The sequence below is a fragment of the Lontra canadensis genome, unplaced genomic scaffold (genome assembly GCF_010015895.1).
Source record: "Lontra canadensis isolate GAN:19392208 unplaced genomic scaffold, GSC_riverotter_1.0 scaffold60, whole genome shotgun sequence".
NCBI lineage: Eukaryota > Metazoa > Chordata > Mammalia > Carnivora > Mustelidae > Lontra > Lontra canadensis.
In genome coordinates, this window is record NW_022631054.1 from 165,350 (window position 1) to 307,073 (window position 141,724).

At 44.2% G+C, this 141,724-nt stretch overlaps 3 protein-coding genes across 11 annotated transcripts; all 3 read left to right on the forward strand.

The window, feature by feature from the left end:
* The first annotated feature begins 10,635 nt into the window (after positions 1–10,635).
* On the forward strand, positions 10,636–50,819 carry KHDRBS1 (KH RNA binding domain containing, signal transduction associated 1). 2 transcript variants are annotated; one of them, XR_004384970.1, is made up of 11 exons: positions 10,636–11,229; positions 25,624–25,748; positions 26,781–26,897; positions 28,615–28,761; positions 31,429–31,562; positions 32,318–32,519; positions 33,053–33,120; positions 34,109–34,167; positions 36,641–36,833; positions 39,442–39,501; positions 50,159–50,819. XR_004384970.1 is itself a non-coding variant. In XM_032877051.1 (9 exons), the coding sequence occupies exons 1-9, from the start codon at positions 10,848–10,850 to the stop codon at positions 36,736–36,738; spliced, it is 1,332 nt and encodes a 443-aa protein (XP_032732942.1). In that variant the 5' UTR covers positions 10,636–10,847; the 3' UTR covers positions 36,739–37,987. The 2 variants fall into 2 exon arrangements, 1 of the variants encoding a protein (XP_032732942.1); XM_032877051.1 differs by lacking the exons at positions 39,442–39,501; positions 50,159–50,819 and having other exon boundaries at positions 36,641–37,987.
* A 7,919-nt stretch (positions 50,820–58,738) lies between these two features.
* TMEM39B (transmembrane protein 39B) lies at positions 58,739–77,848 on the forward strand. Of its 6 annotated transcripts, XM_032877058.1 has the most exons (9): positions 58,739–58,874; positions 60,506–60,632; positions 61,376–61,595; positions 62,203–62,286; positions 62,604–62,758; positions 69,903–70,239; positions 71,176–71,363; positions 75,894–76,014; positions 77,429–77,848. In XM_032877058.1, exons 1-9 carry the CDS (start codon positions 58,871–58,873, stop codon positions 77,669–77,671), a joined length of 1,479 nt encoding a protein of 492 aa, XP_032732949.1. In that variant the 5' UTR covers positions 58,739–58,870; the 3' UTR covers positions 77,672–77,848. The 6 variants fall into 6 exon arrangements, with proteins under 6 accessions (XP_032732949.1, XP_032732953.1, XP_032732951.1 ...); XM_032877060.1 differs by lacking the exons at positions 58,739–58,874; positions 60,506–60,632 and adding an exon at positions 61,991–62,073 and having other exon boundaries at positions 61,493–61,595; positions 77,429–77,847; XM_032877059.1 differs by lacking the exons at positions 58,739–58,874; positions 60,506–60,632; positions 61,376–61,595 and adding an exon at positions 61,693–62,073 and having other exon boundaries at positions 77,429–77,847.
* A 2,689-nt stretch (positions 77,849–80,537) lies between these two features.
* KPNA6 (karyopherin subunit alpha 6) lies at positions 80,538–139,198 on the forward strand. Of its 3 annotated transcripts, XM_032877057.1 has the most exons (15): positions 108,280–108,376; positions 116,170–116,255; positions 123,330–123,463; positions 124,527–124,619; positions 125,031–125,130; positions 126,000–126,094; positions 126,543–126,674; positions 127,793–127,881; positions 129,032–129,131; positions 129,458–129,621; positions 129,764–129,842; positions 131,571–131,696; positions 132,008–132,135; positions 133,166–133,344; positions 133,939–139,198. In XM_032877057.1, the coding sequence occupies exons 3-15, from the start codon at positions 123,335–123,337 to the stop codon at positions 134,124–134,126; spliced, it is 1,602 nt and encodes a 533-aa protein (XP_032732948.1). In that variant the 5' UTR covers positions 108,280–108,376; positions 116,170–116,255; positions 123,330–123,334; the 3' UTR covers positions 134,127–139,198. The 3 variants fall into 3 exon arrangements, with proteins under 3 accessions (XP_032732947.1, XP_032732946.1, XP_032732948.1); XM_032877056.1 differs by lacking the exons at positions 108,280–108,376; positions 116,170–116,255 and adding an exon at positions 80,538–80,607; XM_032877055.1 differs by lacking the exon at positions 116,170–116,255 and having other exon boundaries at positions 108,278–108,376.
* The last annotated feature ends 2,526 nt before the right edge of the window (positions 139,199–141,724 follow it).

The window sequence follows — 141,724 nt, forward strand, 5'->3', positions numbered from 1 at the left end:
CTACACCCAACATGGGGCTTGAACTTACAACCCAGAGATCAAGGGTCACATTGTCTTTCTAAAACTTATTTCGACCTTGTTAGTTTACTTGGTGATTATGTGCCTCCCCAATTTACAAAGTACCACAAAAGCAGGGACCTGCCTATCTTGTTCACCACTCACCTCAACACCCAGAACAATGGCTGGCATCTATTAGGTAGGTACTTAATGCATATTTATTGGATGGATAAATGCATGCGTGCATAAATGAAACAAGTGCTGTCCTTGAAGGAGTTGCTTTGGGTAGGTGTATCTACTCTTGTTCTGACAACCATCACTGCTTGAAAGTATTGGGGATGTCATCTTTTAGAATTCACTTCAGGATCACTTTAAAGTTACCCAAGAAAATCAGATTCACTACTCTGTCCTCACACCTAATTTTTTAAAAGGTTTTATTTATTTGATAGAGAGAGACACAGCAAGAGAAGAAACACAAGCAGGTGGAGTGGGAGAAGGAGAAGCAGGCTTCCTATGGAGCAGGAAGCCCAACACGGGGATCGACCCCAGGACCCTGGGATACTGACCTGAGCTGAAGGCAGACGCCCAACGACTAAGCCACCCAGGCGCCCCACATCTAATTCTTCCTTTAAAAAATATTTCTCCCTGGGCACCAGAATGGCTCAGTCAGGTAAGTGTCTGCCTTTGGCTTAGGTCATGATCCCAGGGTCTTGAGATCAAGTGCTGTATCAGGCTCTCTGCTCAGTGCGGAGTCTGCTTCTTCCTCTGCCCCTCCCCCTAGCTAGCGCTCTCTCCCTCTCTCAGAACAAATTTAAAAAATATATTTAAAAAATATTTCTCCCCAACTTGACTGCTTTTCTTTTCCTTTTTATCTTTTCTTCTTCTTCTTCTTCTTTTTTTTTAAGTAGGCTCCACACCCAACATGGGGCTTGAACTCATGATCCTGAGATCAAGAGTCACATAATCTACTGACTGAGCCAGCCAGGTGCACTTTCCCAACTTGATTTCTATCTTAGTCACTGGTTTTGGTTCTGAATTACTTGTTTCCCCAAATTAAATTCACCCTTAAGAATAAAAAGTTGTTACCGTTGGAACGCCTGGGTGGCTCAATTGGTTAAGCCGCTGCCTTTGGCTCAGGTCATGATCCCAGCATCCTGAGATTGAGTCCCACATCGGGCTCCTTGCTCAGCAGGGAGCCTGCTTCTCCCTCTGCCTCTGCCTGCCATTCTGTCTCCTGTGCTCACTCTCTCTCTCTGACAAATAAATAAAATCGTTAAAAAAAAAAAGTTGTTACCTTTGATAATAGTCTGAAATATGGGCTTCAGGCTCTGAAGACAAATTTGAAAAGAGGAATTCAAAACTCTTATTTCAATGTGTAAGTTCTGGAATGTTGTATTGATTTCAAACAATGCCCTTATTTTACAGTGAAATTCTCTACACTGGGCAATAGTATTTTCACCCCGCATTGGCTTTTTAGTTATTTTTGAAACAGTTGCATTTTAAAAATTTATTTATTAATGAGGGGGGGCAGTGAGCAAGTGCTCCCATGAGCAGGGTGCGAAGGGGCAAAGGGAAAGGGAGAGAATCTCAAGCAGACTCAACCCTGAGACCAAGACTTGAGCCAAAGTCAAGAGTTGGACGCTCAACTTATTGAGCCACCTGGATGCCCCCAAACAGTTCAATTTTAAAGAATTTACTTCTAGAAAAAAATCTAGGCGCCTGGGTGGCTCAGTGGGTTAAAGCCTCTGCCTTTGGCTCAGGTCATAATCCCAGGGTCCTGGGATTGAGCCCCACATTGGGCCCTCTGCTCAGCAGGGAACCTGCTTCCTCCTCTCTCTCTGCCTGCCTCTCTGCCTGCTTGTGATCTCTGTGTGTCAAATAAATAAAATCTTTAAAAAGAAAAAAAAAGAAAGAAAAAAAATCTAATGTTAGATTAAAAGGCAACCTGGGGCCCAAACAACTCACTTTCTTTTCTTCTAAAAAAATCGCTTCAACCCACTACTTCACTATTCCTCAGACATCTCACACATTCTCACGTGTCCTTCCTGTTCTTTCTTCTGACTGGAATGGACCTTCCATGCTCCAACCCAAGCCCTAGCAAAATTGTATTCTTCTTTTTGGGCCCAACTCAAATGATTGCTTGTTAGAATTAGTTCCATCATCCTCCGATCTCCCAAATCACCTAGGTATAAGCTCTGAGTTGGAGGGCATGTCTGTCTGCTTCATAATTATATCTCAGCACCTAGCATCGTGTCTGCCACATGGTAGATGCTCGTGCTCAAAATATATTCATTGAATGAATGAGTGCTTCTCAATTCTATTATCTAGCACATAATATTTAATTATTTATCTTTCTCCCCCCACAAGACTGTTAATTTCTCCAACACTAAGGACCATAGTCTTATTCATCTTTTATCTGTGATATGGACAGGGCAAAGGTGAACCCAGAAGTTAGCATTTATCTCACTAAAATTACTAACAAGTAATTCAGAACCAAAACCAGTTTCCATTCATTTACTCTCAGATCAGCTAGTATCAAAGTAGATTTCCTGTTTTGTTTTCATCTTCTCTTTAGCCCAACAAAAGCTGCTGATGGAGGAAGGATGTCTTCGGGTTCTGAAGCTTATTCCCCTCCCCCACCTCCAAGCCTGGGCCATACTGACTGGGTCCAGATGCAGTGTGCCTTAAGTCTAGGTGTCTCCAACTCCCATGTGAACTCCCTTCTTTCCCTCAGTTCCTTGGTTCCATGGCCCTTACCCACTCGCTCCAGTCAATTGTTCCCTCCAGATCTGGGTCACTAACTCAAACGCTTAGAGTCTGGCTGGGAGCAAGAATGCCTGGGGAGTTAGAGGCAGTGCCCTCTAAAGGCAGAAACTAATTATTGCTTGACAGAATATGAACCCAGGGTTCCTAGAACACCTGATGTTTCAAGAAAAACTAAAAATCCAGACATTGTTTTTAAATGTGAACACTTCTGATGTTTAAGTACCAGCAACTGTTTCATTTTTTAAAATTAGGCAAGCCAATTAAAACATATGCACAGGTCGGGGCGCCTGGGTGTCTCAGTGGGTTAAAGTCCCTGCCTTCAGCTCAGGTCATGATCCCAGGGTCCTGGGATCAAGCCCCACATCAGGCTCTCTGCTCCGCAGGGAGCCTGCTTCCCTCACCCCCTCTGCCTGCCTCTCTGCCTACTTGTGATCTCTCTCTGTCCAATAAATAAATAAAATCTTAAAAAAAAAAAACGTATGCACAGGTCAAATCTGGCTTGTGAGCCACTGGTCTCCTTCTCTACTCTAGATCTGTGGCCACCTCACTGTCACCTCACTGCTCCCCATGGGCATTCTATTTCCTCCCTTCAGCTTCCAGACACAGACTACCACTGAAACCTCATCTTCTGCCAGACTTTTTCCATGGGCACTTCCCCTCCCCCAGTCTAGGTCATATGACATGACTTGCCAAACCAGGGACCCATGCCAAGTTTTGTAATGCTTTAATGTCTCTGTATGTGCTGTTCCTATTTCTATTAATTGAGCCAACAAATCTTCATTAATCAGACAATCTAGCCCAGAACTCTGCTGGGTGCTGGAGACCTAACCTTAAACACCACAGGCAAAGTTCCCGCCCTCGTGGGCTTCCATTCAAATCGCAGAGGTAGATGTTACTCAAACAATAACACAAAGTAAATTCAAAATGTGATAGGTGGGATGCCTGGATGGCTCAGCTGGTTAAAGTCTGACTTCAAATTGGGTCCTGGGATCGAGTCCCATTTTGCACAGGCAGCCTGCTTCTCCCACTCCCTCTGCCTGCCGCTCCCCCTGCTTGTGCTCTCTCTGTTTCTGTCAAATAAATAAATAAATAAATAAAATATTTTTTAAAAATAAAAATAAAATAAAATGTGATAGCTTTTAGGAATAAGCCATGAAAACATAAAACAACAAGAGCTAATCTGATCTGTTCTGGGGATCTGGGAAGGCCTCCCTAAAGAAGTGACATTTTCAGGGCACCTGGCTGGCTCAGCCAGTAGGGCATGTGACTCTTGATCTTGGGGGTTGTGAGTTTAAGCCCCACATTGGGTGTAGAGAGAACTTAAAAATAAACTCTTTAAAAAAAAGAAAAAAAAAGAAGTGACATTTTCATATATCTGAAATTACAGTATACAGTATCCAAGGGAAAGAGGCGGTGGGGAAGGGAGGGGCTGGGTTGGGGGCAGGAGAGCAGTGATCAGAATTTTAGGGTAAGGAACCAGAAAAGTGTTCAATCTGGAGAATCTGGAGGAGGCAGGAATCTGGCTTCTTTGAGGAAGTGAAAAAGGCCAGGGCTGCTGCGAGCAGGAACTGAGGAGGAGAAAGGCATAAGAGCCAGGCGGGGCTAGCCATGAGGGCAGGGAGGAGTCAGGGGTGTTAAGAGCTCTGGTCTGTAATCCTGAGGGCAATGGAAAGTCACTGAAAAGGTTTTACAGGGGGTGTGTGTGCGTGTGTGTGCGTGTGTGTGTGCGTGTGTGTGTGTGAGAGAGAGAGAGAGAGACAGACAGACAGACAGACAGGCAGACACGATCAAATCTGCATTTTGAAAATATGCTCGCTTTTGGGTAGAGAATAAAGGATGCGGGAGTAGGAATAGAAGTAGGAGAAGGAGGAAGAGGAGCAGAAGGGGGAGAAGGAGAAACAGTAGTAGTTGTTGTTGTAACAGTAGTAGCGGACCAGTCCAGAGGTGGCGTCCAGAGGTGGCGTTCAAGCGAGGCATTACAGCACCTCAGATGGAGGCAGAAATGGTGGAGACAGAAAAACATGCATGGGGTTTATAATATTTATGCAGGAAAAAAACAGGATTTAGGCATGGATTGTATATGGCGGTGGCAGTGGGCGGGGGGAGGCAGTGGAGTGCAGTTGAAGATGACTCCCAGATTTCCAACTGTGCTGTGAGGTAGGGGAGCTGTTCCCTAAGACTGAGGACACTGGGGGAAGAGTAGGTTGGTGGTGAAGGCAAGGGAGAGAATGGGAGTTTAATTATTTTGCAGATATTTACTTGGTCAGCATACATTTATCGAATATCTACTCTGTTCCAGACCCTGTCTGTATATACAAAGACAGAACTATTTCCTGCCCATAAGCCACTTACCTTCTGGTTGGGAGAGACAGGCAGGAAAAAAAAAAAAAAGATGATTATAACCTAAATATCATGTAGGCCTTGTAAGCCTATGGACTCAAACAAAACCACATGAACACTAATCATCATCCTGAGTTCCTGTTGTTGGCCCTGCAAAGTCCCCTTTAAGTAATTCTGGGACACTTCTAGGGGCTTTCCACAAGTGGCTGTCAGACAAAGCAGTGGGTTAAGTTACTGGACACACTAACCCTGCTCTATCCCCACTGTTACTACCAAAGGTAGCTTCTGTGGGAATGTTAAGAGCACCTTGGGACTAGAGTGAGGCAAGCAAGGAGCATGGCCTTGAGAGGGAATGCCTCCCTACATTTTGCTGGCCCTTAAATTTTGCTTGAGGTGCTGGAGAAGGCCTGGGTACTGGAAAAGGAGATTTTCCCAAGGCCTGAGCTACGTTAAGTCATCTGGGCCCTGAAGCAGAGCTGCTAGGGGTAGAAGTTCGAATTCTATTGCAGACACGTGGAGTTACACAGGGATGTAATGGGGTGCAACTGGTCATCTATATTTGGAACTCAAAAGTTTGGGCTAGAGGTCTATATTCCAGAATCATGGACATAGGGACACCTGGGTGGCTCAGGCAGCTGGGTGTCAGCCTTGAGTTCAGATCATGATCCCAGGTCCTGGGATGGAGCCCAACATCGGGCTCCTTGCTTAGTGGGGAGCCCGCTTCTCCCTTAAAGAAAAGAAAAACAGAATCATGAACATGGAAAATGGAGAATAGGCACAGAGACCAAATTCTGCTGAACAACCAACACTCATTCATTCATTTTGAACAACCAACATATAAATGCCTTGCTCGCACTCTCCCTGGAAACTTCCCAATGATCCACCTTCCTTAATTCGTGCTCCTAGTTGGCCAGTCACTCTTTCCTGTGCATTCCTACACTCTTTGTGATCCTCTACTATAGCACTTTTCAGTCTACATGGTAACTCATGGTAACTCACTTATATATTTGTCTCCTTCACTCAGCTGAGAGCTCCTTGAGGACATGGACTCTTACTCAATGTTCAATCTCATGGCATTTCATCTACTACATGGGCAAAGACTAAAATTATGGAAGGATGGTACCCAGAATTGATTGAGGAGAAGGGAGAAGAGACTGCTGCCTCTCCGGCTGCATGGCTCAGTCTTTCTGTACCATTTCTAGAATTAACCTATAGATATACGGATACGAGTGCACAAAAAGGTTGTTCAATAATGCTCATTGCATTGCGATTTGCCATATTGAAAAGGGGAAATGACCCTTACACATTTCCAAATATAGACATCAGATCTACATTTCTATCAGAAGTGAACTGTTTAAGAGGTAGCTGATGGAATTCTAGGCAGCCATGAGAAAATGAAGTAGATTTCCTGAGAAGGAAAAATGACCAGAATATTTCATTAAAAACAAGTACCAAACTGTTCATATAGAATGCTGCGATTTGTGTTTAAAACAAAAAAGATCGATTTGCATATAGATGTATTAAAATGTCTAGAAAGCTACGCAAGTAACCACTGAGTAACATTTTGGAGAGGGCAGGCAAGTGCATGGGCAAGATTTGGGGGGAATTTCACTTTATGCCTAATCTTATGGATTTTTCTTTTTTCCTTTTTCTTTTTTTTAAAGATTTTATTTATTTATTTGACAGAAATCACAAGTAGGCAGAGAGGCAGGCAGAGAGAGGAAGAGAAGCAGGCTCCCTGCCGAGCAGAGAGCCCGGATTCGATTCGGGGCTCAATCCCAGGACCCTGAGTTGAAGGCAGAGGCTTAACCCACTGAGCCACCCAGGTGTCCCTGGATTTTTCTTAAAACTAGAAACACACACACACACACACACACACACATGATTTTATTTTTAAGTGAGCTCTACACCCAGCGTGGGGCTTGAACTCACAATCCCGAGATCAAGAGTCAAATGCCCTACTCGACTGAGCCAAGCAGGTGTCCCAGAAGTATATATTTTTATAGTAAAAAAAAAAAAACTCAGAAAAAATTTTGAAACATTGAATCTTGGACTCTCTTTCTCCTCTCCACCTTCCACATGTTTGGCATCAAGTAGGTGTCTAAGACTGAATAGATGAATTACACTTTTGGAAGAGAAACTCTCCTGTTCAGAGCTGGAGCCTTTCTCCCAAGAAATGGCTGCAAAGCAGGAGAGGTAGACAGGGCTTGTGCATCTCCCATTGGTAGAGGTCACACAGGTCAGGCAGCTACAAACTTCCATCTTTCCCAGACCATTAGGTCTCACTATTAGTCCATTAGGGACTCACACGAAAGTGAAAGTCTGCAATAAGATACTCAATAAATGTGTGTAGTAATAATAACAATGGTCACCATCACCTCTCAAGCACCTACTAATTGCCCGCCGGGTGCTGAGTGCTTTAATCCTCACAGCCCAGAGGTAGGTATTGTTTCCACTTGATTTTATCAAAGAGGAAGAGGGAGAGGCTAAGTGAGGGTAAGAAATGTGCTCCGGCATCCAGCAGGTCAGAAGAGCCCAACTCCATCTGAATCACTATGCTCTCAATTGTTCCTACATCCTACACCATAGTAACAGGATTATGGGAGGAAATAGGGTAAAAGTTACTTTTGGGCTAGAGGTCTACATTCCAGAATCACGCACAGAGGGACGCCTGGGTGGCTCAGGCAGCCTTCAGCTCAGATCATGATCCCAGTGTCCTGGGATCGAGTCCAACATCGGGCTCCTTGCTCAGGGGGAAGTTTTGGGAAAACAAAACAAACAAAAAACCCTCCCTTCAAAACAAAGTCTAGTTACAGTCAGTGAGAATGAGACAGATTAGACAGCAGGCCTTTCAAACCCACAAGCAAGATGATGTACCACTTCAATGGGCACCAGATAGCATGATAATAATTTTCCTTTTGCTTGTAGGTTCTACTGTCAGGAGGTTTACCCCTGTATTTGTTTACAATAATTCTGCAAGGTAGAAGTCATTACCTCCACTTTATGGAAGAGGGAACTAAGGCTCAGACAGTTGTGCTTTTGCTACTGACACACAGTGAGGACAAGCCATTGCTGGGTTTCAATCTGCCTGCCTCACTCCAAAGTCAGTCCTTTCACAAGGCTATATACTGTTAATACCTTCAGGTGAACTGTGTGATACCGTGCCCAACACAAAAAGACCTCTGGGCTTTCAGAACAGTAATTAATCTTCTAACCCTCAGGGAACTCCCTGGGGTCAAGCCCACCTCCACCCCAATGGAAGGCTGCTGCTTCTCTTACTCAGTTAGTAAACCAAAGCTCACAGCCCATTGCCTCAAAGATTACCTTTTGTGTGTCTCACCAGGAAGAAGAGCTCAAACCTCCTTCAACCCCACCCTTTTCAAGTAAGTAAACGTTTCGCATCCTTCCAGAAGGACTGGTGATTCTAGTCCAGAAACTCACAGATAGTACTACCCAGCTCCTTCTCAGACACTTCTTTATCAAAGTTTTATTAGCCTCAGCTCGAGGTACCTCCATCTGGGCATCTCATTACAGAGCAAGGACAGTTCAGCCATTTGTAACACCACTCCCACCCAAAGAGGATTTTCAAGGACAGCAGCAGAAATGAGTTGCCTAAGAGATATAAATCCACCTTGTCCCCTTACCTGTCCTCCATGCATTTGCTCTCTCGACCCTCGTATTTTTTCACGGTCTGCAACTGGATTACTCCCATTCCTTAAATGCATCTCTGACATTCTCATCTTGAATGCTCATTTATTCACACTTCCCTTTGCCTGGAACTCATTCTCCCCTGGCCGAAATCTATCTCCTGCCTTGAACTCCAATTGCACATAATAGTCACCTTTCTTTTGGCACTGGTCACATTACATTCTTCATTACAATTACTCAAAAAAAAATGTTCTTACTTACAAACTATGTGACTTCAAAGTCAAGTACTAACGGTGGAGATATATATATATTTTTTTTTCTTTAAAGATTTTATTTATTTATATTTGACAGAGATCACAAGCAGGCAGAGAGCAGAGAGGCAGGCAGAGAGAGAGGAAGGGAAGCAGGCTCCCTGCTGAGCAGAGAGACCGATGTGGAGTTGGGGTCCCACGACCCTGGGATCATGACCTGAGCTGAAGGCAGAGGCTTTAACCCACTGAGCCACCCAGGCGCCCCTATTTTTTTTTTACGACAATACTCTGTGCGTAATTTCTTTCCCCCACCCCAAGAAGGTATAAGAAGGTATCCAGGCCTTAAATGTTCCCTAGTTTGAAGGCTTCTAAATTTCGGATTAAAAAATCAACAGTTTCCAGCCCACATAGAAGACAATGTCCAGAAATGGTTTTGAAAACCATGGGTTTAGTAGGGGAAACGATCCCAAAGGAAAAGAAATGGGAAGGCTTTGAATGGGGGAAGCACAAATCTGTGGAGGGAAAGAAAGGTTAGAGAAAGCACCAGGTTTCTGAGAGTTTATGGGAGTAGAGACCTAGGCTCATTTGCATATAGCACCCCGGGGAAGAGGAGACCGCTGTGGGAGACTACCCACTATATACCCTGGCCTTGAGAGCAGTGGTGTGAGGCTCTGCCCCTTTGAGCAAGTCTGGAATGATCCATTGTGAAGGGTCCAACAGAGGCAGGGGGATTAATATTCATATCAGTAGAAGGAGCCATGCTAGTAATATAACCATCACGGATTAAGGACCTGCATTCGTCCTCACTTTTTTGCGCAAAAAATACTTAAGTCAGCAGAGAGCAGCACTTTGTGCGAAGAGCTAAAATGCTTCGTCTTTTAAAACGACTTCTCGGACCAACAATGGCTAACCTTTTAGAGCCTACTATATTGGAAACCGTGGGATAGGACTTCTGGGGTTCCCTGCTTCAGTCGGGCGCCCCTTTCCTCGCTAGATTTCAGGTCTCCGATCTAAACCTTCCCTCTAGCTCAAGTCCTCCAATAGCCTTCAGTTTTCCCGCTGACCCGTCCTTCCTCAATTTCTCCCTCCAAGCTTCCCTTCCCCATCTCCACCCCTCATCCCTGAGTCAGACTCTCCCTTAGTAGTCCCGTCTTCACCCCTAGTTTCCCCCGTGCCCTGTCTCTTTCTCTTCCCCGTTCAGGCAGTCTCTCTCCTCGCTTCCTGCCCAGACCGCCCTCCCGCGACCCCCACTCTGGTTTATTTCCACACTTCAGTGACCCTCCTCTTCACCTCACTTTACTCCCACCCGAACCCCATTGAACACAGCCCCCCTCCTGGTCCTAGCCGTTGGCGGGGGCGTGGCCCCGCGAGTAACAGGTCTCCCGCCCCACACTCCGCGGGCCCGCGCGCAGACAAAGACATTCCACAGCCCCCGCCTCTCCGCGCACTCGGCCAGAGGGGGAGGAGACACGTGTCCCGCTAGCGCCGAGTCACGTGGAAAAGAAAACGAACGAAGCCCGCGGCCACTCGCGCACGCGCACAAGACTCTGGCCCGGCGGGCTCGGAGGGAAAAGGGGAGCGGGTAGGCGACTTCTTCGGGCTCCGCGGCCGTGCGCAGGCGCCGTGGCCCGACTGGAGACTTTGTTCTCCACGGAGAGACCCAAGGGCGGTGCCGGTGGCTGGCTGCGCACGCGCGCCGCCTCATTTCCGGTGCTCTCTTTCGCTGGGTCGCTCGGGTCGGCTTCGGTCGCTATCGCTCCCGCTCTCCCACCCCCGCCAACCGCCGCTCGGGCCTCTGCCGCTGCCGCGTCGCTTCCTCGATCCCTCGATCGCACATCCGCCCCAATGCAGCGCCGGGACGACCCCGCCGCGCGCATGAGCCGGTCCTCGGGCCGCAGCGGCTCCATGGACCCCTCCGGTGCCCACCCCTCGGTGCGTCAGGCGCCGTCTCGGCAGCCACCGCTGCCTCACCGGTCCCGGGGAGGCGGAGGGGGGTCCCGGGGGGGCGCCCGGGCCTCGCCCGCCACGCAGCCACCACCGCTGCTACCGCCCTCGGCCACGGGTCCCGACGCGACAGTGGGCGGTCCAGCACCGACCCCGCTGCTGCCCCCCTCAGCCACTGCCTCCGTCAAGATGGAGCCGGAGAACAAGTACCTGCCCGAACTCATGGCCGAGAAGGACTCGCTCGACCCGTCCTTCACTCACGCCATGCAGCTACTGACGGCAGGTAAGCGGGCCTCCCGCGTCCCTCTGGGTCGCCTGGCCACCCGGGGGCATGGGCAGCAGTGGCTTTGTTCCGCCCGCTTCCCGCCCCCTCGGGGCCAAGGCAGTCGTGAACTCCCCTTCTCTCATCCTCATCCTGGAGAGCCTGGACTCCACACTCGCATCCCGGCCTTCGGTGCGAGGGAGAATTTCTAGGCTGCAGTGGAGGCCCTAAGGGGACTCGCGATCTCTTAGCGCAAAGATCTTGATGGATAGCGCTGCGCTCCCCGCCCCTTTGCCGACCCTTCCCCCTCCCACTTCTTGCAGCTGCCCTGCGCTCTGAGTGTTCAGATGCTTCCAGAAATGAACCTTTATCTCCCCCTATCCCCAAAGGGAAGGCTTTCTTCATTGCGGGTGGCGGTAGACGCCTCTACTGAGGGTGTAGGGGGTGAAGACAGCCCGAGCCGGGGAGGGACCGTAGGAGGGAAGGCCGAGGTGAAATGGGGTGAGGCTGAGTGCCCTGTCCAGCGCACCGCGGTCTCTGGGGCCGAGTCGGGCTTAGCGGTAACAGGAGTTGCTCGGAGGCAGGAGCAACCTGTGGGAATCGGAGCTTGAGGTTTTCCGAATCAGATTTCCGACTTTAGCAGATAAAATGATAATTGCTATAGAGCTGGAAGGTTGGACCCCGTTATTTTACAAGGTGTTGTTCATCAGAAGGTTAAAAATAATCCTAGAGACCGTGAAATGGGATAGGAGGAGGTAAAGGTGGTTTGCAGGACATTCCCTAAGATGGACAAAAACTGAGAGAAGTTGAAAGATGCTTGTGCACGAAAGGCTTGGTCTTCTTGTTTTATTTCTTTTTGCTTCAGTAGTGAAATAGATTAGGAAAAGTAGTCTTTGTTCTCAGTCTGTAGACTTACGCTCCGTTCCTGCTCTGCACTGGCCAATCACCTAGTCGCTCTGATTTCTCCCTAAAGGCGTCTGTTTTGCCCTCACTTCTAGTTAAAACGTTGTTTTAGTAAGTATTTCTTAGGAGACCTGAATTTTATAAGTAAGTAAAAAGTTGCAGCCTTCAACACTAAAAGAGTAGTTGGACTGATAAAATGGACAGAGCATTATGAAAATACCATTTCCCTCCCCTTTGTTCTCTGTCTTCCTACATTGGTAAGGGGTCTTCACTTTTTAACGGGCAATAAACAAAGCTCACTGTAAGAACATTTGGATAAACTGCTTACATTTTCAATTGCTCTTCTGTAACACAGTCAGATTGTTCGAAACATTGCTGTTCATTGTGTTCTTCTGGCAATCGTTTTGAAGACCAGGATGCCTTTTTTTTTTCCTTCCATGTTGCCTTGCGTATAGCAAACACCAGGTGTTTGAACCTGAAAGCAAGTACATGCAGACTTAGGAGTGGCAGGCCGAATGCTAAATAAAGGTTGACTTGGTAGTCTGATTTTTATTTCCTCTAGTCTTTAAGCAGTCCAGGTTAAATGAGTAAGAATAACAAACTTTAGAAGTTAAAAGTGTTGACTTGGATTTGAAATTCTGACCCTTAGTTACCCACTCTTAGGAAGTTTTCTGAACCTCAGTAACCTTATCTGGAAAGTGGGATGGTGAGTTGAGAAAATTAAATGTCATGTAAAAGTAGTAACACTATTCCCTTTGGCCATAATCAGATAACTTATCACCAGTTTTCTTCTAGTTGTAAATCCATGGTACTGAATAAGGTATGAAAACAAGGTGTTTTGGGGATGCCTGAGTGGCTCAGTCAGTTAAGCATCCCCCTTTGCCTCAGGTCGTGATCCCAGGGTCCTGGGATCAAGTCCTGCATCTGGCTCCTTGCTCAGCAGGGAGCCTGCTTCTCCCTCTGCCTACCTCTCCCGTTGCTTGTCCTTACGTGCGCTCTCTCTCTGACAAATAAATAAAACCTTTAAAAAAAAGAAAGAAAGAAAGGTATTTTTTTTTTTTTGCCTTTCTGACCACACCAAGTGCCTAGTACAGTGTCTTTCAAGTAAAACGTGGTTTCTTAGAATAATCAAAAACTGTTGATTCTTAAAAGTTACTTAGAAGGGGCCCCTGGCTGGCCCAGTCGGTAGAACATGTGACTCTTGATCTTGGGGTTGTAAGTTGGAGCCCATGTTGGGTGTAGAGATTACCGAAAAATAAAAATCTTTGTTAAAAAGTTACTTAGGGGCTCCTGGGTGGCTCAGTGGGTTAAGCCTCTGCCTTCTGCTCAGGTCATGATCTCAGGGTCCTGGGATCAAGCCCCACATTGGACTCTGCTCAGCAGGGAGCCTGCTTTCCCTCTCTCTCTGCCTGCCTCTCTGCCTACTTGTGATCTCTGTCTGTCAAATGAATAAACAAAATCTTTGAAAAAAAAAAAAGTTACTTAAAATTTTCACTCTACTCTTACTGCTAAAATTCTGTTACAAGAAAGTGCTCTTTAATATTTCTCAACTTGGGCTTTTTGGTGTTTATTATTGTGGTTGTTTTTTTTTTTAATAAACTCAAATTTTTGAATTGGAGAATTGGGGCTGAAGTAATGCTAAATCATTGAGAAAACAGACTTGGGGTATATGGATTCTTCATAGTGTGGTTAAGTTTGGTATATATTAGACCTGGCTCTTAATGTATTTTTAATGATCTGGAAAAGGGGTTATAGTGAAGTCAACCCACTGTGAGGAAGTAAGAAGTTGAGAAGACAGAATAATAGTATTTAAACTCTGATAAAGAGGTGCCTGGGTGTCTTAGTCAGTTAAGCACCTGCCTTCGGCTCAGGTCATGATTCTGGGGTTCTGGGATCCAGTCCTGCATTGGGCTGCCTGTTCAGTGAACAGGTAGTCTGCTCCTCTCCCTCTGCCCCTCCCCTCAGCTCATGCTCTCTCTGTGTCTACCTCTGCTTTCTCTCTCTCTCAAATAAATAAATAAAGTCTTAAAAAAAAAAAACCCTCTGATAGGGATATGTGTAAGAAAAATAAGTGTTCTTAATTGTGCCAGGCACTAGTCTGAGCACTTTAAGTCAAATATTTAGTCTTTGTGACAATATTATGAAGTTACTTTTTTTTTTTTTTTTTTAAGATTTTATCTATTTGACAGCACACAAATAGGGAGCGGCAGGGAGAGGGAGCAGCCGGCTCCCCTCAGAGCAGGGAGCCCAATGGCGGGACTCAATCCCAGAACCCTGGGATTATGACCTGAACTGAATGCACACACTTAAGTGATAGAGCCACTGACGCACCCCTGTGAGGAAGTTACTCTTATCTTCATTTTTACAGATGAGGAAATCAAGGCACCCAGAGATTAAATAATTTGTCTACAGTAACAAAATTAGTAAACAGCATAACTAGGATTTAAAGCGCGCCTGAATCTGGATCCATACACTTAAGCTTCCCCATCCACCCCACCCCCTACAATATATAGTACCTGCAACAAATTGTACTTCAGAAATATTTTGTAGGGGCACCTGGGTGTCTCAGTGGGTTAGAGCCTCTGCCTTTGGCTCAGGTCATGATCCTAGGGTCCTGGGATTGAGCCCCGCATTAGGCTCTCCGCTCGGCTTCCTCCTCTCTCTCTCTGCCAGCCTCTCTGCCTACTTGTGGTCTCTGTCTGTCAAATTAATAAATAAAATCTTTAAAAAAATATTTTGTACTACTTGGACAAAATGGTACCATTTATTTGAGCGCATTGGAGTGTTAGCTAACAGGTCAGTAAAGATAATAAGGCTAGAAGAAGAAGGAAAGCCAGAGAGCAGAGCCTAGCTCTTGCAGCTGACTCTCCTCAGGTACCTCTACCCATTTCCAAAGAGAAGCCTCAAGACCCAGACCGCTCTTCCTTCAGCAGCCACATACCCCTTTGTGCCTCTTTCCCAGCCTTGCTTTATTTTCTTTGAAGATTTTATTTTTGAGTAATCTCTCTTCCCAATGTGGTGCTCAGACTTAGAAACCTTGAGATCAGGAGTCGTATGCTTTACTGACTGAGCTCATCAGGTGCCCCTCTTTACTTTATTTTGCACTTAATCAGCATCTGATGTACTATATATATTTGTTATGTGTGTATTTGTTAACCGCTCCTCCTTCAACAGCTAGAATGTCAGCTCTACCAGGGCAGGGATCTTTTGTCTGCTTTGTTCACTGCTCTATCTCCTGTTCCGTGAAGCGTGCTGCACAGAATGGACTCTTGCTAAATATTTGATGAACGAATATTCATCTTCATTGCATGATGGAAAAACAACACAGTTCTGAAAGATTTACATTTTAAATATAGAGTTCTGTGTTAGCCAAAATGATACTCAGTTATAATGACAATTAAATGCATTCGCAGATGTGTAAGGACTCAGTCTACCCGTACTTGTTTTCTTTCTTTCTTTTTTTTTTTTTTTTTTAAGATTTTATTTATTTATTTGACAGGGACAGATCACAAGTAGGCAGAGAGGCAGGCAGAGAGAGAGAGAGAGGGAAGCAGGCTCCCTGCTGAGCAGAGCGCCCGATGTGGGACTTGATCCCAGGACCCTGAAATCATGACCTGAGCCGAAGGCAGCGGCTTAACCCACTGAGCCACCCAGGTGCCCCCATACTTGTTTTCTAAAACAAAAATAATTTATCTTGTGTTACATATTTGTGTAATAAACATACAGTGCTTGTGTGTATATATATCACTATTCTTTTTCTACTTTGTACAATTAGGGAAATATAAGTTTGTGTAAATGACTCAGGAGTAGTACGTAAACATTTTGTATACCTTAACAATTCCCACAAGATCTTGAAAATATACTTAGAAACCCGTCTTTCAAAAGCAGTCATTGGGTATTAAAGACAGTCTGTTGAAACTTCAAGATACTTAATTCCTTTTTTTGATGCACAATATGTTAGAGAAATATCTATTTCATTTCATTTATAGGGGCTAGCAAAATCTATTAAAATCAGAAAGTGGAATTAGTTGCAAAGAATTCTAGACCAAATATAAGTATAAATAGTAAGGTAGATAGGCCGAGGTTATCACTGTTTCAGCAGTGTTGTTGTTTACATAAGAAAGTGGTCAGAGTTGCAGCTGATTACAAGATAAAGATGTACAAATCAGTACATGTCTGATACATGAGCAGTAGCCAATTAGAAAAGAAATGACAAGGGGTACCGGGGTAGCTCAGTGGTTAGGTGTCTGCCTTCGGCTCAGGTCATGATCCTAGGGGTCCTGGGATCGATCCCCATATCAGGCTCCCTGCTCAGCGGGAAGCCTGCTTCTCCCTCTCCCACTTCCCCTGCTTTTGTTCTCTCTCTTGCTGTCTCTCTTTCTGATAAATAAATAAAATCTTTAAGAAAAAAAAAAGAATTGACAAAATCTCATTTTTAGAATAGTATCCAAAAAATTACAAATTAAAAAGTAGTATCAGTTGCCTTGGGATAAGCAATAAAAATCAGTTCAAAATGTGTATGAATAATCATAAACAATAACATTAAATAATATTTAACCTTTGTATAGAGCATGTAACGTGCCATGAGGTACGCTACTTACTCAGTCTTCTTGGCCATTCCATGATGAATTTTTATCTCAGTATTACAGATGAGGAATATTGTGATCACATATTATATGTCAACTTAAAATTTTACTAAAGATGATCAAGGAAGATCTGAACGAGAAGAGAAATATGCCATGTCCTGGGGAAGTTGTGGGGTAGGGGGAGGGAGATGGGGTGGTATGGGGACTAACAATGTTAAGACAATAGGATTTGTAACATGCTGATTTTTTGCATTTCCCAAACTAATTTCAACAGGATTTATTATTTATTTATTTTTGAGAGATGTATTTATCTTAGTGCACAAGTGGGAGGGGCAGACAGAGAGGGAGAAAGAATCTCAAGCAGACTCCTCCCTGAGCACAGAGCTGGTCTTGTGGATCGATCACATGACCCGAATACAACCTGAGCCAAAACCAAGAGCCAGACACTCAGCGACTACACCACCTAGGTGCGCCCAATTGGATTTATTTTTTTCAACCTGACATTGAATATAAAGTAGCTGAAGAGAAAATGAAGATAAATGAGAAAAAAATTTTTGGAGACCGGAAAGTAATGAAAATCTGCAGTACTAACTAACAAATTCACTCAAACAAAACTTAGGGTTTGAGAGGATGAGAATTAGAAGGAACTCAAACATTGCTGGTGGAAGTGTGTATTGATAAAACCACTCTGGATAACAGCGTAACATTTCATCTGAAAGTTAACTTCCAAATTCCTTAAAATTCAGCAACATTCCTAGGAATATGCCGAAAGAAACTTTGGTATGTGAATGCCTCATTCATAAAATGGTGCACCTTGTTCACAAAATGGTGCAGCTTGTTTCACCATTGATTGGAGACTGTGAGCTTTTCAAAATGAAATATTTATATAGCTGTGAAAATGAGAACTTATAGCTACATGCAACAACATAGAGAAATCTTGGAAATCTGCTATTACTCAGAAAAGCAAGTCCCGTAAGGCTAGATACACACGGTATAATACTATTTTTATAGAACATAATACTAGTGAGATTAAGAAAATATTGTTAGCATACATTTTTCTCTGATAAAGTAGCTTTTTACAAAACTAAACATATGTTTACCATACGATTCAGCAATTGCACTCTTGGGCATGTATCCCAGAAAAATTAAAACTTAGTCTCACACAAACCTGTGCATGAATGTTCACAGCAACTTTATTCATAATAGCCCCAAACTGAATACAAACCATGTGCCTCCCATAGGTGAATAAACTGGTACATTCATACCATGGAATATTATTTAGCAATAAAAAGAAATGGTAAATGCAGCAACTTGGATGGCTCTCAAGAGAATTATGCTGAGTAGAAAGAGCCAGTTTCTAAAGGAAACATGTATAATTCCATTAATTTAACATTCTTGAAAATACAAAATAATGGAGACGGAGAATAGATAAGTGGTTGCCAGTGGTGAGGAACAGCTGGAGGGACCTTGGCTATAAAAGGGTTAGCCTGAGGAATCCCGGTAACGGAACTGTTCTGCAGTTCTTGACTGAGGTGGTGCTTGCATGACAGATTAAACCGCATAGAATGAAACATGCACACATAAGTCGGTATAAAACTGATGAAATCTGAATAAAGCCAGTACGTTGTATTAATGTTAATTTCCTGGTTATGATACTATATTATATACGTGCAAAGTGTTAATCATGGAGAAAAGTGGGTGAAGGGTATGTGAGATCTTTTATTTCTTACAACTACATATAAATCTACAGTTATCTTTAAAAAAGGGGGGGGGTGCCTGGGTGGCTCAGTTGGTTACACATCTGCCTTAAGGTCAGGTCATGATCTTGGGGTCTTGGAATTGAGCCCCACTGCAGGTTCCCTGCTCAGTGGCGACGAGTCTGTTCCTCTCCCTCTGCCCTTCTCCCGACTTGTACACACTCTTGCTCTCTCACAAATAAATAAAAATCTTAAAAAAAAAAAAAAGCTCTAAACTCTAAATTGTACCATAAGAAAGAGATGCAGAAGACCATGGTCAATATATCATAACAGGTTTTGCCACTATCCTGGAATGTGAAAATTGAGCCCTTTACAGGACTCTACTCAGACTTTGGGGGATTTTTGTGAACCAATACCTATCTTCTGTCCACATTGTCTGGGAAATAATTCTGTTGGTATCTTTTCCTAGGGAGCTAATCTGCAGCTTTCGTCACATTTTCAAAGGGGTCCATGACTTTAAAAAAGATTAAGAAATGATCGGTCTGTGTTCTTGCTTAAAACAGTTAAGTAACTTGATAAATAAGACTGGAGCTTTTTTATACAAAGATAGTAAACTTACTGGTCTTGTAATTCCACAAGGTGGGTACCAACAGAAAAGATACAGGGCAGAGAATTACAAATTTGGGGATGATAAAGTCATATAAAGTCATAGGGCAGAGAATTATAAACTTGGGAATGAATAAAGCCATGAATCATTGAGGGTGTTAATGGTACAGTTCTTTCATTCAGTAAACATTTGTAGATGGCCTGTTGTGTATGAGACATTATACTAAAAATGGCAGGTACCCAGTTTTTGATGGAAGGGAGGGAGGGAGTAATGTGGTTAGAAATATGAACCAAGTGCATTGAGAGTCAAGAGGAGGGCATGACCCCTGACCTTGCGGAGCAGAGATCCTCTGAATCTTGCCCTCTTAAAAACACTGTCTGGATATCTTAGAAAATCTTGACCATTTTCTTGATGCTTATGCAGCCCTTATCCAATGTTTAGTTAAGAAATGTACATGGTAATCTGTTTTTAGTTAAGCCAATCCAGTTGATAAAGTTTGTATATAATTTTCCCTGACTTTTCTAATATTAGCATTTTTGTATTTATTAAAAAAAATTTTTTATCCTCTTTTTTAAAAGTAAGAAGGGAAGACTAGAGAGGTTTAATTATTTGCTCAAGGTCACATACCAAGCATGTAGCAGAACTGGGAATCAAACACAGTTCTGTCCAGGTTCAAAACTCATGCTCTTTCCTCTGAGATAGGCATTTAAGAAGCAATCCTTGGTAGCTCTTTCTGCCCACAGGTCTTATCCCCGTGCTTTAATAAAACCATTTTTTGCACCAAAAAAGAAAAAGAAACCTCATCCTTTAGAGCTTACAATCTGATAGTGGTAAGACATACCAAAAACGGAACAGTTAAATTATAGGAAAAGGTAGAATAAAAGAAATGCCACAGTATTAGTTGAATTTACTCTGACTGATGGAAGGAGTGACCTCGGTTTAAGTACCTGCTGTGTCACTAACTAGTTTTGTGATCTTGGACAAGTTAGATAACTTTTCTAAGCCCAGGTTTTTGCACTTGTTAAATAGGGGTAGTCCTGGTTATAAAGACAAAATGAAACAATACAAATTCCTGATGCATAGAGACACTGGATGAAATATGGTTTTTCTAAGTGTCTGGCTAGAAAACAAATGGGTCACCTCTCTGTGTTGTTTACACTTTAGCTTTCCTTTCTTGACTCTTGGGACACCCAAGGTCTCTAGAGGCCTAAGCAAAGATCACTTAAAGGAGTTAGTTTCAAAAAAGATGTTTAGAAATTACTTTGGCCTGAGGGTTAAACCATTTTCAGGAAGCTTCTCGGTTTTTTTTCTTCCCACTACAACCTACTCCAAGCTCTCCAAGAAAAGTGAGGCCAAGGAGAGAAATGGAGAACTAAAGAAGAAAAGAAAAACAAGATCAGGCTACTGAGCGTCTGAAGTACCCAGAGTGCTTTCATGTACTTCAACCACAGGACAGGGTCTGGGGCTATAAACTATACCCGAAATTTTACAAAATCAACTCTTGCTTAAATAAAGTGCCCCCCCTTGAGAATCTCTTCAGTAAAGGCAATAATTAAAGCATGAGGTTTGAAGTTAGAGAAAGCCTGGGTTTTGATCCTTATTTTAGTACTTGAACAGTTTTGAGTTTGTTTGCTCATTTGTAAAATGCGGATAGTACCGGCTACTTCACTGAGTTGTTTTGTAGGATAAATGAAGTAATATTTGTATAGTATTTGATACATAGTAGACATTGAATGAATATTCAGTCCTTTCCCTTCCAAACATGGAAGATGAGCCCTCTTGAATACTTACTGTTGCCTCTTTGTGTTTTGCTTTCTAGGCTAAACTCTCCTGATTCTTTTATCTTTTCAGTGCTCAGTTTTATTTAATCAGCCTTCTGGGACTTCTCTAAAAATGCTTTAATATCCTTTTAAAACCGTGAGGTAAACTGGACAAAGGGATTCTAATGAAGATATGATTAGTGCAAAATATAACGGAAAGATCCATGTTATAGAAAGAAAGGTCTTGAGTAAGCGTCTGCCTTCATCTCAGGTCATGATCCCAGGGTCCTGGGATGGAGTCCTGCATTGGGCTCCCTGCTCAGTGGGGAGCCTGCTTCTCCCTCTGCCTGCCTCTCCCTCTGCTTATTCGTGTTCTCTCTCTGTGTCTCTGACAAATGAATAAAAAAATCTTGAAAGAAAGAAAAGAGAAGCGAAGCAGGCCTGCCTTTAATTTACTGGGTGCCATTACATTGCATAAAGACAAACCTTTCTCTTGAGTTCAATTTTTGTAGCTCTCCTTCCTGTAGGAGTACAACAGATTAACAGGCTTTGAGTCTTACCTTCTTGCACTGGCCAAGTAAAGTTTCTGGAAAGTGCTATAAAATATAGCTGAAGGGCCTAACTAGATGGTAGCAATTAGGACACACAGAGAGACATTTAAAATGAAGCATGTAATTTGTTCCACATTTTTAGAAACTCTTTGGTGATGTTTTCAGATCACAAATGTGGCATCTTTGTTCCTAGGATTTTTGAGGATTGAGTAACCAGTTTTCCAGCCTGGAAACTCAAGAAGAGATGTATTCAGAGATGGTAGGCTCAAAACCAGTGACTAGAAAAAGCTAATATTAGCAGTAAGTGGGAGGGCAGAATAGGGGTCAGGATATACCACCAGTAAAACAGCAAACAAATAGGGTGTTGAATGAAGGGTTTAGTCTGTTAATTTTTTTTTTTTTAAGATTTTATTTATTTGACACAGACACAGCAAGAGAGGGAACACAAGCAGAGGGAGTGGGAGAGGGCGAAGCAGGCCTCCCGCCGAGCAGGAAGCTGGATGTGGGGCTCAATCCTAGGACCCCGAGACCACGACCCGAGCTGAAGGCAGGCGCCCAACCAACTGAGCCACCCAGGTGCCCCTAGTCTGTTAATTATTTTAAGGTCAAATTTGTTCTGTCTTTCAAACAATGAAACATAGGAGTGTGAAGAGCACACCCCTCTACAGTTCTTCTCATAAGAGTAAAGGTTTAGTTAAGGATTTTTACAATATTGGGCACCTGGGTGGCTCAGTTGTTAAGCATCTGCCTTTGGCTAAGGTTATGATCCCAGTGTCCTAGGATCAAGCCCCGCATCGGGCTCCCTGCTCAGTGGGAAGCCTGCTTCTCCCTCACCCACTCCTCTTGCTTGTGTTCCCTCTCTTGCTGTGTCTCTCCCTGTCAGATAAATATAATTTTTTTAAGAAAAGAATATTTATGGGGCGCCTGGGTGGCTCAGTGGGTTAAGCCTCTGCCTTCGGTTCAGGTCATGATCTCAGGGTCCTGGGATGGAGCCCCGCATCGGGCTCTCTGCTCGTCGGGGAGCCTGCTTCCTCCTCTCTCTCTTTCTGCCTGCCTCTCTGCCTACTTGTGATCTCTGTCTGTCAAATAAATAAATTCTTTAAAAAATTAAAAAAATATTTACAATATTGGGGGGGAGCTGTGGCTCAGTCATTTGGGCATCTGCCTTCGGCTTGAGTCATGGTCTCAGGATCTCCCTCTCTCCCTGCCCCCACTCCTTTTCTCTCTCTCTCTCTCTCTCTCAAATTGGTCAATAAAATATTTACAATATGGGGTTGGGCACGTGGGTGGCTCAGTCATTAAGCATCTTTCTTCAGCTCAGGTCATGATCCCAGGATCAAGCCCGGCATCCGGCTCCCTGCTCAGCAGGGAGTCTGCTTCTTGCTCTCCCTCTGCTACACTCTATCTCTCTCTCTCTGTCAAATAAACAAAATCTTTGGGGGGGCAAAAAAGAACATTTACAATATAATTAGCAGTTTTAATTGTCAGCAAGCAAGGGAGTGTGTGCTTTTGGGCATAAACAGTTAGCACACCATATTCTATAATATCTGAAATTAGGCGCCTTTTTTTTTTAAGATTTTATTATTTATTAGAGAGAGAGAGCATGGAAATGGGGAGGGTCAAGGGGAGAAGCAGACTCCCCATTAGCAGGGAGCCTTATGCAGGACTCGATCCGGGGACTCCAGTGTCATGACCCGAGCCGAAGGCAGTCGCCCAACCAATTGAGCCACCTAGGTGCCCCAAAATTAGGCTTTTTAATAAGCAGAAGCCTTCAGTTTGAAATTCTGAACTCTTATGAAGTCTGTCAGAATCAAAGTGACTTTCCGTCACCTGTATACTTCACAGCTGGACTTAGTCTAAACAGTTATTTTTAAAAACTGTTAAAGGTATGGGTTTGTACGATGTGTTTGAATAGTAGATCTTTTTTTTGTTTTAAATATTCTGTTTTGTTTTGTTTTGTTTTAAAGATTTTATTTACTTATTTATTTGACAGACAGAGATCACAAGTAGGCAGAGACGCAGGCAGAGAGAGAGAGGAGGAAGCAGGCTCCCTGAGGAGCAGAGAGCCCGATGCAGGGCCCGATCCCAGGACCCCGGGACCACGACCTGAGCCGAAGGCAGAGGCCTCAACCCACTGAGGGTTGAATATTCTGGCGCCCCAAATATCGTGTTTTTAAGTAATCCCCACACTCAACATGGGTCTCGTACTCATATCCCTGAAATCAAGAATCACATGCTCTACCAACTGAGCCAGCCAGGTGTCCCTGAAGTAATATATCTTTATACCTTAAACCAGTGGCTTTCATACTTTGAAAGCCACTGATTTAAGATATAAAGAGGTATTACTTTATATTACTTTATATCAGCATAACCTAGTAACTTGCTAGAAATGCAGATTCCTAACACAAATCCCAGACTGGGATTGGGGCCCAGTAATCTAGTTGAACAAGCCCTCTAGGTGATTTTGATGCATACTGAAGTTTGAGAACCCTTACCTTAAAATTACAGAAGGTAGAGGGGTGCCTGTGGCTCTCAGTTGGTTAGGTGTCCAGCTCTAATTAACAGCTCAGGTCATGATCTCTTGGTTGTGAGATCAAGCTCCGCCTTGAACTCCCTGATTAGCCAGGAGTCTGCTTGAGATTCTTTCCTTTTCCCTATGCCCCTCATCCCCCTGCCCCATGCTAGGGCACATGCATGGTATCTGTCTCTCTCTCTTAAATAAAATCTTTTTAAAAATTAGAGGAGATAGAAACACAGTGTGGGGATAGTATATAAGGAGAATGTTCTGTATTATTTAGACTGTCCCAATGACTTAAAGGAGTATAAATTTAGTTTTTTGACTCTTTTCAGTGGACCATATAACATTTTAGTTGCTGTTCATTGCCTGTGCACACTGCCCCATCTCTGTTAGTACTCCTGTTGTAGCACTTAAGTGTACTTCGCTTTCATCTTCATAGACTGGGAATGTCAGTTTATAAACACAGTGAAGATGGGGATTATATCTGACTTGTTCTGCCGTATGTCCTGTATTGATAGGCTAGATGTCTGGCCCTTTGTAAGTCTCCCCTAGTGGTTAATGATCATACCTGTATCTCCCCCGTCATCTGCCTCTCCATAGGAAGCACTCAAATGCTTACAATAAATGAATGAATGAGTGAAATTCCCTAATTATGGGAAATCTTTCTGTATACAAAGGTTATATCTGATGAAACTATTTTAATCTGTGACTTAAAAATACCTCAGTGCATGTTTTCCTTTAGGACATTGACTAAACTTGGGCTAGATAATGTTGACGCTTAAGCACTTTCTAGGAAATGGGCTTTAGTTAGTATGTGTACATATGTTATTTTATTCAGTCTTTATAGCAGCCTCACAAGGTAGATACTGCTTTCATTTTACAGATGAAGAAGCCTAAAATTAGAGCAATTAAATAACTTTTCAAAGTTGACACAACTAGTGAGTAGCCAACAAAGAACCACATCTTTCAAAGCTCTTAAGGACTATCATCCAAAGCACTACTGTCACAATGGTATTTTGATGGGACTGTTCATTGTATATTAAAATTACTAATCTTTGTTTCTTCATAAAGATACAATATTGTGCCTTTTTTTGTTTGATGCAGACCTTACTTTTATTTATTTTTTTAAAGGTTTTATTTATTTATTTGACAGATAGAGATCACAAGTAGGCAGAGATGCAGGCAGTGAGAGAGGAGGAAGCAGGCTCTCTGTGGAGCAGAGAGCCTGATGCGGGGCTCGATCCCAGGACCCTAGGACCATGACCTGAGCCAAAAGCAGAGGCTTTAACCCACTGAGCTACCCAGGCGCCCCTGATGCAGACCTTATTTTTAGTTCATTCATCCCCTTTTCCCCGTCTCTTGGCATTGTTTTTGTTAAATTCACTTATTCTTTTCTTTATTTTTAATATTTTATTTATTTATTTGACAGAGATCACAAGTAGGCAAAGAGAAAGGGGGAATCAGGCTCCCTGCTGAGCAGAGAGCCCCATGCGGGACTCCATCCCAGGATGCTGGGATCATGACCCGAGCCAAGGCAGAGGCTTTAACCCACTGAGCCACCTAGGCACCCCTAAATTCACTTATTCTTGAAAAACATTTGAATGGCTCTGATGTAGAGGCTTCAGGTAGGAGTGGAAGAGCAAACTGCGTTCCTGAGAAGCAGCCTTTGTGTTTCCTAGTCAACTCCATATGTCTGATCTATTCGGGCTTACACTCTCTTACTACTTTATGCAGACTCAGAAATTTGCGTCTAGTTACCAGACAAACTAGTTCATTGTGTTTGTCTTATTCAGAAATTGAGAAGATTCAGAAAGGAGATTCAAAAAAGGATGATGAGGAGAATTACCTGGATTTATTTTCTCATAAGAACATGAAGCTGAAGGAGCGGGTACTGATACCCGTCAAGCAGTATCCCAAGGTAAGTCATAATGTGCCTCGCTCACTTTGTTGTCTCTGTAGGTGTGAGAGCCATGGGCTGAAATAAAGACTTCTGGAAATTCTGAAGCATCAGTTCCTTGAGCCTGTGAGGCTTCCCTCCCATAGTTGGAGTACTTGTTTCTGGCAGTTAAAACATCTATTTCCATAACTAACAGCGTACCTATTGCTAGGAAGGAAATAAAATCAACTTTTTATTACCAAAAAGAGTTTCTTTCTTAAGTGTTTGTTCAGGCTCCAAGTTCACACACAAACACAAAAATTGAAGAGTTGCTCTCTGTCAAAAGATTGATATGGGGGGATGAAGATGGACACAAAATCTAAATACAGGAAATGTGATACAAATCCTTGACTAGAAGAAGTTAGTTTTATTTCTTATTCCGTGTTTTAATTTTTTTTTTAAGATCTTATTTATTTATTTGACAGACAGAGATTACAAGTAGGCAGAGAAACAGTCAGAGAGAGGAGGAAGCAGGCTCCCTGCTGAGCAGAGAGCCCGATGTGGGGCTCGATCCCAGGACCCTGGGATCATGACCTGAGCCGAAAGCAGAGGCTTTAACCCACTGAGCCACCCAGGCACCACCTTCCGTGTTTTAATTTTAAATAAATGCCTTCTTGTTTTTCTCCTCCTCTTCTCCTTTTTTTAAAGAAGAGAAATTAGTTCTATTTAATTCACCAAACATGTACTACAAAAGAATGCCATATGTCTTTTCTGAGGTCATTGCCTTAAAAATGTTTATGTGTGTTGAAGTACTAAGAGTTGTAGTGTGATAGTTTGAAAAGAGCACCAGACTACATCAGGAAACCCAAGTTCAAGTCTAGGAACTGCTGTTGTCTAGTTGTACAAGCTTAGACTGTTCACTTCTTTTCAGTCTATCCTCAGCATATTCTTCAGTAAAATGGAGATGGTAACAGGACCCCTATTTTATAGGGTTGTTGAAGATCAAATGAGGTAATACATGTGGAAATGTTTTACATAAATGTGTATAAGAAATCCATTTTTATTTTCCGTCAGTTCAATTTTGTGGGGAAGATCCTTGGGCCACAAGGGAATACAATCAAAAGACTGCAAGAAGAGACTGGTGCAAAGATCTCTGTGCTGGGCAAGGGCTCAATGAGAGACAAAGCCAAGGTAAGCTCATACCAGTGAGGCAAGAAGACAGTGCCTTCTGGAAGCCAGTGCTTATAAATGTATAGAATGTGAATCTCTTCAGTTTGTGTATGAGAGATTGTAGACCAGGTTAACTTACTTGCTTGGCAACCCTGGAAGAGCCTAGATGTGCCCTGGTGATTGTTTCTTTCCTGACATTTGACTGTAAGTAATGGAAGCAAGTAGCAACTTTCACTTTTGTAAGCTTATCTGTGAAAACTTGGAAGGGGAGCTGGATATACTAAAACTTATCCAGACTAAAAACACTAAAATGTGAATAGTGTATTCCCTTGCCAGTAACATAGAAAAGTGAGAGCAATAATGTTGTGAGTGCAGGTGAGTCTGAGGATTATTTGTCTGAGTTTTTTAATAGCCAGCTGGAATGTGAAAGAACACTAAAAGAAGGTATTTCAGAAGGAACCATGAGTAATCCTGACAACAGAACCTCAAGCTGCTTTTTTTTCCATGTCATAGCCCCATGGGCTTTGTATTCTTCAGAAGTATCAAAAAAAATTCCTATCCAAATAGATTAGTCTTAGCCTTCTAGGGTCAGCTTTTTAGATGTGGCAGATATAGCCTAAAAACTTAGAACACTGTTTTCTCAGAGCCCCTTCTTTTGTACACTCACATTTCTCACTAGATGGATGCACTTAGGGCTGAAGTATATTATTTTACCTAATGAGATTTACATGGGATTTTCTTCACTCTATCCTGACTTTTTTCCTCCCCTAGAACTCCCCAGACCATATAAGCAAATAAGAAGAGCTGGTGCTAGGACACCTGGCCGGCTCAGTCAGGAGAGCATGTGGCTCTTGATCTCGGGGTCGTGAGTTTAAGCCCCACAGTGGGGGTAGAGGTCACTTAATAAGTTAAAAAGTGGGGTGCCTGGGTGGCTCAGATGGTTAAGCATCTGCCTTCAGCTCAGGTCATGATCTCCAGTTCTTGGGATGGAGTCCCACGTCAGGCACCCAGCTCAGCAGGGAGTCTGCTTCTCCCTCTACCTCTCCCCTGCTTGTGCTCTCTCTGTCTTTCTCTCAAATTAATAAATAAAATCGTTTTTAAAAAAATAATTAACTAATTAATTTTAAAAGTTTAGGGGTACCTGGGTGGCTCAGTCAGTTAAGCATCGAACTCTGGGTTTCTGTTTAGATCATGATCTCAGGGTTTGTGAGGTCAAGCCTGCTTTGGGCTCCGCACTATGCATGGAGCCTGTTAAGATTCTCTCTCCCCTTCCCATTGCTCCCCATAAATAAATAAGCTTGCTTGCTTGCTTGCTTGCTTGCTTATTTATTTATTTATTTAAGGTAAAAAAAGAAGATGAAGAAAAGCTGGTACTTAACAGCACTAGCTGGGATTGAAAAGCAAATGCTTGGCAATGAGTGAATGCATGCATGCTTGGCAAACAGCTGATATCTGAATGAAGACTGGAATTACGTTTCTCTCTTTTATACCTTCTAATAAGAGCTGCAGTGAATACATCAGGAAATCAAGACAGTGGTTAACTTTTAGTAGCAGACTGATTACAGGTTTAGCAGGTTGTGTGAATTACTATTCTCTAGACCTTGTTTTGCTTTCTTCTTACACTTTACTGTTTTTCTGAGATGTTTAGGTTATTTCTTGGTGTCTCTTTACGCTGGACGTAACAGTGTCATTTTCTTCCATTCCATGTGATATGATGTCTTTCTGTGTTTTTCCATAGGAGGAAGAGCTGCGCAAAGGTGGAGACCCCAAATACGCCCACTTGAATATGGATCTGCATGTCTTCATTGAAGTCTTTGGACCCCCGTGTGAAGCTTATGCTCTCATGGCCCATGCTATGGAGGAAGTCAAGAAGTTCCTAGTACCAGTAAGGAAATCCACATCCTGTATCACTGAGCAAGAGAGAACTGGGATCTTGTGCTGTTGCTAATGAGGCAGGGGTTCTGAATCACAATCTCTGCGTAGCCTGAGATTGCATACCAAATTCCTTATTTACGTTCATTTTTCTGAGGTAGTGTGTTACTTTTACCTAGTCCTCAAAGCACTGTACCCAAAGCCACTCTACCCCTCCTTATCTAATGTGTTTTTAGTTATATACCGGGATCTGTTGTTAGTATCTTAGGACCACAGTGTGTCTGGCATCTGAACGTCTGGTTAAGAAAGATTTAACAGAGTCTTGACTGAGCTAAGTGTGTTGGTACTAGTGTGGAACTAGGAAGTTATGATAGGAAAATGGCTAAGATGGTTGTAAACCCCCTGCACTCGAGGGTTTATGTTCTAGACTCTGAAGAGTGTAGAAGATAGCAGCAAGCGGCTTCTAGCTTCCAATCTTAATAGATGAAATTTTGACTAGGGGTATTCAGAGCTTTCTCTCCTGAAGGAATTTCTTACATAGGGTTTGATTTGAAAGAGGTGTGATTGTTATAGGCTTGACTGTTGATGATATTAAACAAATAGGTGTGCAGTTTCTTTCAGAGTATAACGGAGGCCCACGAAGAGTTGGGACAGCCCAGGTTACCTTAAGTCTTGCTTATTACCACCTGGTCAGAAGGTCCATTCTTTGAATAAGTAGAAAATGGTGTGATTTTTGCTCAGCAAGACTTACTGGTTGCCAGAGTTCGCATACTACAGTTGAATATTTAATAACCAGGCATGAATCTGGAACCTTGGGAAGCATGGGAAATACTCTTCACGAGAGTCGAGAAAGCTTCCTGTTTTCATCACTAAAACTAAGAGGAGGTGAGATACAGTTGTTGGCTTTCTTGTGTATGCAGAATGAGGAGTTGGAACTAAATGTGGTTGTCAGAGGATGTGAGAATCGGTAGAGCAAAAATTTATAGGCAGTGTGTACCTATAATGCTGAGCTCTAAGAATTCCAACACTGTCTCAGATGTCTCAGCAGCTGCTTTGCTTCCAAGTACCTCGTCTTCGTTAGAATGTTCAAACATGGAACAGCCAATTTAAAATCTCCTAGAGAAGACCTCAGAGCTGGTAAAATTTCCCTTGAGGGAGTTCTTTTTGCTCTTTTTGAGGTGTTCTCTTGAAGCACCCTGAGCCTCCCAGTGTCTGAAGGGCCGTATGGGAACACATATCTCCTCTTTATCCTTAGTCTCAGCTTATTTCTCAAAAGGAATAGCTTTACAAGGCTTTCATATAAGTGGATCTTCGAAAAATATGTCTGCCAGGCGTATCTGGGTGTCTTTGGTATTGGTGTAGCATTTGGTAGAATCCAGGCAAATGGGCCGTCACTGGTCACTTGATTCTCCAGGGTGTGTCTCAAGCAGCAGTAATGTGCAAGGTAGGAGGAGGTGAAGAGTTGGAGAAGGGGGCATCTCTGTGGTGACTAGAATCTTTTATTCTTGAAGCTCTGTCCACCTGGGATATATAAAAAGCATGGAGTATTAAAACTGAATGGCTCTCATCAGGAAATATGTGAAAAGATTTGCAAATGGCATTTGACTCAATTCTTCCCTCTTGTGAAGAAAAAGAAAGTGAGCCTATTTTTGCATCCATGACCAGAGCCTCCGTTTTCCCCTTAGAACCATTAACTGTACCAGAGAGGCTTCCTGGTACAGTAGGAAGAGCACTGGACTGGGACCTTTATCTGCGTCATCTTGGACAAGTTATTATTTCACTTTTCTGAGCCTCAGGTTCCTTGTTCATCCCAAACATTTGTTAAGTATCTGGTAGGTGCCTAATACTCTGCTTGGGTCTGAAGTTACAAAAATGGCTCCTTTCTCACAATCTAGTGAGAAAGACAATTCTAGAATGACGTGGTAAGTGCTTGGGTCAAGAAAATTACACGGTGCTGTGGAAAAAGAGGAGGGAGTGGGGGTGGCATCAAAGAAAGGTTTTCAAAAGAAGAATATTTTAGATTAAGTCTTCTAAGAGTGCATTAGTCTCTCAGGTAGACAAAAAAGGCAGTGTAGTCAGATGATGCAAAGCCTAGATTTTGGAGACAGGTAATTCTGAATTCACATCAAGTCTGCTACTTACTAGCTGTCTGTTCTTAGGCTGGTGGCTTTTTATGCCCTGATTCCGTTTCCCAGCTGTAAAATGGGACAACCTGCTTACTTACTTCAGGGTAACCTTGAAGATTAAACTGCAAAACCTATAGCAAGCTTATTATAAGGTACCCAGTGCGTAGAGCTTAATTAACGGTAGCAGCTTTTACTGTTCTAGGAAAAGGAAGCTATTTGCAAGAATGGGTGTCTAAGTATGCTAGGTTCTGAACTGCAGGTGGTTCTGCATGGCTTGAAAGGAGTTTATCCGTGGAGAGTGGATGGAAGTGATCTGGAGAGCCAGGTAGGGACTAATTATGAAAAGCTTCAGCCGAATAATGAGGGGTCTGCCATCAGGACTTTCCTCGAAGAGGTGACAGGTAGGGTGCCATTTGACTTCAGAAAATGCATGACCTGAGACTTCATCTGGGCATTCAGAACTGGTCTTAGTATCCAAGGCTTATGTGGGCTGGACAGCTTCTCAACAGAAGGTAGAGATGTGGCCCAGTAATCCTTTTATCTTTCATTTGCAGGATATGATGGATGATATCTGCCAGGAGCAATTTCTAGAGCTTTCCTACTTGAATGGAGTACCGGAGCCCTCTCGCGGACGTGGGGTGCCAGTGAGAGGCCGAGGAGCTGCACCTCCTCCTCCACCTGTTCCCAGGTAAAAAAATGATGGAAACAACTAGAAACAGGATGTAAGTTTGGCCGGTACCATTTCTCCCTTAGTGGTGCTCTTTCTTCCGTCTTAGAAGGGGGCCTCAGGATTTGTACCAGCAAGAGTGGAATTAAGTAGATCTTAGGTCCTTTGGCCATAGCCAAGTGCAGCAGTCTTGTTGAAACTTTTGGTCTTTTAATTTTGGATAGTTCTAGCAGTTTAGAATGGTCTCTGGCTTTAGAAGTAAGAAGTTTACCTTTTGTGACTGACCTTTATGGAGTGTTCAGACTTTCCAAAGTAGTACACTGATGAAACATTTACAGGTCCACTTGGGAACCTGGGCAGTCTCCAGTATGGGTCCTTTACCCACCTCTTTGGGTTTTTGGGGGATTTTGTTTGTTTGTTCATTTGTTTTTTCCTCTGTGTTTTAATAATGGTCTGCTTAAGGCATTGTGGGATCTGTCTGGCTCCAGAATTTGCAAAGAAATCTGAACATGAAAGTATTATCTATGTATTAAAATCTCCATTTAAAATACGTTTTCTGGGGCACCTGGGTGGCTCAGTGGGTTAAAGCCTCTGCTTTCAGCTCAGGTCGTGATCTCAGGGTCCTGGGATCGAGCCCTGCATCGGGCTCTCTGCTTGGCGGGGAGCCTGCTTCCTCCTCTCTCTCTGCCTGCCTCTCTGCCTGCTTGTGATCTCTCTCTCTGTGTCAAATAAATAAATAAGATCTTTAAAAAAAAACCAACGTTTTCTTCTTGCAGGGGCCGTGGTGTTGGACCACCTCGTGGGGCTTTGGTACGTGGTACACCCGTGAGAGGAGCCATCACCAGAGGTGCCACGGTAACTCGAGGAGTGCCGCCCCCACCTACAGTGAGGGGTGCTCCAGCACCCAGAGCACGGACAGCAGGCATCCAGAGGATACCTTTGCCTCCACCCCCTGCACCAGAAACCTATGAAGAATATGTAAGAAGTTTGAGCAGTGTGCCATTTCCCAATAGCTAGAAGGCTGCCAAAGGAAGTTGAATGATAGGGCATTGTTGGCCCTTGGTGTAGGTGGCAGGGACTGCCTGTAAGATCTGTAGTCTGGTCTCTTCTTTTGCAGTGAATGTTAAACTATGAGAAGATTTTTCCATATTAAGCATAGTTTACTACATGTGAATAGATGAAGTAGGAAGTAGGCTGTGCCTTGACAAATAGACAGTGTTTTAATAAGGGGTCTTTTCACTAGTACTGCTGATAATGCTCAAGTTCAACACTTTTCCTTGTTTCCTGCCCACAATTTGGAGGGTGGATTGGTTTGGTTGATGGTTCAGTTTTGTTTCATTTTTTCTTAAAAAAAAAAAAAATTTCTCTGTCAACTCTTTACCAGCGGGTGTTAATTTTGGGGGAAAATTCTGCATTCTGTTAATCTAGAAGCCTACCATCCTCCCATGGGATGTAATTACCTTCCCCATTCTGTGTGATTTTGCCTTTCTTTTTCATTTTATTTGTCGTAGGGGTATGACGACACATATGCAGAACAGAGTTATGAAGGCTACGAAGGCTATTACAGCCAGAGCCAAGGGTAAGTCAGGCAAGAGAAGTACTGTTTCGTGTCCTGGGGTGGATGGAGGGAGTTGGAACAACAGAGAGATTTAGGTAGCACACATCTGCGGAGCAATGTGTCTCCCCTTTGGGGGGTATCTCCTTTCCTTTCCACATCTATAAGGCACACAGATCTGTAAGCTTAGGGAACTGTGAATCTGAATTTATTTATTTATTTATTTATTTATTTATTTATTTATTTATTTAAAGGTTTTATTTATTTGAGAGCGAGCAAGCATGAGGGGGGGAAGGTCAGAGGAGGTGACCCCCTGCTGAGCAGGGAGCCCAGTGCAGGACTCGATCCTATGACTCCAGGATCATGACCTGAGCTGAAAGCAGTCACTCAACCAACTGAGTCACCCAGGCACCCTGTGTATCTGAATTTATAGTATAGAATCTGGGAATAACATGAACATTTCCTGAGCTTTGACCACATGGAAATGAAGGGAAAATGCCTTTAAATTGTTTTGATGTATTATTGCCACATTAAAGGTGCATTAAAGTTTAAAAGGAAGCTAGAATCCTACTACCATAACTTAGGTTATTTTCTGCACTCTTAAATAACGTTTTTGTGTATATGTATTTTATCTGTGATTGATTAAAAAAGTATTTCATAATTGTACAGTGGGGACAGAATAGTATGTTTGTTTACTCTCTTCCAGAGAGCCCTATAAATTTGTGTGTGTGTGTGTGTGCACACTGTGATTAAGATGGTCAGTTTTGGATTGCGCTTTTTCACTTTAAATTATGTGGTATCCATTTTTCTTTGCAATGGTTGTAATTTTTGTTGTTGTTGTTGAAGTACACAGCACATACCTGTTTTGGAAATATTTTCTGGTTTGGAGATGGGGCAAAATGAGCATTTTCCTGCCCTACACATGTAGTAAAATGCCTGAAATGTGGGAGGAAGGGGAAATGGAAGTAGAGTTAGTCTGTAGCTCTCTAACACTCTTGTCTTTGGCTTCCAGGGACTCAGAATATTATGACTATGGACATGGGGAGGTTCAGGATTCTTACGAAGCTTATGGTATGTCTTTATTTCCATGGTGGGCAGAGTGTGCAAGTAAGTGTCTGCGGGAATGCTGGTGACTGGATTACTGAGGGGCTGCCAGTCACACACCGAAAGAGGAACCTTTAGAAAGCTGAGATGTTGATAGGACAGTAGCCATCCCATTCTTAGTGCAATTGTGTGGTGTCCCATAGAAAGAGGAGCTCTTAAGGTGAGATGGGGTTACCCTTAGAAGGCTAAGCAGATGTCTTAGACTAGGGCTCAGGTCCAGCTAGGCCTGGTTGGAGCAGCAGACTTTTAAGCTGATGTTGATCCTTTTCTCCTTTAGACCGGGGAGATTGCCAGGCCTAGGTCATGTTGCAGGGCCCTTGCTGCTGGTGCCTAGGCCACACGGTAGATACTGAGAACTACATCATATCCAATTTTATTTTCCAGCCCCATTACATTTTTTTTTCTTTAAGATTCTATTTATTTATTTTGAGGAGAGAGAGTAAGAGAGCACAAGCAGGGGGAGCAACAGAGGGAGAGGGAGAAGCAGACTTCTCACTGAGCAGGGATCCCAATGCAGGGCTTGATCCCAGAGCCCCAGGATCATGACCTGAGCTGAAGGCAGATGCTTAACCGACTGAGCCACCCATGCACCCCACCCCACTTCATTCTGAGGAAGAATTTTGGATCTCAGTGAAAAGAATCTCAGTGTAGAGGAAGTGTTAGCGGAAAGGAAACCAACCAGATGGCAGGTAGCTAGGCAAAAGCAGGTTGGGTGCAAGCATCCTGCCTGTCATCTCAGATCTCGGGCAGTAGGAGCTGGGGCCACTTCAGGGCAGTACTGGCACCAAGCTCCTTCCTAGCTTGGAGACATCTCAGCTCAGTACTTGATCCCAAGAGAGCTATAGAGGCTGGAATGGCAGCAGGACCGAACTGTCTGTTTAGTTGAAAACACATTGCTCAAGAGTGTCCTCGAGTGCCAATTATGGCCCCATGTTAATGGGCCCCAAAGGCAGTTCCGTGTGGGTGCAGAGAGAGCCGCTTTTTAAATGCAAGGTATTTTCAGCATACCTGAGGGAATTCCAGAGTCCTTGGCCAGGGGCTCAGCAATTGACAGTTCATCTTAAGACACTAGTTAACAGTCTCCCCTTACCCCTAGAGCTCCCGCAGACAAGCTGAGCCTAACTTGTCAGCGTAGTCTGTAGTAGCCAGTCAGCTGCTTGCCTAGGGAAACCGTTTTACCAGTTCTAGCTAAATGGTGCTGGACAGTTGCCATCAGTAACACTGCTCCACTCTCGTAGGCCAGTATTTAGAAGGGCAGTGGGATTGCCCCAGAGTATTTCCCTCCCGTCGGTGAGGCAGCACAATGCTGCCTCTGTGTGTGTTTGACTGAATTCCATTTCTGTTTTGCCTGAGAAGAGACTGCACTGAAAGAGGCAAGCTGCCTCTTCTGCTCCTGGTGTGATGTTGCCACAGTTAATCTGTTATGATTTTGGCCTTTATAAACAGAATTACAAAAATAAACTGTCTTGTTAGTACCAGAAGCCATTTGGAAAGTAATGGCTGTACCTGTTATACTAAGGGTAAAAATAGGCTTAGATAGGGTCTCTGGGACTTGAGGTCCATGTAGAGGTTTTAGACTTACAGTGATAGAGGCTCAGATTGAATGCAGGCAGCTGGGGAAACGCGTTGGGGATGAACTGGCATGGGTAGCCTGTGGGGGCGAGTGGGAAAACGAGCTCATACGTGCAGCAACTTTTCATAAGAGGTCAGCTGTAGAAGTAAATGATCATCTCTTTCAGGCTTTTCCCTGTAACACAAGAAAGTCATTTGGGGCTGTCAACCATGTTGTCTGGCTTCTCTGGACTATTGCATGAGAAAGGAAACAGTGAATTCTCCGTATCAGTGCTATAAACACGTACTGCTTCCCTACGCCAGAGCAGTGGAGCAGCTCTGCTGATGGGGAGGCCTCATGAAATGCGGCCCTTGCTTACTTCTCCCAGGGAGGACACTTTTCGACAGGGAAACCTGATTTGCTGTTGGAAAGGGAGCTACCTGCTCCCAGTCTGACTTCCTGAAGGTTCCACAGGCTTTCTTTGCCCAGTTGAGGCTTTCTTTGCCCAATTCCATTGGGAACAGGAAAAAGGGCGTTGCAGACCTACTGAGATTCATTTCCTCACTGTCTCAAGCAAGGTGTTGGGTTTATCCAGATTTGGGGGCTGGAGGAGAGATCATATGGCCTGTGGAGAACATATTTGCTAAAGATGACTCCAGGCCTTTTCTGAGCCGTTTCCTTCTGTCTGTCTGCTCAGAGTTGCCCTACAGCTGGGAAATGAAGCTGTTCAGGAGAGCCAAGTAGAGCAAAAAGCAAGGACCACTGGGACGTGGCAAGACACTGGAAGTAAAGCGGTGTCTTTGGTGATCTTTACCAGATGACCTATTCTTGCTCCTCCCATAATGCCCATGGCGTGTGGTTTATAAACTGTTCTTGCTTTCCCCGCAGGCCAAGACGACTGGAATGGGACCAGGCCGTCGCTGAAGGCCCCTCCAGCTAGGCCGGTGAAGGGAGCATACAGAGAGCACCCATATGGACGTTATTAAAAACAAACATGAGGGGAAAATATCAGTTATGAGCAAAGTTGTTACTGATTTCTTGTATCTCCCAGGATTCCTGTTGCTTTACCCACAACAGACAAGTAATTGTCTAAGTGTTTTTCTTCGTGGTCCCCTTCTTCTCCCCACCTTACTCATTCTTAACTCTGCATTCTGGCTTCTGTATGTAGTATTTTAAAATGAGTTAAAATAGATTTAGGAATATCGAATTAATTTTTTAAGTGTGTAGATGCTTTTTTCTTTGTTGTTTAAATATAAACAGAAATGTACCTTTTATAATAAAAAAAAAGTTGAGTAAAAAAAAAAAACCACAAACCTGTTAGTTTCAAAAGTGACATTGCTTGCTTAAAGGTTCTGAAGTTTAAGACTTGTTAACTTTCTCTTAGTTTTGATTTGAGGCATCCCGTAAAGTTGTAGTTGCAGAATCCCAAACTAGGCTACATTTCAAAATTCAGGGCTGTTTAAGATTTAAAATCACAACGTTAACGGCAGTAGGTGCCACCATGTAAAAGTGAGCTCAGACGTCTCTAAAAATGTTTCCTTTAAAAGCACATGGCGGTTGAATCTTAAGGTTAAATTTTAATATGAAAGATCCTCATGAATTAAATAGTTGATGCAATTTTTAACGTTAATTGATTTAAAACAACAACAACAACAACAAAATTAGGTTTGTAAAACTGAGTTTTTCATTATGTGGGTTTTGAAATCTAGCCCCAGACATACAGTGTTGAGAGATACTTAGTGGGGAGCAGGTTTTGAAGAGGTGGATTTGGGGAGAGGGGCTAGCCACCTGGATTGAATTTGATGCAGAGCTTTTTAGCCATGAAAAATCTTTCAGTGATAGCACTAATAATTTAAAATTTCAGTATTTAAAAAGACAAAGTGTTTTGTCCATCTGAGGTTCTGCACTCCATGAAAAGCTCACTTGGACACTGGAACCAAAAGCTGATGATTTTTTTAAGTGACGGTTGTCAATATTGAACTGTTTCCAAGGTAGTTAGTCAAGTATGTCTCAACACTAGCATGATATAAAAAGGGACACTGCAGCTGAATGAAAAAGGAATCAAAATCCACTTTGTACATAAGTTAAAGTCCTAATTGGATTTGTACCGTCCTCCCATTTTGTTCTTGGAAGATTAAATGCTACATGTGTAAGTCTGCCTAAATAGGTAGCTTAAACTTATGTCAAAATGTCTGCAGCAGTTTGTCAATAAAGTTTAGTCCTTTTTTAATCAAAGTAAATGTGATGAATTGTCATTTTTTTGGGTGGACAATAAAATAGTTTTCTCTTTCAAATAAACTTAAATTAACTCTAAAGTTAATGGGCTTGTTAAAAGTTGGAGATATTCTTAAAAGTGGTGGGGGGGATTTTATTTTAAGTTTACCAAAAAAAAAGTTTATCGAGTTGTTAAGTTTTAGTTTAAAATAATCAAAGCTTTTTCACCCCCTGGAAGTTGTTTTGACAGCAGTTTTATCCCATCCTATCACAAGCTCTAATTTCTGGAGAGAAAAACCCAACTGAGCCGAAACTTGGATTGGTTTCCATACATAGGCCTCAGTGTTTAAAGTGCCAGCCACCCCGTCTGCACCTCTGTAGAGCCCCTAGGTGGCCCTAAGCATGACACCAAATAATGTCCGTGAGCTTGGAAAGGGATAGCACCTGCCTTTGGATACGGCAATTCAGCAAACCCTGGGTGCCCTTATGGGTTTCCCTTCCGATCCCAGAAATGCTGTTAACAAATCAGCTGGGCTGGGGCAGGATCTGGCATGATCGGCTGGCTCTGAACTCTCCCTCCTGAGAGACCAAGAGAGGAAATGATGGAATTGGTTGGACCTGTTTCCACTCCTCTGTTCATTCTCAGGGTTCTCGTGCCTTCCCTAAAGGAGCCACCTAAACTGCTCGGGGGTGAAAAATCCTCTTGTATGGAAGTGCCAAGCTGCCTGCAGCAGTGCATGATGGACATTTTTTTTCTTTTTTAAAACACACCAACAAAAAAATGTATTTGTAGATTGTGATAAAGTGTAAATAACTGAATTTTCAACCATGGTTTGAAGTCAGCTTTCAGGGCATTATGTCTTGTTTTGATGAAAAGAGATCACTCTATACCCCCCTTTTTAAAGGAAAATTATCGCAAGAGAATCAGGATGTGTAAAGCTAACATGCATCGCAAAAAACCAAAGGTAACCTAAATGTCTGATTTTAATAGCACATATTTCTCTTTTACATAAACTGTGACAGCAACTTGCATAAACAATTCTTTAGCTGTTAATTTTAATGTTAAAACTTTGCAAAACTTGTTTAATAAAAATAGCTGTAAAAAGAAAAACCATATGCTGCCGCATAAATTAGCCATAACTCTTAATAATCCTGCCCATCACAAGTGAACTGTAATGTAACCTGGGCACAAAGTCTGACATCTTAAATGACACATTGTAAAATTTCAATGACTGTAGATTAGACCTGCTGCTCCCCAAAGTCAAGCTTTCTGCTCAGCTATTTAAAAATGTACAAGGATGAGCCCTATAGGTCCCCATATTGATATTCACAATGAAATGTTACTTAAAATTTCTTTAAAGTTGCATGTTTCTCTCCTGTAATGTGTAAACTGCATGCAGGATCTCTCTCTTTTATTTTGTATGTCTTTAGAACTTCCTCTTCAAAAGGCTGATCTCTTACTTCTCCGTTTTCAGGTGATTGAAAACTCCTGAGGCATTTCCTGGAGTAGAATGGGTAGTGAAGACCCATGTCAGGTACGTTAAGGTAGCTTTCTACTGAGGATGTGGGACTTTCATCCTAACTATGAAATAGTTTTCCCAGGAGGTGGCCTGGGACATGATCCGTGGGCAGGTCTTTCTTGCATGTGATCTGTACCATATTTACAACACGGTCGTGTTCATATGTTGGTTTACAATCCATATTGAATTTACTTGTGATGATTGTAGCGTCAACTTCCATCTATTGAATCCTACCCTATCCTGTCAATAACCTAATGGGACAGTGTTTCATTTGGCATTCACTGGTTGTAAGCAGCAAAGTGACCGGTTGATGTAAATAAAAAGGAATTTATTAGAACGATGTTAAGGACTTGCAGATTTAGCGTGAAGGCTGGAGAAATCTGACATGGGAACCAGATTGGCTGCAGAGAACGGGGACATCAGTGATAGACCACAGGAATGTTCTTGGAGCCAGGACTAGCTGTTTAGGTGTTGTTGCTAGAATGAGTGAGTTCTAGCTGTTCGCTTTCTTTTTCCCTTGAGATTCAAGTTCTAGGGAGGGAATGTCAGACTGTATTAGCTTAAGTCACATGTTCATACCTTACCAGGATGTGGTAAGAAAAAACTAATTCCTCCAAAGGAAGTCAGGGTGTTATTAGGAAAAGGGAATGGATACTGGGCAGACAAACAACAATTGTCCAGTATTATGTATGTATGACAGAAGTGACTGAGACTTAATGAGGTTAAATAACTTCCTGGGGTCACATAATTAGTATGGTTGGCTAGTAACCAAGCCCAAGTTTGTTGTCAGAACCTAACACTTATACTCTCCACATTATATCGCTTTTAATCTAAGGAAGGGGTATTTCTCACCCTGAGGAGACACTCTGAAAGGGATAGTGTGGCATAGTAGAGAGGGCATGAGACCTAACAGAGTTGAATCGACTTTTCTTTGTTTAGTGACCTAAAACCTCTTATTTCCACGTCTAGGAAGGAAGATAGTGATAATGTACACCTTACAGTGGTCAGCAGACTGAATTGAGTTTTACTATATATAAGGCCCACCAATTTGGTGTTCTATAAGTAGTAAATATTAGTGTTCCTTCTCTAAGAAAGGTTAGCCCCCTGATTGGGGTAGGTGGGGGCTGCTGATTGAAGCCATCCAGGAACTGGCTGGATGATCTTTCCCTCTGCCCCTGGGTGAGTTGTTAGGGTTAGGAGAACACCAAAGGCAAAAGACCAAACTAGGGAGAGGTCAAAGGCATAGGCAGCCTTTATCGGTAAAATTTCCCTTCTTGAAGATGGTGTCTTCCCAACCTGCCTCTCCCAGGAGCCTCTCAGATGTGGAGACTTTAAAGAGGACCATGTGTATTGAGCACGGAAGTCCTAGGTTTGATATGGATTACATGAATGGCAAAGCAATTTTAGAGGAAAGTCCCTGAATGCAGAGAATTAGTTCCAACTCTTCTAGGGTAGTCTGAAGAGCAGAATTTGGGGGATGCTTCTTTCTTCACTCGGCTTGTAATTTGCGCTTGGGAAAACAGGTTTTATTGTTGGCAGACCCAGGTCTGCCAGTGGTCTGCCTTTTTTGAATGTGGAGCTTAGTTGGTCCCAGTATTTTCTATGGGTTTCTGTCACTACCGATGAATGTTTATTACAGAACTATAAGCTTTAGAGCCAGGCAAGACTGGGGACCTGTCCTGACTCTGCCTCATCCTAGCCTTGGTCTTTGTTTTGACAGAACCAAACCCTTAATCCCTCTCTGGGCTTCATTTCTTTATCATCAAATGAAGTTGATAATAGTAGCTAACATTACTGTGATACTATCCTAAGCAGCTAATAAGGACAATCTCATTTGGTCTTCTCTACCTTTCTCTCTTAATTAATACAAAATTCGTATAACTTAAAATTTACCTTTTTAACCATCTTAAAGTATACAGTTTGGTGACTTTTAGAATATTCACAGTGCTGAGCAACCAGCATCACTGTTTAATTCCAGAAAATTCCCACTACCCCAAAAAGAAATTCCATACCTGTTAGCAGTCACTCCCAATTCTCTTCTCTCCCCAGTCCCTGGCAACCACTAACCTACTTTCTGTTTCTATAGAGTTGTATAATATGTGCCTTTGTGATAGGCTTCTCTCACTTTGCATAAAGTTTTCAAGGACCATCCTTGTTGTGGCATGTATCAGTACTTGGCACTAGTGATAGGAAACGTATTACTTCCAAAAGCAACCCATCAACCCATCTCATTTAAGACAGCTCCAAGTATTAGAAGTTATCCCTCATTTTAAATGAGTCACTCCAGTAACTTGAAGTGGTTCTACCTTGGATCGTGTCAAGCATTTGAAGTCCAATTTCAGTCATGTTTCTTTTCCAGCTCCAGAAATTTTTTTGTTAGACTTGGTAGATCTGATTTTCCAGAAAAACTAGAAATTTGGATTTTACATGCCAGCGGTTGTTTAGTGTATGCTCTGATTAGTATTAGTCCCTGTAAAACCTCTGTGGCAAGCCAAATGCTGCCCGTAGGCAGCCTAATAGCCTGCAGCCTCTGGTTAGCTTCTATTACTACAGATTAAAAGACACATTAGGATTATTGAGATAAGGGGTGCCTGGGTGGCTCAGTGGGTTAAGCCTCTGCCTTCGGTTCAGGCCATGATCTCAGGGTCCTGGGATCGAGCCCCGCATCGGGCTCTCTGCTCAGAGGGGAGGCTGCTTCCCGGCTCTCTCTCTGCCTGCCTCTCTGCCTACTTGTGATCTCTGTCTGTCAAATAAATAAATAAAATCTTAAAAAAAAATTATTGAGATACAATCATAACCATACGATTCACCCATTTTAAAGTGTACAATTCAGGAGCGCCTGGGTGGATCAGTTGGTTAAGTGTCTGCCTTTGGCTCAGGTCATGATCCTGGGGTCTTTGGATTGAGTCCCACATTCTCAGGCCCCTCCTGAGCAGTGAGCCTGCTTCTCCTTCTTCTGTCCTCTCCCTTCACCCCTACCCCCGCCCCCTGCTTGTGCTTGCTTGCGCTCACGTGCTCTCTCCCTCTCAAATAAAATTAAAAAAATAAAGTGTACAATCCAGTGGCTTTTAATAGATATAAAATTATATCGTCATCACCACCATCTATTTGAGAACATGTTTCTCACCCCCAGAAAAGAATTCCCATGCACTTCAGCCATCTCCCCCGGTCCCCTTACCTTCTCCGGCCCTGGTCAGCCACTCTTCTACTTCCTACCTCTGTTGACTTGCCTGTTCTGGACATTTCATATAAATGGAATCATACAACCTATGGGATCTTTTTTTACTTTCTTCTGTTACTTAGCGTCATGTCTCCAAATTCCATCCATGTTGTAACATCCGTCAGTACCTCATTCGTTTTATTGTCAAATACCGTTTCATCGTATGCGTGTTTTCGGTCCACACACCCACTGATGGACATGGCTGGGTTGTTTCTGCTTTTTGGCTGTAATGAAAAATACTGTTAGGAGCATTTGTGTACAAGTTTTTTTGTGGACATAAGTTTTCAGTTTCTTGGACGTGCACCTAATAGAGAGGAATTGCTGGGTCAGACAGCAATTCAGTGCTCAGCTGTTGGAGGCCTGCCAGACTCTTCCTGTAGAGGCTGCACCATTCCCACCAGCCTCATTCCTCCGTATCCCCACCAACACCTGTGCTATTCTGCTTTGTTGACTGTAGCCATCTTACCAGGTGTGAAGTGGCATCTCCTGCTGCTTTTTTTGATTTGCACTTTCCTGATGACTGGTGTCCTGATCCACTATCTGTGTATCTTCTGTGGAAAAATGTTCATTTAAATCTCCTGTCAATTCAAATTGAATTATTTGTCTTTTTATTATTAAATTGTAAGCTCTTTGTATGGTCTGGTGTGCGACCCTTGTCAGATAATTTGCAAGTATTTTGTTCCCATTCCATGGGTTATCTTCTTATTTTCTTTGAGACACAAAAGTTCCATTTTGATGAAGCCCAGTTTATTTTCTTTTGTTGCTTGTGCTTTTGCTGTCTTAGATAAGAAGCCATTGTCTCATTCAGGGTCCTGAAAATTTATACCTATGTCCTTCTAAGACTCCTGTTGTTTCAATTCTTACATTTAGGCCTGTGACCCATTTTGCATTAACTTTTGCATATGGTGTGAGGTCAGAGTTTCATATTCATTCTTTCGCATGTGGATATCCAGTTGTCCCAGCATCATTTATTAAAGAGACTGTTTTGGGGCTGCCTGGGTAGCTCAGCTGGTTGGACATCTGAATGTGTATTTTGGCTTGGGTCATAATCCTGGGGGTCGTGGGACTGAGCCCCATGTTGGGCTCCACACTCAGCAGGGAATCTGCTTTGAGTTTCTCTCTTTCTCCCCCTCCCCCTGCTCTCATGCGTGCTCATGTGCACACACGCACACATCCTCCCTCCCCCTCCAAAAAATAAATCTTTAAAAAAAAAAAAAAACTTTTTTCCCCATTAAATGATCTTGGCGCCTTTATCCATATTGGCACACTAATTAACCACAGAGGTCTAGATCTACTACCTTTTGAAGTAGGTATTACTTAAAAGTGACTAATACAATTTCTGGCATGTAGTAGCTACTCATTGATAAGGAATAGCTGACCGGATTGTTTGGGCACCACTAACAGCTGGTGGTAAGTGATGGGGCTAGGATTTGGTCCCACGTACGAGTATCTCCAAACCCCATCTTTACCTTGTGCTCACACTGCAGGCTGCGAGAGTGGAAATGAGGCTTGCTGTTCTAGCTGCCATGCCTGGCCATCTGTAGTTCCTCAGAAGCTTCGAGGCTGAGCTGCACATGCCTTTTCCCCCACTGTCAGCATTCTTTGCTCCTCTCTCCATCTCCCTCCAGGATTTCTGTGGAATCTCCAGGTGCTCCTGGCAATGACTGTCACTGCTAAGGGAACAGCCTCACCGTCTCTTACCCAGGGATATGGTAGTTACTCAAGAAGCCTCAGGGTTTGTCCCCTCTTGCTTTCACCATCACTTCCCACCCCCTGCCCCAAGCTAAGAATGAAGGTGAGAATGCATCAGCAGCTGCTAGGGCTTTCCAGCCACTAAGGATGAAACAGATTCGGACTGTGTTTTGTTTCAGGAACAGCAGCCTGAGAGTTGGGACTGAAAAACCTTGTCCACACATGCAGAGGTCTACTGTACCATGTGGATAGGGGGATAGAGGTGTTGTGGTAGTCGATGTCTGGTCATGTTTTTGAAACTGAAGTACTCCCTGCCTGGTCTCAAACCCCGAAGTTCTATGTCCCTCAAGGCTTTGCCCAAAGATCGTACTGGAATTGGATTGCACAAGGCAGAACATGGGCTCCCTCTTTCTTGATAGGTTTTTGTGCTGTGTGAACCCACGCAAGCAGCTATTTGCTGGCAGTGTTACTGCTAAGTAGTCATTTAAATTGTTCTTCCATCTTTTCCCATTCATTGATCTTGACCCCACTTTGTAAGAGGAGGAGGAAGTGACATAGAGAAAATAGCTCTACCTGGCTAAGGGAGGAGAGAACCGAATTTGTGGGGTGTCCCTAGCAACATTTTTGTATACTGGAGTCCATTCTCTATGCTAAAAGCATGCTGCTTCCGGAAGATAACACCGTATTTCATGGGCACTGAGGTCATTTATTATGAGATGTATGAAGTACTGCAAAGAAAGAAAAAATGTTGCCAATTAAACCTACACGGTAGTTTGTTTTCATATCAAGTGTAAAATGCGTCCTGATTTGGGGGATGTTAAAATCTGAAAAATACGTATTTTAACTACTATTGCGTTTTGTCAGTTCTAACATCGATTCTTTACTATGTGCCATTCACTATCTTCTCCACTTGTAAAGTAGCTATTATTGTCCTGTTTTTACACAATGATGAAACTGAGGCCGAGAAAATCAAATAACTTACCCAAGGTCATGCAGCTGTTAAGTAGCGCAGCTGGGACCGGAGCTCCGGCAGTCTGATCAGTCTGTGATCAGTCTCAACTACAGGATTATGCTGGAATGTAGAAGGAGTTTTACCTGTCAGCCAGAACCATCTCAAGGAGCTTGTACAGCCATACTCTATCCTGGTAGGAGGCTGCTTCTGCAGGGATATTACTGCTAGTACAATGAACATTTGCTGGTTGTTCTGGGTCATGGGTCTCTATCAGCTTATAATGTCCACCTTCCAAAAACTCAGTCTAATGGGAGAGAGTAAGCCTTCAATAGTTCAGTAGTGTGTGGTTGTGCCCTGTTGCTGTACTTAATACCAGTGGCCTGGGGGAACTGTCTGAGAAGGTTTAGGAAGCACCAGGCCGACAGATTAACACAGCATTTTATTATGGCTTTAAACAGACTAATGTCAACACTGCTACCTCCAGGGTTAGTTTCACGATCTTTAGAGCCTTAGGCGAGCTACCTTCCCCAAGACTCAGTTTCATCATCTGTAAAATGGGGGATTATCATTTCTGTCACAACATTGTTGTAAAGATTGAATGAATTCAGTTGAATGAAAGACATTCTGCGTGACCTGTAGTAAGCACCCAGTAAATGTTAATTTATAAATAGAGGCTGGGAGAGAGGTAAGTGCCCATTTTGCAAAGCAAAATGTTAGGCAAAGTATTTGAACTTGATTCTGAAGTTAAGGGAGCTATTGAAGGCCTTGAGCATGAGAGTGACTCGGACACACCTGTGTTTGCCATTGTGCGAGCAAGATAGGGAAGGAGGGAAGAAGCAGAAGAGCAGAACCTTCCATAAAGTGGCTCCACTCCTGTGGGAGAGCGAAGTGGATATTCTTCCCGCACCTTGCCTGCCTTCTGCTCCCCACTTGCCTGAAGACCTTTTGATTCTAACCTTTTTTAGAAAGAATAATCCTCTCTCCTCTCAGAAATTTGGGCTATTTGAGGGTGGGACTTTAGGCCTTATATGTTAAGGGAGATTTCTCACCTCCTGTCCCTTTAACCCACCCTCTACACTGGAGACCAGAACCTGGAGTTTCCTCTGCTAGAAACTTTGCTCTTAAGGAATTGTTAAACATGGTGTGGCTTCCCCTCAATGCCTGAAGTCTCTGCCTTCATTTTAAGCTCTTAATTCTGTGCTAATTCCACTGGAATTCTATGCAGATGCAGTGACCCATTTAATTTCACAGACAACCCTGTGAAGCGGGGATTATCCTGGGAAACTGGCAAGTCCTGGTTAGGATGACCACAGGGCCCAAGAGCGGGAGTTCAGACCCAAGTCTCCACCCTCCCTTCTGGCCACCAGAAGATCAGCTTACACTGAAAGTAGTTCCCAGCTTTGGTGCACAGGATGGGTACCCCTTTCCGCATTTCCAGATTCCTGAAATTAAGAGACAGAGATGCTTCTGAGCCCTTCCTTTCTCTCTCCAGAACCTTCATGTACCTCTTGCTCTCTGGATTAATAGTCACTACATGTTTAAAGCTAGCAAGCACCTGATGAATATTTAATAGCCTGAGCAGACAGGCTGGATACAGCTGTCTGAGACAGCAGCTGTTGGGGGAAGGGGAGGAAGTGCACTGCCCCGCCTAACTACTTGTTCTTTTGTTCCCTGAGCCAGCCCTTGTAGGCCCCTTAGGAGCAAAAGCCAGTGGTAGGCACTGCACCCTAGTCCTGTCCTGGTCTGATTGCCCCCTGGGCTTCCAAGGAGGCTGCCTTTAGGCAGCAGACCAAACCTTTTTAGGGGTAATGACCAGATAAAGTCACTGACCTCTAAAGTCCATTTTCTGTGGCGCCTGGGTGGCTCAGTTGGTTGGGCATCCAACTTGGTTTCAGCTCGGGTCATGAGATCAAGCCCCATATTGGGCTCCAAGCTCAGCGGGGAATCTGCTTGAGATTCTCTCCTTCTCCTTCTCCCCCTCACCCCCAAATAAACAAAATCTTAAAAAAAAAAATGAACAAGGGGTGCCTGGGTGGCTCACTCGGTTAAGCCTCTGCCTTTGGCTCAGGTCATGATCCCAGGGTCCTGGGATCGAGCCCTACATCGGGCTCTGTGCTCAGCAGCTTCTCCCCACCCCTCTCTCTCTGCTCACCTCTCTACCTACTCATGATCTCTGTCTGTCAAATAAATAAATAAAATCTTAAAAAAAAATGAATGAAATCAATTTTCTAACCCCTGGACTGAATATCTCTGTAACCTCTTCTAGCATTGAGGCTGAGGACATGCTCTCAGCCAGTGTTCTGCCAACCCTAGCTCTCTATTCTAAGAGGAGAGAGAGACTCCTATCTGGAAGGGACTTGAATTTCATAACCATGTTGCTGGGGTTTAGCTTTTTGACATTTCTTCACTGCAAACTGCAGCAGCCTCTCGACAGGAGATATACTACTGCGGTGAGTGTCTTTGGCTGCTGTCTCAGGCAGGAGATGGGCAGGTAGGAGTTCCGGATAGGAACATGAGCTCTCCTGTGCTTCTCCCCACCTAGACCTAGGGAGCTTGTCACTTCAAGGAGGCCTTGTCAGTTCCAGGGCAAACTTGGGGAGGACATGGGGACTCCTGAAAAAAGGCAACTCACTTGAGAGGTTTCCAGGCAGAGTACGAGGCACAGCCAGGCTGTCAGCCCAGATCCGTCACTTAAGTAGAACACTTTGCCAGAAACTGGGAGACTACTCCTGTTCCTAAAACTGCATTAAGATGCCTGAATTAGCTGTTCCCTTGTCATCCTCTGGAGCCTACTTAGTCCACCTCAGTCCCTTCCTCTCAGACACTGTGGTGTGAGAACTTGAGATAGAAGAGTTTGGGTTCAGAGAGAGCGAATTCCTCCCAGGGGATTTTGGCTCCTGCAGCCTTCATGCTTCTCATTCGTGGCCCAGCTTTAGGTATAGCACGGGTGCTCCCCATCTCTCAGGCTCTGTGAGGTTGGAGTTCAGAAACTAGCTCCCATCTGCCTTTGAGAAAGAAATACCTTGTGCTCTGATAGGATTCATCCTAAGCTTCTCTGCAGAGGTCAGCATAAATGCTTCCTTTCATTCATTTTATTTTTTTAGATTCATTTATTTGCAAGAGACAGAGTGTGAGCAGGGGGAGGGGCAGAGGGAATCCTCGAGTAGACTCCCCATTGAGCACAGAGCCTGACACAGGGCTCCATCCCATGACCCTGAGGTCACATGACCTGAGACAAAAATCAAGAATCAGCTGCTCAAACAACTGAGCGAGCCAGGTGCCCCAATTTTATTCAGCACATTGGCTAATGCATATTGGAACACCTACTGTGTACTAGACACTGGAATTCAGTGGCAAATAAGGTAAAATTGGTCCTTGACTTCACGGAGCTTGTAATTGAGGAAACAGACACTAAACAGATGTTAGTCTCATAAATGACATACATCATTTCAGTTGTGTTAAGTGCTATGAAAGAAAGGAACAGAGTTCTGTGAGGTCAGACACCAGGCAGCCTAGCCTAACCCAGGGGTTCTCCTTGAGGAAATGATGTTTAAGTTGACATCTAAAGGAAGAGTTAGCTAGACACAGGGTATTTGAGATGGTCTGGGGCAAGGACACAAAGCATGTTCTAGGCAGAGGGTGGGACTGAGGCAGGTTCAAGGTGAGGTAGGAGACCTGGACCTTATTCTGAGGTCAACACTGAAGACCACTGAATCCAGGAGTAAGGTGGGGGGAACAACATGATTAAATGTAAACTTCACTTGCTCCTGAGTGGAAAATAGACTATGGATTATGAGGACCTGTTAGCAAACTTTGTGTTAGTCCAGGCAAGAAATGAGGAAGACCTGTAGTAAGCAGAGAAGTGAATGGATCCGAGGACTTTTCAGAGCTACGACAATTTGGTGCCTGATTAGATGTGGGAGAAGAGGGCATGAGCGAGGAGGACTCCACATTACTGGCTGGAACAGCTGGCAGAATGGGGGTGCCATATTTTACAAGAACGGGAGAACTGCTACAGACTTTGGCATGTGCTCCAGGCTTCAGATGTGTGTCTCCTGCAGATAACCCTGAGTATTTAGGGCTGGGATGAACCCCTCAGAAGGCCAGAGGAGCTGCCCCCCGCCCCAAGCCTAGGATTGAGGTGCTATTAATAGCTTTAAGAAGATGACTTTTTCCTCATTTGCTTTCCTCCAAAGGCTTTATTTTTTTTTTTCTTTAAAGATGTTATTTATTTACTTTAGAGAGAGAGAGCACAAGTGGTGGGGCTGGGGGGCAGAGAGAGAAGGAAAAGCAGACTCCCTGCTGAGTAGGGAGCCCAGTGCGGGGCTCGATCCCAAGACCCCTGGACCATGACCTGAGTCAAAGGTAGATGCTTAACCAGCTGAGCCACCCAGGCGCCCCTCCTCCAAAGGCTTTAAAGCTCTTTATCTTTTCACATCTCTGAGAGGACAGAAATCATTTTCCCCTTCATAACAGCTGAAGACCCCAAAGCCTGTATAGCTAAAGGCCCCAGTGGCTTCGGTGATTCCACTCTGGATCACTCAGCTTAGGCAAGGCTAAGATGGGAAGTATCTGAAGTGAGAAGCCATTCTCGTTACCCAACCAACAGCAAAAAAAGACCGCTCTTAGGCTGTGGACATCTGTTGCCTACCCATCTGTGCACCTAGAAACCTGTACGGAATGAGATAACTAGAGTTGTGCTATGGGATAGGGAGATGATAAAGGGGGGACACCCTGGCCAAATGGGAGGCTAGGAAGCCCCCCAATGGGGTAGCTTTGTGTCTAATTTTCTACCTGTGTCTTTGCAGTGATCAGAGGACTCCGGAAACCAGGAGAGCTGCCTGCTGTGTCAAGGCTGGCCTGAGGGCATTTGCTGAGCACAGAGACACCCAGGAGAGATCAACAGTCTTTTTCTACTCCACCTTTTGATCTGTCTGACTTGCACACAGAAAGCCAGCCAGGATCCCCTAAGAGAGTCTCTAGGCCCACAGTGGAGTCCTCAGGGCTGCAGGGAGCTGTGATGCTAACAATTTAACCTGCTGAGGACTTTAAAGAGTTGAAGGGGACTAACAGTATCCCAAGCACAGCCTCCTAGATCTGAATAAACCAGCATCTCCCACTGTGTCACTCCCATTTTGCCTGCCTCCCCCAAGCCTCCAGCAGAACCGGCTGGAACACACTTCTTACTTCCCGCCCTTCCCGCAGGAATAACCACACCTGTGCTGTGGGTACCAGCCCAGGGGCCCTTGGACACCTCCAGAGTTCTCCCAGGACAACGCTGGTTGTCACCCCTGGTAAAGGCAGAGGAAAGCCAAGTGAGAAGGTTTATTTACTTTGAACAAGTTATTTAACCTCTGAGCCTATTTTTCTCTTCATTTTTGATGACTAACCTTGTCCAAAACGCTCTTGAAGGGTAGGGCTTTCTGAATTCACCTCTGTACTATATCCCTTACCCCCAAAAAACACCTGGCACTAAGGAGTTAAATAAAAGATTTGGTCAAGTGAAGAATGGTCCCACTCTGGTAGCTTCTGTCACCTTTGGGAAAGAGCCAAAGGCCCCTTGTCTAGCTCCTACTCTTCTTCCAACTACACTGAGCTAGCTGGTTGTCCTAACATGTCCTCTCGAAGGACCAGAAAGTCAGCCTTTGATTGACTTCCAGTTTCCTGTGGCCTCTGTCCAGGCTGGTTTCATACTGAGCTTCCTGAGAGGTTGTCTGATATTATACTCTTCCTTTAATAAAATAACTCTTCTGGTCATTTTTCCCAACAAGAGAACCAGGAGAAGGGCTGAGTTTGGGAAGAGAGAGACTGCGCTTTAACAGTGCCTGGGGCAGTCTCATGAGCTTGGATGCATTCTTAGCAGGAGAAGGATGTTGAAATCCGCTGATTTACTCTGGGCAAGTTATTAAACACCTGAGCCCATTTTTCTCTTCATTATTCATTATTATAAATAATAGCTAATAATTTATTAAGTGCTTAGTAAGTACCAGGCACTCTGTCAGGCATGTTTATGCACAATTTCACTTAATCCTCCAACCCATGATACTCACTTCAGAGATGAGGAAACGGAAGCTCCAGAGGATAAATAACTTGTATAAGGCTAAAAGAAGAAGCCATCAGACTTCATAGTCCCGATTTTTCACCCGTTTGTACCTCTCACGACTGCAGGTTGAAACAGGAAAGCATTTGTGTGAGAAACTTGTGTATGGTGGCAAACCTTATCCAAGTTCACCCCCAGACAGAGAAGGTTCCTGTGCCCAAACCAGGAGAGTCCCAGGCAAACCGAGATGCATTTGTCAACTTGTTTGCAGTGGTGACACTCCTGGTCCAGAACTGGCCACCAAGGCTGCAACTTCCTTGGCTTCCTGGTCTCTTAGGCCTCCCCTTATGGCTCCCGAGTTCCCTTATCTAGGGTCTGAGGACTTGCTTCAGGTCAGCAGGCAGGGGAGGAGTGTGGCGCAGGGACTTAGGGATCCAGATGGCATCTGAATGATAAATGGCAGCGCAGAGCCCAGGGGGGTGCTATCTGGAAAGCCAGCAGCAGTTTCCCAGGCAGCCACACCCTCCACCCCCAGATGCCGGGATAGTTACTTGGGAGCCACAGAATTAACAGGAAAGCTCGCAGAGCTCAAGCCAAATCCTACGTTCAAATCCTAGCTCATCACTTGGTGTGTACTTTTCTGGGCCTGTTTACTCCTAAAAGTAGGATAATAATCCTTATCCACTCAGCGGGATCTGAGAAATGAAATGGGTGTGAAACACCGAACCCGAGTCCAGAGCTGATTAACATGAAGCTTCCTTCCTCCTCTGTTCCAGCTTGTGTTTCTTACCCAAGCCCTGTCCACCTGTCACGTCTGTCACATACAGCCTCCTTCCTCCTCTGGTTACTGCGTGCAGCCCTAGGGATCTTCCTTTGAGAGCCCTGACCTGGTGGCCTGGGCCTACCCACCCAGCTGCCCTGAGTGTCAGTCACCTCCCCTGCAAGCAGAGAAGGGATGACATCAACCCTCCTCCCCGCCCCCCCCCCATCTGAAGCCTCTGAACTGTTTTGAGCCATAAATATTTTAGCTGGGCCTTTCTCTGGCTGTTGCCAGGGTGATGGGCTCTTGGGGGACTGGGGTGGGAGTGTGGAGGCAGGGCTGGCAGCCTGGGGCCCAGCAGCAGAGCCGGCTCTGGAGGGGCGGCTATGAAATCTGGCCGAGAGCCAGTGCTTTTGCTGCTGCCGTTCTGAAGGCTGTTGCTCTGTCTGCCTGCCTTCCCTTCCCTGGGCCCCTCAGAGTCGCTCCTACTCCTTCCAGGGCCAGCTCTGCCCTTGAGGGCTACATGATCTTGGGTAAATTGCTAAGTGTCTCTGGGCCTTCATTTGGACATCCGTATCAGGAAAGTCCCTGCTTAACTCGGTGCCAGTAAGCAGAGAAGACAAAGCAAAGGAGGTTTTACAAAAATCCTATGAAATACCAGGTTAGTTGTGACTGGAGAAGCTCAGCCCCATAACCGTTTCTGATAGACCCAACAGCTGGAGTCCCAGGGCAATGTGGATGCCGCTCCAAAGACTGTCAGATAGAGCCCTGCGTCTCCCATCCCCTTCTTCAAGCTGTAGCCCTGGTTACTTTTCTACGGTTCCCAGCTCTAGCAGGACTCCCCGGCCTGGCACGGGGTGTTCTAGTATGGGGTTGGGCCCAGTGACTTACGAGCAGAGTTGGTGAAAGCCTTTTTTGCTTGAGATGCAGAAACTCAGATCCCCCCAGATTAGATCTGGCCCTCATCCTCTACCGCCCCCCCGTCCTAGAGATCTTAAGTCTTAGATCTAAATGCTAGGTTGTGGCAGCATGCCTCACCCCATCTTGGGATGGGTCTAATAAAAGAGAGCCAGAGAGGGGGCACCTGGGTCCATGCCCCATTCATACCATTAAGACTCTGGTTTGGGTCCAGGATTCCACATCCCCGCCCCAACCGGGCCCACCACAATTTTCCTGTTGAGCTCAGAGCTCCGATTCCTTTGTACCAAGCTCCCTCTGGTGGTTGAGATGTGCATTGCAGGAAAATCTCAAAAGACTAAATTGCAGGCCACCCTGAGAGGCTGGCTGGTTTGCTTTGCCAAGGAAAGAAGAATCCTTGTCCCCATTCCTAATGACAATCATTCCATTTTGTTTTGTTTTGTTTTGTTTTGTTTTGTTTTGTTTTGTTTTAAAAGAGATAGCGTGGGGGTGGGGGCAGAGGGAGAGAGAAAAAAAGTCCTAAACAGGTTCCACACCCAGTGCAGAGCCCAAATTGGGGCTTGATGTCACAACCCTGAGATCATGACCGGAGCTGACATCAAGAGTCAGACACCTGGGTGCCTGGGTGGCTCAGTGGGTTAAGCTGCTGCCTTTGGCTCAGGTCATGATCTCAGGGTCCTGGGATCGAGTCCTGCATCAGGCTCTCTGCTCAGCAGGGACACTGCTTCCCTCTCCCTCTGCCTGCCTCTCTGTCTACTTGTGATCTCTCTCTGTCAAGTAAATAAATAAAATCTTAAAAAAAAAAAAAAAGAGACACCTCACCGACTGAGTCACCCAGGTGCCCCTCATTCCATTTTTTACATAGGCTATCTCTCCCACCTGCTTGCCTCTGTCATTAATCACAATTCAATGACAGGAATCATCCTAATTTTACTGAGGAAACAGGCTTAGAAAAGTATAATCAAGTCCAAACTCTTCACTATATGTAGCATTCAAGAACTTAACCTATTTTTTACAACCCCATCTTCAATTGCTCTCAAGCCGAAATGGACTTGCTCTCCCAGAACATAGCTTGCCCCTGGGCCTTTGCTCATGCTGTTCTCTGTATCTCATTGCCCACTCCATCCCTGCCCAAGTACATTACTACCCAAATCCTGTTCGTTTTTGAACACCTAACAAGAAGTACAGTATATTCTAAAGCTTGCACTTAATATCTTTATAATAATTAAATACTATAAGACATGGGAAGACAAACGTCCAGATGAGTACAGGTGGGGAGGATGGCCCCAAGATGGGGAAAGATAGATGGGGAGACTAACGTACACGTGGTAGTAAGAATGGCTCAGGAAATTAGAAGAACATGAAGACACACGGATTTTCTTTTGGCACATGTAATAAAAATCAGGTGTAAGTATTCTTGCTGGCAGAAGAAAGAGCAAAGCCCTATGAATCTGGAAGCTACAGATGACATTTCTTCAATGACTTCAATCTTTTTTTTTTTAAGATTTTACTTATTAACTTATTTATATATATTTTTTAAGATTTTACTTATTTATTTGACAGAGATCACAAGTAAGCAGAGAGGCAGACGGGAGGGGGGGACAGGCTCCCCACTGAGCAGAGAGCCCGATGTGGGGCTCAATCCCAGGACCCCAAGATCATGACCCGAGCTGAAGGCAGAGGCTTAACCCACTGAGCCACCCAGGTGCCCCAACGACTTCAGTCCTAAATTCACATTAGTTTTCTTTGTACTTCATAATAGATCTGTGTTACAATTATAGTAACTAAAACTTAAATAGCACTTACTGTGTACCAGGCCCTGTTCTAAGTACTTTCCGCATACTAATCTTCACCATGATCTCCTAAGACAGGTACTAATACTACCCTCTCTTGATACTGAGAAAACTGAGGCACAAGGAGGTTAAGCAACTCCCCAAGGTCATGAAGCTTATAAGTGGTGGAGCCAGGATTTGATTCTAAGGCTGGCACAGAGAAAGTGCTCTGAATAATGACACTTAAATGTTGAAAATACTGCCTCTCATTTTCATGAATAAAACTGACACTCCAGAAAGCAGTATGTGTTTTATCCAATGGTTTCAGCACCCCCCACTGGGTGCCACTAGAGGTCTCCAAATTCTGGTAGAAAACTACTGATAACAGAGGACAGAATTGCCAGCCGTGACCCCAGAATAACAGGACCAAGGAAGAGATCCCAACCCGATGACACAGGGCTGGCCCAGAGCCAGTGGCATTTCCTCAAAAATTCAGACTCCTAGAAGAACCAATAGAGAGCAAGTTAGTTAGGAAATAAAGATGCAAAGAAAGGAAGGGAGGGCTCCAAGGTCATAAAACAGCTAAGACATGAGGCCACAGATCTGGAAAACAAGAACCTAACCAACATCCCGCCATCTTCTGGTTCTCTTCCCCAGGGATCCTGTCGAAAGCAGATGTGAAAAAACTAGGACCCTAGATATTTCTGCTGGATACTGAGATAGAAATGTACATTGTTCTGGATTATTTCAGTTGCAGTCATCAGACACCAAACACAAACTGGCTTGTTGTAATAGAAAAAGTCCAGTTGTGCCTGGGTGGGTCAGTCAATTAAGGGTCCCACTCTTTGATTTCAGTTCAGGTCATCGTCTCGGGGTCATGGGATTGAGCCCACTGTTGGCTCCAGGCTCACTTGTGAGTCTGCTTAGGACTTGCTCTCTCCCTCTGCTCCTCCCGTCCCCTGCAAAAATAAGTAAATAAACATATTTTTTTAGGTCCACAAAGGATTCAGGTATGGCTGGATCCAGGGTTTCAAATGATGCTATCAAGACAGTGTCTACTGATTTTTTAACTTTTCTGTATTTCCTTCATTGTCTAAGTTCTACCTCCCTAAAAGGTGGCAACATAGCCACCACAAGCTCTTATATCTTGCTTGCTTAGCCATCCCAGAGGGGAGGAAATTATTTCCCAACTGTTCTAACAAAGATCCTAAGATTGCATCGCATCTTATTTGGCCAGACTAGTGTCACTAAGCCCCCACCCCCAAAACCAGTCACTGAAGCCTGGAATGGCAGGGATGGAATGCTTTGATTCACCAGGCCAAGGTTACCTGCCCACACGGGAACTGCAGAGTAAGGCAGCTCCACCAGATCCCCCTGTGGACTGAGAGCATGGGAGGGAGAGTAGTTCCCCAAGGGAAAATTGAAACATTCTAATCAGCAGGGAGAATGGATGTTGGGCAGGCAAAATCAACCTGTTCAAGGTGGGCAGGAGCCCGTGTCTAGGGGTTACATGCACAGCAGTCCATCTGAGTGGCTTTACCCTCTTACACTGGGTCACTGGGTTGTATGAATGCCCCCAAATCAGTTAAGCAAACATTTCCTGAGTATTTGCCCTGTACAAGGTCCAGCACCCTTCCACACAATAGAGGGACAGCAAGCATGCCCCTGCCACCAGCCCCTGTAAGACAATTACCAGACCGGAGCTATTGCATTCAATTAATTGAATACTGATGTCTATTATGTGCCAAGCACTTCCCATAGGAGCATAACAGGACAACTCTTACTCCTCTTTCAGAAACCAGCTCTGATGTCATCTTTCATGAAACCTTCTCTGGACTACCTCCCCGGTCAGAGTTACTAAACTTCCGTCCACCTCCAGACTTGGTACATACTGCTACTGTTACCATGCTGTGCCATAATTTATTGATTCTCCTCTATCTCTCCCAGTGATGAGTTGCACGTCGGCATCTGTATTCCCTGATGTATAACAGACGCTCAGCAATGTTTGCTGACCTGAGTTAAAATGAGTTCCCAAGAATGGCCCAGCTTCGTGCTTTTACGGATATTCCCAAAACCATTTAGTTTTCCTTCCCAATGACTTTCCTTTTAAGAGCCAGTTTGCTACTACCTGCACAACAGAACTAATACTCACTTGAAGGCCTATCATATGCTAGGTAGTGGTGGGCTTTGGTAATTCAGAAATTAACAAGATACATTTCAAATTCAGTACTCTACAGAGGTCAGAATCCACTCTTCTGTCAGAATTTCTTTGGCCGGAAAAAGAAATCTCAGCCATGGTTTCTACACTTTGTGAGCTGGTCATTCTCCCTCTCTGGGCCTCTTTTCTCCCAGAAGGGAAGGCCTGACTTGGTGTAAAACCTGTAATTTAATAGATGTATATGTGTTGAATTAAACTACACATTTCCATTTGCTTAGGCTACAAACCTTGGAGTAATACTCAGTCTTGTCTTTATTCCACACACCTATCCAATCTGTCTACAAGTCCTATTGCCTTTACCTTCAAATCCAGAATCCAACACATCTCCCTTGCTCAATCTGGTACAATCCATCAATATCTCTTATTACGATCATGGCTATGTCCTCTGGTCTTCCTGCTTCCACCCTTGTGTCCCTACAGTCTATTCTTACCAGCAGCCAGAGTGAGTCTTTAAAAATGAAAGTTCAAACCCTCCAATAGTTCCCTGTCTCATTCAGGGTAAGGAGGAGCCCTATATGGTCCATCCCTTCTCATATCCCTCTCTCATGTCTGTTCCAGCCAAGCTACGCTGATCTTGCTGCTTCTTAAACAAACTAGCTGTGTTCATACCTGAAGGCCCTTCCACTGATTTTTCCCTCTGCCTGGAATATCTCTTTTCTCTGGATATCTGTATGACTGACTCATTTCCTTCAAGTGTTTGGTCAAAATTCACCTTCTCAGTGAAGCCTACTCTGATTGTCCTGTTTAAAATTGCAACTTCCCATCTCCCTTTCCTGTTTACCTCCACAACAATTATTTCTGTCTAACATAATACAGAATTTACTAATTTTATGTCCATCTCCTCCCACTTAACTGTCGAGCTCTGTGAATATCTATTAATTAATATCTACTCATTCATTCAATTAATTGAATACTGATGTCTATTATGTGCCAAGCACTGTGCTAAGCCAAGGAACTACCAGGTGACTGAGACAGTTTATAGGTCTTGTGAGGGAAGAAGTCCTAACAGCTGGTAGGAATAGCTCGTTTATTGAGTACTTCCTCTGTGTTAAGTGTCGGCCATGCATCCTATTAATAATGATGGCTAACGTTTGTTAAAACAGACCCTGTTCAACATCCGTTATCTCACTCAACTCTCACCAGAACCTACAAGGTGACTATTACCGGCCTCAATGTAAAGACCAAGAAACAAGATTTCAAAGCTCAGAACAAGCATAATCAGGATTCGCACTAAAGTGATGACAGGAGAAAGATTTAGGACTTAGGGTCAGCCAAACTAGGTAAAAGATTGGTTGGGGGTGGATCAAAGGAAAGAGGGAAAGGACTCCTAGGTTTTGATTAGGGGGGACTAGAGAAAAACAAGGCCGAAGACAAAGACAAAAGCCAATTTGGGACCCGTTGAGTTTCAGGCGCCTGCGGGCCACTCCTGGATACAGTTCATCTTGGGCAGGAGCCCAGAGGCGGTTCCGGCCCCCTCCCTCGGGCCTGAGGAGATGCTGGGAGAAGGCACGCACAAGAAGAGCAGGAGGTGACTTCCCTCCCTCTGGGGTCTCCAGCAGCAGCGGCAGGAAGGGCGTAGGGGACCGCGAGACAAAGAGAGCGCAGCCACCGCCTTTGTCCGCGCGGCCCCTTTAAGAAGCGCGCCCCCAGCTTCCAGCCCGCCTTGTATGCAAATTTGGCGGCCTGGCGAGAGCGCGCGGCTGATACCCGGGGACTGGGCTGCGGCGGTTAGTCCTCTCCCGGCCGCCGTCGCCTCCGACATATTGCCCGCAGGAGCTGCGGCGGCGGAGTGGAGAGCGCCGGGGGGAGGAGATGGGTGAGCGGAGCGGCACCGGCTCAGCCGGGGAACGGGCGGGCGTGGGGGTCGGGATGGCCAAGATGCTGACTGCTCCCCCACGCGGACAGGATCCCTGCGAGGGAAGGGGGAGGGGATGCGGGGCACAGAGGGACCCCGCCCCCTCCTGTCGCTTTGCGGGGTGGGGCCTCACTGGTGGGGGCGGGGCATTGGCACTGGGGGCGGGACTTCTGAAATGGGGAGGGCCTTTGGGGGCTTGGGCTTTGGTGGGGAGCTGCTCACCTGGGCTAGAAGTGGGGATCGTTCTTAGCAGTGGGCGGGGCCTTGGTGCTAGGGCGGAGCTCCTGGGCTGTTGGCGCTTGTGTGGGGGCTAACTTTCTGGGCTGTAGGGTCTTGGCACTGGGGGCAATGGGTCGGGAAGGAGACCTTCCCGACCAACGGAGCCCATTCTGGATTGGGGTTTCTGGGCGGAGCGAGCTTTTATTGGCTTGTGGGCGGGTTTTCTGGGCTGACAACGGTGTGTAGGCGGAGCTTCTGGGCCCAGGGGCTTTATGTGGGTGTAGAGCTTCCAAAGAGGAGAGTAGGTGTGGGTAGAGCTTTTGGACTGAGGGTGCCTGTGTGGGACGTTTAAGCCAGGTATAATAGGGTATAATAGCATATGAACAGGGCTTCTGGGCTGGGGCTGGTCGGGTGCAGAGCTCCTGGGTAAGTACTTTCTGGAGACATTTGGGAAAAGCTGCGGAGCTGGGAAGCTAGGGCAAGGGTGCCCGCGCGGTGTTGCGGTGAGGAGGTTTGAACAAGGCTGTGACTTTGATTAGGACTGGGGTGGTGCTTCGGAGCTTTGTGTAGGACCTTTGTGCAGGATGGTGCCTGGGAGCTTGGGCTAGACTTCTAAGCCTAGAGAACGTAGGTTTTGAGTCCACAACCACAGCATTCTCCCAGAGCCACATCCTTGACCCTATGCTCAGGCTCTGGTCCTGACCTTGAGACACCTATTGAGCCGGATCTCAGATTCTGGAGGGAAGGGCTTCAAGGATGTCCAGAATCGTAAGCCTGGAGAGATACTTGTAGTATCTGAACGAAGCAGTGTATATCAAAGCTAAGAGCTCAAGCCTCAGACCCCCAGACTACCTGTGACCCAGTGTAAAGTCAGTTTCCTAATCTGTGGAAGACCTACTTTGCTGGGCTCATTTCACTCATCCACAAACACACGGCACTGACTTTATGCTGGACACTATGGTGGAAGGAAGGGATACAACAGTAGAAAAGACAAGGGTAATGACCTCACTGACCTTCCATTCTAGTGAGAAAGACAGACAATAAAGATGTTAACAAATGAATAAGATAAATTCCAAGAGTGAATTGTTGTGGGAAAAAAAGAGAAATGAGAGTTATAGGGGCGAGTACGTTAAAAATGGCAGTCAGGTAAGGGCTTTGCGGATAGGACACAGCAAGTACAACAGGTAGCAACAAGTTTGGTTTGCTTAAGGAGAGAATGGTAGGAGATGAGGCTGAAGAGGGAGGCAGGGGCTGGGTCAGAGGTCTCTGTGGCTATGATAAAATGAGACATCTGGTAACTAGTAGCTAGTATTGCTATTATCCTTGATCTCTGCCATCTGGCTTGAGGATCTACCGTATGTTGAGTCCCACAGGAGGACGAAGAGGTCCCAACAGGACATCCTACTGTCGAAATCCTCTGTGTGAGCCAGGATCCTCAGGGGGCTCTGGTGGGGGCCATACTTCCAGCGCGTCTGTCACTAGCGTCCGTTCTCGCACCAGGTAAACCACCTCTATCTCTTTCCCCTCACTTTGGGCTCCCAGAGGCAGTATGAACAACGCTCTCCTTCACTGGGCTCGGGCTCTAGGATTTGATACCCCAGATGTCAGGTGGGGGTTGAGTACAGTGAGCAGCAAAAAAAGACTCAGGGGATGGTCACTTGGGCAGAGGCAGTGGGATATAGGGTAATAAGCCCAGAGGCCTAGATTCTAGTTACAATCCCGCTCCTGATTTTCTGGTGGCTTGAAAAAGTTGTTTCCCCTTTTGGGGCCTTATTTTCCTTATCTGTCCAATGGGTCTTTTTTTTTTTTTTTTTTTTTTAAGATTTTATTTATTTATTTATTTATTTGACAAAAAGAGACACAGGGAGAGAGGGGGAACACAAGCAGGGGAATGGGAGAGGGAGAAGTAGGCTTCCTTCCAAGCAAGGAGCCCGATGTGGGGCTCAATCCCAGGACCCTGGGATCATGACCTGAGCCAAAGGCAGAAGCTCAACGACTGAGCCACCCAGGCGCCCCTGTCAAATGGATCGAATAATTCTTTCCTTCCTGGCGAATGTTGGAAAGCCCGAATAAGATTAGGGATAGGAAAAGGCTCTGTTGGCTCCATCAGCTGATGGGCAGGTTTAGGACTCCCTCGTTGCCATGAGCTGGTTTTCTGATCCAGTCCCACCACCCTGTCCTGGAAGCCCTTCTTGGTGGGGTTCTCAGGTCGCCACTGCTGTTTCTCCCATCCCACTTCCCAGGAGCAGTTCCGGCACGGGCCTCTCCAGCCCACCACTGGCCACCCAGACAGTTGTGCCCCTCCAGCACTGCAAGATCCCCGAGTTGCCGGTCCAGGCCAGCATTCTGTTTGAGTTACAACTCTTCTTCTGCCAGCTCATAGCCCTCTTCGTCCACTATATCAACATCTACAAGACAGTGTGGTGGTATCCACCCTCCCACCCACCCTCCCACACCTCCCTGGTAGGTGCCCAGCTAGGACCAGCCGTGTGTGTGTGTGTGCGTGTGTGTGTGTGTGTGTGTCTGTATGTGTGTGAGATGTTTGAGTGCAGTTTAATACAGCTTACCAAGCGCCCTGTACACTTGGGCGTGGAGAGTGTAGAAGGAACAAGAAGCAAATGACTCCTGAACACTCACCCCTAGTTGCTCAGTACCCTATTAGGCATTTGAAAGGTAGCAGAGATAACTCTGACAGATACTGCCTAAAGAGCACAAAATCTTAAGTCCTGTGGGGGAGAAGAGCCACAGGCATGAATTGAATACTTCACGAGTGAAAAGATCACCATGCCGAGAGGTGCAGGGACTGGGGCATGGGTGATGAGAGCAAGAGGGCTCACACACCACTCTCTTATCTCCAGGGACTGTCCCACTTCCCTTCTCTCGGTCCTGTTCTGCTCCTCTAGGTAATTTCCTGGCCTGACTCAGCTGGAGGCCTGTGAAGGTCAGAGAGTGGGGACAGTCCTTGTGGCAAGGACTGGGCAGGGGGAGGTGGGGATGAAAAAAGCCCGTATATGGGCAGGGGGCCCATGTGACCCCTGGCCTCTGCCCACCCCACCCCCCCACCCGACAGAATTTCCACCTGATCGACTTCAACTTGCTGATGGTGACCACCATCGTTCTGGGCCGCCGCTTCATTGGGTCCGTCGTGAAGGAGGTGATTGGGTCCCAGAGGCTGGCCGGGGACTTTGGGATTCCCCTTACCCCTGCGGGTACCAGGGAAACATATCAAGCCCTTCAAGCCTAAGGCAGTTCCTTGGGGCTCCCTTTGAACCCTGTGGAAGAGTATTACATCCCGTCACTCTTGGAGTTTACGGGCCATCGAGGAAAAGGATTCACCCTGCCAGGTTCTGCCCAGCCTGCTGCCCCACATTTCCTTGGGGGTGGATCACAGGCCAGGCTGGGTGGGATGTGGGCCCAGCCCCGGTGGCCTCTGTCCAAGGCCGCATCCCGTCCTGTCTCGCCCCGACCCAGGCTTCTCAGAGGGGGAAGGTCTCCCTCTTTCGCTCCGTCCTGCTGTTCCTCACCCGCTTCACCGTTCTCACGGCAACAGGCTGGAGTCTGTGCCGCTCCCTCATCCACCTCTTCAGGACCTACTCCTTCCTGAACCTCCTGTTCCTCTGCTATCCGTGAGTACCCCCTCACTTCACCCCCTCACTGCCTAGCACCTGGCTCCCGACCTCTGCCCTGAGTGTGGCTGGGTCAACAGGACCTCACACCTGGCGGACTCACGGCAAGGCAGCAACACTGTGCTCTCACGTTTTCCGACAGCATGACCCTGAGAACGAGATGATTAGCTTTCTTTTGCAGGAGCAGAAACTGAGATAGCAGGCATCATGTACCCCAGGTGCCACCAACGGGGAGGTCAGAATGGGACTCAGATCTGAGTGTATATGCCAAAGGAACGTTCCTGATGGGGATGCATGGGCTTTGTCTCCCTCTCCTTTCCTTTTCTCTCTCGTTCTTTCTCTTTCTCCGTCTTTTTTTGTAGCTTGGTGTTTATGTAATCTCTCGGTCCCTCCTCCGCCCACCCTGGTCTGTGTGCATGCAAGCACCTGCATGTGTGCAGGTTTCTGCGTGGGTGTCTGTGCATGAAACGTGTGTGCGTGTGCGTGTGTGTATCTGCACATGCATGTGTGTATGTCAGTGTTTGTGTCAGTTTGCTCACTCCATCTCACCAGAGCCCACATTATAGAGGACGGGAAGATAGTGTCTGGGAGGAGCCCAGGACGGCACCCTTTTGGCCTAGAACTGGGGAGAACTTTGGCAAGACATCCATTCTGGCTGTTCCTGGGGCAGGCTCCTGGCTGCCTGGACATTTTACAGACGTTGCCCAACCCCGGGGCTTTCTGCTTCATGAGTTTCCTCAACCTGGGCCAGTTCTCTGTCCTGGAAAGCTTCAGAGCCAGATACTCAGCCGTCTCTACCCTGCATGACCAAAAGGGTGCTGTCATGGGAGAAGCCCCATCACATTTGTTTCAGTTATAACTCGTGTTTAATTATGAGAGTGACACACATGTCTTACAAACACGTTAAACTTTACAGTAGTTTTAATGTAGAAAATGAAAAATCCTCTATAATATCAGTCCTCCAGAAAACCATTATTTGCAGCATATCCTCCCCAATTTTTTCTATTCATGCATACCCACTTACACTTTTTTTTTAAACAAAAGAAGGGATTAATCTATGCATGATGCTATATAATTTATTACATTTTTCACATGATCTTATAACCTGGGTATTTTTCCATGGCAATACATACGGGTCTCCCTCATTTTTTTAATGGTCTCATAGTATTCCATGATATAGGTTTCTCACAGTTGTATTTGTCTTCTGTTGGTAGCCTTTTGAGGCGTTCCTAGCTTTTCCCTATTGGAGACAACTTTTTTTTTTTTTTTTAAGATTTTATTTATTTATTTGACAGACAGAGATCACAAGTAGGCAGAGAGGCAGGCAGAGAGAGGAGGAAGCAGGCTCCCCGCTGAGCAGAGAACCCGACGCGGGGCTCGATCCCAGAACCCTGGGATCATGACCTGAGCCGAAGGCAGAGGCTTTAACCCACTGAGCCACCCAGGCGCCCCAGAGGCAACCGTTTTTTGAGTTACCCCCATAATTCTAGTATCCTTGTACCTTTATTCCTTTTAAACACGTAATTGATTTTATAGTTGGATAATAGGTTTACAGAGTTAAAATTCAAAATTATAAATATGTGTAAAATGTAACATTCGAAATATGTAAATTATATGGAATGAAAAAGTCTCTCCTTGGCTCCTGTCTGTTAGCTGTCCAGTTTCCCTTCCAAAAGGCAACTACTAGTATTTCTGGTTTCTCATATATCCTGGAAGTAAGTGTTGTTTATGCATTACAAGCATATCATACACACATCCATGCACACACTCATTGATTCCACTCAATGACAGATTAAGATTTACTTAGTTCACTCTTCCATCTGTACTATTCCCAATATTGTATGACTGTTATTATTATTCTCCATTGATTATCTTTCTAATAATATCAGTATGCCTTTACTTTTTATTTCCTCAACAGTAGTAACTTAATCCCTTTTACGTAGATGGTAATATTAGGAATTCTACCCATCCACTTTTCCTCCTTTTCTCTTCCTCCTCTCACTTCCTGGCAGCTATACTCTATATTATTAAGCTTGACATTCACATTCTCCTATATAACCATATTTGAGTCTTCCATTCTTTGTCTAAGGTTAATTCTAAAAACCAAGAAGCAGTAAGTAGTCTTGATGTTGTTATAATTATGAAAATACCAATCACTTCAGGACCAAGTAGTGTGCATAGATGATACTCCTTCCCTATAGTTACTGAGTTATAATCTTGGGCTTCTTAAAAAAAGGAAGTTCCATGTCAAGGTCAAATGGTTTCTCTTTTCTTACATTCCATCAATTGCTTAAAATCATGTCACATTTTAGTTTGCTTCGTATTTAGATTGTAACTTTCTTATACAGCCTTTTTTTTTTTTTTCTTGGAGTTCTAATTGCCTTTCTTTTTTCTTGTTGACAAAAGAATGATGGGCCTTCAACATATCCTCAAGTTTATCCAGCCTCTCAGTCATGCTACCTGTTGCCTGGAGTCCATTTTTCCCCCTAAAGACATCCCTCCTGGAGCCCTCCATCCTCCTGCTCCAGTCTGGAGTGGTTCTTTAGGCCTGCTGTACGGCTCTCAGCCTGGGACTTCCCTTCGCTGCCTTCCTGGGTTGGATCCACTGTTTCCTGGATCCCATGTCTTCTTCTTTCTTGGTTTTCTCCCTTATTTTGCTGGAGTGCATTATCAGGTAATTTCCTTAACAATGGGTATGTGGGAGGTATAAACATTCTGAGGCCTTGCATGTCTAAAAATGTCTTTATTCTGCCCTCATGCTTGATTGGTGGTTCAGCTAAATGTAGATTTCTGAGTTCAAATTCATATTCTCTCAGAAGTTTGAAGATATTACTCCATTGTCTCTAGCATCCTGTGTTTCTAATGAGAAGTCTGCTGCCAGTTTGATTCCAGGTACTCTGTAGATGACTTGTTTTTTCTTTTCTGAAAACTTTTAGAGATCCCCTGTTTATCTTTTGATTATTGAGATATCACAAAGAGGTGTCTGGTGTGGGACTTTTTTCATTCATCCTATCAGTACTCTAGGACTCTTTTAACCTGAAGATTTCAAGAAAATGTTCTCCTATTATTTCTTCGATAATATCTTCTTTTCTATTTTTTTCTGTTCTCTATGGGGCTTCTGCTCATCAGGTGGTAGAACTCATAGATTGATCATCTGTTTCTCTTATATTTTCTCTCATATTTTTCATCTCTCTCCCTTTCTCCCTCCCCATCCCCCCACCTTTCTTTCTCTCTGTCTCTGTCTCTCTCTCTCCCTGCTGTCTTTTTCCACTCTCTCTTTTTACTTTGCCTCTAGGGAGATTTCCTTAACTTTATCTTCCAGCTTTTTTATTGAGTTTTTCAGCAATCATATTTTTCATCTCTAAGGCCTCTTATTTTCTGATTGTTCTTTTCTCATAGCATTCTTTTCTTGTTTTAAAAATCTCTTCTGTTCCCTCAATTTTGTATTTCCCATGGGGTCAGTTTTTTGTTTCATGCTGCTGGTTTTCCAAGAATAGTTCGTTTCTTTAGTTATCTCTTTACGTTGACCAATGAAAGACTGAGTAGTTGGAGTACACTTCCTCTCCCTCTGCCAGGAATTCTAAGTACATGAGCAGGACACACGGACTGGCAGACTTTGCTTTAGGATGAGGGAGTGCCGTGCTGGTTGTCAGGTTGTGGGCCCCCATAGGCCAGAAGCCAGAGTGAGGGGGTTACTCTAGGGTGCCCCCATTAAAGACCACAGTTCTCCCTAGACAGCTTATTCAATTTTTTAATGTCAGAATCCTTCAGGGTAGGTTGTATGAGGTAAGAGAATAAAGGGACTGGCTTTTACAAATAAATACACATCTTTGTTTAATCCCCTTTGTTCAGTCCTGCAGCTTGCTTCTACCCTTTACCAACTATGCCTACATCAAGTCATTCTCTTGGGTCACTGGGCAGATAAGTTTCTACCCCCAGTGTAGCCCTCTCATAATATATGCTAGACCTACACCTTCTAGTTAAGTAGCTTCCGGCCACCTGTTGTTATTGAACATTTGAAAGAGGCTAGTTTAAATTGAAGTGTGTTGTAAGTGTGAAATAAACATAAGCTTCTGAAGACTTAATACAAAAAAAGAAAGTAGGGACGTCTGGGCGGCTCAGTGGGTTAATCACCTGACTCTTGGCTTTGGCTTAGGTCATGATCTCAGGGTCATGAGCCCTGATTGAGCCCTGCATGGGGATCCATGCTCAGCGTGGAGGCCATTTGAGATTCTCTGCCTTTCCCTCTGCTCCTCCCCCTACTTGCACATACTCCCATGCACACTCATTCTCTCTTTCTCTCTCTCTCCAAAATAAATAAATAAAATCTTCAAAAAAAAAAAGAAAAGAAAAGAAATAAAAATCTTACTTGGAAGTAATGATTATATGTCAAAATGATAATATTTTGCATATATTGGGTTAAATAAACTAGAGTATTAAAATTAACTTCCTTTTTTTTTTTTTTCATGTGGCTACCAGAAAATTTCCAAAGTACATATGTGATTCTCATTGTATTTCTCTTGGACAGCACTGCTGTAGATGATGGCTTCCTTCCTCATCTGTCAACATGTTTCCATCTGCTTTCTAAATTTGTCAGAATCACTTGTGAACTGATAACCCCACTCCCATTCTTTTGGCTGATATTAATTTATTTTCTACTTTTATACTGTCACGTCTTGAGTGAAGAAGATGAGAGGGAATCTGCCATCTTGCGTGTGAAGTTGCGTCTAACTTGTGACCTGCAAAGCAGTCACTTGCTGTTACCAAATAATTTAATTATATCTGTAGTCCTTCTTAGAGGCAAAACCAGGGAGATTCTTAAGTACTTGGCCTTAAGTTTGGGTCTGAATCCCTTGTATGTTCCTGTAGGTGCCCCAGTTCTGCATTCCCGCAAGGTGTCCTGAAGAGTGTTTTGGGAATCCCATTTCAGTCTTCTTTTCTGTCCCACAGAATCACTGGTCTCTCTTTTCTTTTCTTTTTTATTTTTTTTTAAAGATTTTATTTATCTATCTATCTATTTATTTATCTATCACAAGTAGGCAAGTAGGCAGAGAGGCAGGCAGAGAGAGAGGAGGAAGCAGGCTCCCCACGGAGCAGAGAGCCCAATTCGGGGCTCAATCCCAGGACCCTGGGATCATGACCTGAGCCGAAGGCAGAGGCTTCAACCCACTGAACCACCCAGGCACCCCTGGTCTCTCTTTTCTAAACGAAATTTTACGGATCTTCTAATTTGGATCAAAAACCATGCTTGGATTTGTTGCAAGATTTAAAGACAGTATTTATTAAAACAGTACATGTAATGCCTGATTGAGTATAGAGAATCCATATCCATACGAGCTCTGTAACTTAGGGCAAATTAAGGAAACTGAGGCTCATAGAGGTTAAATAACTTGCCCTGAATCACTGTGCTAGTAATTACCAGAGCTGGGGTTTTAATCCTGGCCTATTTGACCAAAGGTTATGCTCTAGATCACAGATCTCTAAGTTATCTTACTAAACCTTACTCTAGGGAGAATGGTAGTAGCTTCCCCGTTTTATAGACCAGAAAGCAAAACCCCGAAAAGGCCACCTGTTTGCCCTAGGCCACTCATGTATCCCTTCTTGGAACATTAGAAAAAAAGGAAGAAAAAAAATTACTGCTGATAAGAAAATGTAGCGTTCTCATTGGCCCTGACTCCTGGGGGCAGCCCAGGGACCCTTCTGGGGCTGTGTCTGAGGACCTGGGAAAATGGATAAGCTAAAGAAGCTAAAAGAAGGAACATCTGTAAATAGCACCTACTACAATGTTCCATGGACTGTGCTGGGCATTAGCTGCTTTTTCGCCCCTAATTTTATTTATTTATTTGTTTGTTTTTATTTAAAGTAATCTCTCTGCCCAATGTGGGGCTCAAACTCACAACCCCTAGGTTGAGAGTCACATGGTCCAAACAACTGAGCCAGCCAGGTGCCCTGGCTCTTAACTACTTTTTATTTATTTATTTATTTATTTATTTTTAAAGATTTTATTTATTTATTTGATAGAGACAGACACAGCAAGAGAGAGAACACAAGCAGCGGGAGTGGGAGAGGGAGAAGCAGGCTTCCCACTGAGCAGGGAATCCGACATGGGGCTCGATCCCAGCACCCTGGGATCTTAACCTGAGCTGAAAGCAGGCACTTAATGACTGAGCCACCCAGGTGCCCCTTAACTACTTTTTATAATTATCTTCTTTCCTGGGCTTTGAGTCCATCTAGTTTTCTCCTCAAAAGATACCAACCATGCAGTCAAAATACCCCTTGACTAGTGAGCTCCAGCCCTAAGGGTACCACGCAGAGAAAGGGATTTCTGTTGTTCAAGGGCCCATTTCAGTGCCTGGCACATAATAGACACACTGTAGATGCTGTTCCTGAGCTTCCTTCCTCCGTAAGCCGAAGAGCTGCCTCTTGAGGACGCAGCTGTCATAACTGGGACCTCTCTTGTGGTACTGCGGACATTTTTTTTTTTTTAATGTAAGTTTTGTGTTCAGTGTGGGCCTTAAACTCATGACTCCCAAGATCAAGAGCCACATCCTTTTCCGACTGAGTCAGCCAGGCACCCCTTGTACATTTTTAATTGATTAGCCACTCATAGTATTTGTTGAGTATGTGTCTTGGTCTTTGGCGCCAGACAGTTCCAGGTTTGAATCCCAGCCCTATTACTTCCCTACTGGTTGGGTAACCTTGGAAAATCCACTTCACCTGTCCAAGCCAGCGCTCTTTCAAAGTAGTACAAGATAGTAGTACTGAATGCCTAGTGTTCTTAGGAGAAGCAAAAGCAGAGAACACGTGTAAAACGCTTAGTACAGTGTCTAGAGCACAGAGTGTGGCCAAGTGAATGTGGGCTGTTGGGATCACTGTCAGGATCACTGTTAGTCAGCAACAGACCACGAGACAGGGCCTCATCTCCTGCTTCCTGCTTTGTTCCCAATGCTCGGCCTGCACTCCATGCTGATACCTAGGTTGATCTTCTGATCAGAGTCTGGCTGGATAGAAGGATGGGTACATTCTCCCCTCTGAGCAGCCGGGAGAGCTTAAGCCCGGAGAAGAAAGAAGATTCCTTCCCTGGGTTCGGGTTGGGATCATGGCCCACGGGCAGGCCTCCCCTCACCACGGTCTCCCCCAGCAGGTTTGGGATGTACATTCCGTTCCTGCAGCTGAACTGCGACCTCCGCAAGACAAATCTCTTCAGCCACATGGCCTCCATGGGTCCCCGGGAGGCAGTGAGTGGCCTGGCACGGAGCCGGGACTACCTGCTGACACTGCGGGAGACGTGGAAGCAGCACACGCGGCAGTTGTACGGGCCGGACGCTATGCCCACCCACGCCTGCTGCCTGTCCCCCAGTCTCATCCGCAGCGAGGTGGAGTTCCTCAAGATGGACTTCAACTGGCGCATGAAGGAAGTGCTGGTTAGCTCCATGCTGAGCGCCTATTATGTGGCCTTTGTGCCTGTCTGGTTCGTGAAGGTGCGTAGCCCAACCCAGGGAGGGAAGGGGCCTGCCTGGGGCCTTACCCTGCTGCCTGCCCCCCAGGAGCCCTCCTGCTTGCGTGAATAACTGGACCGCTTTTGATAAGATTCCCATCTGTTCTCTTGAGGGCTAGAGTAATGACTGCCTCGATTTTAGGGTGGAGAGAACAAGGCTTACTGAGAGGGAGCAGCCTGCACAAGGTCACCCAGCCAATGAGGGGGACAGGACATGGTTGTTCGTAGTACTGGATAACAGAAAGCAGTGATGTATTTCACGAGGGCCGTGTGGGCCCAGACATGTCACAATGGCTAGCTCTCTCATTAAGTAGGAAAGTCAGGAGTCTTCCAGACCCAAGTGACTCGAAAAGCCTATGCTTTCTCTCTAGCTTGTCTGGCCTTCTGGGAAACTACCTCCCCAGCAGACAGTAGGCTTGAAACATTTCTCCCGGGCTGGACTGCGCTGAGTGATGTGAAGCTGAGACGACTCGATGTTTCTTGAGCACCTACAACGTGCTACAGCTTTTCATGAGTGTGATAATCCTCCTGACACCTCTCAGAGAGGCTTGGTAGCTGTTCCTATCATGTGGTGGAAGAGAAAGAGCACAGAGAAGTACAGTGACTTGCCCAGCATCGCATAGTTAATAAGCAACAGAGCCACGGTTTGAACTCAAGTCAGTTCGACTCCAGAACCTGTACTGGCTCCGAGTGGTAGGCTGTGGGAGCAGTTTTTCTAAAAAGAGGAGCTTGTAGGGAACGGAGTAGTGGGCACAGGGTCCAAGCCCATGATTAAGCCCTCTGTGTTAGGTGTTTGATCCTTGGTCTCAGGCCCACTGGAAGGCTGCCCCGGTTTCTGAGGCAGATCGAATCAGGGAATGGGGAGGGAGTGAGGCCACTGGGGACACCCCAGGCCTTACCGATCTCCCACTGCCCCCAGAACACGCATTACTATGACAAGCGCTGGTCCTGTGAGCTCTTCCTGCTGGTGTCCATCAGCACCTCGGTGATCCTCATGCAGCACCTGCTGCCCGCCAGCTACTGTGACCTCCTGCACAAGGCCGCCGCCCACCTGGGCTGCTGGCAGAAGGTGGACCCAGCACTGTGCTCCAACGTGCTGCAGCACCCGTGAGTCGCCCACCCTTGCCCTACCCTGCCCAACCCCAGCCCTCGGGGTCCATGTCTGTGGAGCCGCTGGACTCCTCCCTCCCCAGCTCGCACATTCCGCCAGCAGATGGCCATCGAGCACATCTTGTAAGCCAGACCTTGCCGCTAGAGTAGGGTATGGCCCGGCCCAAGGCAGACGTGTCCCCGGTGCTTAGGTAACTTGCAGCGCGCTGGAGACGGGAGGAGACCAAGCAGTAAATTCACAGACTCGTTGACTTTCTCATTCACTGACTGGTCCTTAAGCAACTCATTGACCGATCTACTCTAGCCTTCATTCATTGCTTCTCTCCTTCTGTTCCCTGCTCACTGATCCATTCCGTTGTTAGGTCACCTCCTATCTGGCAGACGTTTACTTCCTCCGATGCCATACTGGGCCTGGTGCTATGTATTGGACAGAGGAGCTTGGACTTTGACCTACAGGCAGAGGGGCTATGGAGGCTGTTGCACAGTGGAGGAACCCATTCCAAGGGGCCTTAGAAACATCAGTCTGGGCAGAGGATAGGGTGCTGTGTTAGTCAATGGTGCACCCTGGCCAGGGAAGCAGAGCCACAGAGAGGGAGTGACCGAGATGAGGTCCTTGAGGAGGTTGGTCCGCTGGGGGTGACAGCTGTGTACACAGATGATGGGAAGAAGGAAACCCGGCTGCAGGACAGCACCGCAGAGACAGAAGCACTCGCTCGGGAGCCCAGCCTCCTCTCAGCCTGGTTCACCCTTCATGGGGCCGTACTCACAGTATTTTTCACCCAGGTTACCCTCGTTTTCCTGCCTGTATTCCCCCATTAAACTAGAAGCTCCTCCAACCTGGGCCCTTCTGAATCACATCTGAGCCTCGGGCCCAACACAGGTGTGGCAGAGAAGAGGCCCCTAGGACAGGTTTGTAGAGGTAGGTCCCTCAAGAAGCAGAGATGCAAAGTGAGGCCATAGAGACGCCTGGCTCGCTCAGTCCGTAGAGCATGTGACTCTTGATCTGGGATTGTGAGTTCGAGCCCCACATTGGGCAGAGAGATCACTTTAGATAGATAGATGGATGGATGGATGGATGGAAAGTAGCTAAGTGCCTAGCATGGTCCATGGAACATTATAGTAGGTGCTATTTACAGACATTCCTTCTTTTAGCTTGGGGCTTATCCATTTCCCCAGGTCCTCAGACACAGCCCCAGAAGGGTCCCTGGGCTGCCGCCGGGAGTCAGGACCAGTAAAAACGCTACATTTTCTTATCAGTAGTAATTTTTTTCTTCCTTTTTTCTGGTGTTCCAGGAAGTGATACATGACTGTCTGGCAAACAGGTGGCCTTTTTGGGGTTTTGCTTTCTGGTCTATAAAATGGGGAAGCTACTACCATTCTCCCTAGGGTAAGGTTAAGTAAGATAACTTAGAGAACTGTAGTCAGGAGCATAAACTTTGGGGTCAAATAGCCCTCCATGCTAGTCAGGGTCCCTCCCAGGCTCGGTCCAAATGGTCAAAGAAAGAGGATAGACATTGCCAAATGGGCCTAAAGGGGACTCGGCTTAGCTTTGGCCTCTGAGGGGAGGGGGGAGCAGAGAGGTAGAATATAGGTGAACATAAGGAGAAACCTGTCCACAGCTCACCATGGTTCGCAGAGAAGATCCAGGCTTCTTTGCATGGCTTCCCAGCTGCTGAAGTGGGTCGTGCCAGCCTTTTCTGCCTCCTCTCTTCCCATCCTTCCCCACTTACACTCTACTCTAGCCAGACCAGGTCACTTTGGGTCCTCAAATTCTATGTGCGTGTTTGAATCCAGGCTTTGGCACATGATGCTTCTTTTGCCTGGAACACGTTTTCCACCTTTCTTCTCCTGATTAATTGCTATGCCTCCTTTAGCAGTTCGCTTCTTCCGGGAACACTTTCCTCACCAGCCAGGATGGGTTCCGTGCCCACTGCCCCATGCTCCCCAGGATCATCACATGTCATAAGCATTGCACCTAACACTTTCCGCTCTGTTTGCTTAGTTACTTGCCTGTTATTCCAGGACTAAAGCTCCTGGAGGTCAGGGTCCTTGGCTGTCAAGCGCTCCCCATCTCATTCCTGGCAGAGTGCCTGGCTTATCATAGGTTTGTGGTAAATTTTTGTGGTTTGTGTCTAGTCTTTTTTTAAGATAAAATGTATGTATGGTGAAATGCACAACTCTTTTTTTATTTAATTTAAATTCAGTTTAACTAACATACAGTGTATCATTAGTTCCAGAGGTAGAATTTAGTGATTCATCAGTAGCGTCTAACACCCAGTGCCCTCCTTAACGCCCATCACCCAGTTACCCCATCCCCCCACCCGCCTCCCCTCCAGCAACCCTGTTTGTTTCCTAGAGTTAAGAGTCTGAAATGCACAAATCTTAAAGTATACGATTCTTTGAGTTTTGACAGTCCTGTACCCCCATGTAGAGGTAGACCTGTACCCCCACATAAAGATAGAACAAGATGTAGAATATTTACAGCCTCTCAGAAAATTTCCTCTTGGCTCTTCCCAATGACCACCCCCCACTTACCACCACCACCCAGATAAATTTTTCTACTTTTCTTTCAAAACTAACCTATTCTACAACCTCACATAAATGGAATCTTAGGTTCAGTTTCTTTTTCATTCAGCATATTCCCTGTGAGGGTCATCCATGTTGTTGGGTATAACAGGATAACTAGTTTTTTGTTTTTTTAAAGAATTTATTTATTTATTTGACAGAGAGAGATCACAAGTAGGCAGAGAGGCAGGCAGAGATAAAGAGAGGAGGAAGCAGGCTCCCTGCCGAGCAGGGAGCCCAAGGCGGGACTCGACCCCAGAACCCTGAGATCATGACCTGAGCTGAAGGCAGAGGCTTAACCCGCTGAGCCACCCAGGTGCCCAGGATAACTAGTTTTTGATTAAAAAAAAAAAAAAAAGATTGATATATATATTTGAGAGAGAGAGGGAGAGAGCGTGCCCATGAGCAGGGGAGGAGAAAGGTGGGGAGGATATCCAAGCAGACTCCCACTGAGTGCAGAGTCTGACATTTCTCTCATGAGCCATGAGATCAGGACCTGAGCTGAAACTGAGAGTCCTGTGCTTAACTGACTGAGCCACCCAGGTACCCCAATAACTGGTTTTTAAATGAATCAACAAGATAGGAACATGAGTTAGAGTTTTTTGTAGACAGTGATTCTCTGTCCTCTGGCCCAGGACGGGAGGACCTGAGAGATGTGGCAGAAATAGAAGATCCCACCATCCCATTCACGTGCCCACTGAGGCCCCTTCTGTGCCAGGCCTTGTGCCATGCTCTGAGGACAGAGAGATGAAATGGACACCGTCCCTTCCCTCAAAGGCTCCCAGACGAGTGGGGGATACAGGGAAAGAAAACACTGGGGAGAGTGGACCACTAGCAGGAGATTCAGGGAGCTGTTTGTTGAAGGATGCTGAACTCTGTGGGGAGTGTGAGAAAGGCTTTCTGGAGGATCCTGAGTTTGGAAAGAGCTTGCCGGAAGGCTGCGGCATCAGGAAGGGCAGTCCAGTTGGAGGGAGTGACTTACGGGCAGACATAAAACGGTAGGCCGTATGGGAGGAACTAGAAACCGACGGGAATGGCTTGAGCCCAGTCTGTGCAGCGGGAGTCATGGAAGACCACGCAGGGCTTCAGAGGCCAGAGAGAGTCCCTGGGGACTTGATTCCAAGGGCACTGAAAACACTTTGGAGGGTTTTGAGTAGAAAATAGGCTCAGCTTGGTGTTTTACGAAGACCAGTCATGGGGCGCCTGGGGGGCTCAGATGGTTAAGCTTCTGTCCTTGGCCCAGGTCATGATCCCAGGGTCCTGGGATTGAGCTCCATGTCAGGCTCTGTGCTCAGTGGGAGTCTGCTTCTCCTTCTCCTTCGGCCCCTTCGCCCGTTCCCTGCGCGCACTCTCTCTCTAATAAATAAATAAAATCTTTTTAAGAAGAAAAGGAAGGGTGCCTGGGTGGCTCAGTTGGTTAAGCAATTGACTCTTGCTATTGGCTCAGGTCACAATCTCAGGGTTGTGACATCAAGCCGCATGTCAGGCTCTGTTCTGGTCATGGAGCCTGGTTAAGATTCTCTCTCTCTCTCTCTCTCCCTCTGCCGTCCCCCTCATTCTCTCTCTCTCTTTCTTGCTAAAAAAATAAGAAAGAAAGGAAGGAAGGGAGGGAGGGAGGGAGGGAGGGAGGAAGGAAGGAAAGGAAGGGAAGGAAGGAAGGAAGGAAAGGAAAGGAAAGAAAGAAAATAAAGAAAATGCACCCAAAGAGGGAAAAGGGATTTCTTGACAGTCCTGCAGACATGAATCTCAACCCTAGAACTTCTGACTCCCATGAATTTCTCATGATTCTTACCCCCATTTTTCCAGAGGAGGCACCTGAGACCTAGAAAAGGAAAGTCACTGTGTCTAAATGATAGAAATGGGAGTAGGGCCCTGGTGGTCACACCAGACCCAGTCTGCTGGTACCCCCTTTTTGTGGGTGAGCTGGGTGTAAGGGGCACTGTTGTTGGGCTGTGCCTCCAGGTGGACGGAAGAATGCATGTGGCCCCAGGGCGTGCTGGTGAAGCACAGCAAGAACGTCTACAAAGCCGTGGGCCACTACAACGTGGCCATTCCCTCCGACGTCTCCCACTTCCGCTTTCACGTGAGTCTCCTCCCCTGGGAAGGAGGGGCGGGGCCTGATCTCAAACAGGGAGGATCCTGGGGCAGGAGAATGATGTCCTAGCAACAGAAAGCTATTTTCAGTATTTCTCAGATCCAAAGGAAACCCCACATGTGCCGCACAGGACAGCCATACAGATGGTGACTTCATAACCGCAGCTCACTTGCTAGCAAATCTTTGAAAACGGGCGGAGGTGGGAAAGATGATACCATAAAAGGAGAGTTTCTTATGGGTAAAAACCTAACTGTCCTCATTCCATATGGTGCGCCAGGCACAGTGGTAAGCACCTGCCAGGCACCCTCCGTTCAGCCTTTGCCTGCCTGTGAGAAAAGTGCCAGGGCATTTTCCGAGACTGAAATTGAGTTAGGGTCTGACTTGTTCAAGGGTGCCTTGCTGGGAACCTTGGGGTCTGATGGTAAGGACTCATGGACTCAGCATTATGAAAGAGCTGCTCAGAATCACCGAGGCTAGTGGTCTCCATTTTATTTACTTATCTTGCTACCAAAATCCTTTTTACAACACAATCATAGACTAAAGTCAGTTATATAGGACCTGATGGCACCGCTCTGTTTGAATGGGTTGGGACTCCCTTCACTTCCCACTCACCACTGTCATAGGCCCCTAAAAGGCCTCCTCAGATCCTGGGGTTCCAAGGAACACAGTTTGAGAAGTCATTGATCTGGGGTGTTCTCCTCACAGTAGAGAAACCTGAGGCCAAGATGGGAAAGGGGTTTGCCCTGGGTCCTGCGGGCTGTCAGGTGCAGAGCTGAGCCTGGCGTGCTGGTTTCTTGGACTCCCCATTTCCTGCCTCATCCGTTCCCACCCTGTAAGCAGCTCTTGACGTTTGGGTACCTTGGCCCCTGAAGAATCGTGATTCTCTAGATGTCAATCACTCTTTGGAGCTGGTCAAAAAATTCTTCTGGAGTCCCAGCACTCTACCTTGCTTTGTAAATACCAGGTCAGAATGAATTGTCACCACACGCTCTGGAAGCTTCGGGCCTAGGTCGGGATGCTACCCATGAAGAAGTGGGTGACTCAGACTGTAGAGTCTCTAATAACTTTCCATACCTATGTCGTAAGATTCTGATTTGTTCAGACCTGACTGTACCCAGGAGGATCACATATAAAAAGGTGTCGATTGTAGACCAGAAAAAGTGTGAGTGAGCAAGCAAGATCTCTCAAGAAAAGCTTGCTGGAGGAGGGTCTTAACTTCTGTGGGAAGCAGTAGTCTTGACAGAAGAAAGACCACAAGCAAAAGCAGAGAGGGTGGCAGATTCCCCACCCACATCTGCATGGGGCCCCAAGAACCTGCCTCCTTCACCACCCCATAACCCCCACCCAGGAGGCAGGTTTCTGGAACATCCTTTCTAATCCCTGCCTACCCTTTCCTGGGCAGTTCTTTTTCAGCAAACCCCTGCGGATCCTCAACATCCTTCTGCTGCTGGAGGGTGCTGTCATTGTCTACCAGCTGTACTCCTTAATGTCTTCTGAAAAGTGGCACCAGACGATCTCCCTGGCACTCATCCTCTTCAGCAACTACTATGCCTTCTTCAAGCTGCTGCGGGACCGCTTGGTACTGGGCAAGGCCTACTCCTACTCGGCCAGCCCCCAGAGGGACCTGGACCACCGGTTCTCCTAAGCCCCAGGGTGATCCCAGGGACAGCATCCAGGCTTCAGCCTGGGGCTCTCTGGGAAGGGGCTGTTGGGGAGGGTTGGGTGAGGGGCAAAAAAACCCACAAAAACAGACAAAAAAAAATTCACCAGAGCTTTGTATTTTTGTTACATACTGTTTGTTTCTTTGATAATTGATGTGATTATGAGGGGGAAAAAAAGTCCTATTTTTATACTCCCATTAAGCCTGTGTGTCCTTTGTTTCTTTCCCTTACTCTTGCCTATCAGGCAGAGAGCAGAGGTTAGAGGTTAGGATTCTGGACCAGGAAGCCCCATGTGTGACTTCTGGTGCCCCTGTGGGTCCTACCTTCTCCAGTAGAGAAGAGAGGAGGCACCAGAGGTCATGGTAACAGTGGTAGCTACTGATGGCTGAATGCTGTGTACCAGACATTAATCTTATGTGTATTATAGGCCTTGTCTCAATCCAACTTTTATGACAACCCTAGTGGATAAAAGCTGTCATTCCAATTCTGTAGATGAAGAATGAGCTCAGAGAACTATAGTGACTTGCCAAAGACAACACAGCAGTCAAAAAACCCTCCCAAAGGACACCACCACTAACCTAGCAGAATGTGATGTCCTGATGCTCTCAGCACGCGGTCACTGAGACCCTGCTGTCTGACAGGTGCTGAGTGTGCTATAGGATGCCCAGAGACAGAAACAGAGACAGAGGATCCTACTACACTGGGATGAGTATAGCCATTACGATATACAGAGTAACACAGGAGAGAATGTTTAATGCTTTCTGGATTTCTTGGAGGAGGGGATAGTCTGAGTAGTCAGCCCCTTCCTAGATGGACAAAATGGGGAAAAGGCACTTCAAGTGGAGGAAAGGACACACGGAATAGCACAGAGATTTGGAACATCCTGGTGTACTTGGGGAGGGTAAGCACAATAGTTCCTAGAGAGAGAAGGATAAGGAACATGGGGTGGGGATGGGGTGGGCCTGCAGGGAGGTGATGGATCTGGGAGGACCAGTGGCTCTAGGCAAGGGAGGGAGGGTGTGTCAGTGAGGCCAAGTGCTCGAGTGGAAACAAAGCTGCTTGGAGAGAACCCTGGTTCCTACAACATAGGCCAGAGGGCTCAGGCTGGGAAAGAAGGACAGTCCTAGCCACTCATCTACTCTGCTTGTGTTCACTGAGCCCTTATTGGCCATAAGATATGCAGATGAGTCTGTGGTGGTATATGGGAGACAGACACTACAGCAAAAGGTTTTGGTGTCTCTGTGGAGGAAGGCATCATGGTAGGGAAGGGACAGATACAAAGATGAGGAAGATGCTGTCCCTTAGACAACCAGGAGAGACACACCTTGTGAGAAATTCGGATGCTAAGTTTTCGCTGAGGAAAATATGTGTTCAGGGCACTGGGGAGCAGAGAGGACAGATAGCAGACTGCCTGGAAAAACAGGGTTTTTCAGGAAAGGGAAAGTTGAATTGGGTCTTGAAAATGAATTTGTTCACCCCATGATCAAGGGGGAAGGAAGGGCATTACATTCCAGAGGAGACAGCATAGGCAAAGGCAGAAAGGAAGATAGCATACATGGGGAAAGGGGGTTCCCCAAATATGGATGGACCCTGGGTTGCCTGGTGGGGAATATCCCCAAGAAGTGAGTAAGGACTGGCCTTTGTGTCAGATTGAAATGTTTGGGCATTACCTAAAAGCAGGCAGACAACTTGCTAAGCAGAAGAACAACCTGACAAGGTCTCTGCTTTATGGAGTGACTTGCCAAAAACAACTGAGGAGCCTGGAGGCGGGAGACCACTGAAGAGCAGGCAAAATAGACCAAGAGAAAAGAAAGAGGTCTGATCTTGAGCAGAGGTAGTAGGAAGAGAAAGATAATGCTCCCTTTCCTGACCCTGAGATCCAGAGTTGATTTTTTGAGTTGTTTCCCTCCATGGACCAGGCACAGGCCAGACACACTAGAGAAGGCAATTTGTTCCAACAGAACCTGGAAACCCAGGTCCCTCATTTTGCTTCCAAAAGACAATTCCCTGTGTGACCAGTGACTTGAAGACATACCCCTCTTCTGTTTGTTGAGGTGGGGGACCAGGACTGGCCTGTCATTATGCAAAAAGGGAGGTCTGATATGCACCAGCCATAAATTCCATGGTTACAGAAGGCACAGGAACGCTTTAGCCTCAATTTCCTCATCTCTAAAAAGGGAGATCATTCCTCAATCTCTGGAAGTCACAGGCCTATTCGTTTGTTGCTTATTCACTGAACAGTTACTTTTTGGCACATATCATGTGCCAGATCCTGTGCAAGGTCCTGTAGATGTGGTGATGGTCATACAGAGCCCACCCCTGCCCTCAGCTTTCTAGGGGTGGGGGTGGAGGACGAAATCGCTCTGTCAGCTATAAAGCCTTGCACCAGTCTGGTCATTTTTCCACTTCTTATCTCCCAGTAAGGTTATAATCGGGTTAACTCTTAGCTTCTTTATTTCCTTATCTCCATATCCTTAAGCAAATCTCTTCCCCCCTCTCGAGAGGATTCCTTATTCCCTATATCCAGTTCAGGGTCTATGATTGGCTTTAACTACGAAAGGAAGAAAAATTTCTAGGGGAGGAGACCTCACTATAAAAGAGGAAATAGGAGCAGAAAAAGCTGAGGATTCCTAAGCACACTTGACTTTCTTTAGTAAGTATCCCCTCCTCGTCTCTCTTCGCTACTCCTCTTATATTTCACCCCTATTCCCCGCCTTTAGTAGCTGCGGTCTCTTTAAATGCGCTCCTCCCTATAAAATAGGCTGTGGGGCGGAGAGCGCGTTTCTTCCCCGGGTTGAACGTTAAGTTGTTTGTCCGTTTCGGGCTGCCGTCCTGCAGATCCGCCATATTGTCTGCTGAAGCTACCGCTGAAGCCGCCGCCGCTGCCGCCGCCAAGTAGGAGCGAGCGGAGCCGCGATGGGTGAGTAAGGACGCCAGGCAATTGGGGACTCGAGCTGAGGCAGTCCTGGGGCTTGGGGTCTAGCGGGAGCCTGTCTTCGGTCTGCAGGAGATGTCTGAGGTCCTCTCCGAATAGGTTTGAGGGGAGAAGCCAGGCCGGCGGAGACGCTCAGGCCAGTTTGGGGCCGGGCTAGGGCCCTGGCGGGAGCAGTCTTCGAGAGCTGGTTCCGGGAGCACCTTTGCCACGCCTGGAGCCCCCACGTGGTGTCCCAGGGCCGGAGCCCACGCGTTCCCGAGGGCCCTGCGCCAGGACCGGGGCTGGGGGCGAGCTCCCGGCGGCAGGCCTGGGCGGCGTTGAGGGAGCCCTCTCCAGGCGTGTGTTTGACCGACGCGCATCTTGACTGGATTCGGGGGCTCCTCTGAACTCAAGGGAGATCCTCCCTGCGTCGCAAGTGAGTCCTCTGGTGAGGGAACGCCAGGCGAGCCGGCTCCGGGCCGGTAACCAGGGGCAGCCATGCCGTAAGCAGCCCGGGCGGCTGAAGGCCGGCAGAACTTGCCGAGCCACGGCCGGAAATGGGGTGGTTCGGTTGGACTCAGAGTGACAGCCTAGTAGTAGAAAACCACAGGCCAAGACCTGGGGGCCATATGTAGAAGATTGGAGATTTCAGGTGTGGGCTTGGCCCCGGTTAGGAGAAAAGGAGCGACCTGTTGCTCTCTGAAGGGACTCCCCTGGCAAGGCCTGTGCGCAGAGAGAAACGATGGCGAAGTCTTTGGACTTGGCGACAGAACCATCAGCGAAGAGCTATTTCTTCTTAAGTATTAAAAACTATCCATTGCTAAGCTGTTCCTACGCGTGGGCATTGTTCTGACTGCTTTTCATGTCACGTTTTATTTAATATGCACAACCTAATGAGACAGATACAACTGTTACCCCATTTTACAGGTAAGGAAACTGAGACTTAGAAGTAAAGTAACTTACCCAAGGTCACACAGTTAGTGGCTAAACCAGGGTGATCCCTCCAGAGCCCTACTGTAAAGCTGCAGTTCTTTATGGCTTGGCCACCTAGTGGTTGGGCTGGAAAGGGGGGAAAGAACGCTTTTGACCCTAGGCAAAGTTGTAAAGGTGTTTTTTGGGGGCTTGTGGGCCCACTTTAAAATCTTCAGTCTGAATGAAACTGAAAAACTCCAGAGTGAGTTGCTAACCCCAACTGTTGTATGCGGAGGGGTGAGCTAAATGAGATTCTGGGATTGAGTTTTGTTAAGAACCGTGATCCTGAGGAAACGGAAATTATTCCCTAGAGCTGCAAGGCAGTAGTTTTAGAATCAGATCTGGTATTACAATCCTGTCTGTCACTTTCTAGGACACTCATCCAGAGAAGTCAACGTAAATGCGGTAGAAAGCATCTAGCACAGTCCACAGAAAATGTTATTTTCCTTTCCGGTTCTTTCCTTTCCTCATCATTTTCCCCTAGGAGGGTAAAGGGAGTGTTATCAAGACGTTTGAGGACTAAGATAACAGTGTTCAGAGCCTACTGAGGGCTCCTTAGGCGTCGGAACAGGTTCTTTTCTACCTTCGATAGCATTCCTTTCCCTTAACCACTCTGGTTTCCAGAATCTATTGTCAAGCCTGATGGGCTTATCTTTCTTTGTAACTGCAGCTTTATGTTATCAATGGAATTTTTAGGGTACTTTTCTGTTATAGATTTTTCTGTTGGCTTTCAATTTTAGGAACACTGGTGCCTCAAAGGGAAGGAGCTAATGTTAAGTTTATTCAGCTCAATGAAATAAGTTTACAGATTGGGAGCCACCTCAGGAAGATAACACAGCTAGTAAGCAGCACAGCCAGAAATGAGATCCTTACCCATTTTGCTGTACACAAGCCTTTTAGAAGAGTTAAGATGTGAAGTAAAATTAGTCCTTTTCTGGTAGACTTTGAGATCAGAGTTCTTACATGGAGCAACAAAGCCTGAGCAGCATCCTAAAGGGGATTTTTAGTCTAGAATCAGGTGGCCTCCCTTTCTCTCTCCAGCTCCATTTTAGATACCTCTCCCCTGTCCCTTTTGGTCTTTCTGAATGTCCAGCTATTGGTGTTCGTGGTTTTTGCCTAATCCTTATACATAAGATATGAGTGAAACTAGGATACGTTTAATTCTAACATGGAATCAGAGGTAGTTTGAGTTATCCGCATTCATAAATGAGTAAACTGAGACTTTAAGAAGGTTAGGTGACTCATCCAAGGCTGGTGATCTAGGCCCTTTGTGTTCTGGGGACACTAACACAGCCCTCACCACACCTCCATAAATCTAGAACCTCCTGTATTTCACTGCCTCTCAGGTGTGCTCTACTCAAGGCCTGGCCTATATCATATACTGTTTGTCCTGTGCCAAACTTCATTAGCTTTAACAGACTTCTGTAGTGATTTCACTGGTATTAGGAGCCTGTGAGGGTGATGCTTGCCGCTTTGGAAATTACTTACTCTGACCCTCCTTAGCAGAGACCACAGTCTCTTAAGACTAAGCCTTGGCAGATGCTGGTTGTTTTATCACCCATTCCTGCCATCTTGCAAACTAGGAATCTGGCAGCCCCTCCCCAGCCCCAGGGATAGGTCTTGATTAATATAAACTATAAACCAATCATTGTAATTCTATCTCCCCGAGGCAGTGATTGATTTAGGCTTGGGTGTGTGAGGCAGCTCTGGCTAAGTAGACAGGAAGGGGAAGCCTGGGGGACTTCTGGAAAAGACTTCCTTATTTATAAGAGATTTGCCCGGTTTTATTTTTTTGCCAGCTTCTATTTTAACTTGGGTATCACCAAAGTATGAGAGAAGAAAGAAAGAAAGAAAGAAAGATAGATAGATAGATGGGCAAGCTGTAATAATAGCCAGCTCTTAAATAGAACTTGCTATGTGCTAGGCACTAAGTACTAGAATATTAACTCCTTTACTTCTCAGATTCTCAGGTTCTGGTTAAGGAAACAAGCATAGAGAAGTTTAGTAACTTGTGCAAGGTCAGAGCTACTAAAACTTACTCAGGTAGTATGGTTCTAACCAACATATGGGCTGTTAAGGGCTGTGTTCTGTCTCTGGAAAGGAAACAGCCCTTTTCTGACTCTGAAATTGGTTTTAGTAGTGCTGGGGTCCTGAGGCAGAATTTATAAATAAGAGGAAGCAGTTCTGAGGGTGAGAGTAGAGAAGATGGGAAGAATCTGATGTTCTCTTGATGTTTTTGAGCCACTGAATTAGGCAGCTTTGGAACTGTCCTATCTCTTGGTTTAACTAGATACTGAAGGCTACTTCTAGTTTGGTTTTTGGCTGCAAATAACAAAACCTTTCTAACTGAAATACTTCCTGGTCAAGAAGTAACTTAGCCCATTTCTTCTTTTAGTTTCCCTCCAAAGTTGCCCACCCACTTGTGTATGACAGCTACTTGCAGAGCTGCCACCTAATCATCAGTCACCACCTAAGTGTCCCACAAGCCTCACACTCAACTCCCCTTTTCTGGACTACTTTTCCTGCATTTTTGTAAATACTAGAGCCATTGGCCCAGACACTGGGGCATCTATCCATCTTTGGTTGCTCACTCTTTTCTTCCCTTTCTGTATTGGCAGTTGTTAAAGACAGTGATCATGTTTATTTCTGTGAATTGCTTTGTGTAGGTTTTTCTCACAGCAGAGACCCACAAAGTGTAGTAATTCTGTGCTCTTTAACCTTACCGAATCTCAGGCTCCTTAAAGTGGAAATGTGGATGGGGATGTCTGGGTGGCACATTTGTTTGGATGTCCGACTCTTGGTTTTGGCTCAGGTCATGATCTTGAGGTTAACGAATCAGGCTCTGCATCAGGCTTCACACTGAAGTTTACCCCCCCACCCCCGCCCCACACGTGCTTGCGCTTTCTCAAAATGATAGATAAATCTTAAAAAAGTGAAAATATGGGTAACACTATTAATATTAATGAAGATTTCTTGAAGTACGAGATATCAAAAAGAGGGTAAATTGTAAAGGAATTATTTTAGAAGTCCTCCAGATCTCTTCTATAGCTTCCTGTACCCCTGTTCTAATTCTTTCCTATAGCAGTGTTGCTAAAACACCCGTTCGATCTTGTCACTCTGCGCCTTAGTTTAGGAACGTTCATGGACTTAGTATCTACAGGATAAAATCATAACCCATACAGTTTGGTATTCAAAGCCTTCCTAATGATTTTACTAATCTTATTCTATTTAAAGAATAAAGATCTTTATTAAAGATCCACTCAGACTACTTCCTTTGTATGTTAGCATCACTGGCAAGAAAGTCACAATCCCTTCTTCACCTGTCTTTCTTTAACTGTGGAAATCTTGCCTGGTTTTCAAGATCTAATTTAAATGCTACTTCCTTTCTGAACTCTCGAATACTTTATACCTTCCAAACTGGAAGTGAACGCTCCTCGGAATTCTGTAGTACTTTGCTCTTGCCTTTCATATAGCCCATTTCGTATTCTTTCTTGTGTTACAGTTACTTAATCTGTAGTACAGGGACACCTGGGTGGCAAAGTAGCTTAATGGTCTGCCTTCAGCTCCTGTCATGATCCTGGAGTCCCAGGATCAAGCTCAACGTTGGCTCCCCGCTCAGCAGGAAGTCTGTTTCTCTCTCTGACCCTTCCTGCTCTCATGTTTTCTCACTGTCTCTCAAATAAATAAATAAAATCTTAAAAAAAAAATCTGTAATATAATTCGTTCTTCAATCAGTAACTTAATCTCCACAGCCTTATAGTTCTCATCTCTAATATAGGGATAATATCTACGTCAAAGGAGTGTTAGGCAGATTCAGTGTGCAAATGCATGTAAACCATTTTATCATGGTGTTTATTATCACGTAAATAATTACAGTAATTGCTTTTAGTCACTTAGTGAATAAATGAAGGACTTACTATGTTTCAGGCCCTATGCTAAAAATAGATTAATAGATTAAATAGTTTGTCTTTGAGGGAAAGGCAGTAACACATTATGAAAACTTGTCAGAAACATACTTCTAGGGGCCAGGCAGGCAATGGTTATTTACCAGTTTTTTAGCAAATGTTTATTGAATACCTAGTATGTGCAGTGACGGTTCTGCTCTAGGCCCTGGAAATACAGTGGTGAACAAAACAGACAAAAATCTGTCTTTCTAGTGAAATTTCAGAGTTTATATTCTAATGGGTAATCAACCACATGGAAACTGGCAGGCCCACTACAGAGCTCCATGTGGTCTATGCAGCTCTAGCCAATTTTTGCCAAGGGGACTGGAGGTCTAGCATTGCCTAATTTCCCATTGCTTTCCACAGTCCCTCTCCCCTTGAAGTTAGAAATCCAGATTTTCATGATATTATTGGATTAAACATTTGTAAATGTTACAAGTTAACTCTTTTTTTTTTTTTTTTAAGATTTTATTTATTTATTTGACAGAGATCACAAGCAGGCAGAGAGGAAGGCAGAGAGGAGGAAGCAGGCTCCCTGGTGAGCAGAGAGCCTGATGCGGGGCTCGATCCCAGGACCCTGGGATCATGACCTGAGTCGAAGGCAGAGGCTTTAACCTGCTGAGCCACCCAGGCGCCCCTACAAGTTAACTCTTAAAATCTAAAAAGCGGGATGCCTGGGTGGCTCAGTTGGTTAAGCGGCTGCCTTCAGCTCAGGTCATGATACCGGCGTCTTGAGATCGAGTCCCACATCGGGTTCCTTGCTGGGCAGGGAGCCTGCTTCTCCCTCTGCCTCTGCCTGCCACTCTGTCTGCCTGTGTTCTCTCTCTCTCTCTCTCTCTCTCTCTCTGACAAATAAATAAATAAAATCTTTAAAAAAAAGAATCTAAAAAGCTTGGAGCACCTGAATGGCTCGGTAGTTACGCCTTCGTCTTGATTCTTAGCTCAGGTCTCACTCAATCTCATCATCCTGAGTCAAGGCCCCGTATTGGGCTCTGTGCTGGGCATGGAGCCTACTTTAAAAAAAAATATTATTTTTTAACCTTAAGATAACCAGACATTGGATATTTGAGGCCAAATATAGTCCAAGAATTGCCTGACTTATAAAATATTAGAAAATAATATTCTATATGTTTTATAAGCTATTTCTTCGTCTGTGTATTTTTATTAAAAAACATTTTGAAAGGATGAAGACAGGCTCCTGGGTAGTATGATCAGTTGGATATCTGACTCTCAGTTTTGGCTCAGGTCATGGTTTCAGGGTTATGAGATCGAGCCCCATGTCTCAGACTCTGTGCCAAGCATGGGAGCATGGAGTTGGCTTGGGATTCTCTTTCCCTCTGCCCCTCTCACCTGAGCACTTGTGCTCACTCGCTCACTCTCTCTCAAAATAAATAAGTCATTTTAAAAAAAGAATGCTGGGGTGCCTGGGTGGCTCAGTCCTTAAGCGTCTGCCTTTGGCTCAGGTCATGATCCCAGGGTTCTGGGATTGAGCCCCGCATCAGGCTCCCTGCTCAGTGGGAAGCCTGCTTCTCCCTCTCCCACTCCCCCCGCTTGTGTTCTCTTGCTGTGTCTCTCTCTGTCAAAAAAATAAATAAAATCTTAAAATAAAATAAAAAAGGATGAGAACAGACATTTTTAAAGTCTGGCTGATTACAATAGCATTATGTATTTAGTAGGTATTTTTTTTTTAAGATTTTTTTTATTTGTCAGAGACAAAAAGAGACAAGCAGGGGGAACAGCAGGCAGAGGAGAACTAATACATATATTAGTATATTAGCATATATACATATACTTTTTTTTTTTATTTTAAAGATTTTATTTATTCATTTGACAGACAGAGATCACAAGTAGGCAGAGAGAGAGAGGAGGAAGCAGGCTCCCCCGCGGAGCAGAGAGCCCGATGTGGGGCTCGATCCTAGGACACTGGGATCATGACCTGAGCCGAAGGCAGAGGCTTTAACCCACTGAGCCACCCAGGCGCCCCTACATATACTTTTTTTTCCCTACCTCCTAGTTAATCTTGTGCACCACACTTTGGAGACCAGTGAAAAATGGTAAATATTTGGATGAGGCAGACCAGAATGCTATGGACACATATAGGAAGGGGGTACACCTTAGCCCAGGGAATCAGGGAAGGCCTTTAAACTAAGTGAGATCTGACCTATGGAATAAGAATTGTCAGTGGCAGGGTTCTACCAAAAGATTGGTAGAACACTCAGTGGATTAGTAGCATGTAGGTAGGGAATGATATTTGGACTTTATCCTGATGATAGTAAAATGCCGTTGAAGGGTTTTAATCTCAGAAGTGATCAAATTTATTTATTTATATCACTTGGACAGCTCTAGGAGGATGAATTTGGCTGTAATAAGATTGCAGAAAGAACCAACTAGGAGGTTCTTTAAGTGGTTGGTTCTTAAGAAGTGCAGTAGTCCTGGCAAGAGATGATGATGGCGAATGAGGTGGTAATAGCAGGGAATAAGAGAGTTAGCAATTTGAAAGAGCAGAACTTGGTTATTAATTTCACCTGGAGGCTGATGGGGCGGGTGAGGGAATTAAGCATGACTCCTAGACCTCTTGCCTTAAGCAGCAGAGTGTATAGTGATGCTGTTAACTGAGATGAGTTTAAATTTTGACATTTTGAGGTGTCTCTCTGACCTCTAGAGGAAGATGTTTCAAAAAGCAGTTGGAGGGCGCGTGGGTGGCTCAGTGGCTCAGGCCATGATCTCAGAGTCCTGGGATCAAGCCCCGCATTGGGCTCTCTGCTCAGCAGGGAACCTGCTTCCCCCTCTTTCTCTGCCTGCCTCTCTGCCTACTTGTGATCTCTTTTAAAAAAAAAAAAAAAAAAAAAAAAAGGCAATTGGATAGAGAAGTCCGAAGCTCCAGGAGTGAGGTCGGGGGATGGAGATAGATGTTTGATCATCTATTGATCTATATATGGAAACTAAAACCATGGAATCACTGATGTATCATGGGAGATAGGCTGAAAAGAGAACCCCAAGGTGCATCAGCCTTAATATGCAAGAAGGGGATAAGCAGCCAGAATTGGAAGAAGAAAACTGATTGTCTCAAAAACCAAGGAAAAAGAGTCTTTCTTTCTTTCCTTTTTTTTTTTTTTTTTTTTAAAGATTTTATTTATTTGACAGAGAGACAGAGAGGGAACACAAACATTCGGAGTGGGAGAAGGAAAAGCAGGCTTCTTGCTGAGCAGGGAGTCCAACGTGGGGCTCGATCCCAGGATGATCCCAGGACTCTGGGATCATGACCTGATCTGAAGGCAGACTTAATAACTGAACCATCCAGGTGCCCCAAAAAAGAATATTTCAAGAGGGAAATGGTCAGGGTTGAGTGCTGCAAAGAGGACCAGCAAAACATGGTCTAAAAAGATTGGTTGAATATAACATCATACACCTGATCAGTTGCTTTTACAAAAACAGTTTTGACAGCATGCAAGCAAATTGGAGCGGGCTAAGGAATAAGTGAGGAGAGGCAAACTGTTTCAAGAAGTTTGGAGTAGGGGCACCTGGGTGGCTCAGTGGGTTGAGCCGCTGCCTTCGGCTCGGGTCATGATCTCGGGGTTCTGGGATCAAGTCCCGCATCAGGCTCTCTGCTCAGCAGGGAGCCTGCTTCCCTCTCTCTCTCTCTGCCTGCCTCTGTCTACTGTGATCTCTCTGTCAAATAAATAAATAAATAAAATCTTTAAAAAAAAAAAAGAAGAAGTTTGGAGTATATGGAGAAAGAAGAGGTTAATGAGGCTCTTATAAAGTCTACCGAGAAATCATGATGACCTGAGTTAGGGCAGTTGGCAGTAGGAATGGAAAAAGAGAGTGCAAAAATAATTAGGAAATAAAACTGGCATTTCTTATTGGTTGGATGTGGGGTGTGGGGTAAGGGGAAAGTTGTCAAGAATAACTCCTAAGTTTCTGGCTTGAAAAGCTGAGAGAGATGTTGGTGCAGACCGCCTAATTCCTTGTATCGGTATTTTCTCAACCTTTTCTTTAATTATCACCCTCCTAAAGAAGGAGGAATTTAGAAAAATTAAATTAGGAATTTAGAAAAAAGTTTTTAAAGGAATTTATTTTCTAAATAAATTCTAATAATAAATAAATTAGAATAAATAATTCTAATAATAAAAAAAATTTTCTAAAGTTTTTTTTCCCAGTGCATCCCTCCTGTGAAATTCTCACACACAGATATACTTTTTTATGTACAGTAGTATATCTGTGCTTTATACATAAAAAGAGTAGACATAAAGCTTGGCTTCTTATTCAATATAAGGTTAAGAATGGTGAAACAAAAATTTTAGGTTAAAAGTTAAATTTAAAAGCTCTTTGCAGGGCGCCTGGGTGGCTCAGTGGGTTAAGCCGCTGCCTTCGGCTCAGGTCATGATCTCAAGGTCCTGGGATCGAGTCCCGCATCGGGCTCTCTGCTCAGCGGGGAGCCTGCTTCCCTCTCTCTCTCTCTCTCTGCCTGCCTCTCTGTCTACTTGTGATCTCTCTCTGTCAAATCAATAAATAAAATATTTAAAAAAAAAAAAAAAAAAAAGCTCTTTGCAGGGGCGCCTGGGTGGCTCAGTGGGTTAGGCCGCTGCCTTCGGCTCAGGTCACGATCTCAGGGTCCTGGGATCGAGTCCCCCGTCGGGCTCTCTGCTCAGCGGGGAGCCTGCTTCCCCCCGCCCTTCCTCTCTCTCTGCCTGCCTCTCTGCCTGCTTGTGCTCTCTCTGTCAAATAAATAAATAAAAATCTTAAAAAAAAAACATTTAATAAACTCTTTAAAAAAAAAAAGCTCTTTGCATTTAACTAAGTTTTATAGCCGTATTTACTGAATAACTCTTAATGTAATTTATGTGAATGATAATGTATCAAATTACATATGCAAATTAGCATTTATAATAACTAATGTAATAAAAAATTAAAAATCGTTCCAAGCTGTTCATTTTCTAATAATGGGAAAAAAGTCACTTAAAGTTATTTTTGGTGAACTTCTAAAATGCTTGATACGAAAAAATTTACAACTTAACTAGCTTTTAAATACTCTTAGATATTGTTGACTTTTTTCAATACTCGGCATTACTAATCATGGCAAATTTTAGTTTGTAGAATTAAATAATATAAACTTTTAATTTCCAAAAAAACCTCGTCACACACAAAAGCTCCAAGTATAAAACATAGATAATCCATAAGGCATAACAGGTCACTTCTTGTATGACTTTGAGATCCAGTGGTTAGTCAGGAGAAAGTCCCTCAGTTGTGGCTATCTGTTCGCCATAACTTTGTGGTACAGATCTTGCATACTTACTATTGTCTGCCTTCCATGGAATCAGTGTCAGTACTGATCTGTTTAAAGAATCTGCCTTCAGCTCAGGTCAGGATCCCGGGGTCGGGCTCCCTGCTCAGCGGGAAGCCTGCTTCTCCCTCTCCCACTCCACTTGTTTATGTGCCCTTTCTCCCTGTGTCTCTGTCAAATAAAATCTTTCAAAAAAAAAAAAATGCTGCTCCTATAATACTCAAGAAAACCTAATGAGAGAAATGAAGTGCTAAGGAATAAGACGTTATTGATATGTTGAGCTTTGGAGCATCACATATCATTGTAATGTCTAAGTCCCCACACTCCCCTTGAACCAGTTTTACCCTTTTGGGTGCAGTATTTCCCTCATTAAGAATGCATGCCTTTAAGAAACCGTGTATGCCAGACATTTCAGAATTTTAATTGTTTAGATTTTAGAAAGGCATTATAATGTGTAAGAGTTAGATAGCACCTCCCACAGAGTGTGGGGTAGAGTCATATATAGTCAAGTATTATTAATATTTTGTATGAAGCCATTAAGTGGGATAAATAAAGACTGTAGTCTCATGTTTTGTTCAAGTTTTGCTGAATGTGTTTTGAAGCTGTATTTACTAAATATTTTATTTTCAGAGCTCTTCTGACTTCAGAATTTCAAATAAGGGATTATGGATTGTGAATTAAAAGAAATGTATAAGGAGCACGTTTATAGAAAAGGTGATAGTTTAAAAAAAATTAGCGTGCTTTTTTTCAAAAAGATGTTTCTTGGGGGGACCTGGGAGGCTCAGTCAGTTAGACATCTAACTTGATCTCAGCTCAGGTCTTGAGTTCAAGTCCTGCGTTGACCTCCACCCTGGGCAGGGAGGCTACTTGAAAAAAATAAAGAAGAGGTGTTTCTGGGATATGGGTGCAAGGAACCCCTTAGGTATTAAGTGTGGACTACAGGTGTGGATTTGAATGTTATCATCATCTTCCAAAGAGGCCATAATTGTCTAATGAGACATGATTGGAATTGCTAATTTTGGGGTGAGGTATATGGTAGAGAATAAGCCCTTAAAAAAAAAAAAGATTTATTTATTTGAGAGAGAGTGGGGTAAGTCGCAGAGGGAGAGAATCTCCAAGCTGACTCCCTACTGAGCAGGGAGCCCAACACAGGGCCTGATTGCACGACCCGTGAGATCACTACCTGACCAAAAACCAGTAGTTGGACACTCAACTGACTGAGCCACCCCGAGAATAGGCCCTTTTTTAAAACTCTGGCTCATTGGTTCTTGCAGCCTAGCTTTGGAGGGAGTGAAGATAGACTAGACGAATAAAGATCAAGAGAAAGGAGCTACAGTGTTAGGAGAAAAGGAAAAACCACCTGTTAGAGAGAGCAAGAAAATATAGCTGTCTTCTTTGAACCTAAATTCCTAGAAACTGCCCTCATAGGGAATTGAGGCCTTTCAGAGTAGGAGCTGAGAAGAAAAAGAAAATACCATTGATTCAGCACCGAGGCCCTAGACACCGTCCTATTACTTCATCAGTCCTACAGGGCTAAAAGTTTATTATGCTCATTTTATAGATAATGAAAGTAGAGACTCCAAGGTAGTGGTTATGCCATTGGGATTGGAGTCCAACCCACCTGCCTCCCAAATTGGTGCTCTTTCTTTCAACACCATTTTGGAAGGAGTTGACAGGGTGTGAGGGGCAACACTGGATGTCTGTCCACAGCATGCCTTCTGAGGGCAGAAAGGATTCCCTTTGTGTGGCCTCTCAGTCTGGTTCTCCTCCCCCATATTGTCTTGGGCCCTTTGTAAATGGGGCCTCAGAAGACTGCCTCCCAAAATTGGCTCCTCCTTTTTGGATTAATATATATGGGTTAGAGAAATCTCTGCTTTTAATTTGTCAGAAGGGCTCTTGGAACAGCCCTTTCTCAGATTACTAAAAGTTAAAAAAAAAAAAAAGAACTAATCAGAGAGATTTGTGTAATTCAGCCCACAGACAGACAATGTAGAACCCACCTTGTTCACAGACTAGGGATGGAGAAGCATGGTGCTGCAGAATAGAGGCCAACTAGCCAGCAGTGTGCTTTTATATCTCAGGGATGTTTTACTGTGGACCTTTGTTTTTATACCTAACCAAACTGTTAGTGTTCCTCAAACCAGCCGTGGGCTTTCTGATCACCTAACCCTTGCTTCTGGTGAACTGCTCTCCCTCCCCATCTCTTAAATTACCTTCAGAAATAGTTTTTTTAAGATTTTATTTATTTGACATAGAGAGAGACAGCAAGAGGGAATACAAGCAGGGGAAGTGGGAGATGGAGAAGCGGGATTCCCGGTGAGCAGGGAGTCTGATGCAGCAATGGATCCCAGGATTCTGGGATCCTGACCTGAGCCAAAGGCAGATGCTTAATGACTGAGCCACCCAGGCTCCCCAACCTTCAGAAATATTAATCATCTAGTTGGGTGCCTTGTTAGCTCAGTTGGTTAATGGTCTTGCACACTTGTTCTTTCTCTGTCTCTAGTATGCTCTCTCTCTAATAGAAAAATAAAATCTTGAAAGAGAAAGGAAGGAAGGGAGGAAGGAAGGAAAGAATGAACAAGCAAATGAACGAACAAAGGAATATTAACCATCTAGCCTTCAAAGGCCACTGTAGAGCTTACACTCAGGACAGATAGTTCTCACTCCCACCTTCTGAACTCATTGAACACTTAGATTTATGGCTTTTATATTTTCTATCAACATATAATGTATTATTAGCCTCAGGGGTACAGGTCTGTGAATCGTCAGGCTTACACACTTCGCAGCACTCACCATAGCACATACCCTCCCCACTTACGGCTTTTTTATTCTTGATGCTATGAGAGTAAAGTAAGTTGTGAAACTTCCTAAAGGCAGAAACCTTTACACAGTACCTGGCACACACATTTTTTAAAATGAGTAATAAATCACTTGTCTATTTGAGTTAATTTGGAGATGATTATTTGGAATATATAATTTTTTAAAAAGATTTTATTTATTTATTTGACAGACAGAGATCACAGGTGGGCAGAGAGGCAGGCAGAGAGAGGAAGTGAAGCAGGCTCCCTGCTGAGCAGAGAGCCCGATGCGGGGCTCGATCCCAGAACCCTGGGATCATGACCTGAGCCGAAGGCAGAGGCTTTAACCCACTGAGCCACCCAGGCGCCCCTGGAATATATAATTTTTTTAAGATTTTGTTTATTTTAAATTCATTTAATTAACATAATGTATTATTGATTTCAGAGGTAGAGTTCAGTGATTCATCAGTGTGATAAGATTTTATTTATTTGGGGGTGCCTGGGTGGCTCAGTCGGTTAAGCGGGCAGGGTCCTGGTCCGCATCGGGCTCTCTGCTCAGCGGGGAGCCTGTTTCCCTCTTTCTCTCTTTCTCTTTCTGCCTCTCTGCCTACTTGTGATCTCTGTCAATAAATAAAATTTTTAAAAAAAGATTTTATTTATTTGACACAGAGCACAAGCAGAGGGAACAGCATGGGGAGAGGGAAAAGCAGGCTCCCTGCTGAGCAGGGAGCCCAGTTTGGGGGCTGGAACCCAATGTGGGGCTCCATCCCAGGACCCTGGGATCATGACCCAAGCCAAAGGCAGATGCTTAACCAACTGAGCCACCCAGGCACCACAAGATACTATTTTTAAGTAATCTGTGCATCCAATATGGGGCTCGAACTTACAACCTCAAGATCAAGAGTTGCACACTTTACTGACTGTACCAGCCAAGTGCTCCTATTTTTTTCTTGATTTCCTTGAACACTGTGAGTGCTTAGAAGATATTCAGTGAATATTTGGGGGCTGGCTTAAATGGAAGTTGAGTTCTTTGATTACTCTACTTTAATTCATCTTAGTTCCTTGTAGCACCTAGTGGCAGTGGCAATAAATTGTCCTGAAGAAGGTGAGAGCTGCCAGATTCTGTACAGTCTACAAAGGATAGTTGAAAATTTTCTTCTGGAGAAGCTGAAACTATAGCTATCCTAGTCCTGTCCCGTGTTTCTCACTACCCCTTATTTCCCACCCCTGGGTCTGACCATTACACTTAAATATAGACTCAAGGGCCAAAAGGACTAGTAAATCTACAGAATTAGGATTAGAGAGCTAGTCTTTGGGGCTGTCAACATCTGATTGATTCAATACCTCAGTGTGCCATACTTAACTTAGACCTTGAGCTTTGAATACATAGTTGTGTATGCAGATATTTTGTCACATGGTCTTTTAGCCAAACCACCTAGTTATAGATATAGCTTTGTTTCCTAGAGTGATCATTGCTCAGCCCAGTCCTGTGAGAATCTGCCAGATTAGGAGTAGCCTTAATATGGCCCCATTGTGGACAGACCCAGTTGTCCCATAGAAGAGCCTCTCCCATTGTCTTGATGACTAGCATTTCTGACAGGCTGGCAGATAGCACCCTGAGAGCCTCATGCTGTCATACCTGTTTATATACTGTTTTGTTTGCAGTATTTCCTGGTCATGAAGCTAGGGGAGAAATTCCAGAAGTTTGAAAAGCTATTATTACCAAACCTAATCCAAAAGTACTTTTGTTTATATTCTCATTTATCTTCATAACTCTGAGGTATGAGACAGGGCAAGGGTAGGAAAATCAAGATACAGATAAGTGACACCCACGGTTGTGCATTTATTGAATAGCAAGACCAAAAATCAGGTTGTCTAGCCTTCTAGTTCCTTTCACCAGGACCACACTGTTCTAGCATGCCTTTTTGTGGTCCATCTAGCACAACTGCCTTCTCTCAGCCTAGTTGTTTCTTTCTAATACAAACCCTTGAAGATACTCTGTCCATTTACATAATGTTGAACTTTTAAAAAAGATTTATTTTATTTTTTAAGGTTGAGAGAGCAGGGGGAGGGGCAGAGGGAGAATACTGGACTCCCAACTGAGCATGGTGCCTCAGCGGTGGGCTCTATCTCACTACCTGAGGTTATGACCTGAGTTGAAATCAAGAGTCAGATGTTTAACTGAGCCAACCGGGCACCCCCATAATGCTGAACTTTTTAGAAACCATTTTCAAGCCCTACACCAGAGTTCAGTGACATTTATGTCAGCTCATGGTATTTCCCGCATCTTGATATCATCAGTGTAGCTGCCGCCACCACCTGCCAGTGACTCCCTTCTACACACAAACGCATGCATGCACATGGAGTGGGGCACTTGTCAAACAAGGAGGATTAGCTCAAATGCTTGTTTTTGTTTTTCCTTTGAAATGGCAGACAGCCTTCAAATGACTGCCTAACCTCAGTCCCTTCGTTTTTCTACTTCTGTTGCTATCAGTGTTATTGTCATCTAATATTTGTATTCCCCATTCCTGGCAAGAACTGGGTCATACCTCATTGAGGGATGAATCAGGCAATGGTTAGGGTAGTAGAAGGAACATTGTTGACCCTCTTTCCAGAAAATAAGAAGGCTATGTGGCTAGTATGCTGTTAAGTAAGGTATATGTAATGGAGAGAGCATTGGTTTTTAGAAATACTTGGATTAGACCCATTTAATTGACTGGGTCCTTCTGCAAGTTATGCCTTGGTCTCTATACCTCTAAAATGGGGTTCTTTTTTTCTTTTTTAAGATTTTATTTATTTGAGAGAGAGAATATGAGCGAGAGAGCAGAAGCAGGAGGAGCAGCAGAGGCAGAGGGAGAACCAGGTTCCCCACTGAGCAGGGTGCCCAGTGTGGGGCTCAGATCCCAGGACCCCGGGATCATGACCTGAGCCGACTGCAGTCGCTTAATGGATTGAGCCACCCTGGTGCTCCTAAAATGGGGGTTCTATATGAGTTATGCCTTAAAAGCTAAGCAAATCATTACTTAATTATTACCATTCAAATTTGAATTTTCCTTGGGAATATCCGTTCACAGAGGTTAGACACTGACTTTGGGATATTTCAAAGATCTTTCAAAAGGGGTATTTCAGGGCTTTTACTCTGGATTTAGATAAAACCTTTCGACCATGGCTAGAGACTTTGGAAAGCATTCTGGACTAAACTCAAGACTGTTTCACATCTAGCAGTAAGGACACAGATGTGTGATTTTTCTTGGCAGGAGCATCATGATCCTTGCCTTCTTTGGAGCCTGACAGAGGTCTCCTAGAAAGACACAGAACTAAGAAACTTGCACTAAGCCAGAACTAAGAAACTTGACATAGGAGAGGCACTTGCTGTATACTGCAGCAGTTTTTTGGTTTATAGACTGGTTTAATCAGAAAAACTGTTACTTTGAAGGCATCACAATTAAAAATAAATTCATTAAGAAAGGACTTCTGGGGATCACTGGTTTGTTTTGTTTTGTTTTCCTCATGTGCTAGGTATTATATATAATGCCTAAAAAGAATAGGTATCCATTTACAAAAGAATGAAGTTGGACATTCCCACCCCACCCCCGCTCGACCTTACACTATATACAAAATTAACTCAGTGGATCAAAGACAAATATGAAAGGCTAAAACTATAAAACTCAAGAAAACAGAGTAGATCTTCATCACCTTGGATTAGACAGTAGTTTCTTAGATACGACAAATCAGCACAAGCAACCAAAAAGGAAAAATATAAAATGGACATAGTCAAAATTTAAAACTTGCGGGGTGCCTGGGTGGCTCAGTGGGTTAAGCCTCTGCCTTCGACTCAGCTCATGATCTCAGGGTCCTGGGATCGAGCCCTGCATCAGGTTCTCTACTCCGCAGGAAGCCTGCTTTCCCTCCCACCTCCAACTGCCTCTTTACCTACTTGTGATCTCTGTCAAATAAATAAATAAAATCTTTTAAAAAATTTTTTAAACTTCTGTGCTTCAAAAGGCACCATCATAGGGATGCCTGGGTGGCTCAGTTGGCTGGGTGTCTAACTCTTGATTTTGGCTCAGGTCATGATCTAGGGGTCTTGGGAGTGAGCTCCAAGCTCAGTGAGGAGTCTGCTTGATATTCTCTCTCTCAACTAAATAACTCTTTTATTAAAAAAGAAAAGGCACTGTCATGGATAATGAAAATTATGTAAGTGTTCACTCATTGCATTGTTGGCTACCAGACAGCTAACATGACAAAATGCAACTCAATTTTTTTTTTCAGCTTTCATTTATTTGAGAGAGCACACATGCGGGAGCAAGCACAAGTGTTTGGGAGGGAGAGATGGAGGGAGAGGCAGGACACCCCCCCCAACACATACACTGAGCAGGGAGCCTGGTATGGGGCTCGATCCCTGGACCCTAGGTCAACCTGAGCCAAAGGCAGATGCTTAACCAGCTGAGCCACCCAATTGCCCCAAAATGCAACTCAATTTTAATAATTGATTCTTAGCCTGCTATCTATATATATACATTTTTCCCTGTTTTCTTTTTTAAGATTTTATTTGTTTATTTGAGATTGAGAGAGTGTGAGCAGAAGGGGGCTGAGGAGCAGAGGGACAGGGACAAGCAGATCACACTGAGCATGGAGCCCAATGTGGGGCTCCATCTCATGACCCTGAGATCATGACCTGAGCCAGAATCAAGAGGCAGATCCTCAACCAGCGGAGCCATTTAGTTGCCTGTTATCTTTCCCTGTCTTCTATACAAATTGGTATATTCCTATTCCAGATTTTTGGTTTTGTATTTTTATTTTGTTGAATTTGTTGTTAACCGCTTTGGATCCTTTGGGAAACTGAAGTTTAAAATGTTGGATGGAACATTTGAGAGCACGTGTGTGATGTGCAGTGTGCCACTGATTCTTGCTCTCAGATTTAATGGTATAGAAGTGAGAGGAATGAGTTGTAAATTAAAACTGTCATTGCAGGTTGTCAGTAGGAACCAATTTGGGTAACAAATCAGAGATAAAGTGGCCACTAATTAAAATGACAAGGACAGATTTTAATCGATAATATACTATTATAACAGGGAAAAGTGTGCACTGAATTCAACTTCGATTTCTGTAGGGTTAAGTGGGCATTTTAAAGGGAGGATAGAAGAATGGGGGGACAGAGAACGGGACTCAGAAGAGTCAGGGAAGTAAAAAATTACAAAATGTGAGAAAGGGGGATTAGTCCATCTGAAACCCACCTGGGTTTGCTTACTGGTGCTTATTGACTTTAGGCTCCTACCCTGCCACAGAGCCTGGGAAATGGGGTCCTATTTTCATGTATTGGTGGAACAAACTGTAAATTACTTTTGCAGTCTTGAGATTTTCTCAAACGGAACTATGTTACTGTTTTGTTCAAAGATGTAATAGGCTTTCGTTGAGGCCTAGTTGAGAAAAGGCTCAGAGGAAGCTGGATAGACTTTGGTTAAGGAGAGACTGGCACAGATAGAAATCAGTTTATCAATCTGTTAAAATTTGGGGAGGAGGAAGTTCATGGCTGACTCTAAGGCCAAGTGTATGGTAATGGCATTAACTGAACAAGGGAAGAAACTGGCAGGAGGCAGTAGTAACAGTAGATATTTGGTACTTGACATAGAAGTGGAGATTGGGGGCACCTGGATGGCTCAGTGGGTTAAAGCCTCTGCCTTCAGCTCAGGTCATGATTGCAGGGTCCTAGGATTGAGCCCTGCATCGGGCTCTGCCCAGCGGGGAACCTGCTTCCCCCTCTCTCTCTGCCTGCCTCTCTGCCTACTTGTGATCTCTGTCTGTCAAATAAATAAACAAAATCTTAAAAAAAAAAAAAAAAGGTGGAGGTTGAAGAAAGGTAGATTGTCCGCACTGATAGTGAGAGATGGGCACTGAAGAGAACACAGTATGAAACCTGAGGAGTGGTAGGAAAGGTAGAAGTGGGAGAAGGTGGCGCTGTCAGAATCATGGGTAGAGTTTCAAGAAGGCAAAGGTGATCATCAGTGATGAATTAGTAAGTCTAATAGAATCAAGGCAGACAAGGTCACTGGATTTAGTAGTCTAAAACGTATTCTTCTGAAGCACCTGTGTGTCCTGATTTACAGCTTGTTTTTATTCAGTTTTCATACCAATTCTGGAAGAAACCTATGGTTTCAGGTTTCTAGGAAGAAACCCTTCTAAAATCTGCCTTTGGAAGTTGTGCTCCACTCCAGTCACAGGAAGATTTCTTTATTGTACACTTTTTTTTTTTTTTTTTTTTTTAGATTTTTATTTATTTGGCAGGCAGAGAGGCAGGCAGAGAGACGTGGAAGCAGGCTCCCTGCCGAGCAGGGAGCCCGATGTGGGGCCCTGGGATCAGGACCAGAGCTGAAGGCAGAGGCTTTAACCCACTGAGCCACCCAGGCACCCCTGCTGTACACTTCTTCCGTGACTTACACTTCCTGGGAAATGTGTATTATGCAGCTCTTACAGCTAGGCCTTGTGTCTGAGGCAGTGTAGGTGAGGAGGTGTTCAGTAAATATTGAATAAATACTTGAACAGTGATTCATTAACAAATACTTGTATATCTATGATACTGTAGATGCTGGAGATATAAAAAAGGTCTGCCTTTGCAGAACTTAAAACATCCTGTGGAAGAGAATAGACACAGACTGTAAAATAGTGTAATGAAGGAAGTAAAACAGGTGTTCTGACAAAAATAGAGTAGTTTACTTTGGGTTAAGGTAATGAGGAAAGGACCTAGCGATTCTAAGAGCTAGGGAAGAGCACTGTGGAGAGAGAAAACAGGAACCAGAAACAGCCTCCAAATAGTGATGGGGCCATTGTGACAGGGGCATATGATGATGAAGATACAGAGTTGAATGAGATGAGATGAATATATAGGCAGGACCTTGAATTTGGAAGAGGTTTTTATTCTACATGGGAGTAGTGGTGTCTCTGGTTTTATTGTGTAATGGATGGGGGGTATAGGGGAAGAGAGGAAGAGGTAGGCTGTTTTAGTAGCCAGGTGAGATAGTAGTGACTTGAATGGTGTGGGGATCAGGAATTAAGACATGTAAATACAATCAAGATATATTCGGAGATAAAATTGAGATAGGTTTTGGCAGTAGATTAGATGAAAGTGGAGAGAGAGGGAATCAGGGATGGCTTTTTACTTAGGTTTTGACTTGACTAACTTGTAAATGTTGTTGGTGTTGCTTTTGAGGGGGGAAGAATTAGAGTTAGTTTTGGATATCCCAGATAAGGATTTTGATAGGTAGTTGAATATATGGATCTGGAGCTCAAGGGAGAAGGCTTGGCTTAGGACATAAATTTGGAAGTTATCACAGGAATGGATGAAATCACCTTGTAAGAGAATGTAGAAACCAGTATGTAGGGGTGCCTGGGTGGCTGAGTCAGTTAAGCGGCTGCCTTCAGCTCAGGTCATGAACCCAGGATGCTAGAATCGAGTCCTGCATCAGGCTTCCTGCTCTGCCAAGAGCCTGTTTCCCCCTCTCCCTCTGCCTGCCGCTCTACTTGTGCTATCTCTCTGCCAAATAAATAAATAAAATCTTAAAAAGAAAAAAAGATAGAAACCAGTATGTAGATGTAGGGAGGAGGAGCCATTAAGAGGACTGAGAAAACTGGATGAGGTTGAGAGTGGTGCCAACACAGCAGTGTTTCTGAGAGAAGAGGGATTAGTAATTACTACTGAGAGTTTAAGAAGGAGACAAATTCCTCTCCATTAGATATGGCAACAGGGAGGTTGTTGGTAACCTTGATAAAAGCAGTTTTCTGTGGAACAGAAAAAATAGAAGTCAATTTGAAGAGGTAGAAGAGTGAACAGAGCACCCAGAGATTCAACAATAGTGGTAGTGCCTATTTTTTAAAAGTTGGTCATTTTATCATGCGTTATATCTTACACATAAAATATGTAAAATTCAAGAAACGTGTCACAAGAAAATTAAAGTGAATGGAGACTTAGGGTATGTAGATGACTTTCAAGAGAGACTGCCATCATTATCAAATGTATTATCATTTGGACAGCCTACCATTATATGCCTCTTGATGTGGTAAGTATGAAACACACAGCATCGCCTTAACGTATTATTGCCAGAAACATATCATGAACCCAGGAGGCCTGGGTGGCTCAGTCGGTTAAGTGTCTGTCTTTGGTTCAGGTCATGATCCCAGAATCCAGGGATTGAGCCCCGTGTCAGGCTCCCTGCTCAGGGGGGAGCCTGCTTCTCCTCTCCCTCTGTCTGCCCCACCCCGATGCTTCCTTGCACAGATCTTTCTTTCTCAAATAAAATCTTTTTTTTTTTTTTTTTTTTTTTTTTTTTTAATATTGTGTGGGACGCCTGGGTGGCTCAGTTGGTTAAGCAGCTGCCTTCGGCTCAGGTCATGATCCCAGCGTCGTGGGATCGAGTCCCACATCGGGCTCCTTGCTCGTCAGGGAGCCTGCTTCTCCCTCTGCCTCTGCCTGCCATTCTGTCTGCCTGTGCTCGCTCTCTCTCCCTCTCTCTCTCTCTGACAAATAAATAAATAAATTAATTTAAAAAATATATTGTGAACCTGAATCTCTAGCCTCTAGCCTCAAGACCTAACTTCGGTTTTATAGGAAATACAAGAGATAAGCATGTAAATTAATGACAAAAAATGAGATGCAGGGCATTCATTAAGACAACTGACCTAGTCTCTTCAGAAAGTCAGTATCACGAGTAAAGGGATGGGGCCCCTAGGGATTTTATAGATTAAAAATGACCAGAAGTTGGGAAAATGATGTAATTTTTAAAGTTTTTTTTTTTTTTTAAAGACTTTATTTATTTATTTGACAGAGATCACATGTAGGCAGAGAGGCAGGCAGAGAGGAAGGGAAGCAGGCTGATGCTGGGCTTGATCCCAGGACCCTGGGATCATGACCTGAGCCGAAGGCAGAGGCTTTAACCCACTGAGCCACCCAGGCGCCCCATAAAGTTTTTAATTGTTTGAAGCTATATACCTAAAATATATATAGGTGAGTGTCAGGAATTTGCTTAAGTGATTCAGGATCTGGTAGTTGATGGAAACATAGATGAATGGCTACTAGTTGATTATTGACTCTGAATGATTGCATTGAGATTATTCTGTCTGCTTTTGTATATAATTGAAATTTTCCACAATAAAATGTTAAAAGACGAATACAGTGGGTGAACCTCGACTAGATTCTGGCTTGGGTTGGGGAAAACAACCCAACTAACTATGACAACCATTTTGAAAGAAGAAAATTTGAGTATGGACAAGATAATAGGTGTTTCATTAGTTTTCTTAAGTTTGAAATTGTGCTTAGGTAAGAAGGCCCTTATTAGGAGGCACATACTAAAGTAATAAGGTAAAGTGCAAGGTATAACGTTTACAACTTTAAAATGTTCAGTTAATGGGCGCCTGGGTGGCCTAGTGGGGTAAAGCCTCTGCCTTCGGCTCAGGTCATGATCCCAGGGTCCTGGGATCGAGCCCTCATCGGGCTCTCTGCTCAGCGGGAAGCCTGCTTCCTCCTCTCTCTCTGCCTGCTTTGCTGCCTACTTGTGATCTCTGTCTGTCAAATAAATAAATAAAATATTTTTTTAAAAAGTTCAGTTAAAATATAAATATAAAATATAATACATATATTTACATATATTTTAACATATTTTAAATATATATTTACATATTTCTATATGTAATATAAAGTATATATACATATATATTTAAAATATCATCCATACATCTGATGGAGTAAAACAAATATGGCATTGTTAAAACTTGTTGAATCTTGGAGCACCTGGGTGGCTCAATTGGTTAAGTGTCTGACTCTTGATTTCAGTCCAGGTCTTGATCTCAGGGTCATGAGTTAATAAGCCCCATGTTTTCTTTTTTTTCTTTCTTTTGATTGTACAGTTTATAGATGTTTGTTATGCTATTTCAGTTTTTCAGTGTTTAAATAATTCATGGGGCACCTGGGTGGTTCAGTCAGTTAAGCATTGGACTCTTGATTTTGGCTCAGGTCATGATCTCAGGGTCATGAGATTGAGCCCCACATGGGACTCTGTGCAGAATGTGGAGTCTGTTTAAGATAATCTCTCTCGGGGCGCCTGGGTGGCTCAGTGGGTTAAGGCCTCTGCCTTCGGCTCAGGTCATAATCCCAGGGTCCTGGGATTGAGCCCCGCATGGGGCTTTCTGCTCAGCGGGGAGCCTGCTTCCTCCTCTCTGCCTGCTTGTGATCTCTGTCAAATAAATAAACAAAATCTTTAAAAAAAAAAATAATAATCTCTCTCTCCCTCTCCCCCACTGATTGCAAATGCTCTCTTGCTGTCTCTAAAAATAAATATTTTTTTTTTAAAGATTTTATTTATTTATTTGACAGAGAGAGATCACAAGTAGGCAGAGAGGCGGGCAGAGAGAGAGGAGGAAGCAGGCTTCCTGCTGAGCAGAGAGCCCGATGTGGGGCTCGATCCCAGGACCGTGGGATCATGACCTGAGCTGAAGGCAGAGGCTTCAACCCACTGAGCCACCCAGGCGCCCCTAAAAATAAATATTTTTTAAATAATTCTTAATAAAAAAGACACAAAGTTTTTTTGCTCTCCATGACATGAGAACAGAGAAATGGGGCAGTACTTGGATAGGGTGGTGAATGAAAAAATATACTCACAAGTGACTGATTCTTAGGATAAAGAATTTCAGGTGGTAGGGGCGCCTGGCTGGCTTAGTCTGTGGAGCATGTGATGCTTGATCTCAGACTTGTGATTTGAGCTCCATGTTGGGTGTAGAAGCTTTTGCTGAGCAGAGAGTCTGATGCGGGGCTCAATCCCAGGACCCTGAGATCATGACCTGAGCCGAAGGCGAGACTCTACCCACTGAGCCGCCCAGGCGCCCCAAAAATAAATCTTAAAAAAAAAAATTCAGGTGGTGAGATTGCTGGAACTATTCCTATGGTGCTAATTTTAGCTAGCAAAGTTGTAAATCAATACCAAAACTTTGCCATCAACTTCCTGTGCATTCATAGTAATTATCTACTAGGTAGACCAGCAAGGAGACAGGCAAAATTTAAACCAGTCTATGTTGTGTTTGATAAGAAATTGAACCCAGGTAAGTTTTGGAAGAACATTTTTGAAAATGTTCAGATTTACCTCTGTCACTTGTGTTGTGTGTTGTCTTCCCACTCTTCCAATCCCATCATGGCTGGCTCTATCTGTTGCGGAAGAATTTTGATTTAGTTAATTTCTGGTTGTTCACACAGCATCAGATGTACTTTAGGTTTGTGTTTGGTTGGATTTATAGTCTAGGGAGAGAAGTCACTGCAGAGAAAAACCTATACTATGAGGGGCACCTGGGTGGCTCAGTGGGTTAAGCCTCTGCCTTTGGCTCAGGTCATGATCCCGGGGTCCTGGGATAGAGCCCCGCATTGGGCTCTCTGCTTGGTGGGGAGCCTGCTTCCCCCTCTCTCTCTGCCTGCCTCTCTGCCTGCTTGTGATCTCTCTCTGTCAAATAAATAAAAATCTTAAAAAAAAAAAAAAAGGAAAAGAAAAACCTATACTATGAAAATGAGTTCCTAAAAATCGAATATAGTGGGTAGAGGTGGAACTCTTAGGCAGATATCATGGCAAAGTTTTCACTTGCTCCCTTTCATATACACTAATTAGAGAATTGATTGCCAGTAATTCTCAAGGTAGAATGACTGTGAATACATGGGGTGCCTGGGTGGCTCAATGGGTTAAGCCTCTGCCTTCGGCTCAGGTCATGATCCCAGGGTCCTGGGATCGAGTTCCGTATCACGCTCTCTGCTCAGCGGAGATCCTGCTTCCCCCTCTCTCTCTGCCTGCCTCTCTGCCTACTTGTGATCTCTGTGTGTCAAATAAATAAATAAAATCAATAAAATTTAAAAAAAAAAGACAATGCATAGATCAGTCTAGACAGTACCTAGTTCAAGGGCAGGAGCCAAATTGAACAGAATTATGTGTGTTGGGGGGATGGAAAGAAGTAATTCTCAGAAATTACTGAAAGTGGAGGCCTTTAGAGCTTTAGATCCCAGCCCCAGCTTCACAGTTTAATAGCTGAATGATCTTGTGTAAGTCATAACACTTCTGAACCTGGTTCTTTAGCTGTTAATTGCTGTTTAGGTCATGTCCAAGGGCTTAAAACACCTGATTTCACCACAGCCTCTGTCGAATCTTGTTTGGCTGGCACAGTGTTGTAAAAACTGAGTATGAGTGCAATCCCTGATGTAATATTATGACCTGCTAAAAAATCGTTCACCTCTTTACCTTTTAAGGCATTTGAGTTTGTGTTTAACCGAAATTCTGGGATGTGACCACATTGGTTTCTTTATCAGTGATGGAATAGCTTCCAACCCAGAATTCTGATGGATTTGCTGTTACCAATAGCTTTCCTTTTCAGGAAATGAGAAGAGCCTGGAGTTTGGGACCAAATAGGTCAGGGTTGATATTAGCTTCCTGACTTGTTCACTTACCCTCTGAGTCTATTTTTGGTTTTTTTTTTAAAGATTTTATTTATTTTATTTGACAGGTAGAGATTACAAGTAGGCAGAGAGAGAGAGGAGGAAGCAGGCTCTCTGCTGAGCAGAGAGCCCGATGCGGGGCTCTATTCCAGGACCCTGGGATCATGACCTGAGCCGAAGGCAGAGGCTTTAACCCACTTAGCCACCCAGGCGCCCCGAGTCTCATTTTTCTCATCTGTTGAATGGATTCTCAGGATTGTTGTGAAGATTTGAGATAAACCGACAAAGATTGGCACATTAGCAAATGTTACTAGCCTGCCAAGGCTTATGGGCTGTCTATCCTGGTACCCTCTTACCCTTTCTTTTCAGTTAATAGGCATATGGCCATAGAGCTTTAACCCAGGAATCTTAATGCTGATACATATTTGCTAGAGAATTCCTAGTGAAAGGTATGAGAGGCCAATTGAAAAAAAAAATTTTTTTTCAACCTGGGAGGAATCGGGTTTCTTACTTTCTTGAAGGAAGAGGCCTTAAATTGAGGAGTAACCATTCCTCTTTTATCTCTCTTCCCAGTGCCATTAAGAAACCTTTAATGCACCATTGAGTTGTAAAGCTTCTTACTGTAGCATATGCCAAATAGTCAGTCTGTGTGATTTAAAGCCTTAGCTTATTCTCAGTACCTGGGCAGCTATAGTAACATTTCTTTAGAAAGCCTCCCTCTGCTGAGGAGCGCCCCCTCAGCACCAGGACAAGGGAAATCTTTTGAAAAGACTGACTGCTTCATAGCATTCCAGGTCCCAGCTCCTTTGAAGTTTGTCAGGTCATTGCCTAGAAAATAATGCTAGTTCCTTTATCTCCTAAATATAGCTCCTTTGGGTTCTTCCAGGCAGATGCCTTGAATCAAGTGATTGCTTGGTAGCTTTTTGAAGTACAGACCATGAACATAAGGCTTTGATTTGGAAAGCCCTAGAGCCAGCAGGTGTACAGGATGTGAGCTTGAAGGTGTAGTAGTGTCAGTCCCATCCCACACACAGGACAGCTGGCTATGCGTAGTACGCCTTTTTCTGAGAACATGTGCAAAATTTTAAAGTTTTATGAGTCTCAAAATTTTAAACATGAGTGTTTAAATGGAGTACTGCAGTAACCTTGCTACTCAGTGTGTGACTTGAGACTCAGGTTCTTTATCAGTTAGAGCTTACATTAATTTGCGAGGGCTGCCATAAAAAGTACCACAGCCTGTCTGGTTTAAACAACAGGAATTTATATTCTCCCAGTTCTAGAGGCTAGAATTCCAAGATCAGTCATGAGGGTTGGCTTTTTCTCAGTCCTTTCTCTCTCTGGTTTATCAGTGGCTGGCTTCATGTTTACATGGTATTCTCCCTCTGTGTGCCATCTGTATCTTAATCTTCTCCTTTTTATAAGGATACTAGTCATAGTGGGTTAGGGCCTTACCCCAGTATCCTCATCTCTTTAGAGACCCTGTCTCCATATAGTCATATTTGGAGAGACTAGGCACCACGCCTTCAACATAGAAGTTGGAAGCAGGGCAGAATTCAGGTCTTAACAGGGTCCTTGCCTATCTTGTATTATTATTACCGGTCCCTTGGTTCTAAAAGTTTACAGAGTGCATGGTAACATTAGCCATTTATTTCCTAGAAATGTATGTATAACTTCAGAGACGTATTCACTTTGAGAGAGTTCCTTAAGAAAACCCAAAGGCTGTCTCAGACAGTCAGATGCTAGAAAAGGTCTATTTGTATCATGGATTTCTTTCTTTCTTTGTTTGTTTCTTTTTTTTTTTTTAAGATTTTTGAAAATGTATTCTAGCTAGAGAGGGAGCATAAGCTAGTGGGGGGAGGGGGCAGAGGTAGAGGAAGAAGCAGGCTCTTCACTAAGCAGGGAGCCCAACTTGGGACTTGATCCCAGGACCCCAGGATCATGAACTGAGCCAAAGGCAAATGCTTAACCAACTGAGGCACCCAGGCATCTCGTATCATGGATTTCTTGATCCAGCCCCAGCAAGCAGAGTAGTGCATGATGGAAAAAGCCCCTCTGCCTGCTGGTCCCTAAATGAGAGTCCAGCATTCCTTTGGTTGCTGATTCCAGATGTGCTTCTGCAGTTGCTCCTTCTTCCAGTGTAACCTCCCCTGCCTGGCTTCTCCAGTGAAGTCATAAGCAAATATTTGTGATAGTTTCTTGTCACCATGGTGACTAAAGAAGCACATGCTGCTTCTCCTTCCAGCCTTGCTGTCAGCTCTGCCCAAAGGAGGGGACAGTCCTCTGGGAGAGCCCAGACTCAGAGTCATGAAAAACCATGTGTCAGGTAATGGGGGACAGCAATCCATAGCGCTGCCTTTAGGAATTTGCCCTTGCCTCTTAGTCTCCAGGCACAGGAGTAATCAGGAACCCCAAGGGAGGCCACTTCAATCCCCTGGAATTTTTTTTTAAATAGTAAATTCACTTAGGGACACCTGGGTGGCTCAGTTGGTTAGGCATCTGTCTTTGGCTCAGGTCATGACCCAGAGTCCTGGGATCATGTCTTGCATCGATCGGGCTTCTCGCTCAGCAGGGAGCCTCCTCCCTCTGCCTGCTGTTCCCCCTACTTGTGCTCTTTTTCTCTCTCTGACAAACAAATAAAATCTTTAAAAATAAAATAATAAATTCACTTGGGCTTTGCCAAGCAGATGTGGAGACTCACACATTCTAAGACCCACTGCTGCAATTGGTTCACCAGGCTACTTTCCGGAATGACTGAGGCACCACCTCTGAAGTTTCATTTCTTCAGTTTCTCTAGCTCCAGAATTCAACTCTTTTTTCAAGGTCCATTTTCATCTCTCTTTCACTCAGTTTCTCTTAGTAGACTCTACTCTGCCCCTCTCGCATTTATGTATGGGTGTTTCAACCCCCAGTATTTCCTGGCTGAAGAACCAGCCCAAATCTTAATCTTGGAAGATTTCTTTTTAAACTCTCATTGCAGGGGCATCTGGGTGGCTCAGTTGGACAAGCATCTGCCTTCAACTCAGGTCATAATCCCAGGATCCTGGGATTGAGCCCCATGTTGGGCTCTCTGCTCAGCAGGGAGCCTGCTTCCCTCTCTCTCTCTGCCTGCTGCTCTGCCTACTTGTGATCTCTCTCTCTCTCTCTGTCAAATAAATAAAATCTTCAAAAAAAAAAATTGTTTGTTATGGTCCCAGGTCAGAGAGGGAGCCACTGCATGCATATAGAGTCACAGAAGAAGGCAGGTGGTTAGGAGGCAGAAGGGACAGGGGCAAGCTTCTTACGATTTTTATTTATTTGACAGAGATCACAAGTACGCAGAGAAGCAGGCAGAGAGGGGAAGGGAAGCAGGCCCCCTGCTGAGCAGAGAGCCTGATGCGATGCGATGCGGGGCTCAATCCCAGGACCCTGAGATCATGACCTGAGCCAAAGGCAGAGGCTTAACCCACTGAGCCACCCAGGTGCCCCAGGGGCAAGCTTCTTTAGGCCAGAGCCTTTACTGAGGTTTCTGAGGGAAAGTGAAGGCAAGGAGAGTAAACAGTTCAGGGTTGGCTAGTTTTGGGGTTTTTGGTTTTTGGTGGTTTTTGTTTTTGTTTTAAGATTCATTTATTTGACAGAGCAAGAGAACACAAGCAGCGGGGAGTGGCATAGGGAGAGGGAGAACTAGGCTACCTGCTGAGCAGAGAGCCCAACGTGGGGCTCATCCTGGGATCATGACCTGAGCCAAAGGCAGACGCTCAACCAACTGAGCCACCTAGGTGCCCCCCCATGTATTATTCTAAGCATTTTATGGTCTTAGCTTGTATTTAGGTTGCTGATCAATTTTGAGTCACTTTTTGTATATGGTGTAAGCTAGGTGTCCAACTTCATTCCTTTAGATCTGGAAATCTAATTGTCCCTGCACTGTTTTGTTTTTGTTTTTGTTTTTGAAGACACTATTCATACTCCCTTGAATGGACTTGACACCCTTACTAAAGTTATTTGGCTGGCCATAGATGTGTGAATTTATTTTTACACTGAATTTTATTCCATTGATCTGTAAACACCCTATGCCAGTACCACACTTTTCTGATTACTATAGCTTTGTAGTAAGTTATAAAATCAGGAAGTTTGAGTCCTCCAACTTTATTATTTAAGAGTGTGTTGTTAGTTTCCACCTATTTGTGAATTTCTGTGTCTTCATTCTGTGTGCTCAGAGAAGATACGTTGTCTGATTTCAGTCATTGAGAATTCACTGAGACTCTTTGTTGCCTCCAAGATCTGTCCTGGACAATATTCCATGTATACCTGAGAAGGCATATTCTTTTGTTGGGTAGAATGTTCTATACGTCTTTTTAGGTCTAGCTCATTCATAATGTTGAAATTTTCTGCTTCCTAATTAATCTATTAAGTGTTCATTTTTTTAAAAAGATTTATTTATTTGAAAGAGAGCATGCATGAGCCAGGGGAGGGGCAGAGGAAGAGGGGTAGAGAGAGAATTGGAAACAGAGGCTGTCCTGAGCTTCAAGACCGGAGGTTATGTCCTGAGCCAAAACTAAGAGTCAGCCACTTAGCCTGCTGAGCTACACAGGCACCCTGGTGCCTTTATGTTTTATAATTGCTCTTATCTTCTTGATGAATTGACCCTTTTAACGGTATATGATATCCTTTATCTTTTAAACAATTTCTGACTTGAAGTTTTTTATCTGATACTAGTATAGCTATCCCAGCTCTCTTTTGATTACCATAAGGATGAAATATCTTTTCTCATCAATTTACTTTAAACTTGTTCATGTTTTTAGGTATGTAGTAAGTCTTTTGCAGACAATGTATAGTGATTGGAGAGCTTAGTCCATTTACATATAATATATTACTGATAATGAAGGACTTCTGGCATTTTACTCATTGCTTTCTTTGTCTTACACCTTTACCTTTTTTGCCCCTCTTCCTCCATTACTGCCTTCTGTGTTTAGTTGATTTTTGGTAGTGAATTGTTTTGATTCCCTTCTCATTTCCTTTTGTGTGTATGTTATTAATTTCTATTTTGTGTGTGTGTTTTTTTTCTTAGATATTGTGGTTACCATGGGGATTACATTTAACATTCTAAGTTTATAGCAATCTAGGTTGAATTGGTACCAACTTAACTTTAAAAAGTCTGTTTCTGGGGCGCCTGGGTGGCTCAGAGGGTTAGAGCCTCTGCCTTCGGCTCAGGTCATGATCCCAGGGTCCTGGGATCGAGCCCCACATCGGGCTCTCTCCTTGGTGGGGAGCCTGCTTCCTCCTCTCTCTCTCTGCCTGCCTATCTGCCTACTTGCGATCTCTCTCTGTCGAATTAAAAAAAAAAAAAAAAAAAGTCTGTTTCTGTACAGTTCCAGTTCCTTTTATGTTGTTGCCATCACAAATTACATCTTACACATCATATGCCTGGTAACACAGATTTATAATTTATATGTTTGCCCTTTAAATCATCTAAGAAATAAAAAGTGGAGTTACAGGGGCGCCTGGGTGGCTCAGAGGGTTAAAGCCTCTGCCTTCGGCTCAGGTCATGATCCCAGGGTCCTGGGATTGAGCCCCGCATCGGGCTCTCTCCTTGGTGGGGAGCCTGTTCCTCCTCTCTCTCTCTGCCTGCCTATCTGCCTACTTGTGATCTCTCTCTGTCGAATGAATAAATAAAATCTTTAAAAAAAAAAAAAAAGTGGAGTTACAAACCAAAAATACAGTAATACTGAGTTTTATACTTACCCATGTAGTTACCGTTACTGGGTTCAAGTTATTGTGGAGTGTCCTCCACTCATTTCCTTTCATTTTCAGTTTGAAGGACTCCCTTTAGTATTTCTTGTTTACAGAAGGTCTAGAGGTAACATACTTCCTCGGCTTTTGTTTATCAGAAATGTCTTAATTTCTCCCTTGTTTTTGAAGCACATTTGATCAGATGTAGAATTCTTTGACAGGTTTTTGTTTTTTTTTTTTTTCCTTTTTTGGATCTTTAAATTTGTCATCCCAGTGCCTTCTTGCCTTCATGGTTTCTAATGAGAAATTGGCTTGTATGTGATGAATCGCTTCTCCCTCACTGCTTTCAAGATTCTTTTGTCTTTGGCTCTCAGCAGTTTGTCTAGATGTGGAGTTTATCTTCCTTGGGATTCAGTGAACATCTTTACATGTAGATTCATGACTTATATTGAATTTGGGAGGTTTTCTGCCATTATTTCTTAAATTCTTTCTGTCCCTTTTTCTATTTCTTTGACTCCCGTAATGCTTGTTGGAATTTGACGGATCTTCTAGGCTGTTAACTTTTCAGTCTTCTTCCTTCTGTTCCTCTCTGCTGCTTCTATCATCTGCCATTAAACCCCACTAGTGAATTTTTCATTTCAGTTGCTGTACTTTTCAACTCCAGAACTTTTTTTTTTTTTTAAGTTCATTTATTTAAGTAATCTCTACATCCAGCGTGGGGCTCACATTCACAAACCCAAGATCAAGGGTCCCATGTTCCTCCCAACTGAGCCAGCCAAGCTCCCCTCAGTTCCAGAACTTCTGTTTTTCTTCTTCTGTTTGGTCATTTTTCTGTTTGTTGATACTCATTTTGTTCATTGTTTTCCTAATTTCCTTTTGTTTGTTTGTTTGTTTGTATTTAGCTCTTTTAAGTGTTTTGTTTGAAAGTCTTTGTCTAGTATGTCAAGTACCTGAGTTTTTTCAGGGATAGTTTCTATCAATTAATTTTGTCCTTTAGGGGGCACCTGGGTGGCTCAGTGGGTTAAAGCCTCTGCCTTCGGCTCAGGTCATGATCCCAGGGTCCTGGGATCGAGCCCCGCATCGGGCTCTCTGCTCAGCGGGGAGCCTGCTTCTTCCTCTCTCTGCCTGCCTCTCTACCTACTTGTGATCTCTGTCTGTCCAATAAATAAATAAAATCTTTAAAAAAAAAAAAAAATTTTGTCCTTTAGAATAGGCCATATTTCTCTGTTTCTTTATATGCCTTGTGATTTTTTTTTTATTAAAATTGGAAATTTTTTTTTTTTAGATTTTATTTAGTTATTTGACAGAGATCACAAGTAGGCAGAGAGGCAGGCAGAGAGAGAGGAAGGGAAGCAGGCACCCCGCTGAGCAGAGAGCCCGATGCGGGGCTCCATCCCAGGACCCTGAGACCATGACCTGAGCCAAAGGCAGAGGCTTACCCCACACTGAGCCACCCAGGCGCCCCTAAAATTGGAAATTTGAATATTATGTTGTAAGTCTAGAAATCAATTTGTTTTCTATTTGTCATGTGTTCTTGGCCCTTTTTTCTTCTAAATAATTCCATTTTATCTCCATTATTGGCTTATTAGTTTTAAAAAAATGTTTTAAATGGGAAGAAGTTATTTTAATATGTACCTATATGTTTACGATTTCTAGTATCCTTCCTTTTGTGAGGATCTGACTTATTATCTGGTAGTATTTTCCTTCTACTTAAAGAACTGATGTTTGTTTTTGTTACAGAACTGTAGTATTTCTTTAGTACACATCTGCTAGAGACAAAATCTCAGCTTTTGTTTGAAGAAGTTGATTTCTATTTCACTTCCATTTTTTTGAAAGTATTTTCATTGGGTATAGAATTCTAGTTTGACAGGTTTCCTTCAGTATATTAAGGATGATATTTGATTATCTTCTCACTCCTGTATTTTCTGGTAAAAAGTCATGTCATCCTTATCTTTGGTTTTCTACATGTAAACAGTCATTCTGGCTATTTTTCAGATTTTCTTTACCGCTCTTTCAGGAATTTTGCTATGATGTGCCTTAATGTGATTTTGTTTTATTTTTTAAAGATTTATTTATTTGAGAGCGTGTGCGCACATGTGTGTGCAAGGTGTGGGCAGGGGTTGGGGTGAGCAGAGGGAGAGAATCCAGATTCCATGTTGAGTCCCTACATAGGACTCAGTCTCAGGACCCTGAGATCACCACCTGAGCTGAAGCCTAGAATTGGACACTGAACTGACTGTGCCACCCAGGTGTCCCTGATTTTCTTTGTGTTTTATCATGTTTTCTTGGGTATATGGGATCAGATTTAGAAATTTTTCAGTCTTTGTTTCTTAAGTTTTTTTTCTGTCTCCCTCCTCCACCCTACTTCTTCCTTTGTGAATCCAGCTACAGGTGTATTAGGGCATTTGGTAACATTTGCACTGTGGGTCATACTTTCCTGCTTTGTGGCATATCTCTAAGTTTTTAATTGGACTTTTAATAAAATTTTATTTTATTTATTTTTTTTTAAGATTTTATTTATTTATTTGACAGACAGAGATCACAAGTAGGCGGAGAGGCAGGCAGAAAGAGAGAGGGGAGAAGCAGGCTCCCTGCTGAGCAGAGAGCCCGACGCGGGGCTCGATCCCAGGACGCTAGGAACATGACCTGAGCCAAAGGCAGAGGCTTTAACCCACTGAGCCACCCAGGCGCCCCTTTATTTTGTTTTTTAAAGGATGTAGAGCTTCATAGGCAGTTGTTACATTCTGCTCAGTTGATCAATTTAAGTCTTGTTTTTAAAGTTTGTTGGTAGTCTTTTGTAGGGATAGTTTAATGTAACTACTAAAGTATATCCTTTTAGGGTCTTCACTGAATGCCCTGAGTGATCAGTGAGGAATCTCCATTCTGATTCATCAAGTGCCTTCCCGCCCTTAGTCTCCAGCATGGTTTTAAGGGCACCTCAAGCAGATTTCCTGAGGTTTTTTTTCTGTGTAGCTCACTCTTCTCTGGAACTCTGCCTCACAGTTTCCAGCTGTCTCAGTCTCCTTAAACCCTCCAGTCTCTTTCCCCAACTAATAAGATTGCGATGCTATTTGGTAACCCTCTCCCTGCTCAGTGGTCTAGAACATACTTCCAGGCAGAACGTCAAGGAGATAAGTAGGGCTTACACTCTTGGGGATCACAGCTTTTCACTCCCTCGTGTCCAGTATCTGAAACACTTTACAGCAGGAAGGTAGATCAGTCTCTGTTTTTCTACCATGACTGGAATGGAAATGATAGCTATGTTAATGTCTAACAAAGTAAGGAAAAAAGCATTGTTAAGGAATAATTAGGCTGTTAACAATTTTTTAAAAATTCTTCAGGGACACCTGGGTGGCTCAGTCAGTCAACCATCTGCCTTTGGCTCGGGTCATGATCCCAGGGTCGGTCCTAGGATCCAGTCCTGCATTGGGTTCCTTGCTCACTAGGGAGCTTGCTTCTCCCTCACCCTCTGCCTCCTGCTCCTCCTGCACAATTGTACACTCTCTCTGTCAAATAAATAAATAAAATATTTTTAAAAATTAAAAAATAAAAAAATTTTCAATACACCAGGAAGACAGGACTGTTCTAAATTTATGTACCTCTAATAAAATTGTCATAGAATATACAAAGCAGAATAAAACTACAGGGTGAGGGGCTCCTGGGTGGCTCAGTGGGTTAAAGCCTCTGCCTGATCCCAGAGTCCTGGGATCGAGCCCCATATCGGGCTCTCTGCTCAGCAGGGAACCTGCTTCCTTCCTCTCTGTCTCTCTCTGCCTGCCTCTCTGCCTACTTGTGATCTCTCTCTGTCAAATAAGTAAATAAAATCTTAAGAGAAAAACTACAGTATGAAATGGACACATTCAGTGTTGATAAGTCAAGAAAAAAATTAATAAAGCAGTGGGAAGAGTTGAGCAACATGGGGGAACAACTTGATTTAATGGACATGGTATATAGAATGCTATGAGTAGTTATTAAAGAATACAGGTTCTTTTTGTTTCTTTGAATTCATGTTTTTTTTTCTTTCTTTTTTTTTTTTTGTCTAAGATTTTATTAATTTATTTGACAGAGAGATCACAAATAGGCAGGGTTGGGGGGAAGCAGGCTCCCCGCTGAGCAGGGAGCCCGATGCGGGGCTCAATCCCAGGACCCCGAGACCATGACCTGAGCCAAAGGCCGAGGCCTACCCACTGAGCCACCCAGGCGCCCCAATACAGGTTTTTCTTAAGCACACATAGGACACTTAGATAAATTGAATACCTATTAAGCCAAAAAAGCAAATCTCCATATTATTGATGGTTCCTGACTTATGATGGCTTAACTTAAAATTTTTCAACTTTATACCATGGTGTGAAAGCAATATACATTCAATAGAAACATTACTTTGAATCTTGAATTTAGGTCTTTTTCCAGGCTGGTGATATGTGGTACAGTAATCTCTCGTGATGCTGACCAGCAGCAGTGAGTCCCAGCTCCCCGTCAGCCATGTGATCACAAGGGTAAACAACTCATACACTTAGAACCATTCTGTGCCCCTATGGCCATTTTTTTTTTTTCCCACTTTCCATACAGTATTCAGTAAGTTACATGAGATAGTAAGTATGTTAACTATAAAATAGGCTTTGTGTTAGATGAGTTTGCCCAACGATAGGCTAATATGAGTGTTCTGAGCACATTTAAGGTAGGCTAGGCCAAGCTATGATATTCCGTAGGTTAGGCGTATTAAATTCCTTTTTTTTTTTTTTTTTTTTTTTTTGACACACAGAGAGAAGCAGTGGGAGAAGCAGACTCTGTTCCGAGCAGGGACACTGATGCATTCGGGGCTTGATCCCAGGACCCTGGGATCATGACCTGAGCTGAAAGCAGATGCTTATCTGACTGAGCCACCCAGGCGCCCCTTAAATGCATTTTGACCTACAGTGTATCGTTAGCTCAAGAGTGGGTTTATGACGACATAGCCCAATCATAAGGAAGATCTGTAAATTTAAAAGAATCTCTGAGACTCTAACCACAGTGTAATTATATTAGAAGTAAATAGTAGAAAAAGTAAGTCCCCAAATATCACTAATTTAAAAGAACACTTCATGATCCAAATAAAACTGATGGAAGTCAGGTATTCAGAAGTTAATTACAATGAATATATTAATTTGAAGGAAATCTAAAAGACTTAGGAAGGGTATAAGTGAAATAAAAAGTCTGAACATTGACTTAGGTACATTAGAAATTTAGAAAAATACACTTAGGAAAAAACAGATGGGAGGGGCTCCTGGGTGGCTCAGTTGGTTGAGAGTATGCCTTCAGCTCAGGTCATGATCTCTGGGTCCTGGGATAGAGCCCCACATTGGGCTTCCTACTAGGCGGGGAGTCTGCTTTTCTCTTTTCCTCTGACCGACCCCCCCGCATCCACTGCTCGTTCTCTCTCTCTCTCAAATAAATAAAATGTTTTGTTTTTGTTTTTAAAGATTTTATTTATTTGACAGAGAGAGATCACAAGTAGGCAGAGAGAGAGGGGGCAGGAAGCAGGCTCCCCGCAGAGCAGAGAGCCCGAGCGGGGCTCCATCCCAGGACCCTGGGATCATGACCTGAGCTGAAGGCAGAGGCCTTAACCCACTGAGCCACCCAGGCGCCCCAAATAAAATGTTTTTAAAAAAATAAAATTACCCATGAAGTCCTGTAATAAGCCCCACGTGGTCAGGATGAATTAGTTTTTTATACATTGCTGGATATGTTTGAATGTTATTTAGAATTTTTGTATCCTTGGGGCGCCTGGGTGGTGCAGTCATTGAGCGTCTACCGTCAGCTCAGGTCATGATCCCAGCATCCTGGCATCGAGGTCATAGCATTGAGCTCCATATTGGGCTCCCTGCTCAGCAGGGAGCCTGCTTCTCCCTCTCCAGCTCCCCCATGCTTGTGTTCCCTCTCTCGCTGTCTCTTTCTCCGTCTAAATAAATAAAATCCTAAAAAAAAATTTTTTTTTGTATCCTTGTTCACAAATGACATAAGAAAAGTATAGGACCTTCTCATATTACTCTTCTTTGGTGGTGTTAGCAAAAGAAATGCTCCTCAGGGCTCCTGGGTGGCTTAGTTGGTTAAGTATCAGCTTGTGGTTTCTGCTCAGGTCGTGATCTCATAGGTCTTGGGATTGAGCTCCAAGTCTTGCTTGGTGCCCAGTGGGGACTCTACTCCTCCCCCCACTCCTCCCCCCACTCACTCTCAAATAAATAAACCTTAAAAAAAAAAGACATATCCCTTTTCCTATTTTCTGAAAGTGTTCGAGTAAAATAACTAATTTATTGAAAATCTGGCAGAACTCTACTCTGTAAAACCACTTAGGCCTGGCATTTTCTTTCTTTTTCTTTTTCTTAAGATTTTATTTATTCATTTGTCAGAAGAGGGAGAGAGAAAGAGACTTGAGTACAAGCTGGGGGAGCAGCAAGCAGAGGGAGAAGCACACTAGCCACTGAGTAAGGACCAACCCCACCCCCCATCCTGGTCCCCACGGCACACAGATCTCTATCCCAGGACCCTGGGATCATGACCTGAGCTGAAGGCTGACACTTAACCAGCTGAGCCACCATGGCACCCCAGCCTGGCATTTTCTTTATTGTTGATTCACTATATTCATGATTATAAGGCTAGTCCCGCTCTCTCTCACTCTCAAATAAATAAAATCTTTTTTTTTTTTTTTAATTCGATTAGTCAACATATAGTACATCATTAGTTTCAGATGTAGAGTTCGGTAATTCATCAGTTGCATATAACACCCAGTGCTCATCACATCACATGCCTTCCTTAATGCCCATCACCTTAAAGTCTTTTTTTTTTTTTTAAGATTGATTTTATTTATTTATTTGACGGAGAGATCGCAAGTAAGCAGAGAGGGAGGCAGAGAGAGAGAGAGGGAAGCTGGCTCCCTGGTGAGCAGAGAGCCCAGTGCGGGGCTCGATTCCAGAACCCTGGGATCATGACCTGAGCCAAAGGCAGAGGCTTTAACCCACTGAGCCACCCAGGCACCCCACCCTAAAATCTTTTTTAAAAAAATTTATGTTAGAGAGAGTGTGTGTGTGTGTGAGAGAGAGAGAGAGAGAAAGAGCGAGCAGGAGAGGGGCAGAGGGCAAAATAGAGAAAGAATCTCAAATGGACCCCAATAGGGGGCTCAGTCCCATGACCCTGAGATCACCATCTGAGCCAAAACCAAGAGTCAGACACTTAATGGACTGAGCCACCCAAGTGCCCCCCAAATAAATCTTTAAAAAAAAAAAAAAAGAAAGAAAGAAAAGAAAATACAATGTTGGAGCAAGAAAGAAATTGATCAGTGTTAGAGATCCTATAACCAGACTTGGTCATAGAGGGAGATTTGCTTGATTACTGAACACTTTCAGTAATCCATGCTAAGACAATTATTTATCCACATGGAAAAAATGAAATTGAATCGCTATCTCATATACATAGTTAAATTTCAGATAGATAAAACACTTGCATATAAAAGATAGGCTTTAAAATCTCTAGAAGACATAAGAAGAAGCTTTATCTTTCTGATTTGGGGAGTATGAAAGGATTTATTAAACAAGACACATAGGGGGCACCTGGGTGGCTCAGTGGGTTAATAAGCCTCTGCCTTTGGATCAGGTCATGATGGCTGAGTCCTGGGATTGAGCCCCACCATCGGGCTCTCTGCTCACCAGGGAGCCTGCTTCCCTCTCTCTGCCTGCCTCTCTGCCTACTTGTGATCTCTCTTTGTCAAATAAATAAAATCTTTAAAACAAAATGAAACAAAACAAAAAGACACATAAAAAAGCTAAGTATAAAAGAAAAATTTAGCTATGTAAGAACTTCTTGTTAAAGAACTCCATAAAGTATAAATTGAAAAAACTGAAAAGCTTCAAAGTACAAGAAAATACTTGTAATACAGATAACCCACAAGTGAGTAACAACTAGAGTTTTGTTTTTTTTTTTAAGATTTTATTTATTTATTTGACAGAGACATAGAGAGCACAAGTAGGCAGAGCATCCGGCAGAGGGAGAAGGAGAAGAAGGCTCTCCACTGAGCAGGGAGCCCAATGCGGGGCTTGATCCCAGGACCCTGGGATCATGACCTGAGCTGAAGCAGCCACTTGACTGACTGAGCCACCCAGGCGCCCCAACAACTAGAATATCTAAAGAACTAAATATCAGCAAGAAAAGGGCAAATAATTCAGTAGAAAAATACTCAAAATATACAGATATTTCACAGAAGGGGAAACATGGCTAATAAACATAAAATCTAACCTCATTGGTAATTTGGAATATGCAAATCATTATCAGTGAAATACCTTATACACAGTAGATTGGCAAAGGTGAAAATTCCAGGTAACATGTATATCAATGGGAGCCTGTAGTGTATTGGTAAGGTAGTGTAAATTGGTATCACAGTGGAAGGCAACATGGTGCTAGTTGGTCAAGTTTAACATTTACCTGCGTACAACCCAGCGATTCATTCCTTAGAGTTCTCAAAGTGGGATCTGCAGAGTATTTCAGAGGGCCTGGGAAATGAAGACTACGATGTTATTTGCCAGCTCAAAGTGGATCAAAGGCTTAATTTGTGAGAACTGAAGCTATAGAACTCCTAGAAGAAAATATTGGAAAAAAGAGCTGGGCCTTGGCAATGATTTTTTTGGATATGACAGCAAAAACATAACAAAGGCAAAAATACACAAGTGGGATACATCAAACTAAGAAAGCTTGAACTAAAAGGCAGCTGTACAGTGGGGCGCCTGGGTGGCTCAGTGGGTTAAATAAAGCCTCTGCCTTCGGCTCAGGTCATGATCCCAGGGTCCTGGGATTGAGCCCCGCATTGGGGCTTTCTGCTCAGCAGGGACCCTGCTTCCTCCTCTCTCTCTGCCTGCTTCTCTGGCTACTTGTGAACTCTGTCTGTCAAATAAATAAATAAAATCTTTTAAGAAAAAAAAAAAAGCTGTTGTACAGCAAAAGAAACAGTCAACAAAATGAAAAGGCAGCCTATAGAATGGGAGAAAATATTTGTCAACCATGTATCTGATAAGAAGTTAATATCCAAAATATATAAGGAGCTCATACAACTGAACATCAGAACCCAAATATTCCAATTAAAAATGGGCAAAGGACCTGAATAGACATTTTCCCCAGACATATGAGTGGCCAATAGGTACATGAAAAAAGTGCTTAACATTACCAGCCATCAGGGAAATGCAAATCAAAATCACAGTGAGGTATTACCTCACATCTGTTAGAATGGCTATTATAAAAAAAACAACAACAACAACAACAAGAGGTAAGGTATGCCTGTCTGGTTGGCTCAGTTGGAAGAACGTGCAACTCTTGATGTTGGGGTAATGAGTTCAAGCCCCACCTTGGGTATAGAGGTTACTTAACTGAATAAGTAAACAAAAACTTTAAAAACCCCAAGGGGTAACAAGTATTGGCAAGAATTTGGAGAAAAGGGAAGGTCTGTACATGACTGGTAAGAATGTAAGTAGGTAAGAGTGCCTGGCTGCCTAGTCAGTAGAGTATGCAACTCTTAATCTCAGGGTGGTGAGTTCAAGTCCCAAACTAGGTATAGAGTTTACTTTAAAATTAAAAAAATTAATAGTAATAATGTAAATAAATATAGCTACTATGGAAAAGAGTATGGAGCTACCTCAAAAAATTAAAAAATATAACTACCTTATGATGTATCAATACCACTTCCGTGAAATGAAATCATTGTGTCAAAGACATATCTGTACCCTTGTGTCAGTTGCAGCAATATTTACAAGAGCCAAGACATGAAAACAATCTAAGTGTTCCATCAACAGATGAATGGATAAGGAAAACATGACGTATATATAAACAATGGGTTATTATTTGGCTATAAAAAGAAAGGAATTCTGCCATTTGTGACAATACGGATGAATCTTGAGGTCATTATGCTAAGTGAAATAAGTCAAAAAGAGAAAGATAAATATAAATAAACGTATGTGTAGAATCTGAAAAGACCAAACTCATAGAAACTGTAGATTGGTGGCTGCCACTGTGGGGTGGGGAATCAGTGAAGGTTGTCAACAAGTACAAACTTCAGTTGTAATGTAATTCTGGGGATCTAATGTATAGCATGGTGACTGTAGTTAAGAGCACTGTATTATATACAGTTGCTAAGAGAATAGATCTTAAATGTTTTCTCACACACACACACACACACACACACACACGGTAACTGAGGTGATAGACGTGTCACCTAACCTCATGTGGTAATCATCTTGCCGTATGATGCATAGATCATCACTTTGTATGCTTTAACTTAAACGATGTTATAGATCAATTATATCTCAATATAGCTGGAAAAAGTTTAAAGATATTTGCCATTTTTACTAATTTGATGTTTGTATTGCAGAAGTAGTTCAAAAGCAGTGATGGGTGAAATATCTGGTTCCTTAGCACAAATCAAGACAGTGGCACCAAACTGTACTAGTAGTCCCTGTATTTGCCACTGACTCACTCATTCACTGTTGGGAAAAAATGTTCGCTAGTTTCACTTAAGAATGTCTTTGATGAAATAGTATAAACACAGTGTTTGAAAACGTGTCTGGAGGAGAATCACTTGTGGGTAATTAAGTTACTAGCTAAATTAGACACTTTAAATCGACACCATTTTTAAAGAAAAAGACGGACCAAAAAATAAACTATAGAGAACAAACTGGTGGTGCGGGTGGTTGGGAAAATGGGTATAAGAGGTGATAGGGATTAAGAGCGCGCTTAGCTCAATGAGCACTGAGTAATATACAGTTGTTGAATCACTCTGTTGTACACCTGATACTAACATAACATGGTATGCTAACTATACTTGAATATCTTTAAAAAGTTGACACTATTTTTACTTGAAAGAATGACTAGTTATTCAGACTTAGACAACAGGCAGACATTTTCTCAAAGTGAATGAAATTCAAGATAGCAGTTTTCTTTTGGCTGGAGTTGGAGGGGGGCTGGAGGAGCCCGGGGCAGGGTAGGGGTCCACAACAAGACTCAGGCACATTGATAATGTTCTAGTTCTTAGATTTGGTGGTAGGTTTACAGATGATCATTGTACTTTTTGTTTGGTAACTTAACATTATGTTTCTTTTTGTAGGTATCAAATATTACAGAATAAAGTTTAAATTTTAATTTGAAAAATAGATGGTAGGCATATGGGTTATTGAGGATAACATAGTATTCCACCAAATTAGATATGCTGTCATGTATTTCACCTAGCTCAGTTAAATAATTTGGGTTTATTGGGCAATTCATTTTCTCGTTTGTCGTAGAGGTGATCGTACCATACAGCCTAGCACTGTTCTAAGTAGTACTTCATAGGTATTAACCTATTTAATCCTTCTTACAACCCTATGAAGTAGGAAGTTATGTCCCTGTTTCAAAAATGAGATGTCAGATGCTAAGTTACTGAAATTATCAGGCCTCCTTGAGGAGCTTCAGTCCCCCCTGAACAAGGGAGATTGGGAGGCTGGGAAGGGACAGAAGCCCAGTGAAAAGGAAATGCTGTCCTCTTAATAAGAGCTTTTGTATTTGTTATCTTTTTTTTGTAGAGACCATGGCGAGCCCCGGGAAAGACAATTATCGAATGAAGAGCTATAAGAACAATGCCCTAAACCCCGAGGAAATGAGACGAAGAAGAGAAGAAGAGGGCATTCAGCTTCGGAAGCAAAAGCGGGAGCAACAAGTAGGTTAACCTGGGTGCTCAAACATCTGTTCAGGAAAACAATTCAGCTCCCATGGTTGGTCTCCACCTTTCATTGTCATCTTCCCCTTAGGAAAAGAGCTTAGCTCTATGGGCAACTCATCTAGTTTCCTTTATTGTAAAGAAATGTTGGAAGCTTTGAAAAAAGAGAACCAATCCCTTACTCCTTTTCCATAACTTAGAACAACTTATGGGGTGTCTGGTGACAGCAGGTTAAACATCTGATTCTTGATTTCAGCTCAGGTCATGATTTTAGGGCTGTGAGATGGACCGCCCCCCCCAACCAAAATCAGGTTCTGCATGGGCATGAAGCCTGCTTAAAATTCTCTCTCTCCCTCTGCCTTCCCTCCTCACCTCGGCATGCACGCATGCTCTCTCTCGATTAAAAAAAGAACAGTTTGGACATCATTTATGTCTTCGGTATAACATTCTAGTTCTCGCCCCTTGTTGCCTTCTCTCTTCCTCACGCTGATAGCCAGTATTAGGCCTGGCTCCTTAAAGAGTTCATCAGCCGTTCTGGCTGCCTTTCTTCTATGTCTTCAGTCCATTCTTTGTAAGTCTCCCTAGGACTGGTCTTCTGTGTTCTGTAGTCAGTGTTCTGCCATGAACCACCACCTGACTGGTGCCTTGCCCAGGTCTAGATGCAGACAGCTAACCTGCTTTTGCCGACCCTCTTGCTTTACTATTACTCCTTTCCTTCAAAGCCTTTTACACCCATCAACTTTATCTTTAAATATTCTCTTAGGAGCACCTATCTGCCTTAGTCAGTAGAATATGTGACTCTCAATCTCAGGGTCATGAATTCAAGCCCCACATTGGGCATAGAGCTTAGTTTAAAAAAAAAGGGAGAAGAAGAAGTGTTCTCTTAAATATGAACAATTAGGTATAACATAGTAAAGCCGTTGGATATCTTTCCATGTCAGTATATTAAGCTTGGCATTATCTCAACTATGCTAGCATTTCCTTAACTAACTGCCGTAATTTCACATGGACATTCTTTGTTTTATTACAGTGAATAGTTTTACCACTATCTCTTTTCTTTCAGCTTTTTAAACGGAGAAATGTGGAGCTGATTAATGAAGAAGCCGCCATGTTCGACAGTCTCCTCATGGACTCCTATGTGAGCTCTACCACTGGGGTAAGGCCCTTGCGTGTGCTTCAGGCAGGCCTGGGAAGTACCGGTGTCTGCAGAACAGAAATTGGGCAGTTCTCGTCATCTAATGGCTTTGCCAACAACTATGCGAAGTTCTTTCTTCCATGGTCCAGTTTTGTAACTGGTCAGCATAAGGAATCAAGGGTTGCATCTGTAGTGGAGACACCTGAGGAAACATTTAAGGGAAGCCATCATTTGGCTCAGAGGTTAGGAATTGTCCAGATGTCCCAACTTAAAGCAGCCATAGATTAAACAACAAATACCTTCCTCTGAGCCTGCTGTTACGCCATCCTCCTTCCTTCAAGTCTTTAGAAAGCAGGATGCCAAACAGAAGTGTGTACTCCTATCTAGCTCTGGTGTTGGTTTGCAAAGTCTTCAATCTGTCTTATGTTCTAGGAGAGTGTGATCACACGAGAGATGGTGGAGATGCTCTTTTCTGATGATTCTGACCTGCAGTTAGCAACCACACAGAAATTCCGGAAACTTCTCTCCAAAGGTACAAAGCCTGGTCCTCCCCAGGGAGGCCCTATATGATTTAACCTCTTGTTTCCTCTCACTGACTTCATCTGCTACTCCCCTTCACTCATTCTACTCTAGCCATACTGCTTTGGTATTCCTTGGACAAGGCAGGCACATTCTTATCTATGCACTGGCTGTTCCCTCTGCCTGATACCCTCTGGTCGCTGATAACTGTGTGACAACTCCCCACTTCTATGAGTATATTCTAGGCTCTCAGTAAGCCTGCCCTGATGCCCTATCTAAAATTGCAAGTCCCCTCCACTCTCAGCGTTTTTACTCTTCTTACCCTGCCCTACTTCTTCTTTATTTCTTGTTACACTTACTAACATAATAGAATGTCTCTCCTCATTAGATACAAGCTCTGTGAGGGCAGAGACTTTGGACTTCATTTGTTGTTGTATCTTCAGTACCTAGAACTGTGTCTGTCACATAGTTTGTACTCAATAAAAATTTGATGTATGATAGGAGAAATACTTCTTGTCTGAGTATATCAAGCAGTCCTCCCAAGGGGGAAAAAAAAGTGCTCTTTTTAGTAAGAGAAATAGTTAGATTAGGGTTCCCCATCTCTTGGGCTTTCTTCTCTTCCTTAATTCCTAACTTCAGGAATTAAGTTTCCAGAAGCCAAATGTGAGTATACTTAATTTAGGGTTGGTTTTCTCTTTAGCATGCCAACTGTATCACACATATCAAACATGACCAATTATTGTGAAAACTACCTCACCAACAAGGAGTTTGTAAATGTTGATTAGGATAGTCGGGACTACCTAGGAAGGATGGTGGATTCGCCCCAGTGAATACATTAGCCTAAACCTCTCCTGACTTTTCCTTCCTTTCTCCCTCTTCCAGAGCCTAGTCCTCCAATAGATGAAGTTATCAACACTCCAGGAGTGGTGGATCGTTTCGTGGAGTTTCTGAAGAGGAATGAGAATTGCACATTACAGGTGAGGCCTGGTGTAAAAGAGTACCAGATAAAAGCCCTCTTCCTAAGAAATTGTGTTTCTATAGACTCAGGAAATAGACAAGTAATACAAAAAAGTATTTAAGAAATGCCTCAGAGGTCTTGGTCTCAAGTAAGAGAGGCTAAGTTTCTTCCCTAAAACAGTCTCAAAGAAAAGATACCAGAGGGGCATTTGGGTGGTGCAGTTGATTAAGCTTCTGACTCTTGGGCTTCAGCTCAGGTTGTGATCTCAGGATCGTGAGTTCAAGCCCCACACTGGGCTCTGTGCTGGGCCTGGAACCTACTTAAAGATAAAAATAAAGGGGAAGAGGAAAAGGCTTATGTTTTAGTTATTTAGTCAGGGGCAAGAGGCTTACTGCTCTGAGCCAGCTGGTAGGCATGGCTGCTCTGTCTGGAATGACCTCTCAGTCATGGTTTAATCTCACTTTCAGTTTGAAGCTGCCTGGGCTCTAACGAACATTGCCTCTGGAACCTCTCAGCAGACCAAAATTGTCATCGAAGCAGGGGCAGTCCCCATTTTCATAGAGCTGCTTAACTCGGACTTTGAGGATGTACAGGAACAGGTAATACACACGTTTGGCCTGGTTCTTGATGGCATTTGTGTTTTCATAAAATACATATTGGATCTTTGTGATAAGAGTGTCTTTTGTTATTTATAATGGAACACACCTATTGAGATGATTGGATGGGGCCCCTAGGTAGCCTCAAGTTGAGGAAGGTGGTCATCAGAGCCCCCAGCTCCTCCCATCCCTCCACCGCAACCTCCCCAGAGAACTGGGTTGGTGAGCCCATTGATGCCATGCCCTAGGGAGGGCATGGAAGTTCCGTACCAGCCTGACTGCTTACCCCATACCTTGCCTTATGCATCTCTTTCATTTAACTCTTCCTGAGTTGTATCCATCACAACAAGCTAGTAAAATGTAAGCAAAGTGTTTTCCCTGAGTTCTGTAAATCATTCTAGTGAATTATTGAACCTGAGGAGGGGATTATGTGAACTTTCGAATGTATGCCAGTTGGTTAGAAGTATGATGGCACCTGGGAGTTGCAGCTGGTGTCTAAAGTGGGGGCAGTCTTGTGGACCTGAGCCCTTAACCTGTGGAATCTGTTCTAACTCTGAGAGTTAGTGTCAGAATTGAATTGCACTGTTGGACACACAAATGGTGTTGGATAATTGATTGCTGGTGTAGAGAAAACTCCACACACTTGGCATCAGAGGTGGTGTTGGAAAAAAGACAGCACAGTATGCATTTTTTAATACCTACAGATCATAGAGATTAAGACACAACTTGCATTTGTGCAATCAGTGGATTTTTACTGATTGTATAGAAAGTGGAAAGTGGTGCCTAGGTTTTTTTCCTCCCTTACTACATAGAGGGTAGATCCCGTGGCTGCAAGAATGCAACTCTCCAATCACTTCCTTTTTTTCTAAGGAGTGAGCCTAGAGTGGTCTTGGTTTGGCTTCTTTGGCAGCAGTACAGATATCAGCCTGTCTTCCCCCACTAAATTAGGAACTCTGAGAGGAGAGGCCCTCATAGAGCGAATGCTCAGTAAGGAGGTTAGAAAGGAGGGTATCTTGATAACGGTTTTTGTCCCAAGTTACTGGTGGGTACTCGCTTTGGTATAAAATATTGACAGAAGCCACTAGAGTCTGTGAATGACGGTTCCATTATCCCCTTTTCAGGCAGTCTGGGCACTGGGAAACATAGCTGGAGACAGCTCCGTTTGCCGAGATTACGTCTTGAATTGTTCCATCCTTAATCCTTTGTTAACGTGAGTAATTATGATCGTCTGCACCTGGGGCATCTGTAAGGCAGCCACGTGGCAGATCTTTCAGGGGCAGCTTACCTTAAGGCGTTGAGTCAGTGCAAAACTACTAAAAGTTAAAAAAAAACAAAAACTAAAACTGTGTTGATTGCCAAAGTAAAAGATGGAGATATATTTTGAGAGTAAGAAGACTGTGTCTGTGCCAAGGAGGATCTTCTGTTTGCTTACTTCATGGCACTATAGATTCTCATGTTGGTCATACCTGCCTCATTGTTGAGCCAGGAGAGAGAGGCAAGCCTAGCCCATCTGGAAAAATCCAAACTTCTCTATGGAATGCATTGATTTGTTATCTTATGCATAAGTACATTGGAGAGCTATGTTGTAAACCACAGATTAAAGACCCCATGAAGGATTATAGGGGTCCTTCACCAATCCCTCCTTCCCATACCCTTCAAACAGAGCTTCATCTAAATTACAATAGATGGATGGGTTGTACTTCGGAGACCATAATTTCATAGACTACCACTACAGCTCTTTCTTGGGCCCCTCAACAGAAAATCATTGCTTACCTCAGACTAGATCTTCCACTTTCATTTCCAAAGAGAACAATACTCCTTGTTTAGATCTTGTGGCCAGAGTTAGGAGCACAATATGTCCTATCTTAAAAGGCTTGCAGGCTTACTCAAATTCCAGCCCTTTGTATGTCCTTACTAGCTGAGATCTTTTTTTTTTTTTTTTTAAGATTTTTTTTTATTTATTTGACAGACAGATCACAAGTAGGCAGAGAGGCAGGCAGAGAGAGACAGGAGGAGGAGGCAGGCTCCCTGCTGAGCAGAGAGCCCGATGCGGGACTCGATCCCAGGACCCTGAGATCTTGACCTGAGCCGAAGGCAGAGGCTTTAACCACTGAGCCACCCAGGCGCCCCACTAGCTGAGATCTTAACAAGCCACACCTGGCCCTAATCCTCTGTGAAGATGTAGGTTGGCCTCCTGGCCCAGGCAAGCTCAGTGAACTTAGGTCTATGGGTAGAAAGACACGTGCGGCTGTTAGAGTCTTAGGGGTCTGATGGCGTTTGCTCCTGGGGTTCTTAGGTGACAACCCTGTGCCAACAGCATCATTGCTCAGGATCTGTCTATGCTTTACTGTTTCCTTCAGACTCCTCACCAAGTCCACACGATTGACAATGACCCGGAATGCCGTCTGGGCCCTGTCAAACCTCTGCCGGGGAAAGAACCCACCCCCAGAGTTTGCAAAGGTGAGAGCGCTTCTTATCAGTGCCTGCATGAAAGCAGTTCCCTTCACGTGCAGGCATTCTGATATAGGAGTTTTCAAGTCTTTGGGGGACCCCTTAGGGTCTCAGTCCATGGGAAACTGAAAGAGGCAAGTGTCAATGAAGAAGGTGATCTTTTGGGTCTTGGATAGCAAAGTGAGAAAGGTAGTCCTGATGGTTTAAGGTAGCAGAAATCTCTAGGGCTTGGATCTCCTTGTAGAGGAGGAGACAGCGATGTTAGGGGTAGTGGATGAGATAGAGCTGATGTAGCCCTGTCCCCTCACAAGTGCCTCTCACTCTGCTTCCAACAGGTCTCCCCTTGTTTGCCTGTGCTGTCTCGCCTACTCTTCAGCAGTGACTCAGACTTGCTGGCAGATGCTTGCTGGGCCCTTTCTTATCTGTCTGATGGCCCCAATGAAAAGATCCAGGCAGTCATAGACTCTGGAGTCTGCCGAAGATTGGTAGAGCTTCTAATGTGAGTGGGTAGAAATAGATTCCCTAAAGTTCTCCATGCTCCAACTAAAGAGCTGCAGTAAGCAGTCTGCCACTCTGTGCAGAGGTCTGGAGCCGTGACAGTGCCGCTGGCCCTCTGCTGATCAAGTCTCCCTCCTCTGTAGGCACAATGACTACAAAGTGGCCTCTCCTGCCCTGAGAGCAGTGGGTAACATCGTCACCGGGGATGACATCCAAACCCAGGTAAGGAAGGAGCTGTTTAGGGACAAAAGCCCTAACCAAGGGTTTGGGTCCTGTTGGGGGGACAGCATGGTCCAGGAGCATGGGCTTGGGTGAAAAATTCCAGCTTTGCCACTTTCTGTATGATCAACTTGATTGCCTTAATTTCTTTTATAAGTTGGAAACAAATCATTGTCCATTGGGTGCTTTTGAAGGAAAACTAAATGGAAGAGACTAATTAACTGGGACACTGTAGGATAATTCTTAAGTTTTTGAGTCATGGTGTCCTTGAGACACAAAGCTGTGGGAACCTTACCCCTACTTCCTGTGCCCTCAGAATCCTACAGACACTTCCTCATGTTAGTAACACCTCCAGTGAGGGCAGAGTAAAAAGGTTTCTTTTGTTGAAATGCTAGAGATCAGAGTATTCCTTTGGTCTTGAGTAGTTGGCATAATTCTGTGGGATTCTCGACAGATATCTAACAGGTGAGTGATCTCACTCAAACCCACATTCCTTTCCTAGGTCACTGTGTGTGTGTATGTGTGCATATATGTGTGAATTTTCATAACATGTACCGCTTTTACCACTCAGTGTACACCTCAGTGGCATTCAGTCCACTCACGTTATTTGTCATCACCACCCATTCCCACAATGTTTCATCATCTCCTCACTCCCTTCTCTGTGCCCCTCACTTCTCTGTGCATATTAAATAATAACTCCCCATTTCCTCTTCCCTGGGCCTCAGTCCTAGTAGCCGTCACAACACTTTTTTATCTTAGGAGTTGATTACTCTCGGTCCCTCATATAAGTGGAACTATATATAGTTGTCCTTCTGTGTCAGCAGATTACACTTAGCCTAATGTCTTCAAGGTTCATTCATTCGTAGCATGTGGCATGCCTTCATTCCTTTTTATGGCTGAATAGTAGTCCATTATATGCATATATCACATTTTATTTATCCGTTTGTCTTGTTGAACGATATTTGGGGTTGTTTTCACCTTTTGGGTATTATGAATAAGGCTACATTGAACAGTGATATATAAGTATCTGAGCCCCTGCTTTCAGTTCTTTTAGGTAAATACCCAGAAGTGGAATTACGGGATCATACACTGATTTTATGTTTAAGAATCTGAGGGCCTGCCTGCTGTTCTGCACAGTGGCTGCACTGTTTTATATCTCTACCAGCAACGTACTGGGTTCCGATTTCTCTAGATCCTTACCAACACTTGTATTGTTTGAGGTTTTTGATAGTAGCCATCCTAGTAAGTGTGAAATGGTATCTTATTTTAGTTTGTTGGTTTTTTGTTTTGTTTGTTTTTTAAGTAGGCGCCAAACTGACTGTGGGGCTTGAACTCACAACCCTGAGATCAAGAGTCGGATGTTAGACCAACTGAGCCAGCCAAGTGCTCCCTTACTGCAGTTTTGATTTGCATTTCCCTGATGATTAGCGATGTTTGGCGGCTTTTCATACGCTCATTGGCCATCTGTGTTTCTTTGCAGAAATGTCTGTTCAAGCCCTTTCAACATTTTTTTAAATTAGGTTCCTCGGGGTTTTTTTGTTGTTAGTTGTAAGAGTTCTTTATTCTGGATATTAATTCCTATCAGATAATGGTTTGCATATATTTTCTCCCATTCTGTGGTTTGTCTGTTCCCTCTGTTGATGATGTCTTTTGGTGCACAAAAGTTTTTAATTTGGATTAAGTCCTGTTTACCTGATTTTTCTTTTGTTGCCTGTGCTTTTGGTGTTCTAGGTCATTCTTAACTGTTCCGCCCTCCCTTGCCTCCTCCACTTGCTGAGCAGCCCCAAGGAGTCAATCCGGAAGGAAGCTTGCTGGACCATTTCAAATATCACTGCTGGCAACAGGGCTCAAATACAGGTGAAACAAATAGAAGGGAAGGGGGTGGGGCAGAAGCAGGTGGGAAGGCAAGGGAACATGAGAGGTTGTGGGATATTTGGATCTAGAAGAAACAGTTTGTTTCCCTTTAGAAATTGGGGTCTGTGTGCTGTTGAAGATTTATAAGGAGCCAGGTTCCTCTGTAGCCTCTTGCTTCTATGGGAAGAACAAAGGACCCCCAGGAAGAGAGAGATGTCTGAATCTTAGCTAATTTTGTAGGCTAGATTTGCTTAATCTTCTTAAAGTGACTTTCTCTGTGTGTGTTCCCCCCCCACCCCCCCATCCTCTCTCAGGCTGTCATAGATGCAAATATCTTCCCCGTGTTGATTGAAATCCTTCAGAAAGCAGAGTTCCGTACAAGGAAAGAGGCAGCCTGGGCCATCACCAATGCCACATCAGGAGGAACTCCTGAGCAGATTAGGTATCCATTCGTTTTTCACTGTCTTGAGTGATATGTGTACTCTTATTCTTGGTTCATGGTCTACAAAAACCACTAAACTGCTCTTCCTGGGATAGGTCTACACCAATCGAACAGCACCAGGTTTAAGTGGTACGCTGCTAGATTGGCTTTGGAATCTGGAATAGATTCCTCTAAAGCATGTACCTCTTTCCTTCCTAGAGAATAGAAACCTAGGACACAGACATCCATCTCTCCTTTACTTTCTACCTTCCAGAGAATTTAAATCTATATAATTGTCAGTTATCCATACAAATGAAGGAGGAACCATGCTGTTATTCATTCATAGCAGCTTTTTTGGGAAATCATTTTGGGGAGGGGTGACACTCGAGAGAAGCAAATAGAAAGCCATTGTGTGTATGAGTATGGTCTTTGATTTTGGTTTCCATCACCAACATGAGTAGGAGTGATGGGAACTGGACAAGTGTTTTCCCCTCAGCTTGTGGCCCAGGAAGAGGAGTAAGAATATATTTAGCATATTTAAACCCTTGGGAGAAAAGGGATAATCTTGAGTTAAGCTTTGAAGGATTCAGGGTTGTAAAAGCCCCTTGGACAGGTGAAAACATGAGTAAAGGTACAAGAATCAGAAACCTGGAGATGTTTACTTTATGCCCTTAGAAGGGAATGATGGGAGATGATGCTAAAAAGGAGGGTAGGAAACTAACTGTAGAGGGCCTGTTTTGTCAGGCCTGTAGAGCTTGGACCGAACATTTTAAACAGGGAAGTAATGTGTCCAATGTGGGAGGGACAGTAAGTCGGGGGACAGTTGAGACAGGGAGGAGCAGTCTGTGGCAGCCTTCCCCATGGAAATGACTAGACCCAGAGCACTGGAAGAGTGGAGAGATTGAGATGAAGAAGTGATTATGAAGGCTCAGCAAGAGGGGGTTGCCAAGAGTATTGACATGTGTGAAGGAGACCCACAGGCCCTACAGCACCTGCCTCGTACCTCTCTTGCCCTGCATTAATTTAGAACTTCCCTGGTCTCTGCCCCTAGGTACCTGGTCTCACTCGGCTGCATCAAACCCCTGTGTGACTTGCTGACTGTGATGGATTCAAAGATTGTGCAGGTGGCCCTCAATGGGTTAGAGAACATCCTTCGGCTTGGAGAGCAAGAGGGCAAGCGCAGTGGCTCAGGGGTCAACCCGTACTGTGGCCTCATCGAGGAAGCCTATGGTATGTGTCCTGTCTTCCAGCCTCACCTCTGCCTTAACTAGAGAGGTTCCAGGTCAGGACCCAGGGACTGTGGGCCCCCAAAGTAGTCCACCTGTAAAGCTGTGGGATTCGGTGGGGGTTATCATTGAACAAGGTTTTATCGCATCGTTTCCTTCTCCCTCTGAGGGGCAATAGATCCTTCTCTCTTGATAAGTAAGCATGGCACAGATGCAGAAATAGAGCTTCACAACTGATGAGAGAAACAGGCACAGGAAGGTATGTTTTCAGCTCACCTAGCAAGTTCCAGTAAAAGTGCTCATCACTCATCTCTGAGAGCTTCAGAGAAGTTAAATATTTGCCCAGGCCACACAGGTAGTTAAAGCAGAATCAGGACTAGAACTTCTGATTTAGAACTGACATTTTGGTCTTTTTCCTTTGGGACTATGTAGTTTTGGTACAGAGTCTTGGCTCTCCTTTCTTGTCAAAGATCTGATTGTATTACTTAGTTGATAAACACTAATGTACCTCAGGGAAGGGAAAACATAAATGTTTCATGGCCCCATAGAAGAGCAATCACAGTTTACTCTTGTCCCTCCTTCCTTCTTGCCACCATAGGCTTGGATAAAATTGAGTTTCTCCAGAGCCATGAGAACCAGGAAATCTACCAGAAGGCCTTCGACCTCATTGAGCACTACTTCGGTGTAGAAGATGATGACAGCAGCCTGGCTCCCCAGGTGGATGAGACACAACAGCAGTTCATCTTCCAGCAGCCTGAGGCCCCTATGGAGGGCTTCCAGCTATAATGTCTGCCTCCGGGGAGGGGAGGGGATGGGAAGCACCACCAACCAGTGGAAAAGCAGCCCTCTGGTGGGCGGGAAACCAGCCCCCCCATCATCAGCCACCACACACCTCTGCTGCCCTGGAAACTGTGCTCTTGACCTGCTCCGCCCCCTTCCCTGGAGGGAGCACCCTCTGGACAGACAGAACCATCTGAGGCTCACATTTGGGTTTTGTGACAAGAAGGGGACGTGTTGGGTTTTTCTTCCTTACACTATACTTTGGCTGCACATATGTCTTTAACCCAGGAGCCCAGGGGTAGACAAAGGAGGACTGAGGTAATCAATTTTGCACCTTTTAATTTTGTTTTGTTTTGTTTTGTTTTGTTTCCTTTAGTGGTGACTTCCTTCCCTTTTATCTTCCTTCATCCTTCCCAGTTCTCTGCCCTGATCTGTGTAACTCTTATCTTGGGTACTTGAGCAGATGGAATATTCCAGAGGTGGGGGGGTGGGAGGGGAGGGGAGAAATTCAAAACAAAGTGTTCTTGCTCTGACAGAATATTAATCTTGTATGCTTGGATTGAGTTATTTAATTTTTTTTTCTTTTGCACATTTTTCTTGTATTAAGATTGCTCTTTCCAAGAGCCATGAGTTCCTGGTTTTAGGAATCCCAGCTGCCAGCATGGTCTGGGACTGGAGGCTGAGGGGGAGGTCACTATGAGAAAAAGGTTCCTTCCTCCCTCTAACCCCTTCCCAGACTCTTTAGTTTGGGAGAACTCCTTCCCTCCAGGGGCAAGTACACCAGTGGGAGTGGAGGGGAGGAGCACAGGCCTTCAGATAGGGCTTCCCATGTGTCGCTACTGATCCCATGTTTCCTATCCACCTTCCAATGGTGCGACCCAACTTCATTTGTTTACTTGAAAATTCCCCTCGGAGTTGAATGAACCTCTGAGGTAGCTGTATTTTCTCCTAAGCATGAGACAGGGGGCGGTGGTCCTTCCTCTCTCCTGAGGAGAAAGTCCTTGCTCTGGTGACCCATAAGTTGCAGAGGAGGTGGAGTGAGAGTGTCATGTATTGGGATAGCCAGGGATCCCTGCCTTTGGCCTTTCTTCTTCCTCCTCTTCTTCCATAGTTGGATCATGTATATTTTACTTCCAAAGGAGAGAATGTCAAAAAGTTCTGTATTTTTTTATATTCTATATATTAGGTAGGTCAATCTTAATTGGTCTCAAGAGGAAGAACTGTCTGTAATTTCTATAAGTAGGATACTGTGAGGAAGACCAAAAAGAGAGGGGGAAGCCACTTCGCTCAGGGAGCCTGAGCTTGGTCCTTTTCCTCTCTGTTTAGGTTCTGGGCCACCACCTGGGACCAACCCTTAGCTCTGGAACCTTTATATAGCAGGTCAGCCTGGTCTGATAGTCCCAGTACCTGAAGGGAGCAAGGATGGCCCCGGGGCCCGGAGAAGTCTACCACTCTAGTCCTTACTGCTAAGCATCCTGCTTATATCAGGAAACCCAGAAAGCAGTCTGCCTTCTCAGATTCAGTCTCAAAGGCCCTGGCCACGTAAGGTATCACACACAGCTGCCTCTCCAGTGGTCACAGAAACTTAGCAACCTTGGGACTTTTGTGAGAGTTATTGGTATCTTTCCTTGTTTGGGATCCTTGGACCTGGTTTGGGTTTTTCCCATCCTTGTGACAGTTATAATCCTAATGCCTTTTCTCTTTGAGTAAAGCTAGTACGATGCCTCAGTGGCTTGCCTACGCTTCGGTGGATTACATGAGAGTAAAGTCCAGTTGTTGGGGAGAGGAGAGAGAGTTGCTGGCTAAGTGTAGACCAACTGTGGAGCTGTGGGCACAGTCTGCCCTGCCCCTGCTTACCCACCGTGGTCAGTCCCGTGCCTGTGCTGAGCTGTAGTTGCCCTTCCCCAGAGACAGTGCCATTCTTACTCCCATTCCTGCACATCCCTTCTGGCTCAGGTTAAATCCCTACCCCTCTGCTTACAGATCTAAAGTTCAGGTGCTCACTATCGGCCATTGGTCTTGAATTTGCCCTCTCTTAGTGTTGAGATCCAACTTCAGAACCATTTGCTGAGGAAGGTGGTGTGGGGCTTACTGTTATCCCTGAAAAGTCACACCAGTGCTGTGCTACCTTAGTACATCAGACCTTAGTACCCTGACCTTAGTATGTCAGATGCTATTGTTCAGCTTAGGAATGACAAATACTGGCTCACAAGGAGGCAAGGGGCGGGACCTCTGTCACTTGGCCCACTGACTCCATTAAAAAATTTTCCCCTACAGTTCAAAAAAAAAGCCACCTGCCCCTACCCCCTTGTCCTTATCCCAAGGGCAAAGCACTTTAGTAGGACCTATTTTGTACATCTCAAGCAATAGTTGAGTCCCTGTCATTGGGGCCAGATTTTTATTGTGAGACATACACACCCTGCTTTTCACAGCTACTCCTCTAAAATCTTGCACTTCAGATCTGGGGCCTATACCAGATGGAAGACTCTTTTTTGATCATCTGGCTGCTGCTTAGAGCCAGTTTTCTCCAAGGACTTGAAAGGCCGAAGTCTCCCAGGGTTCAGCATGAGGACAGATTTCTCATAAAGTGGCCTCTAGGAGCTTTCCTTCGTTGACGTCTTCCTCAGACTATATTTTCCCACTATTTCCTTTGACCCCTTTTTCAGTCCACAGGTGAGGTTCTTCCAGCCCCCAGGAGCAATAACATTACCTTTAGTGTCTCCTCCTCCTCTTCTTTGGTTCTCTTGGAAACCAAAACATTATTTCTGTAGCCCAACCTTGACAGCCACTCTTCATGGGCAGCCCCCATCTGGGCATCAGACCCTGGCCTCAGTGAGGTCCAAGTCTGCTTTCCGGTAGATTTCTGAATGGATGTTGTGGGAATGAAGGGGCTCTGCAGCCTCTTGTAGGGAATAGCTTGAAAAGACATGTTTTTGGAATCTTCACATGCTGGCATACGGCTGCTATATGCATTTTAAGATCTCTGCTGGAGCTGGAGGTATCTAGGTGTGGATTCGAGGATAAGGAGCCTCTTTCTTAGCTGAAGTGTTCAAGGACTGTTGGAACGGTACCAGCCATTCTTTATTGGCAGCCCCACTGGTTATCCCACCCCCAACATCTCTAGTACTAATAGAGTCTCTGGTGTTACAAGTCTGCCTTCAATTCTGAGCTGTTCCCAGGTGACTGTGTGGCCTTGGCGTTGGCTGCCACCTTCCAGTGAGACCTCATGGGTTCCACTTTGAGCTGGCTGGCCTGGTTACTTGGGGCAGTGCGGACAAATGACCTGTCTGAGGAGCAGGCACTGATGACCTCAGCTTTCGGGGACCCTTGCTCTTACCCACCCCCTTACCTAGAACCCTTAGATCTATTCTTTCTATTCTTTGCCCTGGAAGCCACTTTCCAAGAGCCCTATTTTTTAGAGTTAAACTGCACAGATCATAGCTGCTACTGTACTTGGTCAAGGACGAGTGAAAGAAAGCTCTCAGGCACACTTTTCTATTTCTCTCAAGTCACACTAGTTTAAAATGAAAACCATCTGGCAGGAAGAACTAGATTTCCATGTTCTCACGTCTACATGTTTCCCTCTATGCCCTAGAGCTACTTGTTTCTAGCAAACTAAAAGGGAAGGAGATGAATACCTAACTGCTTCCCTCTCCTCCCTGAGACTCACTTAGCTGGGTTTCCTCATCTGGGATTCTTCAGTAGATTCGTCTGTGAGCTCAGATTCTGGATTTTCAGTTGAAGGAGGGGAGCCATAGGGAGGACGGGCAGGCTGGAGGCCTCCCTGGCAGGCTGGGGAAAGGTGTGAGGCTCTGCACTGAACCATAGGAAGTACTCATTACCAGTAGCAACATCTTCTAGGTAGGACTTTCCTAGAAATGGCTAGAAGTCCTAGAAACTGTCCTAGAAGTGAGTGAGTGTGAGACTGCAATATTGCTCAGAGTAGGTTTCTTCCACAGCTGTTTAGGATTGCACATTCTAGACCAATCTTGTCCAGTATTTTTTCTGTGTCTTAACTTTTGAAGACTTTTGTTAAGCCAACCAGCTGAGAATTTGGCCCTAAGGGGATCCATGTAGTAGGCACTAGCTGCTCTTTGGCCAAGGCCTTTGTAAATGATTCAGTCATCCCACTGTCTGCCCACTAGCCCCATCCCCACTTTAAGACCATGACAAGGGAAGAATTTGAAGTCAATACCAATCAAGTCTGTGAATTAAAGCTGTTATTTTCCTCTGAGAGAGCATTTTGCATTAGACCTGGGGTATGTGCAGAACCAAAACTGGGTGTGGGGGGCAACATTAAATTTTGGGCCCAGAACACCCAGGAAAAAGGTTTCTGTAGTGTGTCCTAAAGGTCTCCAGTGGGTTTGGGCCTACCTCGCTATTTCTTGGCCAGCCTGACTGCTGATGTCCTTGTTGGCACATACCTAAACCCCTTTCCTAACACTAGCCCTGCTCCCCTGTGTAAGTTAGATTTTCAGCTCCTGGTTTGGGGAGAGAAAACTTGCCATGCCCTGGGGCCGGTGAAGGAAGTCAAAACTCAGATCCTGAAACTGGCTGGGAGCCTCTTGACTCAGGATGTCATTCAAGAGTCCCACCTCTACCAGAACCCTTAGACCCTAGAGTCAGGTATTGTCTCCTATAGCCAGCTTCCATGGGATCTGCCTTTGACTGATGACTAAAGAAGCTAAGGAGGGGTGAAGGGTGGGTATGAGGTCCCAGCCACCGAGGTCAGACTGATGTCCTTCAAAAACAGCTTGGGTTCCCAGCTAAAGACCCTAGGAAGGTGAATCAAAACTTTTTCATCATTGGTTTATTCTTTCCAAGTCCATTTGCTTTTAGTTTTCTAAGAACTATAAACTCTGGCTATTTTCCATGTTCTCAGGGCCCCTGGGTAGACAGAAAAGCTTGATGATTTCAGAGCAGACATAGGCCAAGAAACCGTGGCATTGAGTGTGCTGAGTCCAGACAAATGATATTTATATACACATCCAAATTTGAAGAGAAAATGTATTTCTTTAGGTTTCAAACACTGTACTAGATATAAAGCAAAAATAAAAAACCTGTTGCAAAGTTCTAAATCGTCTTCTTTTCGAATCATCCTAACTGGATTTTTTGGAAGCAAATGAGGTAAGAGTTTTTAAACGTGTGGCCCCACAGTGGAATTAGGATTGTAGCAGCCTGCTCCTGCTTATAAAGATTTTTTAACATTTTATTTACTCATTTAAGAGCCAGAGTGTGCAAATGAGCTTGTGGGGAAGGACAGAAGCAGACTCCCCAATGAGCAGGGAGCTCAACACCTGGCTGCTCCCAAGACCTTGAGATCATGACCTGAGTCAAACACAGATGCTTAGCCAACTGAGCCATCCAGGCAGCCCAAGAATTTCTTTTAAGTAGGCTCCACCACAACACAGGGCTCAAACTCACAATCCTAAGATCAAGACCTGAGCTGAGCTCAAGAGTTGGACGCTTCGCTAACTGAGCCTCTCAGGCACCCCAAGAATTTTTTTTACTCTGCTTTATTGAAATATAATTGAGATACAGTAAATGGCACATATTTAAAATGTACAGTTTCGTAAGTTTTGACATATCCACTCATGAAACCATCATGACAGTCAAGATAGTGAACATAACCACCACTTCCAGAAGTTTTTACGTGTCCCTGTGGAGTCCCTCCTTCCCTCCAAACCCCCAGCATCCACTGATACATGTTCTGTCACATTGTTTAGTTTGCATTTTCTAGAGTATCTCTGCAGGATTTTGACATCATTTTATCAGTTTCAGTTACAGCCCTTTCAGCCACTGGGGTCATATTCCTAATTGACCATTTAGGTCAATTCCTAAATCAAGAGATTACAAACAACCAGCCAAAAGGTGGTTTAATCTAAAAGGAAGGTTTGGGCTGGCTGATAAAGTATTAATTAATTGCCAACATTTTTTAAAAGATCTAACTTGAAAAATTTCTGACATTACTGGACCTAAGTTTCTGCTTGAAAACAATCTGCAAGAGAGCTCTATTTTACCACAATCCCCACCCTTCCCAATGATCTCCCCAACTGACTAGAAAATGTTAATATTGTTGCGATTTTCTTTTACCTTTAACCCATGTTTCTCAAATTTTATCTGCCATGCCCCTGTAGCCCCTGTAGGCCACTGTTGATCCTTCTAGCTATACCATTCCACCCCCTTACCCCACAAAGGCCTTGTTCTTACTATATTTATCTCTGCCTAGAACACCCTCTTAAAATGGGAAGCCATCAAGGCCTGATCTGTATGTTACCTCAAGAGATTTCCAACATGTTTTTCTGGAAATAATCAGGGCCTTAGTTCTGGAGACACCTGGATTCCAAACATTTCTGGCTTGAGTCCCATCTTTGTACTCTTAATACCAGATTTTCAAGGTTACCTGGTAAACAGACTAAGGGTTGGGGAAGAGCACTATCCTTAAGTCTAACTGGGGAAGATACTGATCATCCTTAGGAGATCCGAAAAAGTGCTCGATTTGCACAATTTCCTTCACTGCCCCGGACTGATGCTAGGCTTTAGAACTACAATTTAGCCAATAGTTCTTGTAATGTTCATTGACTTGTAAGCAAATGATTTCAACATCTCATTACTAATGCTGTTGCAGAGCTCTATCCAGACCTAGGGAACTGGGACAGACTGCTGAGCACTAGGAAGGCTCTGAAGTGACCTTTGTGCTGGACCTCGAAATACTGTTTTTGTTAGGGCATTTTGGAAGCTGGAATAGCACCTGTAAAAAACTGGGAAATCCTGAAAATAATAAACGTATAGTGGGAACAAAAAAGAGGGCATGGGCAGGATTGGCTGGAAACAAGCCAAACCATTTACACATTGAATTTCAGGCACATGGGTTGTTGGCTATTATTCCATTATCCGTAGGCAGCTGAGTAAAGAACTGTGATACCACATTTGGAGAGAGTTTGGGTTTTCCGTCTTTAGCCCCAGTACAACTTGGAATTTGACTGTAGAGGGTGGGTCAGTCAGAAAAAAAGCTCAGGAATCTGCTGAGGCCAAACTTCTTGCAGAGCTCCCTCAGCCCCTTCCAAAGAAGGATTCAGGGTGGTAATATGGGGGGGGGGGGAGGTGTAAATAATTTAGCCAAATTACCATTTCTTCTGGGTATGAGGCACGGTAGTCCAGGAGTTAAAATGGGTACTATGCCAGACTTCCTGGTTTTGAATCCCTGCTCATTACCACTCAATAGTGATGGGACAAGTAACTTTTGACTTAAGTGTCCTCAGATGCAAATGGGAATGACAAATAGTACTAATCTTCATAAGCAGTTACGAGGGTTAAGCTAGTAGATGGGAAAGCCCACTGTTGGTGCTCAAAGAACTACTATTGATATGAAGTTTTCATCTGAATACGGAAAATGAGGCCTGAGGAGAGAAAAGAATGCCCGGTCACACAGCAAATTAGCAATGAGGCTAGGACTGGAATTCATTCCCAGCCCAATATTCTATCCCTTGTCCTCAAGAGTTCCTAGTCATAGACGTAGGGGCGTGCAGGAGAGAACAGCCAGTCGCAGGGCTTTGGACCCAAATCATAAGTTACGGATGATAGGAACGAGATGAACTCGAGCA

Coding starts and splice junctions, on each gene's coding strand:
- KHDRBS1 (XM_032877051.1), top strand. CDS start 10,848: ATGCAGCGCCGGGACGACCCCGCCGCGCGCATGAGCCGGTCCTCGGGC. Junction 25,749..26,780: donor CCGTCAAGCAGTATCCCAAG/GTAAGTCATAAT, acceptor ATTTTCCGTCAG/TTCAATTTTGTGGGGAAGAT. Junction 33,121..34,108: donor TATTACAGCCAGAGCCAAGG/GTAAGTCAGGCA, acceptor TTTGGCTTCCAG/GGACTCAGAATATTATGACT.
- TMEM39B (XM_032877058.1), top strand. Junction 71,364..75,893: donor TCCAACGTGCTGCAGCACCC/GTGAGTCGCCCA, acceptor CTGTGCCTCCAG/GTGGACGGAAGAATGCATGT. Junction 76,015..77,428: donor TCTCCCACTTCCGCTTTCAC/GTGAGTCTCCTC, acceptor TTTCCTGGGCAG/TTCTTTTTCAGCAAACCCCT.
- KPNA6 (XM_032877055.1), top strand. Junction 124,620..125,030: donor ATGTGAGCTCTACCACTGGG/GTAAGGCCCTTG, acceptor CTTATGTTCTAG/GAGAGTGTGATCACACGAGA. Junction 126,675..127,792: donor TTGAGGATGTACAGGAACAG/GTAATACACACG, acceptor TCCCCTTTTCAG/GCAGTCTGGGCACTGGGAAA.